The 144,179-nt window shown below is 39.0% G+C and overlaps 2 protein-coding genes across 3 annotated transcripts; one reads left to right on the forward strand and one right to left on the reverse strand.

Annotated features, from left to right (window-relative positions):
- Nucleotides 1-393: 393 nt before the first annotated feature.
- CEP57 (centrosomal protein 57) lies at nt 394-43,490 on the reverse strand. Its single transcript, XM_040257889.1, has 11 exons — nt 43,099-43,490; nt 24,561-24,717; nt 14,113-14,292; nt 13,633-13,754; nt 11,564-11,680; nt 10,893-10,970; nt 9,536-9,643; nt 8,907-8,984; nt 3,453-3,691; nt 2,721-2,865; nt 394-1,591 (listed from the first exon to the last, which is right to left on the reverse strand). The coding sequence occupies exons 1-11, from the start codon at nt 43,141-43,143 to the stop codon at nt 1,361-1,363; spliced, it is 1,500 nt and encodes a 499-aa protein (XP_040113823.1). The 5' UTR covers nt 43,144-43,490; the 3' UTR covers nt 394-1,360.
- Nucleotides 43,491-44,109: 619 nt separating this feature from the next.
- Nucleotides 44,110-65,539, forward strand: FAM76B (family with sequence similarity 76 member B). Of its 2 annotated transcripts, none has more exons than XM_040257891.1 (10): nt 44,110-44,469; nt 45,310-45,374; nt 46,371-46,425; nt 47,456-47,611; nt 50,072-50,271; nt 54,057-54,104; nt 54,294-54,374; nt 55,024-55,156; nt 58,155-58,256; nt 62,896-65,539. In XM_040257891.1, exons 1-10 carry the CDS (start codon nt 44,383-44,385, stop codon nt 62,983-62,985), a joined length of 1,017 nt encoding a protein of 338 aa, XP_040113825.1. In that variant the 5' UTR covers nt 44,110-44,382; the 3' UTR covers nt 62,986-65,539. The 2 variants fall into 2 exon arrangements, with proteins under 2 accessions (XP_040113825.1, XP_040113824.1); XM_040257890.1 differs by having other exon boundaries at nt 44,292-44,469; nt 55,021-55,156.
- The last annotated feature ends 78,640 nt before the right edge of the window (nt 65,540-144,179 follow it).

Consider the following 144,179-nt stretch of genomic DNA (forward strand, 5'->3'; position numbering starts at 1 on the left):
AGCAGACTCATTAGAAAAGACCCTGATGCTGGGGAAGACTGAAAGCAGAAGGGGACGACAGAGGATGAGATGTTGGATGGACTTGATGGACATGAGTTTGAGGAAACTCGGGAGATAGTGAAGGATAGGGAAGTGTGGCGTGCTGCAGTTCATGGGGTTGCAAAGAGTCAGCCGTGACTGAGAGACTTAACAACGAAGAGTATCTTATATACTGTGAGACAGTTCAGTTTTGTTGGATCTGGTTTCTATGTAAGCATGAAAAAGGCAAATTATGTATTAAATACCATATACTGTTTCTTGTAAGAGGTTAATGTTCTATTTAAAAATGTATTTTTTTGAGAGATTACAACAAATAAAGCCTTTATTAACAGGCTGCTAAGGAAAATTTCAGTGTTTCCTTAAAAAAGCTGCTTTATTGATTTCAGTGTCAAATTTATAAAGTTAACAAGTCTTGAACTATTCAAAACTATGATTCACATTATTAACAATGACAATTACATGTGTACAGTTAATACTGCACTCATACTGTACACAAATAAAATTAAATAAGGGATTTTGAGTTTAAGATTAAAAACCATAATGCCTTGAAATGAATAGCATGATTACAAACAGGTATTATCTAAAAATACATATGTATATACTTTACAACACCTCCCTTTCTCTCTTCATTCCAAAACCTCATTTACATCATTAACAATATGTTTATAGTTTTAAAAATGCTTTTGTGATTTTCACATTTAGCTGATTTAAAATGAATGCATCTTTAAAATTTTTAATGGTGAATTAACATCAATGCAAGTGTATTTAATACTGATCAATGTCTGTAACGTCAAAAAGCAAAATAAAGCAATCTTAAATATGTATAAATATTTAAATACAGAAAACCTCCATCAGTAGTTGAAATGGAGCATATTTAATGGTTGTATTTGAAAAGCAAAAGCAGGCGATTCATGCCAGGGAAGATTTAAAAATGAGACTTTTCAAACAAACACTGCCTATGGGATAGCCTCATACTTCGATAATTTAAACCTAATTTTACTTATATAACAGAACTATTAAAAAAATCACACCCACAAGTAAAAAATTGGTAATTTGTTTACAAAGTGCAATATCTCAGTACAGCAAATTCATCTCAAACAAAGAAACAGAGTATGTTTGGCTTCTTGGCCTTTAAAACTACCCCCAGTTTCTGTTTAGATGGCTAAACATTTAGTTGTGATATGTAGCACAAGAAGCCTGTGTAATGAAGCTTGGGTCCCTAAATGCCTGCTATTAATTAATTCCAACATGAAACCTGGAAAGTCAATATCTGATTGATGAGGTACAGATTATGTGAATAAAATTTATGACCTGGTACCAGTCAGTAATCCCAACACAAACTATTGCTTTGTAATGAATTCTGTATGGATTGCATATCTTTCAATAACTGAAGATTTTTCCTGCTTTTTTCTCCAGGTCTCAGTTTGGCAAAGTCCTTCTTATTTGTGGTCCCCGTGGTTGTAGAACGGCTGCTGCTGTTTCCTTCCTCATCAAGAGTCTTTTTGGTGGCTTTTAATTCCTTCTTCTGCTTCTCCAACTTTTGTTTCTCCAGCTATACCAAAAAACCAAGGCAAGGAAGAAAAAGGAAAAATTAATAAAAACATATGCTTGGAAAAACTGGTATTTTTAACTCTCATACTAACGAAAACGCACATATATATTTTTTTCCCGTTTTTTTTTTTTTAAGCCTTCAAAAACCTACTGTACTAATGTATAGTGACATAAAAACATGTAAACAAGAGGAAAAACATCAATTCTGGTGCTATACCAGAAGTTAAGATAATGCTGCCAAATGCAGAACAGGGTATGTAAGAAGCAAGAAGGTTTCGGGGGAAGTCAAGAAGGAGGCAAAAAACTCCCATATGGGTAATGGAAAACAAGAAGGATTTTAAATAAATGAGTAGGAGAAAGGCATTCTTGAAACTAGTCTGAGCAGAGAGAAGCATGTTCTGGATAGATGGAATGTAATGGTTATGTATTAGTACTATGAAAAAGATTTTTAAATTTTATTATCTCTTTTAGAATAATTTAATTTCAAAGAGGGAGCTTTATTTTCACTTTAGCTGTTGGCTAAAATAAATTGCTGTTGGTGTTCAATTAGAAAAAGGTAAATTTAATGTACGGAAAACAGACTTCCCTGGTAGTCCAGTGGTTAAGAATCTGCCTGCCAGTGCAGGGAACACAGGTTCAATCCCTGGTTCTTGGAACATTCCACATGTCTCGGGGCAACTAAGCCTGTGTACCATAGCTCCTAAGCCTGCACACCGTAATCACTGAGCTCACGCACTGCAACCACTGAAGCCCACAGTAGAGCTTGTGCTCCGCCAAAGAAGCCACCACCACGAGAAGCCCACGCAACCAACCCGCCAAAAGCAATGAAGACCCAGTGCAGCCGAACAGATGGATAAATCTCACTGATGTAAGAATATTAAATATATTCAGTACTTGGAAGATGTATCTCAGATGATAAAATCTACTCAAAGAGACTACAAGACAGTGTTTTCCTAGCCTGCTTAACATCTTAATAACTAATGAACTGAATCAGTAAGTATCTACAATAAGGAAATATTTCTTATAACTATCTATGATACAGTGTCATCAATATATTTGAAGGAAAGGGTTTTTTGTTCTGTTTTACTCTTGTTTTTTAATCATTAGAAATGAGTAAAGAAAACAGTTACCTGGGCTTGATATTTTCGAACTTTAGTTATTTGATTGGCTTTTGCCTCCATCCTTCCCACTAATGCCTCCAGTTCACACTCTAGGTTGTCTTTCAGTTCAACAGTTGGTGATTCTTGGATAAGTTTTGCAAGCTGCTGGTGATCACTATATAAAACACAGAAGAGGTCTTAGTTTCCTATGTTACATGGCTAAGTCCACTACATCTCCCTCACCATGGGATCCCTGCTTTGCCCATTAAAAAGTGACTCAATTTTTAAAAATAGAACAAATTACCCTATTATTAGTGATCATAAAGAAGTCCAAAAAGGGTACCAGATGCAAAGGAAAAAGTTAAAGCGCTAATTATCTATCTCTCCCAAAAAGCATTACATAATGTAGAAAAGGAAAGTGCAGAGAAGGATTCTTGTCCTTCACTCACTCACTTCCTAACTTATCAGTTATGTTTAGATAACTCAATGTATAACAAGCTCCCAAACAAGGAAAAAAACTTGAATATAAACCTTGGTCTTCAAAACACTTAACAGGAGGGCAAAGGAGAGACACTTTGCCCAGAAGAGCTGTTATTTGTTAAAGTCCTAGTAACTTGTTGAGTGGTTGGTAAAATGATTGTGTTCAGTAAATATTTCTTGAAGTATTTAAATATGATAGAATTATTAAAGTCACCAAGAAGTTAAAACGAGGTTTTAGAATTAAATAAAATTAAAAAAAAAAAAAGAAACAGTGAGACTCACAAGCTCATTTGCCCAAATTCATCTTGTAAAGTCTGTAGGACTTCAGACAGCTCTTCATTAACACTGCTAGAGGAGGGAGGCGTTGCTGACTTCTTGCTCTTCCCATTTCGTGAAGACACTTGTTTTGCCAAAGGAATACTGCTGACTACTCGATCGTTGCACAAGACTTTACTGTGTTGCTTCATTAGATGCAAGACATGCTGAACATTGGCTACCACCGCATGGCTGGGGCTAGTGGACTGAAGAAAAGTGGAGTAATTGAAGCCACATCTTCTGGAAAAATGTTTTTACCCCCTAACCCGGGTAAAGAGACTCTTTCCTTCCCCACAAAAAACCCTATGATACAAACTTCCAACATTACAAGTGCATTTCCAGTCTGCCTCTTACTCTCCACCCTATCGTCATGCACGTGGCTTATATGCCCACCTCTGTCAGTTACGGAAGAACATCCCAACTGTCTGTCCCCCTGTTCCCCGTCTCTTAACTCCATAGTGCTATCAGTTCTCCTCCTAAAATATTATTCTGGTCATGTTCTCCTATTTAACACATTCTGACATTAGGCCCGCTGACTCTAAATGTACAAACTCCTCAGTACAGAAATCAAGCCCCTGTGGACAGAGCTGCAGCTTCTCACCTCAGCCTAATGTCCCACTGTCTCCTACCTGCTCCCCACTCTTTCAATAAACTGTACTTGCACATGCCATTTCTTTCATGAGCCAATTTTTATACCATTAAAAAGAAAAATACACAGTTCATTATAGGATTTGTAAAGACTTTCTTAAAACCTCCAGTTAATTAACTGGTCTAGTCTCAGATGACCTGTGGCATTTGTCTCTATCACAGCATTTATCACAGTAGACCGTTAAGTGTATTTGCATGTCTATTTCACCTATGAAACAGTGTAAGTACTTCCAGGTTGTAGAGACTGTTACCATATTCATTTTGCTATCCTCTAGTAGGAAGCACTAAGTTCATGTCTGTCATATAAATAACAGGAAAAACCTGGCAGCCCTCTCAAAACTTTTTTGTTTTTGAATACTAAACAACTGTCTCAATGTGCAATTTCAATGCATAAACAGACAGTTGTGCCAACTTGGCTCCATAAGCATCAGCTAGACAGACTGTTTAAAATGCAGATTCCTGGGCAGCACTCCCTACTCAATCAGTTCAGGGTCAAGGCTTAGAAATGTACATTTAAAATTTGCCAATTGATTCTGATCAGCCAGGTTTGCAAACCACTCTGCTAAGTTAAATAGATGCTTTGTTTACCCTAGTTTTTATGGTTAGGTAGCAAATCAAATTTAGTAATATATATAGCTTTCCTGGTGGCTCAGGTGGTAAAGAATCTGCCTGCAATGCAGGAGACCTGGGTTCAATCCCTGGGTTGGGAAGATTCTCTGGAGGAGGGCATGGCTACCCACTCCAGTATAACTGCCAAGAGAATTCCATGGACAGAGAAGCCTGGCGGGTTACTGTCGATGGGATCACAAAGAGTCGGACACAACTGAGTTTGTATACAATATACAAAGATGCATATACAACATCCAAGTGGGGTTTATTCTAGGGATGCAAGGATAGTTCAGTATTTGAAAATGAATCCATGTAATCCAGCATATCAATAAGGTGAGAAAGAAAAACCACATAACCAGTATCACTTGATGAAAAAAAGCATGTGAAAAACTCCAATACCCATTAAGGGTATAAACTTTCAGCAAACTAGGAACAGAGAGAAATTTCCTCAAGTTGATGAAGAGCATAGACAAACAGCCTAAACCTAATATCATACTTATTGGTGAAAGACTGAATGCTTTCCCCTGAAGAACAGGAAAAGGCAAGGATGTCCACTCTCATCATTGTTACTTACAACATGATACAGGAAATCCTAGCCAGTGCAGTAACACAAGAGAGAAGTAAAAAGGTACACAAATTACAAAGGAAGAAATAAACTATCCTTATTTACATATGACATCATTTTTTACATAGATAAACTTCAGTTAGTTCACTTCAGTCGCTCAGTCGTGTCCAACTCTGCGACCCCATGAATCGCAGCACGCCAGGCCTCCCTGCCCATCACCAACTCCCAGAGTTCACTCAGACTCATGTCCATGGAGTCAGTGAGGCCACAGAAAAGCTTAAGTAAATAATAATTTTAAAAAATTCCTAGGACTAATAAGTGAATTCAAGGTCACAGAATGTAAGATTAACATACAAAGCCCAAATATACTACTAATGATCATGTAGAAACAAGTTGAAACTCAACACAATTCACAACTGCTAAAAAAAAAATTGAATACAAATCTAACAAAACTGGTATGGGACTAATATGTTGAAAGGCCTAATGAAAGAAATCAATGATCTAAATAAATAAGAGATACACCATTCTCACGGCTATCAACAAGGATGTCAATTCTCCTGAACTAATACAGTTTCTATCAAAATCCCAGCAATACATATTTTTGGTAGAGAAGTTTATTCTAAAATTAGAAAGACAAAGTAGAAAAGCTTAAAGAATTTTGAAATTCTTTTTTCTGTTACTTTTCTGACTCTCCTAAAGATAATTTTATGTCTACTGAATTTAGAAATGAAAAAATTGGAACTTGTATTTTGTCTTAAATTTCATTTTTTTCTAGCAATTAACTTCTATTGCATTTTACAAGTACACTAGTTTATGATAATGTATAAATAAAAATAACTGGCCTTCACACTAGACAGTTTGGGATATACTCAAATTGACAGCACATTCTTAGCTGTTTGAATAATATTTCACAAAAAGTACAAATTATAACTTCTAGAGACCTCAGGGCACCTGAAACTATCACAACACTGTTATACTGGCTCTGTGGGAGAAGCCAAGGGTGGGCTGATTTCAGAGAATAGCACTGAAACGTGTGTATTACCATCTGTGAAAGAAATCTCCAGTCGAAGTTCGACACAGGAAACAGCATGCAAAGCCGGTGCACTGGGACGACCCAGAGGGATGGGATGGGGAGGGAAGGGGGTTTGGGATGAGGGGACACATGTATGGCCATGGCTGATTCATGTCAATGTTTGGCGAAAACCACTACAATACTGGAAAGTAATTAGCCTCCAATTAAAATTTTAAAAGTTGAAAAAAAGACAAGACGACCTTGGGTTGAAAAACCGTATCTTTGAACCTGCCCTGTTCAATCTCTATATTAATGACTTCAAAGGGAATTAGCAAAGATAAGCAAATTAAATTTGGGGATAATACAAATACAATAGAAAACTGAACTAGATTCTAATCTAACATGGCTTCAGTTCAGTTCAGTTGCTCAGTCGTGTCCGACTCTTTGTGACCCCACGAATCGCAGCACACCAGGCCTCCCTGTTCATCACCAACTCCTGGAGTTCACTCAAACTCATGTCCATTGAGTCAGTGATGCCATCCAGCCATCTCATCCTCTGTCGTCCCATTCTCCTTCTGCCCAAAATCCCTCCCAGAATCAGGGTCTTTTCTAAGGAGTCAACTCTTCGCATGAGGTGGCCAAAGTATTGGAGCTTCAGCTTTAGCATCAGTCCTTCCAATGAACACCCAGGACTGATCTCCTTTAGAATGGACTGGTTGGATCTCCTTGCAGTCCAAGGGACTCTCAAGAGTCTTCTCCAACACCACAGTTCAAAAGCATCAATTCTTCAGCACTCAGCCTTCTTCACAGTCCAACTCTCACATCCATACATGACCAGTGGAGAAATCATAGCCTTGACTAGTCGAACCTTTGTTGGCAAAGGGTGAATCAATTCCTATAGTGCTTCATTTAATTAAAAATTCTGCGTAAAAAAATCAATTCCACAAATATAGGACCTAGAAAGGCTGATCCCAAGACTAAATAAAAGACCTGAGTAAACTTAAAGTTAACCTAAAGTAAACTTAAAGTTAACTTTAGTTGACTCTGGAACTAACGAGTGAAAGGGATGCTACGGCTTCCCTGTAACATGAATTCGATACTAGGCTGAATTCCCAGACCTCCAGAACATGACACACTACTCTGTGCTAGTCACAAATTGAGAGGCCTATACTCGGTTTAGGAAGGAATGGAGTGATGAAGTGGTTAAGAAGCTCACAAAGCACATCTTAAGAACTGCTGAAGAAAAAGATTTAGTAACCTAGAAGAAGGTAAGAATAAAAATAAAGCTATCTTCAAAAGTTCATCATCATCTATGTGTATCCCTGAGAGCAGAAGAAAACCCCACTGAGTAGTATTTACAACGACATATTTCATGTCACTTAAGCATTTCCAAGTAAAGCCTTATAAAAACGTGAAGGGCTGTCTGAGGTATAATGAGGTTTCATCAGTAGTGTGTTTGGACAGAGTCTAGGACCATTATGCTGAATGTTTACATAATGAAAACACTGGACGGGGAATTGTTATTAAATCGGTTCCAAACGTAACTGAACATCAGACTGAGACTGGGCACCAATTAAATATACTTTCTAGGCCCCACACCTAAACAATTCTGATTTAGGAGAATTGTGTCAAGGCTTCATAATCTGCTTTTTCAAATGCATAGTCAATGATTCTGATACAGCTGGTCATCCTTTAAGAAACTGTTTCCAACCCAACTCAGAGATTCTATGGCAAAGCAGAACAATGGTTAGGAGCAACAGATACAAGAAAAAAAGTAGGTCAAAAGATATCTGCAATCCAAGAAGAGGTTAAATTTAGGGTATAAGGACAGCCAATGGCAAAATTTTTAAGGAATGATTTGTGCCAGGCACATCTATAAAGGACAAGTGGAAAAGCTAGGAAATTGTTCCTTCCCCAAGCTTTCACTGAGAATTTACTGTGGGTTAAAATAAATAAGTAAAATTTATTCCTCAAGCCTCTCAAACTCATCTAGAGTTGGGTATTCAAGGTACTGAAACAGCCAGAAACACAAACATTAATGAAAAAAGTGGTATAAACTAACACAATGTTAAGCACTTCTTAGAAATCACCCAGTACTTGCTGATATTTGACAAAATAACCATCTCCACATTTTTAAGCACTAAAGGAACTTAAGATTCAAGTCTATTTATGGCTGCTTCTTGGAGAATCAATCCTTAATAAGCATGTGAAGACAAAGAGGACGTGACTTCTTTTCACTTAAATACCTAAATACAAATCAACAGGGCTGATATGAAAATTCCAGTGCTACAAATATACAGTTTCCCACTTCCTTTCCTATCCATAACCATACCTTCACCAAACCAGGGTCTCTGCTTTTGTTCATTACTTCCTTCCACATGCACTTAACCTGCTTTAAAGTGTCCCACCGAGGCTTCCCCCTGCGCCCCGGTCCTATAAACTTTCTTCCATCTCTTTCTTACAACACTAGGATCCCTTGGTAAAAAAGCAGAATAAGTTTTCACCATTTATAGGTATACAGGCAAATGAGTGGATTTAATTCAGAGATCTAAGTTGTACAAAAAAATTCAGAGTTCAACCAACTCACCTTTCCAGCAACAAATGGCATATCACCCAAGCATAATCGATAATGTGGCTGTACAGCAAAATAGTTCCTAGAAGCCTTCTGCATGGAAGTGAAGAAAAAGAAAGCAATTTTACTCACATGACGATAAGAGCTGCCTATATAAGACTAACCTGAAACTTCATGTAACTGCTGGGCTCCTGCCTGTTTTATCTCTACTGGCATTACGGCCAGTGCTCCTCATACTACTTGTCAACACACATCTTACCCTAAGGAAAGGCTAAGAAAGAAAAAAATAGCACCTGCCAAAAACAGCAGTTACAGTCTCAGTAGAGAAATTCTGTGTGTCTGTATGCACGTACATATGCACATATACACACACAAACTTCCAAGAGCAAAGGGAAATTAATGCAATGCTGAATAATGACTAGTATCTGTGCAGGGCTATGTAGTTCTGAAATGCTTTCATATTCATTATCTCCCTGCTAGGGTTAAATGCAGAAGTAGGTATTACTTATCCCCATTTTCCCCATGAAGAAACTTAGAATGAAACAGATTTACTCATCCAAGATTGAAGGACCACATGGCTTATGAATACTTTCACATAAACTATGTCAAGCAATAAACAGTACCTCATGGTTCTTTTTTCATACCTTTTCTGGTGGTTTTGACTTCTTTTTCTTAATTCTTTTGGTATTGGGAACACATGAAGTTGCCTTATCTTCATAGATAAGTCTATTTACTTCTAGACCAGTCTGCAACTAGGAAAAACATGAGAGCCTAAAGTCAATACTGAAGAAATAAAAGTTATGATTCAATGCCATGTAAACGCCTATACAAAACCTACAGCAGTATCATACAGTACAGATTAAAAAACACATCACAGCTGTGTAACTATGTCTTGAGTCAATCTGTGAACATTTGTCCAATATTTTAAATCAATACCACTCTCTCATTTTATCTTGAAGTACTGTCCTATAATTTGTCCTTTCACTTAGCCTGGCTCCTTTTAGTTCCTTATTTGAGGTTGGTCTTTAAATTTTATCTAACAAGTTAAAGCCAATATTTCTAACTCAACCAAAGTTTCAGTATTTTCTTCTTTTCATATACCGCATGTACAACAGTACTAGACACAAAGCAGCTGGACAACAAAGTACAATCTTCCTCTTTTAAAAGCTCATACACTTAATGTAAGAAAAAGAAACTGGAAGTCTATGTCCAAAGGAACTGGAAGGTATGTCAGAGAATGTAATCAAGCCCTTTTCTCTAGAAGTTTAGTAACTACATTAATTTAATACAGTAGAAATTCCATAAGCAACTACTAAGGATTTCAAAAAGGGCTGCTGTTTTCAACTTTTCCTTAAAAAAATATAATTATATACATATGTACATGTCTGTGTTGTCTCAAACAGTGGTTTTCAAACCTGCCTATGAAACAAAATTGTCTGAGTTTTTGAGAAAAATTCCGATCATCACACTGCTTCACCTATCCTACCTGGCTACCACTGCATGGGATAAAAATCCAGGGCTAGGAATGAGCAGCGTTCATTTTCCTCATATGGTGGCTTTAGTGAATTAGTACAGGTCACCAACTCTTGGGCAGCCCACTACCTTCACTACTGACCTGCTGTCTGGAGGCCACCAAAAAAGAGAAGCTCTTACAAGACGGGATACTGAATGAGGATTTCAAACATTTCCAATGGTGACTGATGTGAAGTTCTATAGGACTGTAAAGTTTTATATGATTATGTGTATAGATTCTGATATTTTTTAGTCTATTGATTAAAAAAAAAGCTGGCTGAAAGTCCACAACTGGAAAAACCCTAAAGAATTGCTCAGTTTTTACTATCTGCCTATAAAAACGTTTATATTTTTCACATGAAGCTAAGTCTGCAAATTTATATACTGGACCATTCTGAAATATAAATAAAGCAGTCCACATCTACATCTATTTATATATAAAGAATAGTAGGGAATGTGAGGAGCTTACCTGCTGACATTTCAACTTACCTGGGCTGCCTTAGCTTGCATTCGTTTCCTTTCTTGTTCTTCCTGACGGAGTTTTGCTTCCAACTCTTGCATTTTTTTCTAGTGATAAAAATATTAAAAGTGGTAATAGCGAAAAGAGTTTCAATGTGTATTTGCAAAATTTTAATATAAGCAACATAGGTAAGTGTAAAATTTAGCATGGTAAACATAAGCCTGTGAGTTCACCCTAGTGGTGGCTCTGGGCTTGCCAGCGCCCATGACTCTGCCTGAAGACTTCACAGAATTACGAGCGACATCCGTGGCCAAAGAGCACAGTCCCCGTATGAAGGCCTGTAGGCTGCACGGCTGCTGGGTCTGGAGCTTTACAGTCTCAGTGGTATTAAGCACTTCCCAAATGAATCAATTAAAAGTAAAATTAGCTCAGAGAAAAACTTAAAGTGATACAAGACTTAAGGATACTGAAAAACATTTCATCTGTCAGTATTTTCAAAAAGAACTCCTTCCTTAGGTACACTACTATTGTAAAATGTGAACTTTCTCTCCAAATTTAGGTTTCTTCCTAAAAAGAAAACCCCTATATGTTTCTTTGCTATAAGGTCACTTTTGTCCTATAAAATATCTAGTATTATAAAATGACCAATTTTACAAAAGAACCAATATTATGCACTGGTGAGGAGGAAATTTTCACTGACTTCCGCAAGGGCCTGCATTGTGGTAAGCTTGTTATACTCCTGTTCAAGAAGGTCCAATTTTTCAAGTTGGTTTTGAACATGCGTTTGATCATGTTGTCGTTCTCTTTCCAGGGAGACCTGGGAAACAATATTAAATACAGCATGAAAATATAGCATGATAATCTGACAAAAAACTGAAAAAACTATTACAGAGTATAATAGGCTACTTGTCTTTTCACAGAACTACTTAGATATTGCAGAGAAATTCTAGGAAAACAGTATTAAGATGAAACCATAGAAATGTTAACAAATACAAGTGAAGTCTTCTTATCATATACTATCATAACATGTGGTTCTATACACTGATAATACTCTTGACAGTATTCACGTGACATACAGGCTGCACACAAATACTTGTAATTTGTCTGGTTTTCTTAAACAGTTTTAATTAAGGCAATAGTCATGGTATTGGTATCTACCATTTACGCTTCCTCTGAATTCTATGCAAAGCATCCATCATTTTTTCTTTTCTGAGGTTTATAGTTAAGGATTTGAAGACTACCACCTATCAGATTTAATGACTGTCAGTCACAAGATAAACTAGAATAAGAAGTGGAAATATGCTAAATTGAAGTATACACATAAAAAGTCAAATTACTAAGCATTTGAACTTGTAAACAGTGTATCTTCATATACAAGTCAGAAATAGGCATCATACTAACAGAAATTTGAATATGACAAAGTAATAAACTCAATACATTTCTCAGGAATTTGTGTCAACTAACAATTGCCTCCTACCCACCTTAGTGGATAGTAACTGTCCTTAAAAGAATACGTTAAGCTAAAAATTGGCACAGATCACATTTTTTCAGTACTGGAACCATTCTTATTAAATGAACTAGTCAAAGTTTACTGATGAAAACAGAGCTTAATTCAAAGACATATTTATGTATCATAGATGTATTAGTCAAGACATCTCACTACCGTTTTATAGGTGCTTTCTAACCTGTGAACTGAAGTATCCTAATAAAGAGAATTACTATATTGCTTACTGAACATGCTTGGCTATTTCCAATCATGTGGCAGATCACCTCCTTCCCCACTCCAACTATCACATAAAAATGTTAGACCCAACTGGAAACAAGAATATAAGGTCACAATAAACTCAATGGCACAGTAAAGAGAACTATAATTCACACTAAAGAACTGCTGAAACATTCTCTTAAATACTGTCATGCAATCAAGTATTTCTTTTAGGTCTAATATCTCCAACTATGACTAAAGGCTAACTGAGGTGGAAAGCATTCAATTTCTTTCACACTGCGGAGTGTTCAACAAAATATTCAATTTCTGTATAACAAAATTAAGATGCTAAAAAAGTATTCATGATGAATTCAAATTCTAGATTTACAATAGGAAAATGAGGCATGTTTTAAAAAATGTATTTGAGGCTGATGTTGAAGATGTTCTCTCACAAATGTATAGGTTACTTAAATAAAAATACCTCTGATATGACAGAACAAAATATTTTTGCTAAAGTAACAACTGTGAAGAGCTTTTCAGAGTATAAAGAACTTTGAAACATGCTTCCTGACTTGAGTCTTTTAAACAAAATACAAGAAGCAGAGAGGTACATAATATGCTTATTTAATATAATGTACAAAGAAGTTAACATGACTTGAAAACTCAAGTGACAGTATTTTTCCAATCTAAGTAAACCTCTATCAAATACAACAACAACAACAACAATGAAGGAGAACAATCAAATCTTCAGACACCATAACTGATCCCAAGTAATTTCAGTCATGGGCTATTATACTGTCCCAAAGCAGAAGCTACAGAGGATATGTCAGTGTGTATGAGGGTCATCCAAAAAGCAAACTCTTCTCTACAGCTTTACTGAAAGAAAAAAAAACCCACTTTTCTCTCAAAGCTTCCACTAGCAGTTCTTCAAAATGACCTTTTAAGATAGAGAGGACTGGTTATTTATAACAGCACCATTAGTCCTCACTGAGTAAAAAGGTCTTTATATCCACCTAATTTTCTCTATAGCTAACTTTTCTTGAGAATGACTCTGTGAAGTGACAAACCTGTTTCTCTAATACAGATGTTCTCTCCATTTCTGCATGCTTTATCATGTTCCGCATGTATTCCAATTGTTTTTCTAAAAGATTACATTTATTTTCTGCAGCTAACAACTGAGATGTCAGTTCTAAAAAGAAAAACAGAAATTAGCTCACTCACAGGACAGTTTAACAATCTGTATAACGTGAATCTACAGTATATATAATAAACATTTTCTAGTACCTCTAGAAGCATTTTCAGAGGACCTAAGTCATTCACTTTTTGTATGTTAGTCTAATCGGCCTTGCATTCAGATAATAATTTTAATGCAGAACATCAGCACTTGTTCCTCAAAATGCACCCAAATATAATGCAGTTTTGTAGTGCTAGAAGACACTAAGCACTAGAAAACACTAATGTGGAATTTCTTTTAGGGTAATTTTTTAAAGAGTAATTTCATAATACTTATTTTGATGGTGTTTTATTTCCCTCATAACTAAACAAACCTTGATTGTGCTTTGATTCCTCATTCTTTGAATTCTCCCTTTCTTGTATCTGTTCATCCAATACTTTCTTATATTCAATTGTTTCTTTAGACAAGGTTTTCACACTTTCTTCTGCCTGAATCCTTTCAAGTTCTAAACGTCGAATTTTATCTTGAAGATTCTTCAGAGCAGAAAATATAGCTGTCAAATACAAATATGGATACTGTAAGATACTATCCATGGAAAAGCTTACTGAAAAAGAATAAATTCATCTAAATAAAAAATAAAATTGATGGAGGATCACTCTTTGGGAATTAATTAGGATCACATGATAGTTGCTTCAAAAAATCTATTTAAAGACATCTTGTGAATCTCTGAAATTCTGCCATGGAAAAAACATTTTAAGGATTTTATAAAATGGTAAAAATATTTAGCTAATCATACAAAAGCCATGAACTGTGCTAAGGCATATTATTAACTATCAATCTTTTGTTTTACTAATAAGATCACATGCAGAATCCAATTATAGAGTAAAAAACAGTTACGCACAAAAACTAGAGAAGGAAATGGCAAACCACTCCAGTATTCTTGCCTGGAAAATCCCGTGGATAGAGGAGCCTGGTGGGCTAGTCCACGGGGTTGCAAAGAGTCAGATATGACTGAGCACACACATACAAGCACAAAAAGGACTATTTTTTTGATCTCCAAAAAACCCTAAGCACTCTGCCCCTCAAAAAGCTTCTAATTATAATGCATATTCACTGTAGAAGGTAAATACAACAAAGAAGAACTACTACCAAGAGATAATGACTATCAATTTTGGTCATTACTTAAGAGATTATTTCCCTGTTATCAGTTAGGAGTTGAAAAACAAAGTTATTAGATCAAAGAATATTTAAAGGTTCCTGAATAGAGCAGAATACCTTTAAAAAATGGCTGTATCAATTTACACTTTTATCAGAAGTACCTGTCTTTGCCAATACAGACCATTATTAATTACAATGTCACTGCCATTCTGATTAAGAAATCCAGGGTACTCCAGTTATTTTATTTTGCATTTCTATTAAAAATTTAAATATTTTGTTATATGAATTTCATATAACTGTAATTTCCTATATATCATACAGCAGTGTTAACAATATTCAATTATTTTCATTCTTTTCTTGTTTGATAATTAAAAGTATTTAAGATTATATGAATTTCCTTCCAACTACTACAATCCATAAGTTTAGTACTTCTCCATGTCAATCTATATAGATACATTTCTAGAACTCCATCTTTATACATACTTGTCTATGAACTTTCTATTCCACTAATGTCTATTTCTGTACCAGTTCCACACTTCCTATTTTTATAGCTCTACAATCTATTATTAGTTGATATGGTGAGGCCATCCTTTATCTGAGTGAAGCCTTCTATTAAAAGAAAAGGTGCAGTTCTCACACATTATTCTTTTAAGTGGTATTCATAGTATTAAAGTTTCCACTGAGGAACACTGCACGGCTCTATTCAGGTCTTCGAGTATTCTCTTAGCAGAGCACACAGAACAAGCCTACGCTGATATACCACCCAGGACTTGTCTACCAGGCCAGGGGGCTGGGCTATTCCAGTTCCTTTTCTCCAATTAGACTTCCAATGGGAGTCACTTCATCTGGGCCTAAAGTTTTTATCTACAGTTGCTACCTGGATTTAAAATCCCAACTTCTCCCCTCAGTTCAGCTCAGTCGCATCCGACTCTTTGTGACCCCATGAATTGCAGCACGCCAGGCCGCCCTGTCCATCACCATCTCCCAGAGTTCACTCAAACTCCATGTCCATCGAGTCGGTGACGCCATTCTCCCCCACTGTACCCTAATACCTAAGGCTTTTATATGATATCAAGACTCCTATTAGTGTCTCTTAAGCTTTTAGCCTTAAATTCAGTGTATTTCTGGCACCTAGGTATTTCCTTTCTTGCTTTAAAGCTGGGTCTTATTTACTTCTTTTGTTATACGAAACTGCTATTTGTCTATGACACTGTTCTGACAGTAATGCTGTCATCATCCTTTTTATTTGCTATGTTCCTTGTCTCTGCCAACTTCTCACCTTTAATCTGTGTCATTCTGTTTGAGCACAGACTTTTGAGTTGTTTTTTCAAACACAGTCACACTTGTCATCATATGTAATAAAGGTTGCCCTGATTTTTCACTGTATTTTATGTTCTCTAATTTTGTTTCCTTGGTTTTCTCATTACTTTATTTTACTCTAAGTATAGTGAACTGTTTGTTTGTCTTATTCACCTCTTTTCTCAGTAATTTCCTCTTACATCACCATGGCTACAACTATAACTGATGTGTCCGTTTAGTATCCTCTCACAAACCTGGCCACCGTTGACTGACCTACAAGGGCACTCAAACGAAGCCCAGACAACGGCTCTCTTCTTGGGATTTTTGGACTCTGGTCCAAAAAGGTGAAGTCAACTTAAAACTCAAGTATTAGTAGCCATGTTTACCGATTTGTGGAAAAAGTGAGTCTGTGGCTAGAGAGTGAAGTTAGCTAGAAGAATTAAACAAACAAACAGATGGAGAGAAAGTATAGGCCATGTCTGAGTACCTGGTTTCCAATGCTCTTAAAGCCCATCTGTGTATCTGCCATTCTTTTCTTGGTTGTTCAATCCTTCCTTGCATGTTTGTAAACCAAAAAGATTCCTCTTTGCCAAAGCTAATTTCATACTGGGAATTTCTTATAACTAAGTTTTTATTGGCTGCTTTTTCCATTCTAAGTTTTATTAAATAAATCTAGTACTGTGAAGACAAAAAATGACTTTATTCTACCAATGACCTACATTTAAAAATATATAAAAACCTAAGTTTATATGCACACACATCCCTGAAAACATTTTCAATGTCAAAAATAAAATTTTACACAAAAAGAGTTCATGTAAGAAATATGACAAACATTTATTCCATCCATTTATTTTCTGGGGTTTTTTGATCCAGATGACTAAATAACTTACATTATATCTTCACTTTAAGAGTTAAAAGAAAAACATTCTAGGTGACGAAATGATTGCTCTTGTTTTTCTTTTCTTGTAGAAAAGTATGTGAGTGGCTCTGGTACCACTGCGTCATTTATGTTCAAATGACTACAGTACCTAGAAAGACCCTTGAGTGAAAAATATTCTATGCAGAAATGAATAATGAAACATTCAGAGATTTTTAACTTCATATATTTACTGGGAAGGGATATAGTGGGAAATACATTTCTAGAACAAGAAGGATATTCAAATACTGAAAGATGGAAGAGTGACATACTGAAATATAATCTCATACATATCTGCTTTATTTTCACAAACAGACCTTTCACAGCAAACACTAGATTTAAATTTATCCTCTTCACCCTCAGTAACCTTGAACATACATCTGAAATATTAAATACATTTTAGATAGCTGAGTCTGAGAGAAAACTGGAAACATTAGCATTAAAGACAGATATTGAGTTCTCTTTAAACTTTACTTAATCATCTCTGAAATGTGAACTCCATATTGGAAAGAGAGAACCTATTATTCATAATTGAAACTCCAATGCTACATACTCTGTATGGTACATAGGTGGTATGCAGATAATGTTCAATAAACGTATCCAAGAAAGTCTCCATGATTAATTTAAAATTAGAAACAAATGGCAGCAACCTCTTGAATTCTTTACCTAACAGTATTAAACCTCCTATTACTAATTTATAATTCATTCCATTTGCCTAAGACAGTCAGTGATTCCCTTCCTTTGCTGCATTTTCTCCTGAACTATTTGGTGAGCTTTAAAAAATCCTAATGCCCAGAACATAACACATAAAAACAAGTAAACTAAAAATATCAAAGAACATTTGGAATGAAAGCTATAGATCCAAGAAGATCCTCAGGTGATTCTAACATGCAAAAGTTTGAAAACTCTCTAGTAACATCTAGGAGCACTAAAAAAAACAAAGACTTTCTCCTCTTTACAATCCCAGTTTGTCACTCATTCATAACTTGGGGTGGATTAAGCCTAGCAGATCTCAGCATCACCTCATTAACAACAATGTTGGGTCTATTTGTTATCTAGAATATTTCTATCACTAATGTATCAGCACGTTTGCTATAAAGTAGGGTGAGGGGGAGACCCAAATCACTAGTACACATTTGTCAATTTCCCTAGTATTTTTCTCTCATGGTATCTCTCTACCCTTTTGGCTATTTGCACTTTTTAGTTCACCATTTAAACAGTGCTATTTTCCAGTACCCTTTTCTCTCTCTACTCTGTCTCCAGAGAAATCCTTCCATACACATGGCATCATTCACTACTGTATACCTGTTCATGTCTGAGTTCATCAGGGCAGAGTTCTCTTACACTTCACTTTTATTTTCCTGTGCTTACTAGTCACCTCCACTTAACTCACAGGCATCTCAAATTTGATATAGCCAAAATTAAATTATCTTTCTTGGAAAGATCCCAGTTTTCCTGTAATCTGTCTTAATCACACCATCCACAACAGAAAATCTTGGATTCAAAGATTGCTCCTTCTTCACTGCCCACATCAAAAATATGGATAAATCTCCCAGTCTCCATTCTCCATCCCAATAGGCATTGCTTCAGTTTAATTTCTGATCAAAATTTCAGTCCAACAAACATTTACAGAGCACTCTGTAAGATAAAGGAGAAAATTACAAGTCCTTGCTTTCAAGGAGCTACTATCTAATTTCTGGAAAGAGAAGCTATTATCTACTCTCCCTACATCTGGTGAAAAATACTTACAGAAACAAACATTACTCTGCATGTACTCATAGTCTTTATTATGTTGGTTCTCAAAGCACAGCACATGGCCATATGGTGGGGGGGGTGGGGGGCAGGCAGGCGGTGCTTATTACCAGGTCTGTGAGATCACTGTATTTGTGAGATCTGTGAGATCACTAGTATTCCCATTATACTATTAATACTGAGATTTTAATATTTACTCTTTTCACTGTGATGATATTTGTAAAGATGATGTGAAAGCAATGCTAGGTAAAATTGTTAATTTTAGCACAAATCAAGGTCCTGACACTATATAGTTTTGGCATTGTACTCTTCACCACTGCTCCCAGTAACAAAAACAAAGTCGTGTGTTTGTTGCCCTTGATAAAGCAGTAAAAATCAAATCTCAATCTCAAGCCTTGAGTACACATCCACTTAATATTGTGTAAAATACATAACACATCTCTAAAGTACGTAACAAAGGCCAATTGTCCTGATGTACGAATGTTTGACTTGTGAACTGAACAAAAACCATTTCCTTCAAGGAAACACCAATTTTATCTTGAAAGCATTTTTGTTAGACCAAGACTATTCAGATGTAAGGAATTCAGTAGTCATTTCGAGAATCTAATGAGCCTGTCCTGAATTTCTGGAATGACCTGGGCCTTCAAAGATCTGACAATAATTGCTGTCAGTGATAAAATTCAAGTAAAAGTTAAAATCCTGAAAAATTAAAAGTTATCTGTTCTGAGAGTTATAGTTCCTCAATATCAAGATTTTCTTCTATTGAGATCAGTGATATTGGCAAATTAATTTTTTGATTATAATGAAACATCAGATTTTGAAAGTGTGGATAAGTCAATACAAGTAAAAAGATCATGCATGGCTAAAGAACAATGCAACGTTCAAAACAAAACCAATTTCAGTGGAAAAGCACTTAAAAAAAAAAATGTTTACAGGCTTGAACATTTAACGTCTAGGAATTGACTTTTGGAATGTTCTCTAGGTTACTAACTGAAGGTAGCTTTGTATGACTAGGGCACTGACTCCTGCTGTACCAGTCTGCCTAGGCTGTATAAACAATGTGCTTTATCGTAAATATCATGATTGGCCGAGCAGGCACAAAGTGTTTGTGGAACTGACTCCAGATAAGAGCCCTTGTCTCTAAGCCTAGTTATGCAGTTTACTGCTGGAGGAAGAAGTGTGTTTTGTGTAACCAGGAGAAAAAACTTCTGAAATCTGAATATGGATTTCTCCAGATGCCACTGTAATAAATAACAGTTGTAATTACAACTGCTTCTGAATCTTAAATTTAATCTGCAACAATGTAGATGGTCGCAAGGTCCCAGAATATAAAAACCTTTGTTTTCATAATCCACATTGCAACAAAATTTTAAGAAACTATTATTTGCCAAGTTGCAATGAAGTATCAAGGAAGAATAGCCACAAATTGTTAAAAAGGTATTAAAATTTTACTCTTTTCCCAACTGCATGCCTGTGCAAGGCCAGATTTTCTTTCCCACACACTTTAATCAAAATAATTTATCATCATAAGTGGAATGCAAAAGTAGATATGCGAGTTAAGCTGTCTTCTATTAAGCCAGAAATAAGAGATTTACAGTGTAAAATAAAAGAATGTTACTCTTTGTAGTACGTTTTTTAAATTTGGGAAAATAGTCTTCACTGAAAATCTTATATACACAAGTCATGGGTTTCCTAGACCAAAAATAAATAAATAAAAATCTAAGACCCAACACTTTAAAGGAGATCAGATGCACTGTAAACTGTTAACATCTAACAGAATAGCTATAATTTGGCTCCTTTATTGGTCCCAATATCACTGAATTTGTAAAAGATACATCAAGATGTTTTTTCTCTCAGTTTTTATGGGGAATAACAATAAAAAGATCTTTTGTTTTGGGACAAGAAAAGACCTCAGATTACCTGCCATCAGCCCCATCAGTTTATCTCAGCCTGCTGTACATATATTACCATTTTACTGTCCATAGGTACTATGGTATGTGATTAAAGGTTAGAAGGCACTGGCCTGGAAGAACTGCCTTACAGCTACTTATCTAGCTTTAAGCATCTAAGCCATTTGTCACATTACTATCATTTGAAACGTATTGAATAACATGAGCTGTAAGTTACACTGAAAGTCTGGAATGATGTTGTCATAGTACATTTTTTGATGTCAATAATAATTTCAAATTTGTTCATTTCTTTCTAAAGTTTAAAATTAATGTTAGAATACAACAAGAATAGTTTAATTATTTCTTTCCATGGCATTAGTCAAATTTTATACTTTCAAAGTGATTTTCAGATAGCAAAGTGAAATTGTCATTTATTAATGAAAATGCTAAACCATAACTAAACAAAAAAAAAGGTTTAGTTTCCCCCTCTCAAGAATTAGTGAGAAAAAAACATTGACTAAGTAGAAAAGAAAAAGTTATCATAGTGAGTATCTATTCCAAATAAGCCTTCACTCATTCAGTAAATATCTGAAGGTTCGTTCAACAAACTGGGGAAAAAGTGGGAAGAGAAAATGGTTGTGATACTGCGTATGTGAAAGTGACCATCTTTGAGATGTTTCATCAGTCATTTTCAATATACCCACCTTATACGGTTTTTCTGAGAGGTTTACATGAAATATACTTGCTTTGTCTGAAATGTTACTGCATTTTCTTCTTTTCATGTTTTAAAATTGTGTTTAATCATTTGTACTGTGGCAATTATACTTACTAATGAGTTTCTAGATAAAAGAAGTGTTATATTTTATTCACATATGGGTTAAACAGGTGTTTGCAAATTAGTTTAGGCACCCTTTTGTTTCAACTGAGAATGCATTGCAAATATCTTAAAAATTAATCTCACAATAACATTATTTTGTAAACTATGCACTGACTGTATAATGGAGTACGAGGTAGATAACAGTATCCAAGTATGGTTATGAATGTAAATTCTAGCCTGTAATGGGGCCTTGAAACTGTTTGCTGAAATAAATTTAATCTGAGGTCTTTTAAGAATTTTAAAAATTTAGGTGTTTTTTAAGGATTTCTACCAAGAAACATCTTATAAGACACTGTATCTCAAAGATGATGATAAAAGAAACTGCTAATTTAATGGTTGATAAAACAACTAATAAAGTGCTACTCATCAGAATACAGCAGTTAAAGATTGGCAATTTAGAAAAATAACAAAAGTTGTATAACTTTCAAACATCTAAAAAAGCAAAAAACAGCTGAAATCAACAGTGGAGCAAAATTCAATTAAATTTTAGTAATACATTCTTTAAAAAATTAAGCACACACAAAAACATGCCAGAGTTCTAGCAGGAACACAAAGTCTGAGAATAAGATATCAAACCTATCATATTATATCTAATTCTGATCTTTACATTCATATTAAAAAGAAAGCAACCTTTTTTTTTAAAGTTCAGAGAAAAGCAAATTACTAAAGAATAAGAAAAATTAAATGGGGCAAATTTACTTAGAGTGAAGAGTTAGCAAGGGTTTTTATCTAGTGTGTTCACAATAAAGCTAAATTCTTCTTGTGAGTAATTAGTGGCTTTCAGGAATGAAAGAGAGAGGGCAGGGAAAAGGAGAGAAGAAGAAAGTAAACAAGAGAAAAAAGAATATGGAAGGCAGTAGGTTTCGTTTATTCTTTCAGAATGTAGTGTTATGAACTACTTAGCAATGCCCCAGGATAATCAGTAAGCTCCATTATAGTTTTACTGTGGTTTTCGGTACCAATCCAGTGATAACGACTTTTAACACAGGATGGTTAGAGACAGAAACCATCAGCCCCCAAACAAAGTGTGGGGCTATGAGACATGAACAAAGGCCCAGTGGGTTCAGAAGAGACATCTGAGGAGACAAGAGAGAGGCATGTATTGAGGGAGTTGGTAGAGAAGACTTCTCAGAAGAAATATATAACCTCCGTTTCAGAGAAAGAATATAATTCTACAACAGAAAATTTCACTAGAGGGTACAGCATGAGAAGCGCTTGTCAACAATGTGGCTGGCATGGTAAGCAGAAAGGACACCCAAGGGGGCCTATGTCCTAATCCAAGGAGCCTTGAATACCTGTTGTATGGCAAAACAGACTCTGGGAGATGTAATTAAAGCTATGGACCTTTCAGATAACGAAATTATTTCTGACAATCTGAGTGGGCTCAACATAACTAAACACATGAACCCTTAAGAGCGGACGGGAGATAGAGATCTGAAGTATGAGAGCGCCTTGACCCACCATTCCTACAGGGACCTTAAGAAAAGCGCAAGAATGTAGGCAGGTGCTAGGAACACGGACTGGCCCTGACTGAAAGTCAGCAAGACAGTGAACCTCAACAAGGAACTGAACTGGCCGAGAACATGAATGAGCTAGCAGAAGGTGCTGCCTAGATTCTCCAGTAAGGAACGCAGGCCAGTCAACACCATGATTTCAGCCTTGCAGGACCCTAAACAGAGAACCCTGCTGAGGTCAGTCAAGTTTCTGACCTACAGAAACTGTGAGACAATACATTTTGGTTATTTAAAGCTGCTTTTGTGGTAATTTGTTAAGGCAGCAAAAAAACTAATACAGATGGTAAGTTTCAGGGAAAAAATATATTTCAAAGTAGAGCAAAGGATGTATGGGTAAGGAAGAATGGAGGAGCTGACAGGGATGAAACTGGTAAAGCAGGTACAGTCCAGGTTATAAGAAATCTACAAGTGTTATTTAAGGCATGGAGATGCTGAAACTTTTAAAGTGGCAGAGACGATGAATAATAGCAAGTGGCAGCAATGCTGTTCACTGGGTATGAGTAAAGGTTGTATAACAATTATCAGTGCAACAGATGATGAAAATCTGAACCAACCAATCAGAATGAAGAGACAAAACCAGTAAGTTTGGGGGACATTTCAGAAGCAAAACACAAGGCTTGGTTCCTGAGTGGTGCTGGAAATGAAAAGAGCAGTCCTAGATAATTCATAACTTAGTCCTGATGATTAGGTGGATGATGTTGTTTACTCAGGGAACAAAAGAAAAGACAAAATATTTTGAGGAGGTTAAAAACAGGAATGGGTAGGGCTTCCCTGGTGGTACAACAGCTAAGACTCCACATCCCCAGTGTAGAGGCCTAGGTCTGATCGCTGGTCAGGGCTGCCATACATGGGGTCACAAAGAATCAGACACAACTGAGCAACTAAGCATGCACGTGCACACTCTTACACACACACACACACACACACTCTCTCTCTCTCTCTCTCTCACACACACACACACATTCTCTCTCTCTCTCTAACACGGAACTAGATCCCACAAGCCCTAACAAAGAGTTTGTATGCCCCAATGATCCCACATGCCACAACTGAGACCTACTGCAACTAAATAGATTAATAAACACAAAACAGGAAGAGGGACACATACTTAATTTTAAAATAAATGGAAAACATAGATTAAGAGTTTTAAGCACTGAGTAAACACACAAAGGGCTTCCCTGGTGGCTCTGTGGTAGAGAATCTGTCTGCCAATGCAGGAGACCTGGGTTCGATCCCTGGGTTGGGAAGATCCCCTGGAGAAGGAAAGGCAAACCGCTCCAGTATTCTGGCCTGGGAAATCTCATGGACAAAGAAGCCTGGTGGGCTACAGCCCATGGGGTCGCAAGAGTCAGACACGACTGAGCAACTAAACAACAACAAACACACAAAGGCAGCACCTGTTTTGTTAGGCTCTATTACCTCTGCTGTTGCTTTCCGGATAGGCAAATGTAGGCTTATTTGGGGAGCGTCGCAGATCACTGTTAAGGAAAGGCTTATCGGGTGGATATACTACATATGGAGATGAGGAATGGCGAACCATACTTCCATTAGACTTTGATGGTTCTGCTAAGATGTTCTGAAAAATAAAAATGCGAAATTACCTTTCAAAATTTTAAATCACATATATTATGTATATATACCTATGTTCCAGTGATGGCGACGAAAGAAGAAATAAAAGTCAATGATCATACACAACAGAATTCAATCATTACTCAAAAATAATAAAACTTTTAAAGTGCTTCACATGTCTAAATGTAGCCATATGCCAAATACTATAAAAAGGAAATAATGTTCACATAACTTGAATACAACTGCTCCACAGAAATACTTAAATGTAGTACTCACAATGAATTTACTACTTTCTTCTAAAAATACCTACTGTAAGATATATATTCAGAAAAGTAAATACTATCTTCTTACAGTATCAGGAACTGCTACAAAGTGACTAAATTAGTCTATTCCCAGTCAACTACATACTTCCTAAGTATCTATCAAAATGCAAAATTCTGGGGGTATACAGAAAGAAAATAAGGTACAGTCCTTATCTCAAAAATTTTACATTCAGTTAGGGGGAAAAAAGGGAGGAGCTACTAGAAAACATGAAGTCTTATCAAACACCTAACTATAAAACTTTACTATTTCCACATGTACATCATTTTGTCATTTGTCATGTTGTTTAATTTGGGATTATGTTTTACATGATGATTTTTCAGTGCACGATACATTTTTGCTTGTTGTAGGTGAAGGGTTCGTAGAAAGACCCAGAGTGGGAAAAGCTCAAGTGGAAGATATGACTCCTAGTTGCTCAAAACTCTGACATTCATTTTTCTTATTCAAATAGCCACAGTAAACTAGGTGCTCAACTCTTACCTTTGGGGAACTATGATTATAAAGTGTACTCGTAATAACCTGAGTCCAGAAAAGTAAAAAGGAACAATGAATAGTTACAATACAGTACAATGCCTTATGGGATAAACAGAGGCCATCAAAATAACCATGTTTCATTTAATTCTGATTAAAAATGGTGGACTGTATTTCTACAATAAAAGCCATGCAAGTTTGCAGCTGATTTAAGAAAGCAAATACAAAACACACACTACGGCTGTGAAAACTAAAAGGGAGGGAAAAGGGCTTGGAAAGGGCAGGAGATAAATCTCAAGACGTTCTCAAATCAATGCTACATTGCTGTGAGAGTCTGTTCACATGTAGCAAGGACTAACAGCTTGCATTTTTCAAACTTTTGGGCAAACTGGCATCAAGTTTTGGAGGTGGCTGGAAAATAGGGTGTCTTTCAATTCTTAAAATATATAATACTGCCAAAGCTCTCGCAAAACACCATGAATATTCACATAAGTTTAAGTATTATTCTTCACAGAGAGCCTTTTATCACAACCTATGAGAATCCTATCATTTAACTACTATTCAAAAAACAATGATTAGGCAGCATTTTAATGAACATATAAACTATGAGCAAATAAACTTATGACTTTCAAAACAAATTTTATTAGTACTACCAAACACGGTACAGATATTAACAAAAGGATTGTGTATAAATAATTACCAAAAACCAAAACAAAAAGTAAACACCCAAATCAAAAAAAGAGAACCATCTTTCCTAAATTCATTGCCTACTAGACCTTGTAAAGTGAACAGTTCAAAATTTCTATTTCTCACTCCACTAAAAGTAATTCCAACCTCAAAAAAAAATCTGTTACATATATAATCATCAAAATACTGCTTGGGTTGAGTCAATTGACAAAAATTATGAAAAGTCTTTTAATATAAAAAGGCAAGTTATAATGAAATTTTTTTGACTAGTAATTCTAAATATATTCCATTTTCTAAGTCTGTCACCTCATTTTGAACATCAGGGTTTAAGCAATGAAAGTCAGTGTTACTATGAACGCTCTGGATCACTGTCTTCATTTGCTGCCAAAAGTCTGAAGCAAGGAATTGGAAGTCACCCCCAAACAAAAGGAAGACAGAAAATAAAACAGCTTTATGAAGTGAAGTGAAGTGAAGTTGCTCAGTCGTGTCCAACTCTACCCGATGGACTGTAGCCCAGCAGGCTCCTTGGTCCATGGGATTTTTCAGGCATGAATACTGGAGTGGGTTGCCATTGCTTTCTCCAGGGGATCTCCCCGACCCAGGGATCGAACCCAGGTCTCCCGCATTGCCGGCAGACGATTTACCGTCTGAGCTACCAGGGAAAAAAATTAATTATAAGAACTATTCTGAAATAAAATTAAACCAAGAAACAAGAAACTGATAACAATTACATATACAAAGTGTCTATTAAACATTGTAAAGGATAAAATGTGGTACTTCAGTTTTAGGAAGTGAAATCCCATCAAATGCTACATAATGATGAACCTTGAGGATTTATGCTTAGTGAAATAAACCTGTTACAAAAAGACAAGTATTTTATGATTCTATTTACATGAGCTATTTAAAGTAATTCATAGCAACAAAGTAGAAATGGTTATTAGTAAGACTAAGGAAGGTTGCAAAGGGGAGTTGTTTCATGGATTACAGAGTTTCTGTTTTGCAAGATGAAAAAGTTCTGAAGATCTGTTTCACAACAATGTGAATATATTTAATATTACTGAACTGTATTTTACAAATGATTAAGATGGTAAGGTTGGAGAAGGAAATGGCAACCCACTCTAGTATTCTTGCCTGGAGACTCCCATGGACAGAGGAGCCTGGTGGGTTACAGTCCATGGCGTCGCAGAGTCGGACAGGACTGAGTGACTAAATTACAAAGATGGTAAGGTAGTAGATAAACACCTAACATGATAATACTTTGGCCACCTGATGCGAGGATTTGACTCACTGGCTCATTCCCTGATGCTGGGAAAGATTGAGGGCAGGAGGAGAAGGGGGTGACAGAGAACAAGATGGTTGGATGGCATCACTGACTCAATGGACATGAGTTTGAGCAAACTCCAGGAGATAGTGAAGGACAGGGAAGCCTGGCGTGCTGCAGTCCGTGGGGTTGTAGAGTCAGACATGACTTAGCAACTCAACAACAATCAGACTCGAGTCCTCACTAATTCAGAGAAACACTTTTTCAAGCTCACCCATGACTTTCACAGTGCTGAACTCACTGACCTCCCAGAAGCACGTGATACAGATCACTTCATCCAAACACTTTCTTCAGAGGAAGGAATACCACAATCTGGTTTTCCTTCTAACACGGCAGTGTCTCCATCACAATCTCCAGCTCTCTCTCACCTTCCCCTTTCTAACTTTAATGCTGGAGTTCTCTAAAGCTTAGTCTTTCCTCCTCTTGTTTCCATTCACATGGATACCTTTGACGATATCATCAACTCTCAGGGCTTTCAAAAAGCCTCTGTTTCCTGATAACTTCCAAGTTTAAGTATGGAATACACACTTTTCCCTCTTGAAACTCCATACTGAAATCAACCTTCCTACATGCTTCCTCCACTTGGATGTCAATATGAGTATCCCAAACAATGTGTCTATAACCAAATTATTGAATCTACTTCTCAAACCAACTCCTCTCATAAGCACAGCACAATAACTGGTACCACCACCTACCTAACTGATCTGGCCAAAACCCGTTGGATGAGTCATTTCTCCTATATATTCCACATCCAGTCTTTCTTGTTGGGTCTCTGTCTTCACAATATAGCAGAAACTCTGCAACTTCTCATCAATTCCACTACTAATTCTCTGTGATCTTTTTGTTTGGACTACCGTAACAGCCCCCCGCCCCCTGAACCATTCTTGCAACACTCCCCCCAACTCCATTTTCCAGATAGTAGTTGTTATGATTAAGAAAATAATTCAAGTAATGTCCTTAATCAAAACCCTCCCAATTGCTTTCCGTCACAAAATAAAATCCAAAATTCTTACTATGGCTCCACATTACCTGACGCCAGGCTGACACTGACCTCATTCCTCACCAGTCTCTCTCTAAACTACCTACTCGCCACCCACCCCCAGCCCTGCCACTCCCCTGCCACCCAGATTTTCCAGCCATACTGACCAACTTTTGGATTTCTACAATGCATAGTACACTCCATTTTCATTTGCTACATTTACTCTGCTCGGAAAGCTCCCTTCCACACATGACTCAGTTATCTATTTGGAAGTATGTCAGTGAGGTAAGGGGAGATTAGTTCAAGATGGTGGAATAGATGGATGTGAGTTCATCTCTTCCTGTGAAAGCACTGAACTGAAACTAGCTGCTGAACCACCGTGGACAGGAGGATGTGGAAACCCACCAAAAAGATACCAAAGGCAAGGGAGAAGCCACACGATGGGAGGAGGGATGCAACTATGATAAAATCAAATCCCATACCCACCCGGTGGGCAACACACAAACTGGAGAACAATTACACCACAGAGGTTCTCCTACTGTTGTGAAGATTCCAAGCCCCCCATCAGGCTTCCCAACCTGGAGATCTCACAAAGGGATCTGACAAAGATCAATCCCCAGGGAATCTGATTTTGAAGGCCAGTGGGATTCGACTGCAGAACTTCCACAGGACTGGAGGAAACGGACTCCACTCTTGGAGGACACAAACAAAATCTTGTGAACACCAGGGCCCAGGGAAAGGAGTAGACATCCCTCCCACAGGAGACGGAACCAGACCTACCTGCTAGCACTGGAGGGTGTCCTGGGGAGGCGTGGGCTGGCAGTGGCTCACAGAGGGGATGGGGCACTGGCTGCAGCAGGCCTGGGAGGTGGCCCCTTGGCATAAGCCCTCTTGGAGGTTCACTTCAGTTCAGTCGCTCCGTCGTGTCCGACTCTTTGCGACCCCATGAATCGCAGAACGCCAGGCCTCCTTGTCCATCACCAACTCCTGGAGTCACCCAAACTCATGTCCACCGAGTCGGTGATGCCATCTAGCCATCTCATCCTCTGTCGTCCCCTTCTCCTCCTGCCCCCAATCCCTCCCAGCATCAAAGTCTTTTCCAATGAGTCAACTCTTCGCATGAGGTGGCCACAGTACTGGAGTTTCAGCTTTAGCATCAGTCCTTCCAAAGAACACCCAGGACTGATCTCCTTTACGATGGACTGGTTGGATCTCCTTGCAGTCCAAGGGACTCTCAAGAGTCTTCTCCAACACCACACTTCAAAAGCATCAATTCTTCGGCGCTCAGCTTTCTTCACAGTTCAACTCTCACATCCATACACGACCACTGGAAAAACCATAGCCTTTACTAGACAGACCTTTGTTGGCAAAGTAATGTCTCTGCTTTTCAATATGCTATCTAGGTTGGTCATAACTTTCCTTTCAAGAAGTAAGCGTCTTTTAATTTCATGGCTGCAATCACCAACTGCAGTAATTCTGGAGCCCAAATAAATGAAGTCTGACACTGCTTCCACTGTTTACCCATCTATTTGCCATGAAATGATGGGACCAGAGGCCATGGTCTTAGTTTCCTGAATGTTGAGCTTTAAGCCAACTTTTTCACTTTCATCGGGAGGCTTTTAAGTTCCTCTTCACTTTCTGCCATAAGGGTGGTGTCATCTGCATATCTGAGGTTATTGATATTTCTCCCGGCAATCGATTCCAGATTGTGTTTCTTCCAGTCCAGCGTTTCTCATGATGTACTCTGCATATAAGTTAAATAAGCAGGGTAACAATATACAGCCTTGACGTACTCCTTTTCCTATTTAGAACCAGTCTGTTGTTCCATGTCCAGTTCTAACTGTTGCTTCCTGACCTGCATATATGTCTTGGAGGTTCAGTTCAGTTCAGTCGCTCAGTCGTGTCCGACTCTTTGCGACCCCATGAATCACAGCACACCAGGCCTCCCTGTCCATCACCAACTCCCGGAGTTCACTCAGACTCATGTCCATCAAGTCAGTGATGCCATCCAGCCATCTCATCCTCTGTCATCCCCTTCTCCTCCTGCCCCCAATCCCTCCCAGCATCAGAGTCTTTTCCAATAAGTCAACTCTTCACATGAGGTGGCCAAAGTACTGGAGTTTCAGCTTTAGCATCATTCCTTCCAAAGAAATCCCAGGGCTGATCTCCTTCAGAATGCACTGGTTGGATCTCCTTGCAGTCCAAGAGACTCTCAAGAGTCTTCTCCAACACCACAGTTCAAAAGCATCAATTCTTCAGCGCTCAGCCTTCTTCACAGTCCAACTCTCACATCCATACATGACCACTGGAAAAACCATAGCCTTGACTAGACGGACCTTAGTTGGCAAAATAATGTCTCTGCTTTTGAATATGCTATCTACGTTGCTCATAACTTTTCTTCCAAGGAGTAAGCACCTTTTAATTTCATGGCTGCAGTCACCATCTGCAGTGATTTTGGAGCCCCCCCAAAATAAAGTCTGACACTGTTTCCACTGTTTCCCCATCTATTTCCCGTGAAGTGATGGGACCGGATGCCATGATCTTCGTTTTTTGAATGTTGAGCTTTAAGCCAACTTTTTCACTCTCCTCTTTTACCTTCATCAAAAGGCTTTTTAGTTCCTCTTCACTTTCTGCCATAAGGGTGGTGTCATCTGCATATCTGAGGTTATTGATATTTCTCCCAGCAATCTTGATTCCAGCTTGTGTTTCTTCCAGTCCAGCGTTTCTCATGATGTACTCTGCATATAAGTTAAATAAGCAGGGTGACAATATACAGCCTTGACATACTCCTTTTCCTCTTTGGAACCAGTCTGTTGTTCCATGTCCAGTTTTAACTGTTGCTTCCTGGCCTGCATGCAGATTTCTCAAGAGGCAGGTCAGGTGGGCCTGGGATTCCCATCTCTCTCAGAACTTTCCACAGTTTATTGTGATCCACACAGTCTTGGAGGTTAGTCCTACCTAAAGTCTGTAGACTCCAGGGCTGGGTCCCTCAAGCAAAAGGACTGACAGGGGTGTAGCAGAGCTCCACCCACCAGCAGACACTTGGATTCAAGTTTTACGGAATGTTTGGCCTGCCCACCAGAGTCAGATCCAGTCTTTCCCACCACCAGTCCCCTCCATCAGGAAGCTTGCCCAAGTCTCTTGACCTTATCCACCAGAGAGCAAACAGAAGAAGCTAGAAGAACTACCTTCCCACAGCTTCCAGAATGAAAACCACAATCACAGAAAGAAAATCAAAATGAAAAGACATTTTTTCTAGATTCCATACATATACATTAATATGTTATATTATTTTTCTCTCTCTGACTTACTTCACTCTGTGTAACAAGCTCTAGATTCATGCACCTTATTAGAACTCACTCAAACTCATTCCTTTTTTATGGCTGAATAATATTCCGTTGTATATATACCAAACTTCTTTATGCATTCATCTGTCAGAGGACATCTAGGTTGCTTCCAGGTCCTGGCTATTGTATATAGTGCTGCAATGAATACTGCAGTTCCTGTGTCTTTTTCAATTATGGTTTTCTCAGGGTATATGCCCAGCAGTGGGATTGCTGGGTCATAAGGTAGTTTCACTCCTAGATTTTTTTTTTTTTTAAAGAAATGTCCACACTGTTCTCCATAGTGGCTGTATTAATTTACATTCCCACCAACAGTGTAGGAGGGTTTTCTTTTCTCCACACCCTCTCTAGCATTTACTCTTTGTAGACTTTTTGATGATGGGCATTCTGTCCATCATCTGTCAATGAGGCCATTTTCTTCAATGAGGTGCTATCTCACTGTAGTTTTGATTTGCATTTCTCTTTTCATTCCAATCCCAAAGAAAGGCAGTGCCAAAGAACACTCAAATTACCGCACAATTGCATTCATCTCACATGCTAGTAAAGTAATGCTCAAAATTCTCCAAGCCAGGCTTCAGCAATATGTGAACCATGAACTTCCTGATGTTCAAGCTGGTTTTAGAAAAGGCAGAGGAACCAGAGATCAAATTGCCAACATCCTCTGGATCATGGAAAAAGCAAGAGAGTTCCAGAAAAACATCTATTTCTGCTTTATTGATTATGCCAAAGCCTTTGACTGTGTGGATCACAATAAACTGTGGAAAATTCTTCAAGAGATGGGAATACCAGACCACCTGACCTGCCTCTTGAGAAATCTGTATGCAGGTCAGGAAGCAACAGTTAGAACTGGACATGGAACAACAGACTGGTTCCAAATAGGAAAAGGAGTATGTCAAGGCTGTATATTGTCACCCTGCTTATTTAACTTATATGCAGAGTACATCATAAGAAACACTGGACTGGAAGAAACACAAGCTGGAATCAAGATTGAGGGAGAAATATCAATAACCTCAGATATGCAGATGACACCACCCTTATGGCAGAAAGTGAAGAGGAGCTAAAAAGCCTCTTGATGAAAGTGCAAGAGAGTGAAAAAGTTGGCTTAAAGCTCAACATTCAGAAAATGAAGATCATGGCATCCAGTCCCATCACTTCATGGGAAATAGATGGGGAAACAGTGGAAACAGTGTCAGACTTTATTTTGGGGGGCTCCAAAATCACTGCAGATGGTGACTGCAGCCATGAAATTAAAAGGTGCTTACTCCTTGGAAGAAAAGTTATGAGCAACGTAGATAGCATATTCAAAAGCAGAGACATTACTTTGCCGACTAAGGTCCGTCTAGTCAAGGCTATGGATTTTCCTGTGGTCATGTATGGATGTGAGAGTTGGACAGTGAAGAAGGCTTAGCACCGAAAAATTGATGCTTTTGAACTGTGGTGTTGGAGAAGACTCTTGAGAGTCCTTTGGACTGCAAGGAGATCCAACCAGTGCATTCTGAAGGAGATCAGTCCTGGGATTTCTTTGGAAGGAATGATGCTAAAGTTGAAACTCCAGTACTTTGGCCACCTCATGCGAAGAGTTGACTCACTGGAAAAGACTCTGATGCTGGGAGGGATTGGGGGCAGGAGGAGAAGGGGATGACAGAGGATGAGATGGCTGGATGGCATCACTGACTTGATGGACATGAGTCTGAGTGAACTCCGGGAGTTGGTGATGGACAGGGAGGCCTGGCCTGCTGCGATTCATGGGGTCGCAGAGTCAGACGCGACTGGACTGAACTGAACAATGTTGAGCATCTTTTCATGTGTTTACTAGTAGATTTATTAATATATAATAGACCTCTTTGTCTTCTTGAGCTGCCTGTATATTTTGGAGATTAATCCTTTGTTAGTTATTTCATTTAAAATTATTTTCTCCCACTCTTTGGGCTGTCTTTTGGATAATTTTTCAAGTTTTTTCACCTTGTTTAGTTTCCTTTGCTATGCAAAAGCTTTAAAGTTTAATTTAGGTCTCACTTGGTTATTCCTGTTTTTATTTCCAATACCCTAGGAGGTGGGTCATAGAGGATCTTGCTGTGATTTACATCAGAGTGTTCTGCCTATGTTTTCCTCTAAGAGTTTTATAGTTATTGGTCTTACATTTAGTCAGTAGAGGTTGGGAGAAATTGAGAGAGTAGCACTGAAACATACATTACCACATGTAAATCAGATCGTATGAATTGGCTGTACGACGCAAGCTCAAATCTGGTGTTCTATGACAACCTAGATAAGCGGGATGTGGGAAGGAGGTTCAAGAGGGAAAAGACATATGTATACCTATGGCTAATTCATGCTGATGTATGGCAGAAACCAACATTATAAAGCAATTATGCTCCATATTAAAAATAAATTTAAAAAAGTTAAAAGGCAGATGATTCTGTCCCAGAAGAAGGAGCAAGATAAAGCCCCAGAGAAGTCTGTCAGTGAGTTTTCCCTGCCTACCTATCTAAAGTTGCACTCTTTGTCATTCTATCTTCTTACCCTTTTAAAAACACTTATTCCTACATGATATATTTATTATCTCTATGTCCTGTGGAAAAATAAAAACTATATATTTAGTTTATGTTCCTGACAGAGATTTTAAAAACTTAGAATTTTTAAGTAATGGACTGTCTTTGTTATAGTGGGGCCTCTGGCAAATATTAAAAAAACAAAAAAAACCTACCAGGCAATTAGCCCTCAAGAGAAGGGGCTAGAGATTGAGTTCAATCACCAATGTCTGATGATTTAATTAATCATATCCACATAATGAAACCTCCATAAAAAAAACTCTTGAACAATGAGGCCCCGGGAGTGTCCAGATTGGTCACAGAAGCTCGTTTACATCTTACCCTTTGTGTCTCTCCATTAGGCTGTTCTGGAGTTGTATCCTGTATTTAAAATGAAAAAAGTTTTAACTAAGTGTAGTGTTTTCCTGAATTCTGTGAGTCATTCTAGCAAATTACTGAATGTGATGGAGGAGAGTTAGCAGAACTCCTTAACCTGCAGTTGGCTGGGAAGAAATAGATTCCTTAGGGACATCTGGAACTTGCAGGTGGCAACTGAAATGGGGCCAGTCTTGTGAAACTTAGTGTCTTAACCTGCATGTTTGCACTGCACTATCTCCAGCTGGTGTCAGAACTGACTGATGGGACACTCAGTTGGCATAGAAAAATTGGATGTTCCAAACAGACAATAAATGCTTAATCTGTTCAATGAATTATATAAATATTCTTCAAAATACAAAAACTTCATAGTGTTTATAATACTGAATTATCCTGTTCAATAAAGTTCTAGAATTTCCACCAAAGAACAGCAGAAGACCAAGAATAGCTGCATTTCTCTTGAAGAACAAGGCAGATAGTTGCACTCAGATTAAAAAAAAAAATTAAAATCATTAGGAAAGTGAGTAGAGACATAGGCAGAGACAAATACAACAATGGGACAAAGAGCCCAGTAACACAGCCACACACATACGGAAATTAATATACTGACAGCTGGAATTGTAAACCACTAGGGAAAGAATGAGTTTCAACAAGTAATGCTGAAATAATTGTGCATCTTAAATAAAACATGAAATTGGATCCCTACCTCACAGCACACTAATTTCAAGCAAATAAAAGATAATAGGCCCCAACTTAAAATATGTAGAGAAAAATACGGAAGAATATCATTAAGGCTTTGGAAGAACTTAACCAAGGAAGAATTTAACCAAAAAATAATAATCCTGAAAGAAAAAAATAAGTTTTATTACATTAAAACAATGAACTCTTATTAATCAAAACATATCATAAAAAGACAAACTAAAGAGTACTAGAATACTCCTGATAGATAATAAACACCTAGAATACATAAAGAATGACTATAAATCAATTTAAAAAAAGAAAAACCAATCGAAAGCAGGCAAAAGTTACCAATGGGCATTTCATAGAATAACAAAACCCACAAGACCAGGAAAATTATGAAAAGAAAAAAAGCATCTTCATCAATGAAGAGGGAGCACAAATAACAGGATATCACTTCACAGAACCTCTCAACAACAACAAGACACAACATCACCTGTTAAAATAGGATAGACCTATTAAAATAGACTAAAGGAGATTGTTGATGGGAATGCAAACTGTAACAATCACTTTGGCAAGCAATTCAGCAATTCCAAATAAAGTTAAAGATGCACCCACTCTATGACACAGTATTTCATTAAATTATTAACTGAACTATTTTCTCTGTATTCTCTTAAAAAAAAGTGTTCTAAGTTTCTGAACATATACTACAACCCATTACTGAGCTGCAATTCGCAGCCCAACCATCACTTGTAAAATCGCTGCTTCTCAGACCGTTTGGTGTCAGGCAGCCCTTACACTCAAAAATTGCTTAAGACCCCCAACAAGCTTTTCCTTATAAGTGGATTACATCAGTTGCTATTTATCACGTGAAAAAAATTAAAACTGAGAAAATTTAAAGATATTTACTACCTTAAAAATAATAAATCCATGTTAGCATAAATATAATTTTTGAATAAAAATTAAGTATGTCACCCAAAAAATTAAGTGGCACTGTTTTACATTTCTGCAAATCTCTTTAATTCTTGCCTTAAAAGAAGGCTGCTAGATTTTATTTGCTTCTGTATTCACCCTGTTTTGGTTGATGTATATAAAGAATCTGGTTTCCCACAAAGTGGCTGGGTAAGGAAGGATACTAAAGATCTCCTCAAAGGTCTTTAGACCATTCTGAAAACTACCATTCTAGAAAAAATTTTGCACATATGGAACATACAGAGATGATTACAACAGGACTGTTCATTATAGCTGGCAAACATGAACAAACCCTAAAAACTCCAAAGCCCATCAAGATACTATACTACACAGAAATATAAAAGGACGACATTTGCTAGTTGTGTAATTTTGAATTAACCTTTCTGTACCTTATTTTGCTCATTTGAAAATGCAGATACTAAAGATTTTTTAAATCTCATAAAATTACTGTATGGATTAGATACATTAATATATAAAAAGTATTTAAAATGCATGCCAGAAAATGAGTGCTACACAAGTATTACACATTATTATAACCTCAAAATGTGTGTGTGAAAGAGTGAGGGTAAAAGACAAAAGCAGGAAGATGCACAAAGGGGCATGAATGTATTCATTTTATGATTCCCAAAAATAAATCTCATAAGAAATCTATGAAACAATCATAAAACTCTTCTCAGAAAAATAAATAAAGAGCAAGTTTGTTAATGGGCCTGGATAAAAAGCCAGAGAGACTAATTAGGAGACTAGCTTGTTAAGTCCAAAGTGATATAAGAGTGTGTTGACCAGACTATTCAGTCCATGAATTCTCAGGCCAGAATACTGGAGTGGGTCGCTTTTTCCTGCTCCAGGAGATCTTCCCAACCGAGGGATCGAAATCAGGTCTCCCGCATTGCAGGCGGATTCTTTACCAGCTGAGCCAAAAGGGAAGACTGATCATTATTAAGGGGAAAATGTAAAACAAATTAAAAAAAAAAACACAGGAAAGATAGTTACAACACTATGCTGATTATATACTTTGTATCATTATGCCTGATCATACTAATATTTTCCTGAGACTCTCCACTAGCGAGTTGATACACAGCAGTCATTCAATAAATGTTAGCTGCTGTCACTCTTCCTGCTGTTGTTGCAGTGAAAGGCTTATAAGAACAATTCAAATGTATCACCTACTTCCACATTGTTCACATTTGAGATTTATTTACACCTCAACTGCTTCTTACAGATTGTGTTATTTGTGAATTTACCTAAGAAAAATCCTTGCCTGCTAAAAGCATCTCCATTTAGATTACACCTAAACTGGGTCTGGGGCTTCCCCCTTGGTTCTGTGGTAAAGAATCTGCCTGCAATGCAGGAGCCCTGAGTTCAAACCCTGGGTCAGGAAGATCCCCTGAAGAGGGCATGGCAACCCACTCCAGTATTCTTGGTTGGAGAATCCCATGGACAGAGGAGCCTGGCGGGCTACAGTCCATAGGGTTGCAAAGAGTCGGACACAACTAAAGCAACTGAGCACCCATGCTGGGTTTATCAATGTTAAATACACAGAAACTGTTAATATTCACAACTCTGAAATCTCATTATGAGTAGCCTGCTGAGTTCATGTTGTAGGTTTAAAAGGTCTTTTGTTGTCTTATTTTATGAGCAGTTGTCTGTTAGGCTAAAGTGCTTTATAAATTCTGTTATAAATGCCAGGCTTATTTTTGATACGACAGTTAAAGTATCAAAGCATGGACATTATACATCGATAAATTGTCATTTTTGTTTTGAGACATAGTGACTTCCAAATTAGACATTTTGATTTAAAACATCAAGTTAAAAGAGTTACACTTTGATGTGTAAAGCATTCTAGATATTCTTAAGAATACTCTGGAAGCTGAGAATCCACTTAAAGCTGAGCTTAGATATAAAAATATATGTTTCCTATTAAAAACTCTATAGAACTTCTGTCCCTTGGAGAAAGAAATGGCACCCCACTCCAGTACTCTTGCCTGGAGAATCCCATGGGTGGAGGAGCCCGGCAGGCTACAGTCCATGGGGTCACAAAAAGTCAGACACGACTGAGCCACTTTGCTATCACTTTCAGGATTTCTGTCCAGGTTACCTTAAAATACTAAGGGTTGACCACACGCCAGTAACTACTTCGGCTAGATGGCCTTGGTAGACTTCAGCTCAAGTCAACATTTATAGGCATTTTCCTTTCTCAGTCTCCAAATGATGTTTTGAGAGTGGTGAAAAACACTTCTCTCCTAATATTATTTATTTTTTCTCCCAATAAAATTTAATCACAACTCCTATATAATCTCAAAACCACAATCAGAGAAAACTAACTAATCTAATCACAAGGACCACAGCCTTGTCTAACTCAATGAAACTATGAGCCATGCCGTGTAGGGCCATCCAAGACAGATAGGTCACGGTGGAGAGTTCTGACAAAATGTGGTCCACTGGAGAAGGGAATGGCAAACCACTTCAGTATTCTTCCCTTGAGAACCCCACGAACAATATGAAAAGGCAAGAAGACAGGACACTGAAAGATGAACTCCCCAGGTAGGTGCTACTGGAGATCAGTGGAGAAATAACTCCAGAAAGACGAGAGCCAAAGCAATGAAGAGATGGAGCCAAAGCAAAAACAACACCCAGCTGTGGATGTGACTGGTGATGGAAGCAAGGTTCGATGCTGTAAAGACCACTATAGCATAGGAACCTGGAATATTAGGTCCATGAATCAAGGCAAATTGGAAGTGGTCAAACAGGAGATGGCAAGAGTGAATGTCGACATTTCAGGAATCAGTGAACTAAAATGGACTGGAATGGGTGAATTTAACTCAGATCACCGTTGTATCTACTACTGTGGTCAAGAATCCCTTAGAACAAACGGAGTAGCCATCATAGTCAACAAGAGTCTGACATGCAGTAGTACTTGGATGCAATCTCAAAAACAACAGAATGATCTCTGTTTCCAAGGCAAACCATTCAGTATCACAATAATCCAAGTCTATGCCCTGACCAGTAATGCTGAAGCAGTTGAAGATGAACAGACTTAGCTAACACCCAAAATAGACGTCCTTTTCATTACAGGTGACTGGAATGCAAAAGTAGGAAGTCAAGAAATACCTGCAGTAACAGGCAAATTTGGCCTTGGAGTACAGAATGAAGTAGGGCAACGGCTAATAGAGTTTTGCCAAGAGAACGCACTGGTCATAGCAAACATCCTCTTCCAACAACACAAGAGATGATTCTACACATGGACATCACCAGAAATCAGACTGATCATATTCTTTGCAGCCGAAGATGGAGAAGCTCTATACAGCTGGCAAAAACAAGACCAGGAGCTGACTGTACTCAGATCATGAACTCCTTAATGCCAAATTCAGACTTAAATTGAAGAAAGTAGGGAAAACCACCAGACCATTCAGGTATGACTTAAATCAAATCCCTTATGATTATACAGTGGAAGTGAGAATTATATTTAAGGGACTAGATCTGATAGAGAAGTGAAAAGCAAAGGAGAAAAGGAAAGATACATCCATTTGAATGCAGAGTTCCAAGGAATAGCAAGGTGAGATAAGAAAGCCTTCCTCAGTGATCAGTGCAAAGAAATAGAGGAACACAAAAGAATGGGAAAGACTACAGTTCTCTTCAAGAAAATTCGAGATACCAAGGGAACATTTCATGCAAAGATGGGCTCAATAAAGGACAGAAATGGTATGAACCTAACAGAAGCAGAAGATATTAAGTGGCAAGAATACATAGAAAAACTGTACAAAAAAGATCTTCATGACCCAGATAATCATGATGGTGTGATCACTCACCTAGAGCCAGACATCCTGGAATGTGAAGTCAAGGGGGCCTGTGGAGGTGATGGAATTCCAGCTGAGCTATTTCAAATCCTAAAAGATGATGCTGTCAAAGTGTTGCACTCAATATGCCAGCAAATTTGGAAAACTCAGCAGTGGCCACAGGTCTGGAAAGGTCAATTTTCATTCCAATCCCAAAGAAAGGCAATGCCAAAGAATGCTCAAACTACTGCACAATTGCACTCATCTCACATGCTAGCAGAATAATACTCAAAATTCTCCAAGCTAGGCTTCAACAATATGTGAACCATGAACTTCCAGGATGTTCAAGCTGGATTTAGAAAAGGCAGAAGAACCAGGGATCAGATTGCCAACATCTGCTGGATCATTGAAAAAGCAAGGAAGTTCCAGAAAAAGATCTACTTCTGCTTTATTGACTATGCCAAAGCCTTTGACTGTGTAGATTACAATAAACTGTGGAAAATTCTGAAAGAGATGGGAATACCAGACCACCTGACCTGCCTCTTGAGAAATCTGTATGCAGGTCCGGAAGCAACAGTTAGAACCAGACTTGGAACAACAGACTGGTTCCAAATAGGTAAAGGAGTACTCAAGGCTGTATATTGTCACCTTGCTTATTTAACTTATATGCAAAGTGCATCATGAGAGACGCTGGGCTGGAAGAAACACAAGCTGGAATCAAGATTGCTGGGAGAAATATCAGTAACCTCAGATATGCAGATGACACCACCCTTATGGCAGAAAGTGAAGAGGAACCTCTTGATGAAAGGAAGCCTCTTGATGAAAGTGAAAGAGGAGAGTGAAAACGTTGCTTAAAGCTCAACATTCAGAAAACTAACATCATGGCATCTGGTCCCATCTCTTCCATGGTAAATAGATGGGGAAACAGTGACAGACTTTATTTTGGGGGGCTCCAAAATCACTGCAGCTGGTGACTCCAGCCATGTAATTAAAAGATGCTTACTCCTTGGCAGGAAAGTTATGACCAACCTAGACAGCATATTAAGAAGCAGAAACATTACTTTGCCAACAAAGGTCCATCTAGTCAAGGCTATGGTTTTTCCAGTAGTCATGTATGGATGTGAGAGTTGGACTATAAAGAAATCCGAGCACCAAAGAACTGATGCTGTTGAACTGTGGTGTTGGAGAAGACTCTTGAGAGTCCCTCGGACTGCAAAGAGATCCAACCAGTCCATCCTACAATCAGTCCTGAATGTTTACTGGAAGGACTGACGTTGAAGTTGAAATTGTAGTACTTTGGCCATGTGATGCGAAGAGCTGACTCGTTTGAAAAGACCCTGATGCTGGGAAAGACAATGTGGGAGAAAAATGGACCACAGTAGATAAACTGGTTGGATGGCATTACCGACTCAATGGACATGAGTTTGGGTAACTCCAGGAGCTGGTGATGGACAGGGAGTTCTGGTGTGCTGTAGTCCATGGGGTCGCAAACAGTCAGACACTACTGAGTGACTGAACTGACTGAAATAATCTCATCCATCTACTTACACTTAATAGGCTAAGCTTGTCTTTTATCTTCCCTTTCACTGACTTAGTTCTTGGATAACTCAAGTTGTTACCTTCCTTTTTTCCTGTTAATCTTCTCTGACCTCTCCACACACTTTGCTACCTTCATTGTGCTGAAACCCTGAATATCACTTCTAGCCTCAGCAAAACAAATTTTAGCAACAGTCACCAAAAGGTGAAACTGGGAAAAGGTGTATTTTCGCCAAGGTGATTCTGCTGTTACTGTTTCCTTAAATTTTTCCCCATTAACTTCTATGACAATTTTACCCTAATATTCCTCTTTTCTCATATTTTAACAATTCACCTAACCGAACTCTACCTTCACACTACCTCTGCCTATTTCAAATTATTTCAAGTTTTCTGAAAGCACTTGTCTTGGCACATATTCCAAATTGCCTGTGGGGCCTTTTTCTCCTCCCTTTTCGTCTCCTGGGACAAGCATTTCCTATTCTTTCACCACTCAGCTAGTTCCATCTTCCCTACCCCAAGAACTGCCAATCACTTTCACGTAGGTTCTTCTAGCAGGGTGGTATTTATCAAACTGTACTTTGTAACAACCTAATTACGTGTAGCTTCTCTTCAATGCTTTCTTCCTTAGTAGCAAGGATTCTTCCCTATTTTCATCTGTGTAATCCTAGAGCCTGTCTGTATGCCACTCAGGTTTGCTAGACAAAGAGCTAATGGCTCCAACTTGAGCTTCTTCACATTCATTTACTGCCTATCTACTCCCAATGCGAAGGGTCCCGCTCCAACAAAATACTAATACCTTAACAGGCTAGCGATTCTTCTAGAGGTCAATACAGTACTTAACATCAGCTCTTCCTGCTAATTTGCAACCTGGGGTCATCGTAATATAGTGGAAGCGGGAAGAGCGCCCGCGCGCTCGGGGTAGGCTAAGCACAAATCGAAGTTACTGGGAGGAAAGGAGGAGGCATTGAAGGCAAAGATATCCGAAGCAGCACTCGACTGCGTACAATTCAACATCTGCCAATCAAGCCGACTAACTAGAGCGCCCACCTGGTCTCGGAGAGTTTCCAAGAGGGGCCGTTACACCCACGTGACCCGGGAACGCGGTTTTCGCGGGCCAAGGTGTAGTTAGCCATCCCTGCGAGTCCAGGCAACGTTCTGCAAACCAGAGCGGCTACGCCGAAAGGTGGCGGGGAGAGACAGACCTGGGCCGTCTCAATTGCAGGGTGCAGCCTCAAACGAAGCAGTGGGCGCCGAGGCAGCAACGGGGCCACCTAGGCATACCCCGCGGCTCCCCAGGACTGGAGGGAGACGCGGGACCGAGAGCGCTCTGAAAAGTGAGATAATGCACAGGGGGCGCCGGGACCGACTGAGGGTCTGTTCGGAGGTCAACGGCTTCTTACCGAGAACTGAGAAGCCGAAGTCTCAGAGACCGATGCTGCCGCCATCTTCCAGCCAGCCCAGGGGAGCTCCGCAGCCCCGGTACGCTCCGGGTTCGCGTGGCTGTTCTTCAAGATTCGCGAGCCGCCCGCCAGGGGCGACCCTGAGCCGAACCCCTGATGGAAGGGGCTAGGGTGCTGGTGCCGGGTCTGGAAACCCCTGCCACACACCCCCAGCAGGACGCCCACGCTCGGAGCACACACGGAAAGACCACACGCCCTAACGGACGTCCTGAGCAACCAATCAAAAGAGCAGGCGTCTTCCGGTGGCGGGAGAACCCGCCTCTTCCCTCGGTGACGTCACAAGGTAGCTAGTCGCCGACGGAGCGCCGCCGGGACGCGGTGGGCGACCGGGCGGCGCTCCTGAGGGGCTCCTGCGCAGAGGCGGGCCTTCTCGAGGGGGGAACCTGGGCGAGGGGTTTTGGTTTCTCCAGTGGCGAGTGAGTCGAATGGAATAAAATAAAGCCGAATTCGAAGCTCAAAACCCTCCATCACTTCCCTCGGGCTAAACGCCGGAGAGAGCTTGAGTTTGACCCGGGGACGCCTCTCCAGGTGAGGTACTTCCCTTTCGGCCAATAACAAATAGGATAAGGAGGGGCCTAGAGATTTGGTCCAATGGAAGTCAAGGGGAGAAAAAAAAAAAGAGTCGGGGCAGAGAGTAAACCTCCACGAACAACTGCCCAATTAGATTGGGAGCTCCCACGCAAACCTGGGACTGGCTGCTGGAAATAGCCGCCACCGGGGCCTCGGGGCGGGGCGAGTTTAAAGCTGCTTTCGCGCGCTGAGGGTGTCTGGCTGTTATTGGCCAGCGACGTCCTCCCTTTGTGGGCGCGCCCGGCGTAGCGGGGGTCAAAAGCTGGGCGGGGCGGCCGAGTGACGCAGTCGCCGCCTCAGCCAATCAGGGGTGGGGAAGGGGAGGCCGAGGAGGAAGCGGATCTGCCGCCGCGCAGCTAAACCGCAGCGAAACTCCCCGCTTCGTCTCCCTCCGCCGCTCTCGGGGCCTAAGCGGGAGCGGCTGGGACGGCGTCACTGGGTGGGCTGGGGCGGAAGTGGAGGCGGAGGGAGACGGCTGCGGCCGCGGGGCCTCGGGCTCTGGCGGCGAGGGTCTGGTGGGCGCGAGGCCGAGGGCGGGGGAGGAGGAGGAGGAGCCCGCGCGGCCCGGGCGGCGGCGGCGGCGGCGGCGCCTGAGTTCCCCGTGGGGCTCCGCCTCGGAGCGGGCGGCGGTAGAGGAGGAGGCTGAGGAGCAGGATGGCGGCCTCGGCCCTGTACGCCTGCACCAAGTGCACCCAGCGCTATCCCTTCGAGGAGCTCTCCCAGGGCCAGCAGCTCTGCAAGGTCCGTGGGCGCTGGATGGCGGGCGGGCGGGGTTTCCTCGGCCGTGGCCCGAGGGAGCTGGGTGCCCGTGTGGCACTGCAGCCCCCCCCCCCGTTTCTCCTCGCTGGCGTCTTGGGGGTTTGGAGTTCTCGCCTCCTCACCCAGAGACCCGGTTCTCCGAGGACCTGGGCATCCGCTGGGAAAGCCCCTGAGAGGAGGACAGAGCCCTGCCCTCTTCCAGGCGGCCCTAGAAGGGTCCGGGCCCCAGCAACGTTGAGGGGGTCTCGGGGTGGGGCTGCGTGAGGCAGCCACCTGTCTATGCCGCAGAGACCCCGGGGTGGAGACGTTTGCCTCTCGGTTTTCTGTCTGGTCTGTCCTCTCCTTCCACCGGGAGGCAGAGGACGGTGTTTGCACTTTCTTGCTAGGAACCCGAAGCCGCAGAGCTGATGGCATCCTCCTTCCCTGTCCGGGAAAGCGAAGCGTCTGGCTTGGGAACAGAATGCTCTAAGATTTGGAGCTCCTCCCATCCCATTAAAGCCGGGATGCTGTCTGTGAGCGACGGTGCAAAATAACAAGTAGTTTCACATTAACCAGTCCTTGGGGTCGGCCCTGACAGCTTTCTGTAATTTTCATCTGTTGAGTACCCCCCACATCTAATAAAGACAAAGACACCTAAGCCTTCCCTAAGGAATTATGCTGTAATTGGCCACTTATTTGATAAAATCACTCAATTGTCTTCGTTGGGGGACAGATTTTATTGACATTTCAGACATTTGACTAGGTTGAGTAATAATTTTCCACCAGAAAAGTGAAATTTGGGACTTCGAGATAGATACTGACTAATATATTGTCTTATTACAGGAATGTCGGATTGCTCATCCTATTGTAAAATGTACTTACTGCAGATCAGAATTTCAACAAGAGAGGTTTGTATATTGAACAGTTTTTGATTGTTAAAGGCAAAGTATTGTCTGTAAGGAATACTTGAGGCTTGTAACCCCATATATATATTAAAGCTTTTTAAAATAAAATGATTTAGTTTCTCAAAATTTTAGTTGTAAGCACTTAATACGTGTTTCTACATAGTAGGAGAGAGAATGTTCACCAAAAATTAATGAGTATTTTACAGCTATACTTCATACCTGAGGAAATTAAAAATATTGCAAGGAAAATATATAGCCTTGCTAATGAAAACTGCAAATATCAATTGTTATTGTTAAGATGTGAAAAAAAAAAGACAGGATCATCTTTTGTAGTTCGGTGGTTAAGTGCCTTTCAGTGCAGAGGGTACAAGTTCCATCCGTGGTGAAGGAGCTAAGATCCACCATGCATTGTTTGTTTAAAGTCCAAGTAAGGACTTTAAAAATGGTCCACATCAAAAAAACTTAAGGTAGAACATTAGTACTGACATGGACTTGAGGAAAGGTCTATAGCAAAGTCTAGTAACTTGTCACCAGTGGAAGAAAAACATATCTTTTAATGGAGTGATTCCTGTTAGAGCCTCAGTACCCATAGAAGAGCTTATAAAAAGAATAATGAAGAATAATAATTTCTTCACAAGTAGGTATAAGCATCATAATAGTGAAGAACAAACAGTGGAAGGTTATGTAGGCACTGATGCTCTGCATACATAGTGGCAAGTGAAGATTTTGGAACTAAATAGGAAATGATAGAATTTTAGTTTTGTTTCCATTTAAAATATGCAATAAAAACATGTCAAACCATTTATCTTAATTAAGAGGAGTAAACTTAGATAATATACAGCCCTGAAAAGATCTTATGTTGGTATTTTTGAAAAATTCTTGCTCTGTGTTAGAATAAGTTTTAAGTACTACTAAAGCAGATAGTACACTTTGACTACTTGCTTTAGTTCAACATTGTGCTGCATAAGTTTCATCATCTATATACAATTTCCTTTTCAGCAAAACTAATACAATTTGTAAGAAGTGTGCTCAAAATGTGAAGCAATTTGGCACTGTAAGTATATCTTATATTTTTATCTTATTGGCACAGATCTGTTAATGTTTTCACAAAGATTCACCTTTAAAAAAAATATATTGCTGTGTTCTTAAATGTTTCAAAGTAGCGAAATATTTCAGGAAAGAAACTTTCTATGGAGGGTCAACTGGGAAGACAATATTTAAAACAGTCATATTATGTGCATGTTTATATATATTGAATTTCAATGTGATATTTATGATCTTATTCTTTAAAGAATCAAATATAACAAACTCCTGATTTTAGAAAACCTACATGTCATAATTTGCATAATTATATTTTCCCCCTTCCTTAGAATCTCTGACAGTTTTTGTATACGGCACAGTGTTCAGGAATTTAGTCTCAAAAGTCAAGAAGTTATCCTAGTATAATTCTTGTCTTTTATGTATATTGCACTCATTATTGGTATATTAAAGTCATGATTAGTAAAATTGCTCGCCTTAAGGCTTTCTAAAATCTGGGTTGTCTTGAATATCAAAGAAAATCAAGGTATGTTTGTTATAGTTGAATTGAATTCGCTTGTGCCAAATTTTTTAGTTGAAAACTCATCTGTTCCTTGCATCATCTGTACTTATATGATGAAAACTGTTAAATGTATGCTGAATAAATGATAACGTAATTAAACTAACAGGACATTAGTAGAAATTCTTTCCCTCAAATATGGATATATGAAACTTTTCTATAAGTGTGTTCCTTTGATTGGAACTATTTTACGTGTAGCTTTTGTGTTATATAACATACTGTGCGAATCATAAATACATTTCTTATGGTGTTATTTATTTAATAGAGTAAAAAGTTTCATGAGTCTAGAAATAAGTGTTAGTAAACGAATAAAGTAAATGTCTTTGACTATAATAGAGCAACATAATTAACAAATTTTTTCGCCCATTATGACATTTCCTTTATTAACTCCTGGAATATGTCCTGTGCACTGAGATTAGGTTATGCACCAGAATTTTAGTATTTTTAAATGTCTCAGTTAAAGAAAATACATATCTGTTTTTTTCAGCCTAAACCCTGTCAGTACTGTAACATAATTGCGGCATTTATTGGTACAAAGTGTCAGCGTTGCACAAATTCAGAAAAAAAATATGGACCACCTCAGACTTGTGAGCAGTGCAAACAACAATGTGCTTTTGATCGGAAGGAGGAAGGAAGAAGAAAGGTATGTTTTATTTATGTTATGACGTTTTCTGGAAATTAAATACATCACAAACAAGTTGGAAGTTTTTATGATTAATACATTACTGAAGCTTGATGTATTCTTTGAGTCCCTGAAAGCAGGTGGTTAGATGATAGTGCACAAACAGTACATTTTCTCCTTGTTGGCATCATATGTAGATTCATCTTGATCAATCAAGGTTACTCTATTTTAAAAAGGGGGCTTCCCTGGTAGTTCAGCTGGTAAAGAATCCACCTGCATTGCAGGAGACCCTGGTTTGCTTCCTGGGTCGGGAAGATCCGCTGGAGAAGGGATAGGCTACCCACTCCGGTATTCTTGGGCTTCCCTGGTGGCTCAGACGATAAAGAATCCGCCTGCAATGCGGGAGACCTGGGTTCCATCACTGGTTGGGAAGATCCCCTGGAGGAGGGCATGTCAGCTCACTCCAGTGTTCTTGCCTGGAGAATCCCCATGGACAGAGGAGCCTGGTGGGCTACAGTCCATGGGGTCACAAAGAGTCGAACATGTGACTAAGCACAGCACACGTACTTTAAAAAGTATTCTGTGATGGCTGTTCTGTACTCTTTGGCTATCCAACATTTTGTGTGGAAAAAACTGCTGACTGCTTTTAAATCCTTTCAGCTACTTAACCTTTTGCTAGTTACTTGATGTTGCTAGTGTGAAAAAAAACCTGATGAGGCTTCAACATATACATGTTTCTAAGTTAGTCATGTGCCTTTTGATTTGAGGCTCATATTTTATATCATTGGTTTTTTTCCCTCTACCTGTAGTAAAAGTATGTGTGTGTGTGTGTGACATTGCTCTGCTGAGCATTCACACAGGCTTCCTGATGTCTGTCAGTGTCAATTGATTGGGAGGATGACTGTCACTTTGAGGGGCTCTCCTAGGTCCCTCTACAGCAATATATGTACCTTAGTTGGAAAACATGTCCCTTCAGCATTCTTATGTGAACAAATAGAAGATAGAACCCTAATTTTTATAGATTTAGTCTTAATAATTTTGGAAAGAAATCTCCTTTCTTCCCCATTGATACGCGTACAGTGGACTTCCATTGTTTGTCATAGTTTTGTTCTATAAACTTGCTGCGAACACTGAGTTAGTGAATACTGAACTGTGGCTCCTAGGGCAATACAGGATTAGGTTCCTGCCTCTGGTCACAATCTGGTAGAGTCAATCAATAGCTAATCCTGTTTTGTATATGTCTCTGTTTAAAAACACCGTACTTATATACATTGTTGATTGATTACATTGAACTCAATAGCAAACAGCACTATAACTGCCCGATTGAATCTTACCTAACATAGGTGTTTTCCACGTAAGGGCTTCCCGAGTGGCTCAGCGATAAAAGAATCTACATACCAATGCAGGAGACATGGGTTCGATCCCTGGGTTGGGAAGATCCCCTGGAGGAGAAAATTGCAACACACTCCAGTATTCTTGCCTAGGAAATCCCACAGACAGAGGAGCCTGGTGGGCTACAGTTCACGGGTCACAAAAGTGTCGGACACAACTTAGCAACTGAACAACAGTTTTCCACGTAAGGTACACAACCACCTTGTGCTTAGGAACACTACATTACTTTAGCATTACACTTGGGGACAATGTTAATAGTGAAATCACCAATAAAAACAGTAAAAAAACAATAAAAAATAAATAGAATAAAAATAAAACAATAAAAAACACTAGGTAGACTGTGAAAAGGATACTTGTTTATAATGTGAGAGCTGAAAAAAGGCAGCAGAACATCACCTTATTCAACCTCATCTGGGAACATTTGCAGTCTAGCTACACAAATTTTGAGCTGCTCTGTGCATGTGGGTTTCCACTCCAGTATTCTTCCCTGGAGAGTCCCGTGGACAGAGGAGCCTGGCAGGCTGTACAGTCCATGGGGCCGCGAGAGTTGGACACGACTTAGTGACTAGAGAAGCATGTGGGTGAATGATCACAAAAGTGCTGCAAGTTGATTTAGGGGTGACATAGTTTTTAGCTTGTAGGTGGTGAATTTGCAAATGAAAATTGGTTCTGTGTGTCATTCAATCTCTCCTTTTTTTCTGTAAATTAACAGTTTTGCTGTCATGATAGGTACTTTGTCTTTTTAGTAATAACAGTGATTTAAGAATTCAGGTTAGTGCTTAGATAAGGTTTCTTTGAAATATATCTGTCATCAATTTATGTTTATTTGCCAGTAATAAGAAAACAAATTTCTCTCTATAAATTCAAATTCATCAAACTAATGGATGTCCATATATCATCCTTTGCCATTTTGTGAGCCTCTAAACAAGTGTTTTCCCAAGATTCAGAAAGTCTAATTTTACTTCCATTTTGCAAAACTCTGTGTGCAAGAGAGAGAGTCAGAAGTTTAACAGCTTATCTTCACCTGGTTTCACTTATAGCCAGTTGCAGATACATTTAATCTAATATGTAAGTATTGTCTTTTAAAAGGTTGATGGGAAGTTATTATGCTGGCTTTGTACTTTATCATACAAGAGAGTTTTACAGAAGACAAAAGAACAAAGGAAGAGCCTTGGATCTTCACATTCAAATTCATCATCTTCATCTCTTACTGAGAAAGACCAGCATCATGCAAAACACCACCACCACCACCATCACCACCACCATCGTCACAGCAGTAGCCATCATAAGTAAGTACTTTGAAAGCATGTTTTCCAAAGTCCTCTGTGGCATTTTAATACCTGATTTTGGTGTTTAACTTTTTGTAAATGCTAGCTGTGTACTAGTTTAGTATGTGGTAAGCCTCTTGAGTGTCTAGGGCTATTTCCTCACTTTATTCAGTGTACAGAATTACACATAGTGAGTCTGTTAAGTTGTTTACCATAAATGTGAAGATCATATATTTCGGGAATTACAGAATAAAGTTATCATGTAATGAAGTCATAATACAAGTACACAGTTAATACTTCATTGATTCGTGATATCAAAAACCTCACTATTCAAAGGATTGTTAGGATTTTACTTGTAAAAATTACATTTGCCTCAGTTACTATTTGGAGAAGATATGGCAACCCACTCCAGCACTCTTGCCTGGAAAATCTCATGGACAGAGGGGCCTGGTAGGCTACAGTCCATGGGGTTGCGAAGAGTCGGATACAACTGAGCGACTTCACTTTCACTTTTCACTTTCATGCATTGGAGAAGGAAATGGCAACCCTCTCCAGTGTTCTTGCTTGGAGAATCCCAGGGACGGGGGAGCCTGGTGGGCTGCCGTCTATGGGGTTGCACAGAGTTGGACATGACTGAAAGAACTTAGCAGCAGCAGCAGTTACTATTAACTTGTTTTAGTTAAAATAAATTTTAACCAGTGACTAGGAAATGTATTTTGTATTTTTGGAGAACAGATTGTAACACTATCATTTGTGACTGTGATAGAAGCATTCTAAACATTGAAGATTCCCAAAATGTGAGACAAAAATCTGACTGGTGGTACTTTGCTGTTTTTAAAAACAGGAACTGTATTCAAATATCAGCTACTTGATTTTTAAATTGTCTTGGGAAGAAAAGTTAAATAGTAGTAATATAGTAATCCTTAATGTGTGTAAAGGTTTTTTTTTTTTTTTTAAAGTGTGGCTTTAGTCTTCACGGAAAATCAAGACTATTTAAATGGAAAGTGAACACAAAAATTAAAATGGAGAAAAAAGGGACATGCTACACACTCAGGAGAATTTATTATATTTTCTCAAATTTCTCTGAATGTTTTTCAAGTTCTAGGTAGTCAAAACATGGTTTCATGTACAGAAAACTGATGTCTGCCATATTTAGGAACACAGATGATATATTTGTAGTATTTTATAGGTCTGTCTAATAAACAACATTTGACTCTAAACTTTAGGCAAGCACATGTATTAGATTATGGGGGTTCATTGAGGTACTGATACTGTTTGCTTCTCTAGCCATTTTTCATTTGTCACTGTGCTGTAGTGCTTTCTGAACATAACAGTGGTAGATTACATAGTGCTTTCTAACCTGGCTACTTTGAAGAAATGTTCTGATCTCTATTGGAGAATTACAAGGAGCAAAGGAACATAAATCTTCCTTATTTTCACTTCTTGGTTTAGGGAAAAATATGAAAAAATAACTACCATGATGGTAACTGGCGGACCTGTTTCTCAGACTCAGCTGGAATATCTCTTTTCTTTGTCCTTTACGGATGAATTTGTTCTAACATGAGGTGAAAGGACACACGCACCTTATGTTTATTAAGATCTAACATTGTCACAGTAACTTAATCTTTTGAAAGAATGACAGGTTTCAAAAGTAAAGGGAAAAAGAATGGATTGATTTTTTAATTTTCCTTTTGATTATTTAAGAAATGTAAATATTTTGTATGTGATGAGTAGGCCACCAGTTGGTGGAGTCATATCTGAAATTCAGGGGATGAAGATGATTACAGACAGTTTACATATTGTGATATAAATTGATGGGGGTTGGAGGAAGGAAGAAACTCAGGTTGATACGGATACAAGAAAAGCCCACCTCAGAAAGCTCAGATTCCAGGTGTTTCTATTAAGTCACTCTTGTGATTTTTCTCATTTCAAGGTCTAGACTTTGCCAATGCATATAACTTGCCAGTGCTTTTAATGAAATTTGTAAGAGAAAATGGCAACTGAATTCCTCAGTAGGGTTGCTGTTTCCCACCACAAGTAGAAAATAGCTCAGGTTGATAGAATTTCAGCTGTTGTTTCCCCGGCTTATTTATTTATAGCTGATTCTTAAGAACAGGACTTCCCTGGTGGCTCAGACGGTAAAGCGTCTGTCTACAACACGGGAGACCCGGCTTCAGGCCCTGGGTTGGGAAGATCCCCTGGAGAAGGAAATGGCAATTCACTCCAGTACTGTTGTCTGGAAAATTCCATGGATAGAGGAGCCTGGTAGGCTACAGTCCATGGGATCGCAAAGAGTCGGACACGACTGAGCGACTTCACTTTCACTTAAGAACATGGTTAAAAAACTTCTACACCTACAACAGCAATAAATTTTATATACACACACACAAACACATGTACATATTTCTATTGTGTATGTAGCACTGTACTAAATATTTTACATACGTAACTCATTTAACCCTCATATTCCCTATAAGCTATGCATTATATCCATTTTGCAGATGAGGTAACTGAGGCTCAGGGATTTTCAGTAAGTTGCAAAAGGTTGCACAGCCCAGGTCATCTAACACCTCTTACATTGTATAAGGTTCAAGTAGACCCTTGAACAAAAGTTTAAACTGCTTAGGTCCACTTACATACTCAGATTTTGTTTTGTTTTACTAAATATTTACTATAGTTCATGATCTGTGGGTGATGGAATCTAGATGCAGAACCTCCTAAATGGAGGACTGACTGTGCAAAGATTTTCCACTGCTTGGAGGATCAGTGCCCCCAAAGCCCCACATTGTTCAACAGGCAGCATTTTACGTGGTGTCTGATACATACATAGGAGATGCTTAGAGGTTAGTGAAGGATTGGCTAATGTGAAAATACAGGAGAAAGGTATGGACATTTCATAGTGAATTATTAAGTGGTTATTAGCATTGTGGCATAATGCAAAAGAAGCAGTACTGTAGTAGTGATTATAAGGGGCTTACCAGGTGGCTAAGTGGTACAGAATCCATCCACCTGCCAAGCAGGAGACTGCAGGTTCGATCCCTGAGTTAGGAAGACCCCCTGGAGAAGGAAGTGGCAACACATTCCGGTATTCTTGCCTGAGAAATCCCATGGACAGAGGAGCATGGCAGGTTAGTCCATGGAGTCGTAAAAGTCGGACATGACTTAGTGACTAAACAGCAGCAGTAATTATAAGGAAAAGTAAAATCACTTGTTTCTATGCGATTTCCTAATATTTGCAGCTTGACTGCTCTAGAGTACAGCCTAATGAAAGACTGGAGACTTTGGAGGAGAGGATTCTTAGGAAAACTAGGAAAGAAATTCAGATATTTCCTGGTTTAGCCTGACACTATTCTGAGCTACCTGAGTTACTCCAGTTCATCTCCATGTAGGATTATTAGGAAGGCCTTAACTTTAAGATAAAATATCTTCTGTCTAAAATAGTAAGGGTAGCCTAAGTAGGATGATTTTCAGACTTTGCATTATAGAACCCTATTACTTTAATTTTCATGCTCATATACCCTAACCCTTAATATGATATTGAATTGTAAAAATCCTAATTAAAAAGAAAATTCAGTCCCTGTCATTGTACTTTTCTTAAACAAGATGGCCAGTAGTCATTTGATTAGAATTTATTTCATTAAAATGTGATTTATTCAGTATATATTAGCTTAGTCTGAAAACTTAGTTGAATATGCCTTTCATTGAACAAAAGAGTATAAACATATATCATTTGATTCCATTGGGAAGAATGCTGTTAAAATGTTGATGTTTTAAATGTTATTAGATGTCATTTGTGTCTTTTTCAGAATCAGCAATCTGAGTCCAGAACAAGAACAGGGACTGTGGAAACAGAGGTAAATATGTTAATATAGTTACTGAAATACTTTGACATGTATTTTTAAAAATGTGACATTTCTTTAACTTTGTTACTTAGGCTTTAAAAAAATTGATGTTCAGTAATGTTTTAGGGGAAGAAAAATAAATTTTCCTTTGGTGCCTCTTCCCTTTTTACTCTAATTATTTTTGTTAATGTTTGGTTTCAGCCATAAATCCTCTGCAGCAATTCAGAATGAAACTCCAAAGAAAAAGCCCAAATTGGAATCTAAGCCATCTAATGGAGATAGGTAAAAATTAATTCCTTTAGTGCTGTGAAAATTCAACTTAGTTGAACAATTATGGCTGGTTGCCAGTTATTACTAGGTAAAAGAATAGAAACAGGTATCTTCTACATTGACTTCTTTGAGTCACCTCGAAGAGTAAACATAATCAGTTAAAATTTTTAACTTAATTTTAGTAATAAGAAAGTGGCACTGAACTATGTTATTCTATTTGGGGCATAAATTTGGGTTTTGAAAAAAAAAAGTCTGAATTCTCTGTATCTTAATTATTCTTCAGTGAAACACAAAACTAATTGTGGTATTTGAGATTGACCTGCTTGGAAAATGTTTTTAGATTTAAAGTATTATGAGAGTGACTTTGTTTTAGTTCATTAGCCAAAAGTTTGCTGATGTTACTGTACAAATTGGCTGCCTATTGCTTTACACTAGAAGTATTGACCCCCTAAAAGCTAATACTGAATTATATTTCTGCAGGTGTATGTAATGTGTGCCATTAGTAAGGTAATTTGCCAGTTGCATCCATTTCTGTCAGGTACATATTTTTTTGCATTAGCCTTAAGGATGTTTGTGGAATTGTCTAATTTATGCAATTTGAACACCTGCTAATTTTCCTTCTACTTCATTTAACTGTGTTTTACTTTTTTCTTTTTAGTAGCTCTATAAATCAGTCAGCAGATAGTGGGGGAACAGACAATTTTGTCCTTATAAGTCAACTGAAAGAAGAAGTGATGTCACTTAAACGTCTCTTACAGCAGAGAGACCAGACCATTTTAGAAAAAGATAAAAAGGTAAGTACATGGTTCACTGAAGCCTGGTAAGATTTACATCTTGACTGTTGCTTGATAACTGCAAATTTTACTAAACTTTCTTTAATAACTTGGATGTGTGTTGTGCATGATTCTTACAAGACACAGAGGTGCAAATTGGAACCTAAGCCATCTAATGATGATACATAGAAACAGTATTTCAGAATTTTAGTTCTCAGAATTAGTTGAGGGCTATAAAATTCTAATAATTTCTGGATATTAGTTTCGCTAAGCCAGAAATCTAAAGTTAGGTCTAATGTCTTAATTTGAAAATGAGATATAAGTGAATATTGTGTCAATTCTTTTGATAAAAGAAAGTAATTGAATTGAATGCAGTCTTTTATATACCAATTGTCTATTTCAATCGGGATCAAATAACTGTGAAAATTAATGCTATGGGAATTTCCTATGTGATAGTGATTAGCTATATATAAGGTGGAAAGTTAAGTCTGCTTGTTAGAACTTTATATGTTAGATCAAGAGGAATAATCAAATACATAGTCTGTTTAGTAAAAAGCTGTAATATTTCTCTGTGCACTTGAGCTGAATTTTACCTCTTTGGGCCTCAATTTTCCCATTTTAAAAGTGAGAGTATTAACACCATCTCATGGGATGATTGTAATGAAATGAAAATGTAAAGTCCTTGTATAAGTGCTCATAGCTTCTATTACTGGGTCTGGTCATCTTTGAGGGTAGAACCTATATATCTGTACTTGTTTTATGGTCCTGGACTATCTAGTTTGACCTATTTCAAACATTACTGCAATAGGAAAACATTAAAAATACTCTTCTTAAAATTACAAACAAGACATAATTATGAATATAGCTGTCTCCAAGTATCCACGGTAATGCTTGAATCTAAATTGGCTTGTATTTCTGACATTCATGTAAAAAAATGTAACTTTTACATTACATTTTCCCTCACCTTGACGGTTAACAGATTTAAATTTATTTTAATACATTTATACCTTACCTTAAGCAAATTCAATATATGAAATTTAGAATTGACATAAAAGTAGCAAAATTATGAGTGTCTTATGGTTCTTTTTGCTTAGTAACAGAATATTTTCGGTTAGTTTTAACGAAAATTTGTTTTACACTCAAAATTTTAGAGAAATTTCTGTTACACAAAGACAGGTCTATATGTACTAACCTAGATAAAAGTTGAGTAAAATGGTAAGTTTACTATAAAATAGCAGTGATTCCAAAACCAAGTAGTAATGAGTTGTGGAATTTTGGCTTCCTTAGATTTTGTTTTCTTTTTCTAGCACGACTAGTCTATTAGTGCGTTTAGGTAAAATTTTTCTGTTTTTGTTAGTGTTCCTTTTTTCTAAACACTGATGGGCATGGAAATTTGCAGTATTTTGAGGAAAATAATTGTAAGCCTAAAATAGCTACATATGTACACCTTTTTCTTACAGTGTAAATGTAAGACAGTCATGTTATTTTCTTGAATTTAGTTCACTTCATTCAGTGACTTCTGCAGCCAGCCACATACTAGATCAGAAGGATAAAAAGATAGAATAATAAGAAAGGAGACATGTTCTTATTTTTCAGAAATTTAATAATATGGAGGCAACTTACGATATAGAGATGAGAATATCATAGTTTATCTGTAGTGAACTGGTATTTCAGCACAGGAATTCCTCTGTAATATAGAAAACAGAATTCAGTTATTCTTTGAATTTGACAGAAGCGAGAGCTTTTATTCAGAAAATCAGAAATAAGACACCATGACTTCCTTTTTGTCTTTTGGGTGTACTTCTTTGTTTAGTGATTACTGGGTAGGTAGTTACAGAAAAGAACTTGCAAACCTTTAAAACTTACGTAATGAAAACCATTTAAAAATAACCGGAAGCATGTAGAATCTACAAAAGTGGTAAAGATGATCTTATTTGCAAAGCAGAAGTAGGTATGCAGACGTAAAGAACAAACCTGGATACCAAGGGGAAAGGTGGGGGTGGGATTGACATTACTATACTGTACTGCTATGTATAAAGTAGATAACTAACGAGAACCTGTAGCCCAGGGATGTCTACTTGGTGCTTTGTGGTGCCCTAAATGGGAAGGAAATCCAAAAAAGAGGGGATATACATATATGTAAGGCTGATTTACTTTATTGTACAGCAGAAGCTGACAGAGCAGTGAAAACTATATTCCAATTTAAAAAAATAATAAAAATCAATCAATAAATAAAAATGACCAAAAGCTTTCTTCTACCTGGTTCTTTTATTGAAATTATATAATACCAACTTATTTTTTAGTGTGAAGTCATGAAATTTTATATCTTTAGGCCATCTATATTTATGAAGAAAAATTGTCATGTAGTAGCTGTCTTTCTCAAATCACTTAAGTTGTCTAAGCGCAAATTTTAAAGTAATCGTCTTTGCTTTCTCATTCCATGTTAGTTGTATTTCTGTGTTTTGTTCTCCATTTTTACCTCAGCACTTAGGAGGTATCAGATACAGAGTTTTGGACATAAAATTTAAAGGAAAAGCAATATAGCTTTCAGTTGATAAAACTGTTTCTCTGTTTTTCATACTTGTCCAATGTGAACCTTTTTTTTTCTATCATTGAAAGATTATTTTAACTTGAAACCAGTTGTACAGTTTACTTTGTTTTTATATGCAAAGTATGTTTTAACCAAAGCATTTTCCAGAACATTAACCACTAAGCTTTCCTGTTGGCATACCAGTTGCCAAATTAAAAAGAAACAAAAACAGCAACTTCTCAAAATTTTACTGATGTTTCAATATTATCTTAATATTAGTGTTAAACTAGTAAATTAGATAGAATTCATTTCACAAAACAGAAATTCTAGATAAATTACAAAATGCAGGAATCTGTTAACGTTCTCCATTTTATAATGAATTGTGAGTTTACTGTGAAAAATATTTAAAATGATGTGTGTTTGTTCATCAGGTTGTATATATGCGTATATATGGATATTTATATATCTATATATTTTTTAACCTTTCAGTTAACTGAGCTTAAGGCGGATTTTCAGTACCAAGAGTCAAACTTGAGAACAAAGATGAACAGTATGGAAAAAGCTCACAAAGAAACAGTGGAACAACTCCAGGTAAATGAGATAATTCATGTAAACTGTTAGGCAAGGATGGCTAAACTTGGTTAACAGTATTCTTTCTCTTAGAGTCATATTGGTATCCCTAATTTATGCATATCCTGAGCACTTTCAGCTTTGATTTTGAGTTTATAATAGTTTTTAATCCTGCTCCCATTAAAAGTAGTTGCTTGAAATCACTTGATAGAGGGGATTCAGTAGATTAAATCTGAAAACTTTTGCCTGAAATTTAGATGGAGTTTTCAGATTCTTGAAACTAAGGTGAAAATTAAGTTTAGTACACTGTGTAGCTATTCTTCTGTTTCCTCCCAGATAGTGGGAGGAGAAGTAGAGGTACACACCAATTTTCAGGGACCTCAAGTGAAGGAAATTCATGCTGCATGCAGAGATGCAAGGCCCAAGAGTGTACCTTAACCTTTGGACTATGATTTCCAAAGTGCCAAGCAGACCTCTGGGCTTCCCTGGTGGCTCAGACGGTAAAGAATCCGCCTCCAAAGTGGGAGACCTGGGTTTGATCCCTGTGTTGGGAAGATCCCCTAGAGCAGGAAATGGTATTCCTTTCCAGTATTCCTGCCTGGAGAATCCCCATGGACAGAGGAGCCTGGCGGGCTACAGTTGATGGGGTTGCACAGAGTTGGACATGACTGAAACAACTCAGCAGCAGCAGCAAATAGGGCTCTCAGTATCCACAGGAGGGATCCTGTACAAGCCAGCCTCCAAGTACTGCAGGGTGTACTCAGTAGGATTTCTGTATATAGAACAACTGAATGGTGATGCCAGGAGTCACCATAGTGACAAAGAGAGTGGTGTCTGAGGTCTGGCACACAGAGAAGGAGAGCATCCAACATGGACACAGGTTATCCCCTTCTTCAAGCCTTTTTTCACCCCGGTCTCATGAATTTAGAAGTCAGACGCACTAAGTTAATTACATGTTCTATCAATTTATACATTCTGACATTTGTTGTCTTAAAAGCATAGAAGATGGCAGCACACAGACTTTGGTCCATTAGTTGGGAGAGTGCAGCTTGGGAAGGAAGGAATTAATACTGCCCTACCTTTTTTTTTTTTTTTGACATTGTAACACCAAGGGATATTTGCTCTTCCTATCTTTTGGTTTTGTGTTCTTCATTCTTTGAACATAGCTTACATTGAGTAAGACTGTAAAGTGGATTTAGGAACTTGCTGAAATTCAAGGTAGAGGTTGTCTAGACTGTTACAAAGAATTGTGAAGAGAAACTTTAGTAGAGCCTGACACATAGTAGACATTCAGATAGTTTGCTGAATGAGTGGTGAGTTATGGAAATACCCATCAGCCCTCTTTTCTGAGAGATTTGCCCTTTTTATATACTAGGCTTCTTGTACATTATCATTTCTCATCCACCAGCAAATAGTAGTTTTATTTTGTTTCACTCATTCGGTTATTAGTGCTGAGTGATTACTAGAAATAAAATCTTCTGCATGGTGATCTCCAGTTTGATGTAGCCAAAACATGAATAAATTCAGAATGATACAGCAAAAAACCTGTGAGCAGTACTTAAATTTGATAAACCTTAGTACGTCTCACTGTTCAGAAGAGCAGTTCGTTGTTTCATTTTATAGTTGTGAGCACAGGGGACTTCTCTTTGACATTTTCATCTGTTTAGTATCCTTAGCCCACCTCTAGCCCACCTCTTCTTGGTTGATAACTGAAATTTCATATAATAGAATAATAACTAATAATTACATGGAAGTGTACATTTTCAACATAATTTTACATAGGCTGTCTTATTTGCACCTTACTGTAACTTTGAGTTATGTGGTATCCTCATTTTACACGTGAAACTGTGGAAACATAGTCAGAAGTGGCATAGAAACCTACATCTTCTAACTCAGATTTAACTATACTTTCTCCTGTTCTGCACTGTCTCCCACCTCAGGTTACTCAGGTTTTATGTTCATTCTTGCTGTTAGACCACTTCCCTATTTGTGTTATTATTGGTGACCTTCTGTCACAGTTAAGTATCCTCTTTTAACCCCATTCCCCTTAGCAGCCATGTACTAGTAAGGTTCTCTACCTGAGTAAATATAGTGAACTGTTTTTCTCATCTTTCTGTGATAAGAAACTGAACACTGAAGCAGAAAATTTATCTTGTTCTAATGGTTCTCAAAACATTTGAAATTATCAAACCTGAAAAATCACTGAGCAACACAAGAAAAAAAACTGTCCAAAAAAAAACAAACCCCTTAACAAAACCCAACCAGCCAAATAGTAACCAGATTGTCTGAAATATCAGGAATACCTAAGAGAAAATACACCTTCATTTAGGGGATAAGGTGATAAAAAGGAAAAGAGAAATAACATTTGAATGCCTGCTGTATACCAGCCAGTGTGTTAGGCTAAGTGTTTTGTATATTTGATTAGTTCTTTCAACCCCTGTTGAGGTAGATGGTTTGAGTTCTGTTTTACATAGGAGAAAATAAATTTCCAATTACATAGCAGATAAATGGCAGAACCAAGAAGGATCTGTGATTCTTAATCCACATATTCTTTCCTTTAGGCCAGCATTTCTAAACATTTTCAACTTGCTTAAGAGTTCTTAAATAATTGATTTTTGCATGGTGCGTAATAAAGAAGTAATAAATGCTAGGATAAAACATTTTTAATGCATATAATTAAATACTATTATAAAATTATTTTAATTGTATCAGAATAAGATTTAGACTTGTCTCCTTTTAGCAACTGACCGTTGATTTTTCTTAAAGGCTTTTTTCTTACATAATTTATCAGCAAATTTAATGATGTGATTAGGATACTAAATAATACATGCAGATTGAAATTCGCTGCTAAAGAATTAAAAGGAAAAACTTCTTTCAATACCTAATGTTTTTCTTAATATTTATTTTTAACTGGTTGATGATTGCTTTATAATATTGGTTTGATGTCTGTCATCAACATAAATTATCCACAGGTGTACATATATCCCCTCCCTCTTGAATCTCCCTTCCACCCGTCGCCATCCCCACCCCTCTAGGTTATCACAGGGCCCCAGGTTGAGTTCCCCGAGTCATATAGCAAATTCCTGCTGACCGTGTGTTTACATATGTTAGTGTATGTTAGTGTATGTGCCTCCATGCTGCTTTCCGTTTATCTCATCCTCTCCCTCTTCTCCCCCACCCTTGTAATATCTAACGTTTGAGTTTTTGTATTTCATACTTAGAATATGACAATTATAAACTCATTGGTATTTTATTTTTTAATCATGAATGAGAAAAGGTAGTTTAAAAGTTAACTTTTTAATGATTTGCTATGTCATTGTAAACACTTCTACATAATGTAGCTTACAGATCTGACAAAGATCTCTTTGGAGCAACTTTGCAACCATTTCCTTTTTTTATGCCCTTCATTAGTTTGTATTTTAAAATTTGTTTCTTAAGATTCCTTGTTTTAGCCAGTGAGTCTATTATAAATTAAGTAATATATGTAGCTAACAATGAAAAGAAAACAATTTATGACTACCGTATTTACTAGGATGGTCAACACACCAATTGATAATGAGTGTGTGTATTTGACTTTCACCAACTGCCAGGCATTCTCATTGATTTGTCCTCTGAGTTTCTCAAACTAGTTCTAAAGGGAAAATAAAAATCCTTTTAGATCCTTTATGGTTTTCTGAAATTGAATTTGAAACTGAAACTCCTAATTATAACCTTAATTATTTAATAATCATGGAATAGAGAAATGCTGTTAATCATGCAGTCGAACATTAAAAAATGATTTGACTTGCAAATATAAGATAGCTAGGTTATTTGCATTTGGGGGGTTGTCATGGGTATTAATTAGGGAGAATTGATTGGAGAAGGGTGAGGGAGATGCTGAGTACAAAGCCTGAGACAGGTTTGTATTGTAAGATTGGAAACTGAGAAGGCAGTGTTACCTTGCCATACAAGGGCTAAAATTAAGATAAAACACTGAGGTTAAAAAAGTCTAGATAATAAAAAAATCTTGAGACTTGTAAAGGAAAATGATTTTCAAACATAAGCCACAGTGATGATGTATAACTGCTCAAATTATATCAAAGCCAATACCAAATTAACTGTATGGCAATTAAAAGGAACAACCAGAAAAAGACCAGAAAGATGTGGTTCTGATGGGTGCTTCAAAAAAAAATTAAGTATCGTTAACAGAGTAGTCTGTTTGGCAAAGTAATAAAGTCTGTATTTTTGCAGAAAGGACCTCTTATGCATGTTTTAACACATCAAAATGAAGGTCTTTGTAGTTGTTCTGGAAATGGTCCTCTCAAATTACCACTTGAATTATTTGATCTCATTCATTATAAAATAATACTTATATTCATAGCTTTTGCTTCATGTTTTTTACAATAAAGCCGAAATATTTTCCCCGTATTTAAAAACTTGACCCTCTTAAATGGATTTACTTTTAAGTTGCTTTTTTTTGTAACCAGTTGAATCTTTGGGCAACAATCACATTAATATGAACATTTACAAAGGGGGCTGACAAACCAATCTAAAGTTTTCCTTCTGCATATCAAAGAGATGAGCCTAAATATATCACCTCTTTCATTCTGATAGTGTGTATTCTTCAGCTTGACTTAATATTTGAAATATTTTTAATGGTAAATGTTTTTGTCTCCCACAGGCCAAAAACAGAGAGCTACTCAAACAGGTTGCAGCATTGTCAAAGGGTAAAAAGTTTGACAAAAGTGGAAGTATATTAACATCCCCTTGAGAAAATGCTTATTTGTTAAGTATTTCTGCTGCAAATGTAAAATTTGAAAAAAATTCTGTGAAGCCCTTAAATTCTGTGTAGTGAAAAAATATTTTTGCACACCAAATGAATTGGCGTGTTTCCTATTCACTTTTGTAATTGATATACAGCATTTTTTAAGTTGTAAAACATTCAAATGAAACTTCAACTGGTTTGAAGTAACTTTTTAATTATTTGATATCCAGGAACTTTTTTGCCAGCAATAGTATTAAACAATTGTAAAGGAGTGCATGACTAGTGCCCTTTATAAAATGCAACATGCAATAATAGAGTAGGTATGGTTTTCAGAAGTCAGAACAGCAGGGCTTTTTGTTTGTTTTTTTGTTTTACACTATGATAATTTCATATAAATAGTTTTCGATTCAGAAATACAAAAACTTTTGAACAAGAAAAATTGTGAACACTGGTTTTTTGGTAATTGTGTTTATACTTTTCATCAACATGAAATAGGAGAGAATCATGGTGCTTTTATTAAATGAACTTCAGAGTATATGTAAATATGTTTTTAAAAGTTACGTTGTTAACATTAGTTAGTAAACTAGTATTTTCATTATTGGTATAGGAATTAATGTTTATTGTACAGTATCCAAGGTAAAATGTGTTTGTTTTGTAAAAACTACTGTAGATTTTTACTTACAAGTGCCTTTTTGCCACCTAATGTTTTTATTTATAGGAATGCTGATCTTTTGTACATATGGTTTGTTTTAAAATCATGTTTAATAAATGTTTGTATATAAATGCATATGTACAGAAGCCTATTTCAAAAGGAAAAGTTGCTAGTAAAATGTTTGAGGTTGCATTAAGAACTGACAATGCATTAGACTTGAGATGACTTCGTGGTTTGTTTTTGTGTGGTATGGGAAACTGTTGGTCATTGAATTCATTGAATTATGTTAAAATAGTTCCCAACAGATTTAATTTTAAATCAGTATGGGTAGAATAATTTTATTTTTTGTGTCATATGGCTTCATGTTCATATTTTGTGAGTTACATGTTTTATTTTCTTTTATTAAAATTAAAAAATTTTTTCTTCAATGGTCCATATATCTGCTTTCTCTATAATATTTGGTTATCTAAGTTAATATTTATGTATACCATACTTAAATTGTAAGTTTAAAGCAAATCTGGAAAAATTAAATATCTTTTAAATCATTCTGTGATTATCTTTGAATAAATTGGAATCTACTGTAAGATTCAGGCACTATTTATAAGAAAATTATATCAGAGTCTTTAAAATTGTCTATAAAAGGTTAAGGGTAGGGTGGGATAGGTTAGGAGAAATTATTGACTAATTGCATTCTGATCCAGTGGTTTTCAGCCTGTAATAGAATTGATCTCCTACTTAGTAAATGCCAATTCAGACTTTTCAGTTCATTTTTAAAGTATCAAACATTGCCAGGTATACTGTACAGAGTAGAAAGTCTCCTCTTAGGAATTTATGGGCAAAGATAAATTTGTTTTTAGTAAATTGTTATTAAATTTATCAGTTTTGGAGATTGGTTTCTAAGAATGTCATATCCTCTTTCCTCAGAACACAGGATGATTGTATTAATTGTTTTTAACATAATTCATGTTTCAGTAGATTGTTCCTAAAGTTTCATTTTAAACTGATTTCAAATAATTTTTTATCCAGTTTGAAAACATATAATCTAGGGTAATTTTCAAGTGATAGTAAAATATTGAATCAGTCAGACTTGGAAAAATTAAACCAGTTTGTTTTTATGAGATCTCATGCAATAATTTTCCTAAATTTAGTACTCTTAACAATGATAGCTAATGCCTTCCTAACACAGATTTTAATATTTTCAGGATTTGCTAAATTCATAATACAGTCATTACCTTTCTTTAAAATTTATACTGTTTGTATTCTGGATTCATAGCCATTTGTCAATCCACAGTGGTCATTGTGGTTTTAAAATAAACTGTGTAATAGTTCTTACACCTTGTTGGAGCTGCTACAAAAGAAAGGTGCCCCTTCCCCTTTTTTGTAGGTAAGCGATTAAAAATTGAAGTCAGTCTAAATAATTAAGCTTTGTAAATTCAGAGGCTAAAACATTTTAGGGGCTTCACAGTATTTAGTCCTAATTAAATGCCTCTCTTTATTCCATGACCTGGTTTTATAACTTAATTATTTTGCAATTGTATAAATTAGTAATGAGTCCCAGTCCTGGATCTGTAGTGTATTGACCTAATGACCTAATATCCTCTCAATGTGGACCTGTAAGGAGATACTATGGTGTGCCGTATATTGTGCTTTTTTAGGCTGCTTTCAGCTATTGATTAGCATTTACCAGTGAGGGTCATTTTGGCTCCAGTTATTTATGTATTAATAGCCTGTGAATATTGCAGTCCTTTTTAGATTGTATTGGTCTAAATATGCATTCTGCAGTGAACCTGTTAAACTGTTCACATGTATAGACTATTGAAATACTGTACCTGTACACATCTGACCGTTGACATTTTGTACTTTTTTCTAAATCCAATATTTCACAATAAAAACTCATCAAAAACTTTGTATTGGTTTCTTGTTGCTGCAATAACATCTTTCCATAGATTTAGTGGCTTAAAACAGAACAGATCAGTTCTCTTACAGTTCTGGAGGTCAGAAGCCCCAAATCAGTCTGATGGGGGTGAGGTCAAGGTGTGGGCAGAGCTGCTTCCTTCATGAGGCTCCAGGGAGTAACTGTCTCCTTGCCTCTTGCAGCTTCTGGAACGCATTCCTTACATTCTGTGGTTCTTTGCCACTTGCTCCATCTTCACACTCAAACTATAGCATCTTCAAGTCTGCCTCTGGGGTCATAGATCTCTTGGTCATAGTGTCTCCTCCTGCTTCTTAGGACCTTACAAGGATGAGGACGTTGTCGGGAGCTCATGGATGATCAGGACAGTCTCCCTGTCTCAAGTCTTTAACTACATCCACAACTCTCTTTTATCATGTAAGGGAACAGTTGTTTATATGTTCTAGGGTTTAGGACTTGGACGACTCGAGGCAACATTATTGAGGCTGCCATAAACTTCCACAGGTTTCCCAGTACAAGGCTCTAAAACAATAGATTTGAGAGCACTGATGCAGGCCAAATGTAACTTTCCTACCTGTTAAAACTGCTTTTGTGAAATACTTTTCTGAAAAAATTCTGTAAATTTTTACTGTGCTATTTCAAAGCAACAATAGATGCATTAAGCTATATGTAATTAAGCCTTTGCAAGTGCTGGAACTTGACTAGAACCATGCTAGATGATAGAATGAGTTATGATAGAATAAGAGTTGAAGATTATGACTTCTTAATTTATAGCCTGTGTGTGTGTGAGTTGCTCAGTCATGTCCAACTGTGACCCTATGGGCTGTAGCCCCCCAGGCTCCTTTGTCTGATTGTCCAGTCAAGAATACTTAAGTGGGTAACCATTCACTTCTCCAGAATTTATAGCCTAGTTGGGGAGATAATATACATGAAAAAATACCTAGAACTTCAGTATTTAAAAAGGCCATAGAAGCTAACAGCGTTCAGCATGAGCATTCCCAGAACTGTGGGCAAGGTTAGTCTATATCATTGTTTTCTCGATTCTGCGCATGTGTCAGTCAGGGATGGGGTGGTGGGGCTCAGCCCGATTCTTGAGTCCATACCTCTGGGATGGGGCCCCAGACAGACATTTCAGACTCAGGTGAGCCTGATTCCTTTGACTCAGAGCCCACACCTTAAGAATGAGCAGTTTTTAAAAAAAGCATGAGAAGGTTTCAGGGACACTGAGTGGAAGCCATGTTGAGAATTGGAGAATAAATTTGGAAAAGGTTTTGGAGATGCATTTTAAAAGCAGTTTGGGTAGAGTCTCCATAGAAGGAAGAGATACGAGACCAGAATCATTTTTTTCCAACTGCTTTATTATATAGCCAAAGAAATGGAGCAGGCAAGGGCAAATGACTTAAGTATTGACTTTTATTAATGTCCTGACATTTTCTAAAAAGCATTTGAGGTCGCTTGGTTTAAGTGATTTGTAACTAGCCAGTTTGCAACAGTTAAAAATCAGTTTTAGGGAGAAATGTGTATAGTCATATCAGAATTAAGTTGAGGACAGGGAGGAAAGTCAATTGGATGCAACAAGCTTATGGGCAGAGAAAATCTCCATTCTCAGCAATGACTTGACATGTAAGGCACAGACTTTGTTTTTTTAACTGACAAGGAAATGGTAGATGATTCAAGACCAGTGTTCCTTCTCTCATGTTTAATGTAATAGGGTTGTATTTGGAATATGTAGTGCTAGTCACCACTTTTCAAGAAACACATAGTATGAAAAGTTATATGATTAGAGGGTTGAAAATGATTTTGACTAAAATGATTGACTTGTTTCCAAAATAGAGACGAGACCCACAACCCTATCGAAAACGAGGCCAGAGAAATGAATAGACAGTTCATAGGAAAAATGCACATGGTTCTTAACCTTGTGAAAAGATAGTCAACCTCACTTACAGTAGGAAAAATGAAAAGAGTGCATGGAGGGACTTCCTTGGTGGCCAATGGCTAAGACTCCATGTTCCCAATGCAGGGGGCCTGGGTTTGATAGCTGGTCAGAAGTTTATGGAGTCACCGTTTCTTACTTATAGGTTTGTCTGTGCGTGTGTGTTCAGTCCCTCAGTCATACCTGATTTTAGCAACCCCATGGACTGTAGCCCACAAGGCTCCTTTGTCCATGGGATTCTCCAGGCAAGAATACTGGAGTAGGTTGCCATTTCCTTCTCCAAGGGATCTTCTCCACCCAGGGATCAAACCTGCATCTTTTGCATCTCCTGCATTGGCAGGCAGCTGCTTTGCCATTTTGCCACCTGGGAATAGGTTTGCAATATTCCAAATCTAACAAAATATTTGTTGAAAAAGTTTTGGGGAAATACTCTCCTGCATTCCTGTTTGTCATTGCAAAATAGTCACTATGGAAGTATATTTCAATAACTATCAAAATTACATTTGCAAATGTGCTTTGACTTGGCGATCCACTTTCTAAAAATCTATCTCAAACACACACATATATGTTTTTGAATATATAATATATGTTCAAGAGATTAAAAACTATAGTATGTCCATGTAATGAACATACTATATACATTATATATATATACATATATATATGATGTAGCTATAAAAATAGCTATATCTCTAGAAGCAATTTCTCTCAATTGTTAATTGAGAGAAGCAAACTAGAGGAAAGTATGTTAAAAGCAGGTTACTATTTAAGGATAGGGCTCTACACATGCGCACACACACACTTTTGTACACATACAAATATCTGCTTTTATGTTTTTAAAACCAAAGTTTTAACCATGATTTTTAAAAAAGGGTTATGAATAAGGGGTGGGTGTAGGCATAGGCTGGAAGGGACAATACAATGTTGGAAGCTGGAATTCTTTGATTATACCATGTTTTGTTGATTTGACTTTGGAGTCATTTAAGTATTTTTACAAAGTTATAAAACAATAAAACATAAATGAAACAAATGTACCCAACTGTAGAGCCAGTTGCTGCCAGCAGATAACTATAATGATTGCTATAAATGTCGTATTTTGTACCTCCCTAGCAGGCGTATCCTAAAGTAAAAAAAGAACTCCAAAATCATCTTAGACTCTTGACAGTCCTATTGTTGGTGACAGTGTCAGCATTCTGAGATTATTGTGTGGGATTAAAACATTGTGGAATAAGTCAAGAGAATAATTATGTGATTCTCTAATTCCGTTATTCCTTTCATTGTTTAGGACTAGGGTTCCTGGCTAAAGAGAAAGGAAATATAAATGGAAGTTTAATATAATCCTGTTTTTAATTAGAATTATCAGCATAAACTCAAGTTACTTTAAGAAGAAATAGATGTATTCAGTAGGGAAAGTGTAAAACGAGCCTACAAATCTTGTTAGGTCAGATAGCAAGGAAACTGTCAAGGACAATTTAGTGGACTTTCAAAAGACTCATGAGCCAGGCAGAAGATAGCACAATTTGAACATTGATATAGGAAATAATATCTGTAGTGGGTGGAAACACTGAGTATGTTTAAAACACAAAAATCCAAGTCAGACTAAATGAAGAGATAAACACACCGTACAATAACTGAAGCACCAATTGCTCACCATTGGAGGATGCTAGCAAGCTAGCTCATCATTTTGAAAAGTTGTAAATAAACAGTAATTCAGTATTTCCTACAGTTCCCATACAAACTCCCATACCTCTGGGTATGCAAACAGTAAATGAGGGACCCTTTTTCTTAAAAAAAAAAAAAAAAAAAAAACTTCCACTTAATGAGTGAAAAGGGAATGATGGAATTGTAATATCATTTTGCACCTTCCAAAGAATTAATGAAGATAATAAACATTGGTCATGCTATTGATGAGCTGCTTAAAATACACAGATGCTTCCTTTGCATCACATGCTTTCTGAGGGAGGTGCATACTACTGCCCATAGAGTTATTTTGCCGAAAAGAATCAAATCTGATTGAGCATCTACCAATTTACAGGGAAGAGAACAACATATATTGTTGAATGACACCAAAGGGATGGTACTGGCACAATTATTTCTTCAGTAACTTCTAAGGAGAAAACAACTGATGGGGGGAAGTTGAAGGGGAAACATACAAGGTGAGAGGCACTAAGACGGCATCAACCAATCACAATGGGTGGACCTGATCTTTAGTTCTTAAAGAAACAACAACAAAAAAAGTTTCTAACATTTATGACACAATTGGAAATTTGAATACTGACTGGTTATTTAATAACAGTAAGGAATTATGTTTACTCGTTAGACTTTATTGCAGCTATGTTTAAGATACCTACTAAAATACAGTGAAATGACATGTTTGGTATTTGATTCAGAACAATGGAGGGAGATGGATGGCAATATAAATGAAACAGGATTGACTGTATTTGGTAATTATCAGAAATGAGCAATTGGTGTATGGCAATTTATTACATTCTTCAATTTTAGTATGTTATTTTTATATAATAAAAAATACCACCATGACTACCACCACTATCAATTCTGCTGAATTATGGCTCACCTTAAACAATACACCTTTATTGAAAAAATCAGGGACAATACCAAAAAAAAAGGGCTCAGTTCAGTTCAGTCGCTCAGTCATGTCCGACTCTGTGACCCCATGAATTGTAGCACACCAGGCCTCCCTGTCCATCACCAACTCCCGGAGTTCACCCAAACTCGTCCATCAAGTCGGTGATGCCATCCAGCCATCTCATCCTCTGTCGTCCTCTTCTCCTGCCCCGAATCCCTCCCAGCATCAGAGTCTTTTACAATGCGTCAACTCTTTGTATGAGGTGGCCAAAGTATTGGAGCTTCAGCTTTAGCATCAGTCCTTCCAATGAACACCCAGGACTGATCTCTTTGCAGTCCAAAGGACTCTCAAGAGTCTTCTCCAACACCACAGTTCAAAAGCATCAATTCTTCAGTGCTCAGCTTTCTTCATGGTCCAACTCTCACATCTATACATGACCACTGGAAAAACCATAGCCTTAACTAGACAAGACCTTTGTTGGCAAAGTAATGTCTCTGCTTTTGAATATGCTATCTAGGTTGGTCATAACTTTTCTTCCAAGGAGTAAGCATCTTTTAATTCCATGGCTGCAATCACCATCTGCAGTGATTTTGGAGCCCCCCCAAATAAAGTCTGGCACTATTGCCACTGTTTCCCCATCTATTTCCCATGAAGTGATGGGACCAGTTGCCATGATCTTCGTTTCCTGAATGTTGAGCTTTAAGCCAACCTTTTCACTCTCCTCTTTCACTTTCATCAAGAGGCTTCCTTTCATCAAGAGGTTCCTCTTTCTGCCATAAGGGTGGTGTCATCTGCATATCTGAGGTTATTGATATTTCTCCTGGCAATCTTGACTCCAGCTTGTGCCTCTTCCAGCCCAGCATGTCTTATGATGTACTCTGCATATAAGTTAAATAAGCAGGGTGACAATATACAGCCTTGACGTACTCCTTTTCCTCTTTGGAACAAGTCTGTTCCATGTCCAGTTTTAACTGTTGCTTCCTGACCTGCATATAGGTTTCTCAAGAGGCCGGTCAGGTGGTCTGGTATTCCCATCTCTTTCAGAATTTTCCACAGTTTATTGTGATCCACACAGTCAAAGGCTTTGGCATAGTCAATAAAGCAGAAGTAGATGTTTTTCTGGAACTCTCTTCCTTTTTTGATGATCCAGCGGATGTTGGCAATTTGATCTCTGGTTCCTCTGCCTTTTCTAAAACCAGCTTGAACATCTGGAAGTTAGATATAAGGAAAAAAGACCACCCACATTTCCACTGCTGAGACATTCATGTTTCTGTTGCACACATATTCTTCTAGCGTTATCTGTAAGGGCTATGATCATGTTACAATATAATTTTAATTTCTTATTTTCATTCTTCCTTTCTCCCCTCATCTTCATCACGAAAGCAATTCCTACATTATAAAATGATTTATAGTCATTTCATAGGCATACATGTATGACAGTAGAGCCCAGTATTTTTGGAATCAAATCTGGTTTCAAAGCCCACTCTGCCATTTATTAACCAGATATCTTGGGAGTATATTTATTACTATCCCTGAGTCTTGGTTTCCTCATCTGTATCACTAAGAATTTATAGCATTGTTACATTTAAATAAGATAAAGTATTAATATACAAAGCCCTTTACATATTCTCTGGCACATAGTAGACATATCACATGGTTAGGCAAATTTTTATTTAATCAACTAAAACTTTTAAAAGATAACATGAAGATTAACTGTGCCTTTTCAGGTTTCAAGCACATCTTTTGATGAGTCAGATGACAACAGACTACTGGGATTGATTCATGACTTTATAGATTTTAACCATAGAACTAATTTTCTTTTATCAAGTAAAATCTTACCAGGAGTCCCATTATGTAAAACAAATAAAAGCTGAGACACTTTGGTTGCAGTCAAGGCAAGAATGATATCCCTTTCATTGTAGGAGTCACTATAGCACATGTATCTATTCTTTTTCAAATTCTTTTCCTTATTAGGTTGTTACCTAATACTGAGCAGAGTTCCCTGTGCTACAGGGTAGGTCCTTGTTGGTTATCCATTTTAAATATGGCAATGTGTGCATTTCAATCCCCAACTACCTAAAGATAAACAAGCAAGGGTGATGTTCTGGAAGTCATGTGTCTTTGTATGTAGATTTTTTTATTTAAAAAATCTTAGTAGCTAAGTATCTTAGTAGCTCCCTTCTTAATGTTATCATTAGTGAATACCTGTAATTTATCATACTTTCTGCAATAACTTAATTATCTGGTTGTTCTTCTAGGTTGTGAGCTCCTGAGAATGAAGATCTATCTTGCATCTTTGTAGCAACTGGCACAGTGCCTGGCATCTAGTACATAAAAGATGTTTATAATTTAATAGGAAATTCACTCCTCTGAAAGGAAAATACGTGCACAATAAGATGACAGTCATGGAGAGTCTCAATTAATTCAAAATTAGCAATAATTCAGACACAATGCTAGTTACTAAGATCTTCAGATTATGTGGCATTATCAAGGACTCTTAGCTACCAACATGCGCTAACTCAATTTTTATTTGATCAACTAAAACTTTTTAAAGATAACATGAAGACCGTGCTTTTCAGTTTTCAAGCACATCTTTTGATGAGTCAGATGACAACAGACTACTGGGATTGATTCTTGACTTCATAGTTTTTAACCATAGAACTAATTTTCTTTTATCAAGTGAAATCTTATCAGGAGTCCCAATATGTGAAACAAATAAAAGCTGAGACTCTTTGGTTACAGTCAAGGCAAGAATGATATCCCTTTCATTGTAGGATTCACCACAGCACATGTTGGTGGCTAAGAGTCCTTGATAATGCCACATAATCTAAAGATCTTAGTGACTAGAATAATGTCTGAGTTATTGCTAATTTTGAATTAATTGAGAATCTCAATGACTGTCATCTTATTGTACAGGTAATTTTGTTTCAGAGGAATGAATTGCCTATTAAATTATAAACATCTTTTGGCCACTTGCTACAAAGATGCAAGATAGATCTTCATTTTCAGGAGCTCATAATCTAGAAACAACCAGGTAATTAAGGTATTGCAGAAAGTATGATAAATTATAAATATTCACTAAAGATAACATTAAGAAAGGAGCTATTAAGATAAAACCATTTTTTTAAAAGAAAAAAAATCTGCATACAGACACATGACTTCCAGAACATCACCCTTTTTCATAAATGTATATAATTTTTTTTAATTTCTTAAGTTCATTAAACATTATCTATAATATTATCTGTAAGGTACTGACTCCCAAACTTAAAGCAACAGTCTGGACCTAGCTCCTGATTGCTTGACTGTCTAATAATATCATCTCCGTTTGGGTGTCTACACCACCTCTCAAAGCTAACATCCACAGTTGTGTGCTCCTGATCTGGGTCCTCAAGTCCAAACAACTCCAGAGCCAGGTTTTCCTGCTGTTTTCCCACCTCAGTTAATGGCAACATAATTCTAGTTGTTCAGGCCAAAATCTTGGGGGTCGGCCTTGATTCTTTCTCCCTCTCACTCCATATCTGTCCTTCAAAATTTTCCATCAGCTCTAACTTCAGAATAAATCCAGAATCTGACCGCTTTTTACCATCTCCGTGCCTAGCTGTTGCCTGCCTCAAGAGAGAAGCAGAGAGTGATCTTATTAAATGATATCATATCATATCATGTCATCCCTCTACTCGTACTCCAGTGGTTCTCAACTGGGGGTTATTTGTAGTGTTAGCAATGTGTATGTGTGTGTGTGTGTGTGTGTGTGTGTGTGGAGTAGTACTACTAACATCGGCTTGATAGAGGCCAGGGATCAGCTGAACATCCTACAGTGCCCAGAACAGACAAAGAATTGTCAAGCTCAAAATATCAATAGAGCCAAGATTGAGAGACCCCGTCCCATTCCAAACCCTAAAATGGCTTTTCATCTCAACCCTTACAAAGACCTAAAAAGCCTTGACATTAACATAAAGCTTTCTACAATCCTACAGCACTTATGGCCCACCAAATGAAGCAGCTATTCCCTTTTAATTTTTAATTCTGTGATTTAAACATTAAATAGGAATGAAATTTATGTAAAGGTTTTACGGATTTTAAATTCCTACTTATGTCCACCAGGGGGTGTGCTTCACTGCTAAATAATACTACACAATTTTGATGGGCAGAGGAGTCACCCTGGTGAGAGCAAGCATCCTCATAACTGCTCTTTGTAAAAACAAGTTTTGGCATGTATGAGCACACCCTTGTGGCTCTGTCAGTAAAGAACCCACTTGCAATGCAGGCAGGAAGCCTGGGTTTGATCCCTGGGTCCGGAAGATCCCCTGGAGAGGGAAATGTCAACCCTCTCCAGTATTCTTGCCTGGGAAATCTCATGGACAGAGGAGACTGGCAGGCTTCAGTCCACCGGGTTGCAGAGTCAGACTTGTTTTAAGTCGGATAACCCATTTGCAGAAACAATTGGTTTTGCACAAGTCCCACAACTTTTCAATTCACTTAGCCGATTAGCTCACAAGAAATGAGTTTTAAAACGTTTGTCTTTGGATGAGTTATTTTTGAACTCAGAAACACTATTTTAAAAAGAGTTACTCTAAAGATTTGTCTTGATGTTTTGTGTATATGTCTTTCTCTAAAGTCAGTCCTGCTAAAGCACTAGGGTCATCTGTTTGGGCCTTCCTCCTCCACCTGGGAGGGACTCCTTGGAGACAAGACACTTACTTAGGGGCGACCTAATGGATCAGGGAGTCGGCAGTCCTAAGTCAGAAGTCCTGCATCTCCAGCTAAGCTGTGCCTCCAGAGAGGCGTGACACGGCCACTATGTCACTGAGCAGGTTCGTCAGCATAGCCTGGAGTCCTGGGTTGTGTGACACGGCCTGTGTAGCCATCAACAGTGGCTTGCAACCGGGCAGATCTCAGGGCTGGAGTGCTGTCCTTTGAGTCAGGCTATGAATGTGTTAGACAGCTGCTAGACGACATTTCTTTGTAGAGTTTTTCTCATTTTTGCACATCTCATGTGACATGGATTTTTCTTTGAGAGGGATGTTAGGCCTCCCTTAATCGTTGGTAATGATCTGCCAAGATATCGGGAACTCATATAGACTGGGCCATTCAACTTCTATTTTTTTTAAACTATTTTTGTTTTGTTTTGTTTTGTTTTTTCTTGGCCACATGGTGAGGCATGTAGGATCTTAGTTTCCTATGTCCCCTGCCGTAGAAGTGTGAAGTCTTAACCACTGCATCGCCAGGAACGTCCCTTCAGCTTCTCTTGAAAGCCCCTCTTTTTAATAATCTTAATAGTCAGTGCAGCCAGAAAATTGTTTCTCTCTTGCCCAGAGAACAACTAACCAAGTGCTAGTTATTATAACCAGGATGGGGCCTGTGAATTTTCTTAGTGGGATAAATCTCCAACTTAATTTTTTGAGGCTCTAGGCCAAATATATTACATGCATGAGCATTCTGAATAATAAATCTGGTGTGGCATGTTATTTCAGGGTACAGTTTTAGAGATGCCCTGAAAAGTAATGAGTGAAGCTGGAAGTCATGATGGAGCAGAACAGGTGTGAGGAGGTAATATGAGAGCCTAGAGTGTAGCTGGAAGGAAAGTAGAGCATTAGGAAAAGCACAGTTCAAGCAGAAATCAATCAACACCATAGGCCAGCCTAATTACTGCATCCAACTTGTGTTTATATGAAAATGACTTTATAGAAGTCTGACTGAGTCTGGGGTGATGGCATAACCACCCTACAGCTGGGTGCCTTTATAGTCAAACGAAAAGCCAAAACTAACAATTGGTTTAAAGAGAATGTGTGTGCTGGTGCTGAGACGCTTGTCACGTCCAACTCTTAGCGACCCCATGGACTGTAGCCCTCCAGGCTCCTCTGTCCATGGGATTTTCCAGGCAAGAAGACTGGAGTGGGTTGCCATTGCCTCCTCCAGGGATCTTCCCAACCCAGGGATTGCACACATGTCTCTTAGGTCTCCTGCATTGGCAGGCGGGTTCTTAGCCACTGAGCCACCTCGGACGCCTATATATACATATATACATACATATGTGTGTGTGTGTGTGTGTGTGTAATATATATATATAATATAATGAAAAATAGAAAGTAGATCTATTTGAATCTGCATTCTCATTACCTTACATCACTTTCAAATTGTCAAGTTCTTTTCTACTATACCTTTTATTAATGCAAGTTGAAGGTTTAAAAATGGCTGCAGGGATTCAGAAACTTCCTTTAAAACCCATTCCCAAGCACCTCTCAACAGGAATGAAAGGCTTTCTGTCTAATGTTTTCCTTACACCACCTTGTGGTTTCCTCAGCGCAGCAGCACTAGGCAAACAGAAATCACAGTGCTGGCTTCTGATGTCACTGCCTGCCTGCTCCTGTGGTTACCAAGATGGACCCTGATTCTGGATCATCTATGTCGGTGGAGTGGCCTGGCTCCAGGCTGTGAATATCTGTGTAGCTGCACAAACCAGAAGGAGAAAAGGGTGTTTGTTAGTATTTAGTCTCTCCTTTGGGTTAATCAATTTGAGGATGTTGTGATATAAATATTTTTGAATTATAAAGCACTCTGCATTCTCTGTGATTTCTAAATCAGCAGTCCCCAACCTTTTTGGCACCAGGGACCAGTTTCGAAGAGGATGATTTTTCTCATGGATTGGGGTTGGGGGTGGTATGGGTTGGATGTACTTTATTTCTATTATGATTATATTAATGTCAGCTCCACTTCAGATCATCAGGCATTAGATCCAGGAAGTTGGGGACCTTTACTCTAAACAACTGTTCCTAATCCACTTGTGTCAAGGTACTTAATATTGAAGAAAGAAAATCTTTCAAAAGCATTTGAAAGGAAGTGCAAAACAAACATTTGAATTAGAAATCAGGCTATGAATTCGGCAAGTGCAAACATCATTTGTATTAGCATATGGGATTAAAAATCATGTTTGAGATGCCAAGATACAATAGATAGTAGATTCCAAAGTGAGATGAGCCACCCTGGGGACTTGGAAAAGGAGGTAACTGAAAACTCAAGACACAAATCTTTTTTTTTTTTTTCTAAATTGAAGTATAGTTGATTTACAATGTTCTGTTAATTTATGCTGTACAGCAAAGTGATTCAGTTATATACATACTCATTCTTTTTCATATTCATTCCATCATGGTTTGTCACAGGATATTGCGTATAGTTGCCTGTGCTATGCAATAGGACCTATTGTTTATCTTTTGTACAGATAATACTGTGCATCAGCTAATCCCAAACTCCCAATCCATCCCTCTCTCACCTTCTCCCTCGTTGGCAATCACAAGTCTGTTCCCTATACAGGATGCAAATTTTAAACCTCTCCCTACACCGAGGGTCTAAAAGGTTGAGAGTTGTACCTAGGAGAAGATTTGTTTGGACAGAGCAAAGCTGTAATCCCTTCTCTCCATTCAAGGAGGTAGTTGGGGTGTGAACCCCATGAAAAGAGAGGATCTTCAGTGAATTTACTTGAAGAGCTTGATTTGTTCCCTGCCCCTGGGGAGATAAAGCTTCTCCCTAGGAAATTAAATCTGAGAGAGTTGACTGGCTTGGCTAGTTTTTCTGATGGTACCAACTAAGAACATGGTCCTGCCTTGCGATTGGTTTCCGTTCTCAGAGATTATTGTGTCGTGTCCTTGTGTAATGTTTCCAGTTGTGGAAATGTGTCTTAGCCAACTAGGAGCTGGTCTGAATCTTGTCCGAGAGGACTGTTTTGGATGAGTAGGAGATGAGCAAAGAGGGGATCCCAGCGAAGGGTCTTCAGTGAAGAGACAGAAGACAAACCTGGATGTTAAGGCGTCCAGTAAGCCTCAGGAAACTCTCTTGTTCGTGTTGTGGGATGTACAACATGACGATGCCCATGGCATGGCTAGAGATAGCAGAAGAGCTCAGGAGGGCACCAAGTCCCGGCACAAAAGAAGACGCCAGTTGTAACACTTGCCAGATTCAAAGAGCAAAGCCATCTCGGAAAAACATCAGTCCAGTTCAGTTCAGTCACTCAGTTGTGTCCAACTCTTTGTGACCTCATGAACTGCAGCACTCCAGACCTCCCTGTCCATCACCAACTCCCAGAGTCCACCCAAACCCATGTCCATCGAGTCAGTGATGCCATCCAACCATCTCATCCTCTGTCGTCCCCTTCTCCTCCTGCCCTCAATCTTTCCCAGCATCGGGGTCTTTTCAAATGAGCCCGCTGTTCACATCAGGTGGCCAAAATATTGGAGTTTCAGCTTCAACATCAGTCCTTCCATCGTTGTTAGAGTAAACACTCCCACTTCTGTTCACTGCTCTTCATCTCCCTGCTTTGGTGCCACTGGGTCAGACACACTGGCAAGCTGGCAGAAGAGGACAAAAGGGAAGTGAAGGAAGAGAAGGCTGGGACCTCTCTCCCTACCACAGTGGCTAGTCCATAGCAGTCCTCAGCCGGAGAGGAGAATGCGTCTCAACATTACAGTTTTGTTATTTTTTTTTTAATTTATTTTAAAGACTTTTTTTGGTGTGGACCGTCTTGTAAAGCCTGTGTTGAATTTGTTACAATACTGCTTCTGTTTTGTGTTTTGGTTTTTTGGCCATGAGGCATGTGGGACCTTAACTCCTTGACAAAAGATTGAACCCACACCCCCTTCATTGAAAGGCAAAGTCTCAACCACTGGACCATCAAGGAAGTCTCTTAATATTACAGTCTTTGTTTTAATCAACACGTGAAGTGATAGTCACTTGGTCGTGTCTGCCTCTGTGACCCCATGGACTGTAGCCCACCAGGCTCCTCTGTTCATGAACTTCTTCAGGCAAGAATACTGGAGTGGATTGCCATTTCCTTTTCCAGAGGATATTCCCAACCCAGGAATCAAACCCAGGTCTCTTGCATTGCAGGCAGATTCATTACCAGTGAGCCATTAGAGACACCCCAGTGAGAATCTTAAAGCAGTGGATTCTGAGAGATTCAGTGATCCAACCACTGCTTAGGGTCCCCAACAATCCACCTGAGCTCCTGAGAGCTCATGAAGGACATGCTCCCAGTGAACAAGGCCCAGAATTTAGAGAAGGAAAATCAGTCAGAACAAATAACACTGCACAATGAACTAGAGCTGCTAGTTCAAGAGGAACACTCAAACAGAAGGATCATAAAATACACTTGAAGAACAGCCAGAATGTGGAGAGGGAAGAGACTTTCTTGACCCCAAAAAGATGATTTCCTAACCAAACATTTGCTGATTGGGACTAGTAGGTCTGGAAGAATTATAGCAAGAAATAAATCCAAAATGCAAAGTAGAAATGATGAGAAAATATATTTTTTTCTAAGATATATTTAGGAGTCCTGACATGAAAAGTAGTAGTAGCAGTAATTTTAAAAGAAGTTCTAGAAGAAAAAAAATCAATAAGAAATAGGAGGAGAAAATTTATTATATTATAGCAGAAAACATCGCAGAATTATGAAAGACTTGAGTCTACATATTGAAAGGAATCAATGAGTTTCTGGTAGTATTGATTTTTTTTTTTAAAGAAGACATATCTTGGTAATTCTAAGGGTGGGGAGAAAAATCTCACAAACTTCTAGACAAAAAGACTTTCCAGGAAAAAAAAAAAGTCAGATTTCCTACCCAGGATGAGGAATCAGCCTTCTTATTCATAATAGTAAAAGCAACAGCAAACTAACATCCCAAAAAACTACTTAAAAAAAAAAAAGCCTGCAATCTAGGAACCCTACACTAACCAATGATCATTCTCCTGTCAAGATGGAAGGAATTTAATTGTGGTCATGCTAGTAATCAGAGACTCTAGCATCTATCTTCTCCATATGAAGAAATGATTCTAGAAACGACACCAAACAAAGGAATGGAAAAACACAATCAGTATGGAAATGTCGAGGGGAGGAAACAGTGGTGAGAAACCAGGCTTGCAAGATGTATTTATTTTAAATCTAATATATAATATTAGCCTGGGAGGTTTTAATGTGTTTAATATGAAAATGAAAATGTTAGTTTCTTACTTGTAGCCAACTCTTTGTGACCTCATGGACTGTACAGGCTCCTCTCCACGGGATTCTCCAGGCAAGAATACCGGAGTGGTTTGCCATTCCCTTCTCCAAGGGATCTTCCCGACCCAGGGATCGAACCAGAGTCTCCTTCATGGTAGGCAGATTCTTTACCATCTGAGCCATTAGGGAAGCCCATTTTAATAATAGGAAGTGATAAATATTTGTCTCTTGAAAAGACAAACCGAAGATTTTAACTATCTCAGCAAAGTCTAAAAGTTGGAGATAGGAAGAAGGACTAAATTATTCCATTCCTGAAATTTCATGGTGAGGAAGGCAGGCTGTCAAGGACAGGAAGTGAAAGGGGAATGAGTATATTTTAAAACTTGGTATCATTAGGATCAGGAGAAAATGGAAAAAATAGAATACCTAGGGTAGAGGAGAAACCAATGGTATCTCTTCAAATAAAAGAGAAAAGCCCTAGCATGATTGAGAGCACAGGAAAGGGACTGCAGCCATCAATGAAATGAAGCAGGGGTGAAACTTGCAAAATAACAGGGGAAAAACTGGACTGAAAGCAGCTTGATCACACCAGCAAAAATAATGAAAAGGCAAAAGGAAACCTTATTCAAAATATAACCACAGGAAGGTAGAAATGACAGAAATGTGGAATGGTTCAAAGAAGAGGAAATCACAAAGAAAAGAAATGTGCCATAAGAATCCAGTATGAATATATCACATTTATTCACTTACTCATATGCAAAAAATTATGTGGGTATGTACTTGTAAATTTTTTTAGCTACTTATCAAGATTTTTTTTTATTTTTAGAAGAAAATCCTTTTGCTTTATGTAAATAAAGATAATAGTGTAATCAAAATACTAATAATAAAGATAAGGGTTTAGAAGATCCCCTTGAGATGGAAATGGCAACGCACTCCAATATTCTTGCCTAGAAAATCACATACAGAGGAGCCTGGTATGCTACAGTCCAAAAAGCCACAAAGAGTTGGACACAATTGAACATGAGCATATATACAAAGTAAATGTGGAATAACAACTTATGTGCAGTGAACTGCAAGGAAAAATGTAATTTGGAAAAGTAATCCCTCCAGATCACTAAAGTTTAACTAAGTCAAAACATTTAAACTAGACTTTGATGATGCTCCTCTTCCCTCCCCACCACCACGGCCAATATTTTTATATATAACACTTCCTGACATTCTTTGATGGTGACTGCTGGAAAGAATTTAACTTTCCCTTAACTCAAAGATAAGACAAATCACATGTGACTTAGCACATTGTTGCTTACCAAGGCAATAAGATGTGGTCTTTAAGAACCAAGGCTTTAACTATTTACAATAGCCAAGATATGGGAACAACTTAAATGTCCATATGCAGATGAATGGGTAAAGAAAATGTGGTATATATACAATGAAATATTACTCAGCCATCAAAAAGGATGAAACAAAGCCATCTGCAGTAACATGGTTGGACCTAGAGATTATCATACTAAGCAAAGTGAGTCAGAAAGAGAATGACAAATACCATATGATATAACTTATGTGTGGAAGCTAAAATATGATATAATTCAATATATCTATGAAATGAAAACAGACTCAAAGATATAGAGAAGAGACTTGTGGTTGCCAAGTGGGAGAGGGTGTAGAAGGGGGAAGGATTGGGAGTTTGGGATTAGTGGAGGTAAACTAATACATATATAGGATGGATAAACAACAAGATCATACTGTATAGCACAAGGAACTATATTTAATATTCTGTGACAAACCTTAATGGAAAAGACTATGAGAAAATATGTATATATATCTGAGTTACTTCACTGTACAGAGGAAATTTACACAAAATTGTAAGTCAGCTATTAATACTTAATAATAATAAAAGAAGAACCAAGACTTTAGACTCCAGCACTCATTCAAATTCAGACTCTGTTATTATCTGACTGTGCAACACTGGGTGAGTTACTTTGCCTCTCTGAGCCTCAGTTTTGTCATTAAAATGAAGTTCAGTCACATTTGTTCTCAGGTTTGTATAAAGCATCCAAGATGCCGATCCCATTAAATGCTCGATAATTATGAAGGTAAATGTAGGAGTGAATAAGATAGGACACTGGAACTTGCTCACTTGGAAAATCCTTGATAGCCACTTTCTTGTTAATTATTTATCTCTTCTGAATAAAGAATGATATCTCTGTCATTGCATAACTTCCAGAGCTGAGTTTCTAGTCAATTAATTATTGAACCAAAGTCCGTTGTGATGTTTTGAAAAAAATGTGAAATGGGGAGTCCTTGAGAAGATAACTTTTTCTTGTTTTCATCTTACTTTGCTCAGTTTTAAATGCAGTAATACTGCTGTAACTATCAGTGCCTGGGGCTGTGAGGATCAAATAAGATCATGATTATGAAAATTCCTATACATTTCATAAGCTGCCATAAATGTTCTTGTTCTTTAAATTTTATTTTTTTGACCGTGCTGGGTCTTGGCTGCTGCATGGGCTTTGTCTAGTGGTGGAAAGCGGGGCCGCTCTCCAGTGCAGGGCACCGGCTTCTCACTGTGGTGGTTTCTCTTGTGGAGCAGGGCGTCCTGGGTGGCGCCAGTGGTAAAAAACCCGCCAGCCAATGCAGGTTAGATGGAGGTAAGAGACACCGGTTCTATCCTTGAGTTGGGAAGATCCCCTGGGGAAGGGAATGGCAATCCACTCCAATATTCTAGCCTGAAGAATCCCATGGACAGAGGAGCCTGGAGGGCTACAGTCCATAGGATCGCACAGAGTCAGACACAGCAGAAGCAGCTTAGCATGGCACAGGCTCTGGAGTGTGGGTTTCAGTAGTTGCTGCACGTGGCCTCAATAGTTGCCATTCACAGGCTGCAGGGCACAGGCTCAATAGTTGTGGCCCATGGGCTTAGTTGCATTTCGGCATGTGGGATCTTCCCAGACCAGGGATTGAACCCATGTCTCCCACTGAGCCACCAGGGAAGCCCAAATGTTATTGTTATTAAAGACCAAGTAATACATGCTCCCTTGGCAGCTGAGCTAAACCCATCAGAGTACCTTGAACTTGCACAGTCTGAATTCGGCTGTGTTCTATGGACTGCCACAAGTAACAAGTCAGATGCCCTTTCGGTGAATGTCCCCCTGGACCACAAGTTCTCAGTGAGCTCCAGAGACAGCTGTTTTCTTTGACTGCCAGCATTTGCTACTCTGTCTCTTCTTTAGTCTTTCTCCCTCCTGTCTTTCTCCCTAGTAATTTTTATTTTGTTATTTTTGCGTGTTTACTGTGGCTTTGTTTCAATTTTGCTGCGCTAGTGAGTTGCCTGACTTTCCTGGCCAACAGAGACCAAAGAAAGTGCTTCTTGCAATTTTAGTATTCTAACCAGCCAGCCAACAGGTCCAATTCAATAAATGGGACCTGGAGCCAAGATAATCAGGAATATGAATGAAAGTCGCAGTTAGGATGATCCAGTATGTACCAAATTATTTTGTTGAGGCCAGGAACCATATACCACCCTGCCATGGGGAAAGGCTTTCCCCTGAAGGCAATAGATATTCCCACTGTCACAACTTCATTGAGATAAGTGAGGACCATGTTCCAGGGGAGGGAGGCTTTTGATTCCTTTCTGGGGCTCTGTGTCAGTTTGTTACTGAAAGTGAGGTCGAGCTGCTTGCCTGCTCAAAAGCCAATACTCAAGAGGCAAGGCTAGTGGAAAGTTTGCTTTATTATGGAGACCAGCAATCAAAGGCCGATTCCCCACTGACAATCAATGAGCAAGAGCTTTTAAGGGGAACTTTCAAGGATGCATAGACAGAGGGAGGAGGCTACATGCAACGTAGCACCGTCGGTTCTGACGGTATCTTGAAACTGATCATGAGGTGGTCTAATCAGCATCATCTTTATTGCTCCCATTTCCTTGAGGCCAGTTCTTGGAATTGTGGCAAGCTTATATCATGACTACAGTCCTGTCATCATGTGGTTAACTTCTTTTACCTGGTGAGGGTTTCAGTATATACAAAACAGCTCAAAGGATATGGCTCAGAATGTTACTTATAGCCCTTGAGGGAGAACTAAAGATCTTTGATTTTAATGCCTAATGAATGTGAGAGTTGGACTGTAAAGAAGGTTGAACACTGAAGAATTGATGCTTTTGAACTGTGGTGCTGGAGAAGACTCTTGAGAGTCCCTTGGACTGCAAGGAGAACAAACCAGTCAATCCTTAAGAAAATCAACCCTGAATATTCCTTGGAAGGACTGAAGCTGAAGCTGAAGCTCCAATACTTTGGCTACCTGATATGAAGAAATGACTCTTTGGAAAAGTCAGAGAAAGACTGAGGGCAGGAGGAGAAGGGGATGACAGAGGACAAGATGGTTGGATGTCATCAGTGACTCAATGGACATGAGTTTTAGCAAGCTCTGGGAGATGGTGAAGGACAGGAAAGCCTGGTGTGCTGCAGTCCATGGGGTCACAAAGAGTTAGACACAACCAAAAAACAACAACAACGAATGCCTAAACAATTATTTGGTCTTGTTTGATTGCTGCTCTTGCATTTTCTCACTTCTTTGATTAAACTTATTCTTTGGGTAAAGCTTTTCTACAGACAAAAGTCAGGTGGAGGACATGAGGCAGGGGTCTATCCTGGGTAGGGAGACGGCCCTGTAGCGTCCTACTCTGTTTCAAGTAGGCATGGTCTCTGAGGGGTGGGGGACCTGGAGCAGATTGAGCTGCGCCAGCAACAAGAACAACAGGTAAGGAGAGACCGATGCAAACAAATAACCTCTTCCTTGTGGCAAAAGTTTCCCTGTGGCTCAGACTGTAAAGAATCTGCCTGCCATGCAAGAGACCTGGGTTTGATCCTTGGGCCAAGAAGATCCCCTGGAGGAGGGAATGGCAACCCACTGCAGCATTCTGGCCTGGAGGATACCGTGGACAGAGGAGCCTGGAGGGCTACTGTCCATTCAGTCGCAAAGAGCTGGTCACGACTGAAGCTACTTAGCATGCACACACGCATGTGATGTACACATAACATCTCACTCCTTTGGGCTTCCCTGGTGGCTCAGACGGTCAAGAATCTACCTGCAATGAAGGAGACCCACCTCCAGTCCCTAGGGTGGGAAGATCCCCTGGAGAATGGAATGGCTACCCAACTCCAGTATTCCTGCCTGGGAAATGGACAGAGGATGGAATCGCAAAGAGTGGTGCACGACTGAGCAACTACCACTCTCACTTTCAATGCTCTAAGGAAACAGGCGTGCAAGAACTAGGGTGGTTATTAATGTTGTATGTAACAAATTCCCATAAAATTTAGTAACAAAAGCATTCACCATTTAATTATTCTGAATCCATTATTCTGTGGGTAAGGATTTCAGATGGGACACTCTCTAATAAAAATTAAGTGGAGATGATTTGTCTCTGCTTTATAATACCTCAAGTCTCAGCTGAGAAGACTCAGATTTCTGGAATGACTCAACTGGTAATGGACTGGAATTAGCTGGAAACTTCTTCAACCACAGGTGTGGTGCCTGCTGAGGTGGTATAAAGACTGGGTTCGACTGGAAGTCTCAACTGGAATGTCTCCATGTGGCCTGTGACTTCTCCATGCCTCGCGTATGGTGGACGGGTGCAGCCACAATGTCTGGAGCTCCCTGGCCATTTATGACCCAGCTTTGTAAGTCACATTGTATCACTTCGACTGTATTGATCAGCAGTCCAAACTCACCCTGATTCTACTGGGTCACTGACATCATTTCTCAACAGAAGATGTGTTGAAGAATTTGTACCTAGGTTTACAGCCACCACGGATAGTCACATGTGCAATAGTCAGATGGTCGGAAACTTTCAGGGAAGTAAGCAGGAGCACAAAGGAAACTCAGACTCAGCTCTAGCTGATAAGAGGTATGGCAAGGAAAATAGTTTTCAGATCCCCCTGCTGATTGTTAACACCGCTACAATCCTGGCCAGATCAGCCTGGACTCAGGAGCTGCAGGGGAAGGGTATTGAGGGCCCTGGCGGGGATGCTTTGGACAGGTCACCATGGAATGAACTTCGGGAGCCCTCTCAACCCAAGGTGGACTTTGGGCTCTTATGCAGGGAAATTTGTGCAGTGATGATACTGAAGATTTACTTCAATTTGGGAGGTGAAATAATGACACTTGTTATGTTAAAAATGGCAATACCTTTTGTTTTTATAAAGAATCCTTTTTTTTTTTTTTAAGAAACATGCTAAGGTGTATATAGATAAAATGATATGATATATTTACCTTAAAATAATCCAGTGAGAAGATGGGGTATAGGTGAAACAAGATGGGCTATATGTTGATAATATGGAAACTATGAATAGTACATGGGGGGCTATTATACTATTTTCTCTCCTTTTGTGTTACTTCCCCTTATATTTCTTACCATGTATCCAGTTCAAGACTGGCTCAGTTCTGAGAGGTTCAGATATATTGACCATAATCATTGCTGAAATGGTAACCCCTTGGGAGTTGTTGCCAGGCATAGAGAATGTCTCCTTCTGTACTGCTGTAGCTCAGAGCACATCTCCCTAAAATGACTTCATTATATTGTAATGATCCGCTTGCACATCTTGCTCCTTTAGGAGACTGTGAGAATCTTGGGAACAGCCACCACCTCCAGCCACCAATAGGGAACGGCTAGGATGAAGCATGACATGTAATAAGAGTGAAATAAATAATTCAGTATTTCTGAATTAATAAATAAATGAAAATGCAATTTAACAAATTAATTAAAATGGTAAAAACAAAATAAAATAAACATCTAGCCTGTAACTGCCTGGCGGGTAACTGTATCATCCCCTGGAAGTCAATTAAGAAGGAATTGTTTTGAATGCTTCCTTCTATTGCTCTTCTGGAGACTGGAGGGAGAGAAATAAACTTTGGTTAAATGTCATTGAAAGTTCTCTTGTTTTATTAACTGCCCACCTGGAGACATTTAAAGACCTTATTTAATTAAAATGTTCACTTCCAATGACTGGCCAAGAGGCCTTTGTTCTTCCTGGATTGATTAGAGGTACCCTTTTGGGTTAAACAATAAAGGCAGAAGTGTTTCTTCAGAAGGTGTCTGCGGATAATAATAGATGTTACCTCGGTCAAAGGCAATAAACCCTGAGTTGGTCTCCCACCACCACTGAAGTGTGGCCCACATAGCTGGTTCCTGCATGGGGAGTTGGACTCTGAAGAGATGGATAATTAGGCAAGAAATTCTGCTGAGAGACATTTTGGATGAAGTGGGGGACATGGTGTACTACATGGGGGAATCCAGAACTAAGAACCAAATTAACAAAAGCAGTGAGGCAGAGAGTTGTTGCTAAGTGAAGAGGTGCATACATTCATTTAATGGAAATCCTGACAAAGTAACCATTTAGGATTTCTTTGACCATTTGTTCTTTTCTCTTTCCCAAATTTTTTCAATGATGAAAAGGGATTACTGTAAACTTTGAAGGGGGAGGCTAAGTCTTTTGTAGTTTAATGTTAATTTTACTTAAATCAGAAAATCATTTTGCTTAAAGTATAACAGAAAAAACAGCAATTGACTTTCAGTTCCAAATATGATGATGTAACTGAGATTGGACTTGTTCTCCCACCAGAAACACTAGAAAATTAGACAAAAACACATTAAACAACTGTCTTCAGACTCTGGGCTTCCCAGGTGGCTCAGTGAAGAAGATGTGGGTTTGATCCTTGGGTCAAGAAAACGCCCTGGAGAAGGAAATGGCGACCAACTCTGGTGTTCTTGCCTGGGAAATCCCATGGACAGAGGAACCAGGTGGGCTAAGGGCCATGGGATTGCATAAGAGTCAGACATGACTTAAAGACTAAACAACAGCAACTTCAAATTTTGGGTAATAGGCAGTGCAGCACTGTGATCTTTAAGAGATCACAATAAAAGTAAGAAAGCAATGTGGAGTCATCCTTTTGATGACCTCAGCTCATACAGTGAGAGTCTAGGCAGAGCGCAGTGACCCTTTTGGATTGAGGACACAGAAACCAGTGGCTGGGAAGGCTCAGACAGCTGCAGCCTCTAGGTCAGGGAACTGGACCGTAGGGCACCATGCAAAGAAAGAGCACTCGACACTTGTCCAGAGGTTCACTGGAGTCTATAAATGAATTGTAAGCTTTGCATGCAGAGGATGAAAACCCCTCAAAGCCAATTAAGGAACCACTAGGGAGGTGTAAAACAAGCAATTTTCAGAGATCACACTTGACTAAAATCTGTTTGAGTTCCAAGTAGCCAAAGTAGTAAGACACTGAACATTAAATAGGGACTCCAGAAAGCTCACACTTTAGTACTAAATCCAGACTAACCCTAGAGTAAAGGCTACTCTTGACATTCCTAGAAACTTGAAAGCAAACCTCAAAAAGATCAAGCTGATCCAGAGAAATTAATCTCCTGCCAAAACAAACTTTCAGTTCAGTTCAATTCAGTTGCTCAGTTGTGTCTGATTCTTTGCCACCCCATGGATTGCAGCACACCAGGCCTCCCTGTCCATCACCAGCTCCTGAAGCTTGCTCAAACTCATATCTATTGAATCGGTGATGCCATCCAACCATCTCATCCTCTGTCATCCCCTTCTTCTCCTGCCCTCAATCTTTCTTTGACTTTTCCAAAGAGTCATTTCTTCATATCAGGTGGCCAAAGTATTGGAGCTTCAGCTTCAGCGTCAGTCCTTCCAAGGAATATTCAGGACTGATTTTCTTAAGGATTGACTGGTTTGATCTCCTTGCAGTCCAAGGGACTCTCAAGAGTCTTCTCCAACACCACAGCTCAAAGCATCAATTATTTCACACTCAGCTTGCTTTATAGTCCAACTTTCACATCCATACATCACTACTGGAAAGACAAACTTAAACCCACTTTAATAAAAACCAATTAAATCTAGGCATTCAAAGTGTAACAGTCACAATCCCCAGCACCCAATACAAGTTATTACATGTGTAAAAAGCAGGACAATGTGACCCATAACCAGGAAAAAGTCAATCAGTAAACCTAGAAATGACAAGAGAATATTAACACATAACAGCTTTATAATTGCTATAAAAATATGCTCAGGTATATAAATGCTATAAAAAAACATGCTCAGAGAAACACGAAGTTAGTGTGTGTGTCTATGTGTGTGTTAGTCATTCAGTCATGTCTGACTCTGCAAAACCATGGTCTGTCCATGGAATTCTCCAGGTAAGAATACTGGAGTGGGTTGCCATTTCCTTCTCCAAGAGATCTTCCAGACCCAGGGATTGAACCTGGGTCTTGCACACAGATTCTTTACTGAAGTTAGTGAGGAAAGAAACAAAAAATTTAAAAAGAAGAAAATGTACACCTGTGGTGGATTCATGTCAATCTATGCCAAAACCAATACAGAATTGTAAATAAAAATTAAAAATAAATAAATAAATTTAAAAAAAAATAGGGAAAAAAAAAGAAGAAAATGGAACTTCCAGGAATGAAAAAATCAATATCTAACATAAACATATTACAGAATGAAAATACAGAAGATTAGACTGTGTAGAAGAACAGATCAGTTAAGTTGAAGATGCAGGAATAGAAACTACCCAAATGGAAGCACACAAAGAAAAAGTAAATGAACAGCTCCTCAGTGATCTTTCCAAGAATTTCAAGTACTCTACATATGTGTAACGAATCCAATAAGAAAGGAAAGGATAGAAAAAGTATAGGGTGAAATAGAGAAAAAATTCCAAGTTTGATATAAACCATAAAATAATATAGTCAAGAAAGTCAACAAACCCCAACCAAAATGAACAATCACATAAACAAGTGAAATCCCCCAAACCCACCAAGACTTATCTTAATCAAATTGCTAAAAATAAATGATAAAGAGATGATTTTAGAACAGCCAGAGAATATCATATTATATAAGAGAACAGATAAGAATGATATCAGACTTCTTATTAGAAAGAGTGTGAGCTCTAATACCTAATGGAAAAACATTTAAAATGCTGATAAAAGTACAAAGAAAAAAGCAAACTTGCTAACCTAGAATTCTATATTAAGCAAAAACATCCTTCAGAAAATAAAGATGAGAAGAAACTTATTCAGACAAATACAAACAGCACATGACAAGATTATGGATTTAAACCCAACTACGACTGAGCGACTTCACTTTCACTTTTCACTTGCATGCATTGGAGAAGGAAATAGCAACCCACTCCAGTGTTCTTGCCTGGAGAATCCCAGGGACAGGGAAGCCTGGTGGGCTGCCGTCTATGGGGTCACACAGAGTCGGACACGACTGAAGCGACTTAGCAGCAGCAGCAGCAGCATATCTAGTCAAGGCTATGGTTTTTCCAGTGGTCATGTATGGATGTGAGAGTTGGACTGTGAAGAAAGCTGAGCGCCAAAGAATTTATGCTTTTGAACTGTGGTGTTGGAGAAGACTCTTGAGAGTCCCTCGGACTGCAAGGAGATCCAACCAGTCTATTCTAAAGGAGATTAGCCCTGGGATTTCTTTGGAAGGAATGATGCTAAAGCTGAAACTCCAGTACTTTGGCCACCTCATGCGAAGAGTTGACTCACTGGAAAAAGACTCTGATGCTGGGAGGGATTGGAGGCAGGAGGAGAAGGGGATGACAAAGGATGAGATGGCCAGATGGCATCACCGACTCGATGGATGTGAGTTTGAGTGAACTTCGGGAGTTGGTGATGGACAGGGAGGCCTGGCATGCTGCGATTCACGGGGTCGCAAAGAGTCGGACATGACTGAGCGACTGAACTGAACTGAACTGAACTGATATCAATAATTTATGAAATGTAAATGAACTAAGGATCCTAAATAAAAGACCAAGATTGCCAAACTGGATTAAAAAAAGCAATATTCAACTTTGTGAGAAAAATAAACCTACCTGCAAGAAACCTATTTTTAAGTATCAAAAACCAGGTTAAAGTTAAAAGAATGGAAAAAAATACCAAGGAAAATCTAATCAAAAGAAAGAGTGACTGCATTAATAGATAAAGTAGACTCAGAACAAGGAATATTAGCAGGACAAAAAAAGAGCATTATGATCTAGGCTTCTACTTTAAGAATCTGCATGTTGTACACTACAGAGGAAATGAAACCCAAAATAAGCAGAAGAAAAAAAATAATAAAGATAAGGACAAAAGTTATTAAACACAAAGTGAGAGAAAATAAAACCAGAAAATAAAACCAAAAGCTGATTCTTTGAAAAAAATAAAAGCAATAAAATAGATAAGCCTTTAGGCAAGCTGATCAGGAAAAAAAAAAGATACACCTTACCAAACATCAAGAATAAAAGGATTGGGACTTCCCTGGTGTCCAGTGGTTGAGAATCCGACCTGCGATGCAGGGACTGGAGTCTGATCTCCGGTTGGGGGAACCAAGGTCCCACGTGCAGTGTGGCAACTAAGCACAAGCACAAATACTGAGCCCAAGCACCGCAACTAGAGAGCCCACCCGCCACGTGGAAAGTCTGCATGCTGCAACCAAGATTAGATGCAGCCAAGTAAATCAATCAATAAACAATAAAAAGAATAAAAGAATTTATCACTATAAATCCTGCTGCATTAAAAGGAAAATGAGGAAGTATTGTGAACCACTTTATGCCAAAAAATTGACAACTTAGATGAAAAAAGCATTTCTTGAAAAACACAAATTAGCAAAACCAACTTAGGTAAAATAGTGTCTGTATAGTCCTATATCTATAGAAGATATAGCATTCAAAATATTTCCTATAAAGACTACTGCTGATTTACTAGGTTCCTTCATTAGTGAATTCTATCAAATATTTATCGAAGAAACCACATGTTTTATACAAACATTTTTGGAAAACAGCAGAAATATAAGTACTTCTTACTTGTTTTGTAAGGCCAGCCTTAGATTAAAAAAAAACAGACTGAGGCATTACAAGAAAACTGTGGACACGAGTTCCTCATAAACATTGAAACAAAATTACAAATGATCAGAAAATGGAATCCAGCCATACATGAAAGAAATAATACAAAATGAACAAATAAGATTTATCCTAGGAATGCAAAGCTGGTGTATATTAAAAAATCAATATCAATCACCATGTCAACAGAATAAAGAAGAAAAACAATATAAGCCTCATTACCTACACAAAAAGCATTGAACAAAATTCAACATATATTCATAGTAAAATATCTCAGCGAACTAAGAATAAAAGGAAACTTTCCAATCTGATGAAGGGCATATACAAAAAAAAAAAGAAATCATGTCTAAGATCAGACTTAATGGTGACGCACTCAACATAAGACTGAGAACAAAACAAGGAGGTCTGTTTTGTCAATTCTATTCAGCACCTCATTGGTCCTAATACATGGTCAACGTCTGTGCAATAAAGGCAGACAAATAAAAAAGCATACAAATTACAATGGAAGAAGCAAAACTGCCTTTATTCAAGTATGACATGATCATATATGTAGAAAAACCCTAAGGAATCTATAAGAAATCTATTAGAATTAACTGAAAGGTCATAGGATAAAAGTTAGTATGCAAAAACAAAATGTATTTTTATGTATTAGCCATGAATTACTAGAGGATCCAAGAAAAAATAGTAATTCCAAAGAGTAGGATAAAATGGATGAGGTAATCAAGGATGAACTTAACACTAGGTATTAAGACTGTACACTATGAAACTTGAAAACTACAAAATGTTGCTGAGAGAAAAGAAAGGACACTTAAATAAATGGTAAGATATGTGTTCATGAATTGGAAGACTCCGTATTAAGATATCAATTCTCAAGGACATAGAATTTAACCTCAATCATAGCATAATTTTGGGGGGGGGCAGGGGAGAAATTATCAAGTTGATTCTACAATTTATATGGAAATACAAAGGACCTACAAGGTCAGAACAATTTTGAAGAAGAACAAGAGTAGAGAACTTTCACTACCTGCTTTCAAGATTTCTAAAAGCTACGGTAATCAAGATAGCATGGTACTGATGTAAGTCTAGAACAGAAGATAGTGTGTGTATATGTGTGTGTGTGTGTATTGAATTGACTTTGAAGAAAGTCTTTTTCACAAATGATGCTGGAACAACTGGGTGTCCACTTAGAAAAAAATGAACATTGTACTTCACATCATTCTCACACAGTACTTTGAAATGTTGAACAGACATAAATGTGAATGCCTAACCTATGAACTTTTTAAAGGAAAAATATAAGAAAATCTTTGTGAACACGTATTGGCATAGATTTATTAGGAACACAAAAAACATCAAAAGTGAAGAAAAAGTTGAAAAATTTAACTTTATCATAATGAAAGTTTTCTGATCTTCCTAAGATACCATTAAGAAAATGAAAAGGCAAGCATAGGAAAAAGTATTTGCAACATATTTTCAAAATATATACTTCAATATATATGCATATATCTGTATATATGTATACGTAATGGAATAAAAAGGAACAAATATGAATTAGTTGAACTGAGGTGGATGAACCTAGAGCCTGTTATACAGGGTGAAGTAAGTCAGAAAGAGGAAAACAGTTATTGCACATTAACACATATATATGGAATCTAGAAAAATGGTACCAATGAGCCAATTTGCAGGGCAGGAATAGAGGTGCGGATGTAGAGAATGGACTCATGGACACAGTAGGGGAAGGAGAGGGTGGGACAAATTGAGAAAGTGACGTTGACATATATACACTATCGTGTAAAACAGATAACTAGTGGAAAGCTGCTATATAATAACACAGGGAGCCCAGCCTGACACTCTGTGACAACCTAGAGGGGTGGGATATGGGGATGGTGGAAGGGAGGCTCAAAAGGGAGGGGATATAGGCTGATTTTCATTGTTATACAGCAGAAACCAACACAACACAATTGTAAAGCAATTATCCTCCAATTAAAAAAAATGTGTGTGTGTGTATATATATGCACATGCATATATATATGTATATATATGGCAAAAACTTGTATCTTTAATGTATAAAGAACTCTTAGAATTCAATAATAAGGAGACAAAAGAAACCAAAGTAGAAAATGGGCAAAAGAGTTAACAGATACTCTACCAAAGACATACAAATGGCCAGTAGCACATGAAAAGGTGCTGACTATCACTAAATATCAGAGAATGAAATTTAAAACACAATAAGATATAATCACATATCTACTGGAATTGCAGCTGCTGCTGCTGCTAAGTCATTTCAGTCGTGTCTGACTCTGTGCAATCCCATAGACGGCAGCCCACTAGGCTCCGCCGTCCCTGGGATTCTCCAGGCAAGAACACTGGAGTGGGTTGCCATTTCCTTCTCCAGTGCATGAAAGTGAAAAGTGAAATTGAAGTCGCTCAGTCATGTCTGACTCTTTGCGACCCCATGGACTGCAGCCTACCAGGCTCCTCCATCCATGGGATTTTCCCGGCAAGAGTACTGGAGTGGGGTGCCTTTGCCTTCTCCATCTACTGGAATTACTAAAATTAAAAAAAAATTGATAATATCAAGAATTGACAATAATGTGGAGTAACTGGAACTCTTGTACATTACTTATAGGAACATAAAATGGTAAGATACTTTGGAAACCAATCTGGCCAATTTTTATAAAGTTAAACACAGATTTACCACAGGACCAGGATTCATGCCTAGGAATCTATCCAAGAGAAATCCAAAGCATATGTCACACCAAAAATTGTACACGAACATTCACAAAAACTTTATTCATCAGAGCCAAAAGCTGCAAATAATTCAAATGTCCATCAACAGCTGAATAAAACAAATTATATCTATTCACAGGACTACTACTTTGCAACAGTAAGAAGCAAACAACTGCAATATGTAAAAACATGAGTAACTCTCAGAAACATGTTGAATAAAAGAGAACACACAAAAGTGAATTTATATGAAATTCTAGCAAAGGCAAAACTCATCTATAGTGGGAAATGAGTGACTGCTTGGGGACTGGTGTGGGAATAATTTACTACCAAGGGACACACGGGAAACTTTGGAGGAATGGAAATGTATTCATGATGGTAGTAGTTACCCAGGTGTATACATTTGTCAAATCTTATTATACTGATTGTACTGAGCGTTTAAAATGGGAGCATTTTACTACATATAATTTATACTTCAATTAAGTTGATTTTTTCTTCTTTTTTTTTTGTGTGTGTGTGTGACTGTACTGGGTCTTTGTTGTCCCATGTGGGCTCTAGTTCCCTTGACCAGAATGAACCCAGGCCCTCTGTTTTGGGAGAATGGAATCTTAAGCACTGGATGACCAGGGAAATCCCTGAAGTTAATTTTTAAAAAAGCACTTTTCATTGCGAAAGAGGAAAGCCATTATGAAGCATGAGTCCCCGAGATGATCACTAGTCAGCCAGCAACTGTCATCCTGCTAGCTGTATGAATTCACGTTACACTGACTCACTATCCAAGGCAGGATGAATATAGCTCCCCAGGTGAGGCTGTGGGGGTTTTGCATGGCTGCAATCCATCATGGTCTCTGCGAATGGAAGGTGTGAATGAGAGACCCCCCAGGAGCGATGAGGGGAGGCCGAAGAGCACCAGTCTGCCAGGTGGTAAACAGTGTCTGACTACTCTCCACTTCTTCTAGGTCCCAGAGAGATCTGAGTAGGGCGCAAAGGCCAGACAAATAGCGGGGTGTGTGCGCACGCACGCTCAGTCATATCCGACTCTTTGCAACCCCACGGACTGTAGCTTGCCAGGCTGCTCTATCCATGGAATTTTCCAGGCAAGAACACTGGAGCGGGTTGCCATTTCCTCCTCCAGATAAACATGTACATACTATTTATTCTTTGTTAGACTCTTGGCTGGGGCTTCCCAGGTGGCACTAGTGGTAAAGAACTCTCCTGCCAATGCAAGAGACCTAAGAGATGTGGGTTCAACCCCGGGTCAGGAAGATCCCCTAGAGGAGGGCATGGCAACTCACTCCAGTATTCTTGCCTGGAGAATCCCATGGACAGAGGAGCCTGGCGGGCTACAGTCCACAGGGTTGCAAAGAGTCAAACAAGACTGAAGCGACTGAGCACACACACACACACTCTTCGCTGCCTCTGCCTGCTGAGAAATGAATTCTAAGAGATGCAGAAAAGGGCACAGTGTGTTACGTTAAGAGAGAGCCATTGACATGGAAACAAGGATCATAAGCTCATTACCGCTGTACTCCTAGACCTTCAGGCTTACATGGTGTTTACCATGTACCAGACATTCTACATAGACAGATAAACATAGATAGATAGATAGTACAGAGATTATATAAACCATATTCAGTCCTCTTGCTCATCCTCATTACCATCCCTGTCTGATAATTTAGAAACTAAGATACATAGAGGCTAAATAATTGGCTCGGAGTCACACAGCTACGAAGAGACATCCAAGATTTAAACCCACATAGGACGGTCCACAGTCCACGTTGAGCTGTTGCATAACTCTTCCAGGGGTACTGTGAAGTTATCAGCGCTTCTGAATTTCGGATTCACAAGTAGAATCAAGAGGGCCTTCACCTCAGCCCTCAGACTGAGAAGTATGAAAAAAATGACCGTTCTCTCTTCCCTTGCTCCTTCTCTCCCCCCCTCCCCCCTTTTTCCTCCCCCTCTCTCTGTTCCTTCCTCCTTTTCTTCATTCTTTCTCTTTTTCCCCTCTTTCCTGAGGGTAAATGCCTGTCAATTATTTGATTTTTCATTTAACAAATACATTTCGTGCAGACCCTGTGGGCTTGATATTGTGTCCACTACTGGGCATTCAGAAGCAAATGAAATGCAATCTTGACTTTCAAAGGACTGGACATTCCTCCGAGGTGACTTTGTGAAAGACCTATAGTCAAAGGAGAGTGAGGCACACCTGCCACCCCAGTGCAAAGCAGGTATCAAGGCAGCACGACTTGCATGCACTTTATCAGAAGCCTGTCTGCACGTCTGATGGGCACACCTAGGCCTCCTTGGGTGGTCCTCTCAGCTTTACCATTAAAGCAATCTGAAGCCATAAAATCATTAGGGTTGCAAGCTTTTAGAGGATTAATGTTCTAACAAATTGGGTGATTTTGCCCAGCGTGGCTATCGAGGATAACATACTGTGAATTTACTAAGCTCATCTGTGACCAGATTCCTTTGCAGGGTAATGGAAAGTGAATGGAAATGGCTATTTATGTATTCGCCGCCATTAGATGTTGCTTTCATCTCTTGATTTTGTCGGATGATGAGTCAAAATAGACACTGAGATCGTTGCCTGCAGGCGGCACTTTGAATGTTCAATTAACTAGGGCCTGAGTGTAGCACTGGTCTTGAAAAGGCAGATGGTGTGGGAAGCTGCACTGTTAGGCTTCCGAGATGCCCCTCCAGCCGGATGGGGATATATGTCTGAATTGTGTTTCCTTTTTTTAGGGTTTGATGACCACCAGGGTGTCTGTGGCTCTTAGCTATATTCAAAATCCTATGGTGGTGGTGCATAAAGTTTTTACATGGATGTTAAGAAATAATTTTAAAACCACACACACAAAGAGTTCATGGTGAAATACATTTAGGAAGTCAATGTATATTGTAGTGTATTTCAGAGCCCTTAGGATACTTCCAGTAATTGTGAATCTCTAACAGAGGGAAGTAATAAAGTTATCAAAGGTATGCAAGGAAGTCAGCATTTACCAGGCCTCCTGGGCTTCCTAGGTGGCGCTAGTGGTAAAGAATCTGCTTGCCAATGCTAGAGACATGGGTTTGATCCCTGGGTCAGGAATATCTGCTGGAGTAGGAAATGGCAACCCACCCCCGTATTCTTGCCTGGCGGGCTACAGTGGGGTTGAAAAGCATTGGATGTGACTGAGCATGCACACAACTATGTACTCTTTATTACGTTAAGTGCTTTACATAGGTTACCTCGTTTAATCCATATAACAATTCTATGGCACATCTTTGTTTTTCTGGCATGACAGTCCCGAGGCCAGGAATGCTTTAATATCTTTGCCAAGGGCATTATGAGTGAGTGGCTTTGCTGTGATAGGAACCAAAATAGTTTGGCTGCAGAATCCATGGTCTTGACCACAATGCTCTATCTTCTTCCTTTAAAAATGATTTTGTCCCCAAAGAGTATCTTCCTCAAGCAGAATCCCATGGGACATACTTTGAGAAAGGCATCCCCAGGATAAAGACAACAAGTATTGCTGCAGCTCAGGCTGAAGATGTTAATGACATGATGATATAATAATAAGGAAACACAGAGCGGAGGTCAGACATTCTGTGTCTCCCCCTATTTTACTCCTTTCCTCTAAGTACCAAATAAATGAATGAGTCCTAGACTGGAATCAGACCTGACTCTCCATTTTCCTGAACATCTCAAGTTGCCTTGTGCTGATCTAGCTCATCCTTCACATTTCTTGTCAAGTATCACAAAGACCCCGACAATATTATTTCATTAAACTCTCCCACTTTTGAGCACATGTGATGAGCCAGGGCCTTTGCTGGATATGGCATTCAGCGGATTCAGGCACAGCTGCAGGAATTTCACAGAGATACAAAACTGGCTTTGCTGGTAAGCCTGATTAGGGAACATGGTTTAGAAACAGCATCTCCAGTGGACCACCTAAGACTTAACTCCTGGATGAGGCAGACTTACCCACCCAGGGCTGGAAGGACAGTACAAGTCCTCACTCTCCAGCCTACCTCGTACACTTACCCCAGGGCCGTGACAGAATACTGATGTTCTGAGTGCAGTCGGCCCAAACGGGAAGGCAGATGATGCTGAGGGGAGCGTGTGTGGTTTCTTCCCCTGCATTTCCCAATGAAGCAAGCAGTCTAAATGGAGTGAGGGAGGGCTGTGAGAGACATTAGAAGTTCCTCCTGTGCTTTTCTTAGAAGGAAAAAGAGACATTCCTGCTCCTCTCTGGCTGGAAACAGGTAGTGGGGAAAGAAGTTTTCTCCTATCCTGGATGTTGCTGACTCAAAATGAAACAGCTAAATGCATAGAGTCTCTCAAGGAGCTCAGAATCCAGTGGAAGAGACAGGTAGACAAAGAGACAAAGGAAATACTGTGAAATGAAAATATGCACGAATAGGGGATAAAGCAGAATATAGGAGCGGTGTCGTCTCAGTTTCAACAACTTAAAATTCACATTGTTTCCTTCCCTCTGACAGGATTATATTTTCATGTATTAGTGTTAATCAGTCATTCATTTATCCAACTGTTCATTAGTCAAATATGCATTGAGTACTAAGGTGCACTGAGCCCTGGAGATACAAGGCTGAATAAGATGAGGCCAGAAACCACGTCCCCCCTTAAAATTTTTTTACTTTAGTTGGATCATGTAATGGTGAATTAACTCAGTATCAACCACTGATACACAGGTTATGTGGAAAGTCCTCAAGGAAGTGCCACGCACCAGGTAAACTTGGGGAGAGTTGTACTACAGAGTTGGGCCGCCATCAGAACACTACCTTGGAAGGGAGGGGAGAAGGAAAGTACAGTAAAAAATGGGTGAAGAACCTCAGAAATTAGTTTTGGAGGGTCTTCCTTTCAGTTTTCAACTACTCCGCAATTTTGCCACATAACAAAATATGTCTCTTATTAAGATGGGCTGGTACCCGTAGAAGTTCAAATAAGGTCCCAGGGAAGTCTTAGAACTGAATTGCTAAAGCACCGACTGATTGGACTATTGTGATGTCAAAAGATGTGAACTGGTAATTATTCTATTTGTGAAGGGAATATGGAAGGATCAAGGACTTAGAGATGGAGAAGCTAAATTAGCCCTAATGAAATATAATGGATGTAGAAACTAGGGTATCCTAGTTTCCATAAAAGCAGATCTGGAAATTAAGAGTGAAAACGACTATATAAAATTTCCATTACTTGCTTGAACTGAAAGGGAACAAGCTATTACTTGCCAGTATGAAGCCTTGTTCTAGAGGAAAGGATGTGGGTCTTTAAAAAATCCTCACTCTTAAAAAAAAATTAATTTATTTATTTTAATTGGAGGATAGTTACTTTACAATATTATGATGGTTTTTGCATTACATCGACATGAATCAGCCATGGGTGTACACATGTCTCCCCATCCTGAACCACACTCCCACCTCCCTCCCCATCCCATCCCTCTGGGTTGTCCCAGAGCACTGGCTTTGAGTGCCCTACTTCACGCATCAAACTTGTACTGGTCATCTATTTTACATATGGTTGATGCTGTGAAAGTGCTGCACTCAATGTGCCAGCAAATTTGGAAAACTCAGCAGTGGCTACAGGACTGGAAAAGGTCAGTTTTCATTCCAATCCCAAAGAAAGCAATGCCAAAGAATGCTCAAACTACCGCACAATTGCACTCATCTCACACGCTAGTAAAGTAATGCTCAAAATTCTCCAAGCCAGGCTTCAGCAATACATGAACCGTGAACTTCCAGATGTTCAACCTGGTTTTAGAAAAGGCAGGGAACCAGAGATCAAATTGCCAACATCCACTGGATCATTGAAAAAACAAGAGAGTTCCAGAAAAACATCTATTTCTGCTTTATTGACTATGCCAAAGCCTTTGACTGTGTGGATCACAATAAACTGTGGAAAATTCTGAAAGAGATGGGAATACCAGACCACCTGACCTGCTTCTTGAGAAACCTATATGCAGGTCAGGAAGCAACAGTTAGAACTGGACATGGAACAACAGACTGGTTCCAAATAGGAAAAGGAGTACATCAAGGCTGTATATTGTCACCCTGCTTATTTAACTTCTATGCAGAGTACATCATGAGAAACGCTGGGCTGGAAGAAGCACAAGCTGGAATCAAGATTTCCGGGAGAAATATCAACAACATCAGATATGCAGATGATACCACCCTTATGGCAGAGAGTGAAGAAGAACTAAAAAGCCTCTTGATGAAAGTGAAAGAGGAGAGTGAAGAAGTTGGCTTAAAACTCAACATTCAGAAAACGAAGATCATAGCATCTGGTCCCATCACTTCATGGGAAATAGATGGGGAAACAGTGGAAACAGTGTCAGACTTTATTTTTTGGGGCTCCAAAATCACTGCAGATGGTGATTGCAACCATGAAATTAAAAGACACTTACTCCTTGGAAGGAAAGTTATGACCAACCTAGATAGCAAATTCAAAAGCAGAGACATTACTTTGTCAACAAAGGTCCGTCTAGTCAAGGCTATGGTTTTTCCAGCAGACATGTATGGATGTGAGAGTTGAACTGTGAAGAAAGCTGAGTGCCAAAGAATTGATGCTTTTGAACTGTGGTGTTGGAGAAGACTCCTGAGAGTCCCTTGGACTGCAAAGAGATCCAACCAGTCTATTCTAAAGGAGATCAACCCTGGGTGTTCTCTGGAAGGACTGATGCTAAAGCTGAAACTCCAATACTTTGGCCACCTCATGCGAAGAGTTGACTCATTGGAAAAGACTCTGATGCTGGAGCAGATTGGGGGCAGGAGGAGAAGGGGACGACCGAGGATGAGAGGGCTGGATGGCATCACCAACTCAATGAAAGTGAGTTTGAGTGAACTCCGGGAGTTGGTGATGGACAGGGAGGCTTGGCGTGCTGCAATTCATGGGGTCACGAAGAGTCAGACAACACTGAGCGACTGAACTGAACTGATGTACATGTTTCAGTGCTATTCTCTCAAATCATCCCACCCTTGCCTGCTCCCACAGATTCAAAATTATGTTCTTTACATCTGTGTCTCTTTTGCTATCTTGCATATAAGATCATTGTTACCATCTTTCTAAATTTCATATATATGCATTAATTTAGAGTATTGGTGTTTCTCCTTCTGACTTACTTCTCTCTGTATAATAGGTTCCAGTTTCATCCACCTCATTAGAACTGACTCAAATGCATTCCTTTTAATAGATGAGTCATATTCCATTGTGTATATGTACCACAACTTCCTTATCCATTTGTTTGCAATGGATGTCTAGGTTGCTTCCATGTCCTAGCTATTGTAAACAGTGCTGCAATGAATACTGGGGTACATGTGTCTCTTTCCATTCTGGTTTCCTCAGTGTGTATGCACAGCAGTGGGATTGCTGGGTCGTATGGCAGTTCTATTTCCAGTTTTTAAAGGAATCTCCACACTGTTTCCATAGTGACTGTACCAGTTTGCATTCCCACCAACAGTGTAAGAGGGTTCTCTTTTCTCCACACCCTCTCTAGTGGTTATTTTTTGTAGACTTTTTGATGGTGGCCATTCTGACCGGAGTAAGATGATACCACATTGTGGTTCTGATTTGCATTTCTTTGCTAATGAGAGATGTTGAGCATCTTTTCATGTCTAGCCATCTGTATGTCTTTTCCAATCTAGATTCCTTTTATTTATTTTTCTTTTCGGATTGCTGTGGCTAGGACTTCCAAAACTATGTTGAATAGTAATGGTGAGAGTGGGCACCCTTGACTTATTCCTGATTTTAGAGGAAATGCTATTAATTTTTCCCCATTGAGGATAATGTTTGCTGTAGGTTTAAAATATGGTTTTTATTATGTTGAGTTATGTTCCTTCTGTGCCTGCTTTCTGGAGAGTTTTTTTTTTTTTTTAACCATAAATGGGTGTTGAATTTTATCAATGGCCCTCTTTACATCTATTGAGATAATCAAATGTTTTTTATCTTTCAATTTGTTAATATGGTGTATCACATTGATTGATATGCAAATACTGAATAATCCTTATATCCCTGGAATAAAGCCCACTTGGTCATGATGTATGATCTTTTTATGTTGTTGGAGAATCCCCACTCTTTAAATGTTATGGTTGAGAGGGCAGGGGAGAACTATCTGCCTCCTTCCCAAACCCAACTCAGCAGCTTTGATCCTGCACTACCGTTCATAACACCAACACGCCTAACACTAACCATCTAACACTAACCATGTAACACTAACCATGTAACACATTATGTAGCTTACTTCTTTATTATAGTTCTTATTTATTGTCTGTATCCCCCACTAGAATATAAGCTCCACAAGGGCATGGACCTTTATTTATTTCATAATGTATACCAAGAGCCTACATGAGGGCACGGCAACTGGAGGTTTTTAACTATTCGAGGCATGATGAATTCCTTGTCATACTCCATCAAGGAACTAAACTGAAGGTAATTTTGTGGAAAAAAAAAGAAAAAGTACTTTTATGAAAAGAAAAACAAAGTATCCTTTGAAAAGAAGAGCGAGTGAGTTGTAATAGAGCAATTCTCAGGGTCTGAATTAGAGAGGAATACAATTGGAAACTGATTTGGTGATTTGATTAGACAAACAGCTTCCCACAAGGTATTTAAATAAGGAAACTGCTGCAAGAAACTTAGACTTATAAAATAATATTTTTCCTAACCCCGTGTCAGTTATTTTAAGACAAAAATGTTCAGGTGATCTTCATGTCTTGTGATTATTTAATCCCCTGTCTTGTGGGAAATCATTGGTTATCATATTTCATGGCTTACCAGACCCAGGTAAGCCCTATACCTCTGGACTATTTAGGAATCTACCTGCAATGTAGGACATGTGGGAGACACAGTTTTGATCCCTGGGTTGGGAAGATCCCCTGGAGGAGAAAATGGCAACTCACTTCCATTTTCTTGCCTGGGAAATTCCATGAACAGAGGAGCCTGGTGGTCTACAGTCCAAAGGGTCACAAAGAGTTGCACACAACAAGCAACTGAGCGCAAAGATTCAGTAAAATAGATGGAGGCCATCAGTGAGCTTGAAGGTCTTCATTCAGCTACTGCAATGGATAAGGCATAGAAAACTGTTTTTCCTTGTCTATTCCTATAATCATTTTCTCTTCTGGAGACTGGGTTAATTATATCATGGCTATTTTAGATTGCTTCTGACTACATAATGTGTGTGCTCCATATTTTTTCATGCAATAAAAGGAAGGTTCATTCTTGGGCCCCTGAAATAAAAAAGAAAACAGTAGCCAACATTTGTGCAATCACAGTCACCAACTTTATTTCTTTAAGTCATCACCACCAAGTGGTGCTGTGATCGTACTATTATTTGCAAAGACCCAAGACTCGGAGTTGTCAAGTTCTTTGTCTAAAAACACACAGCTAGGAAAGTATTCCAGGTGACACTCAGACCCATGTGTTGGAACTCAAAACGCTGGGCACTCACTCTCTACTGCTCCTAAGTTATCATAGTCTTCATGCAATAATAGTCTGATTGTTATTCTTGTCATAACATTCTGCCTAACAAATTATAGACTACGGACTCTTGAACTTTATGACACAATCTTTTTTCAGAGTAAAATATTTTAATTGTTAAAATAAGATTACAATGTCCAATAGAAGAAAAAGAAACTTTATCTTCCAATTTTATTTACTAGTTTCATTTCTCTAAAAATATAAAAAACTGAGTTTAATATCAAGATCAAATCTGAACCATTACTGTTTTTTGTTTTTTTTCCTATGCTGCAACTGGAGTAGCCAGAAATAACATGTAAACTTCTAACCTTTTTTTCACCTCACCGCTACCAATCTCTTATGCCATAAAGGCCAACAGAATAGGATTATTGTGCGGTGGAATCCAACAAGAGCTCCCTTTACAAGCTCTGTTTGAGTTGTTATCTATTCTAATAATGTTTTAGCATTAGGGAGCTTTAATTTTTTGGAAACTAAGGAAGCATAAGTCATTTAATCTTGTTTAAGTTAAAACATGCATTTTGAAATGTTCTGAAAGAGCATCTATTTCGATAGGAATTATTGAACAAATTTTCAAATTCTGCTATATGTGTTTATTCTTGCTTTGGTGCAGTGCTGATTGCTGCCCTCAGATACAATCTTTGCCCTGCCCCTGCTTGGGTGGGCTGATCCTTGTAGGCTCTTTCCTAGGTTCATGTGTCAGCTGGCTTCTGGCTCAGTGTGGTCAGTGGTAAGCCCTGAAGGAGATGGGAGGATGAGAGAAATGGAGATGTCAGAGTTTAATAGGGATCTATTAATTAAACTATTAGGCTTCCTAGATGGCACTCATTGTAAAGAACCCGCTTGCCAGTGCAGAAGACATAAGAGATGTGGGTTTGATCCCTAGGTCATGAAGACTCCCCCCCCCGCCCCCGCCCCTGGAGGAGAGCATAGCAACTCACTCCAGCATTCTTGCCTGGAGAATCCCCATGGGCAGAGGAGCCTGGTGGGCAACAGTCCATGGGGTCACAAAAATTTGGACAGAACACCTGAAGTGACTTGACACACATGCAGTTAAACTCTTATGGTTTATCACAGGATATTGTATACAGTTCTCTGTGATACACAGTAAGACATTGTTGTTTATCCATCCTATATATACGAGTTTGCCTCTGCTAATCCCAAACTCCACTTCCTTCCCTTTCCACCTCCCTGTTTCATAACCACAAGTCTGTTCTCCATTTCTATGTGTCTTTTTCTGTTTCATAGATACATTCATTTGCTGATGTAAACTCCACATATATGTGATTTGATCTGATATATGTTTTAACACGATCAACTCTGGTTGCTGTGTTGAGAAAAACTGTGGAAAGCAAGGCAGACCCATTAAAAGATCTTTATTACACTCCTGACATGTCCATTTCTGTCACCCTCCCTTCTCCTTCAGGGCTTCCCATTGACCACACTGAACTGGAAGCTGGAAATCCATTGTTATGGATTGCAATCAGAGTCAGTGATGGCTTAGATGAGGGTGTCAGCAGGGGAGGCAATAAAAAGAGGTGGATTCTGGATGTAATTTCGAAGGAGAGATGATGGAATTTGTGGAAAGATAGAATGTGGGGTAAGAGAAGAAGAAAAGAATAAAAGTGATTCCAAATTTGGCTTATGCAACAAGGATGGAGCTGCCGTCAGCTGAGTGGGAGAGATAGCAGGTGGAGCAGGCTTTGTGCTCATGTTCAGTGTGAGAGGCCTGTTGAGCATCCAAGTAAAGATGAGAATCAGACAGTTGCATGTGGTGGGTTTTTAGTATAAAGCTACCAGACTGGGTGACATTACCAGTGAAGCAAGGGAGAATAGATGAAAGGAGAGGTTCAGGGCATTTGAATGTCAGTCATACTAGATGGATTGCTAGCCTGCCCATGCAAGACAGAAAGGAGAAACCACCATCAGGGAGAAGATGGAAACCTCAGGGGGGCAGATCAGAACAGGAGCCTTGTTCACTTGTCACTTCCTCTCCTCCCTGACTCCACACCAGAGGAGGACAGGAAGCAGGAAGAGGAGGGGTAAAAGGGGGAAAAGTCAACCAATGTGCTCCTCACCCTCCTCCAAGTTTCTGGAGTCATTAGTCTAGTCTGCCAGGGCAGGGAGAAAGAGGACTGAGAATCAAATTTGAGACTGAAGTCAAAGGAGCAGCACTCAGTTTTTAAACCCATAATGTGACTATTTGAATAACTGAAAGTGGCTACAAAGTTATGGAGCCAGAATGCAATGCCTGAAGGGAGCCTGCTCCCTAGCCTGGAAACTGATGTGTGCTTGTGACTAATCCAAACTTGGGTCCACTTGCCTGCCTGCGGTAAAGCTAATCTACTGACACCAGGTTGTGATGAAGGAAAGTTCAGTGTTTAGTGCAGGGTGCAAAGCAAGGAGTCCAGGTAGCTAGTGCTTATAAGGGCTGAACTCCCCAAAGGCCCTCAGGGAAAGGGTTCAAAAACAGAGTGGCAGAAGGTGGTTGTGGAATGTGATTTTTATCTCGTGGACAGTCTTCTGATTGGTTGGTGGTGAGCTAATCATGAATGAACACCATCAGCCTTCTGGTTCCAGCCATCTGGGGTCCACACACTTGTGGGCAGCATGCAGTTAACTTCTTCCACCTGGTGGGGGTTTCATTAGGATATGTCTCAGAATATTATTGATAGCCCTTGAGGAGGAACTAAAGGTCCTTCACTTTTATTAACGGTTCAGTTCAGTTCAGTTCAGTCCAGTCACTAGGTCATCTCCAACTCTTTGCGACCCCATGAATCGCAGAATGCCAGGCCTCCCTGTCCATCACCAACTCCCGGAGTTCACTCAAACTCATGTCCATTGAGTCCGTGATGCCATCCAGCCATCTCAACTGTTGTCCTCTTCTCCTCCTGCCCCCAGTCCCTCCCAGCATCAGGATCTTTTCCAATGAGTCAACCCTTCGCATGAGGTGGCCAAAATATTGGAGTTTCAGCTTCAATATCAGTCCTTCCAATGAACACCCAGGACTGATCTCCTTTAGAATGGACTGGTTGGATCTCCTTGCAGTCCAAGGGACTCTCAAGAGTCTTCTCCAACACCACAGTTCAAAAGCATCAATTCTTTGGTGCTCGGCTTTCTTCACAGACCAATTCTCACATCCATACATGACCACTGGAAAAACCATAGCCTTGACTAGATGGACCTTTGTTGGCAAAGTAATATCTCTGCTTTTGAATATGCTCTCTAGGTTGGTCATAACTTTCCTTCCAAGAAGTAAGCGTCTTTTAATTTCATGGTTGCAATCACCATCTGCAGTGATTTTGGAGCCCAAAAAAATGAAGTCTGACACTGTTTCCACTGTTTCCCCATCTATTTCCCATGAAGTGATGGGACCAGATGCTATGATCTTCGTTTTCTGAATGTTGAGCTTTAAGCCAACTTTTTCACTCTCCTCTTTCACTTTCATCAAGAGGCTTTTTAGTTCCTCTTCACTTTCTGCCATAAGGGTGGTGTCATCTGCATATCTGAGGTTATTGATATTTCTCCCAGCAATCTTGATTCCAGCTTGTGCTTCTACCAGCCCAGCGTTTCTCATGATGTACTCTGCATAGAAGTTAAATAAGCAGGGTGACAATATACAGCCTTGACGTACTCCTTTTCCTATTTGTAAGCAGTCTGTTGTTTCATGTCCAGTTCTAACTGTTGCTTCCTGACCTGCATATAGGTTTCTCAAGAAGCAGGTCAGGTGGTCTGGTATTCCCATCTCTTTCAGAATTTTCCACAGTTTATTGTGATCCACACAGTCAAAGGCTTTGGCATAGTCAATAAAGCAGATTAGATATTTTTCTGGAACTCTCTTGTTTTTTCGATGATCCAGCGGATGTTGGCAATTTGATCTCTGGTTCCTCTGTCTTTTCTAAAACCAGCTTGAACATCAGGAAGTTCTTGGTTCATGTACTGCTAAAGCCTGGCTTGGAGAATTTTGAGCATTACTATACTAGCGTGTGAGATGAGTGCAATTGTGCAGTCGTTTGAGTATTCTTTGGCATTGCTTTCTTTGGGATTGGAATGAAAACTGACCTTTTCCAGTCCTGTGGCCACTGCTGAGTTTTCCAAATTTGCTGGCATATTGAGTGCAGCACTTTCACAGCATCATCTTTCAGGATTCGAAATAGCTCCACTGGAATTCCATCACCTCCACTAGCTTGGTTCGTAGTGATGCTTTCTAAGGCCCACTTGACTTCACATTCCAGGATGTCTGGCTCTAGGTGAGTGATCACACCATCATGATTATCTGGGTCGTGAAGATCTTTTTTGTATAGTTCTCCTGTGTATTCTTGCCACCTCTTCTTAATATCTTCTGCTTCTGTTAGGTCCATACCATTTCTGTTCTTTATCAAGCCCATCTTTGCATGAAATGTTCCCTTGGCATCTCTAATTTTCTTGAAGAGATCTCTAGTCTTTCCCATTCTGTTCTTTTCCTCTATTTCTTTGCATTAATCGTTAAACTGCTATTACTTTGTCTTGCTCCACCATTTTCATTCTTTCTGCATTTTCTGTCTTCTCTGATTAAATTTACTCTTCAGAACTTGGGGAAGGTCTGGGAGGATAAAGTTTTTCTACAGAAAAGAGGCAATGGAGGACTTTGGGAAGGTGTCTGTTACAGGAAGACCCCATAGAGTCCCTGCTTGGTTACGGGGTGAGAACACAGTTAGTTTTCACACTTATTAGGGAAAAAAATCTTTTAATGTTCACAATCTGTGAGAGACTACTCGTGGAACTGGCATATCAGTGTCTGATGCTATGAGATCAACAAGAGATACAGCTATGGACTTAAATTCCCTCACCTATAAAAAGAAGTAGGTTGGATAACATGATAATCTCTAAGGTCATTCTCAGATCTCAAATTGTATCATTTAATTTGAAGCACCTAAGTTCAGTGTTATCACATTGGCTCATGTGAACCAATATTTTGCTAGTGATTTTTTTTTCTCTGAAACTACATTTATGATAACAGGATTTGACCACTTGAGTAAGAGTGAAACTAAAGAGCTTTTTAAATTCAGTTACTAAAATACTTTTAAGATTCTGCTTTTAAAGCAAGCATTACCAACAATAAAAAGCAATGTAATTTCTACCCATATGCATCCCAAGCATATCAATGAAATTTCAGTTTATGCAGACACTTACTTTACTGGGTTTAATGAGAATCTAAAAATAAGAACTAATGTCCTATGTGGAGATAAACACGTTGACAAATTTCTTTGACACAGAGTTCCCAACATTGAGGAACACATTCTTCCAACTCATACTTTGGCCTCTTTAAGCTCTCAGATTACTCACTTCTAGCAAACTCAATGATGGATGTGTTCCAGAAATGATTCCTGTAATTCTTCCACATTACTGTAGAAATCAGCTAAGGTCACAGAATGCAAATCAGTGATTTTATCATACAAAATTTATTCTAGTTTTCCTCCTGGGAAAAACCTTGTGATTGAAATACACCAGTTTTTGAGCATATTTGAAGCCCATTTTGCAGCTGCAAATACACAAATACTAAAACTGGAGCAGCAACCAATAGTCATTGTATCTGAGTGACTATGTTATAAAATATATAAAACATGGCGTCTGGGTGGCTAAATTATAAAAGAAGAAAAGCTATCTGAAATTGACTCTTGGAATTCATTGCTGTTTTGAGCAAACTTTTTCCCTAAAATTTAGAGGATAGATAAAATTACCAACAATAAGATTTTGGGGAAGCTAGGTGTATCATTTCAGTGCAAAACAAACAAACAGAAAAGGATGTTTAAATATCTGATCTGAAATACTTATACAGTCTTGTTTCTTTGGCAGGTGTGGACTGACCACCTGATTGGAATTTTCATAGAGATGGAGGGATGTAGAAAAGTGCATCTCAATCATTTATTCTTTTATTTAATAGGAATTGAGGTGAAATTTTCAACTTTAGTCAAAAGTAGTAATAAAATGGTAAGGCAAGCTGCTAATTTAAGTAAATTTGAAATGGTTAAAAAGTGTAAATTTAATAGTTTCTATCCAGAATATTGAGGTGGTGTGATGTTTTCCCTGTCTTGTATAGTTTTTAAACTTTTATTTCTGTATATATTACTTAAACATTCTAAAAATGCTATTTTATTTGGAAATAAAAATGTGAATATTATATATATTACATATTAATAGTAGTGGTAGTAGCAGTGAAAGTCAGTCAGTTGTGTTCGACTCTGTAACCCCCATGGACTCCAGCCTGCTAGGTTCCTCTGTCCCTGAATTCTCCAGGCAAGAATACTGAAGTGTGTTGCCATTTCCTTCTCCATGGGATCTTATGAACCCAGGGAGCAAACCTGGGTCTCCTGCATTGCAGGCAAATTCTTTATCATGTGAGCCACTAGAGAAACCCCATAGCTTATATATGTGTATATACATATTATATATGCATAGATATATATGATATTAGAGGAGGAAAAGTGGAAGCAGTGACAGATTTTATTTTCTTGGGCTCCAAAATCACTGCTGATGGTAACTGTAGCCATGAAAATGAAAGATGCTTGCTCCTTGGAAGAGAAGCTATGACAAACCTCCGTTCGGTTCAGTTGTCACTCAGTCATGTCCAACTCTTTGCAATACCATGGACTGCACCACACCAGGCTTCCCTGTCCACGACCAACTCCTGGAGCTTGCTCAAACTCATGTCCATCGAGTCGGTGATGCCATCCAACCGTCTCATCCTCTGTTGTCCCCTTCTCCTCCTGCCTTCAATCTTTCCCAGCATTAGGGTCTTTTCCAGTGATTTATTCTTTGCATCAGGTGGCCAACGTATTGGATTTTCAGCATTAGCATCAGTCCTTTCAATGAATATTCAGGACAGATTTCCTTTAGGATTGACTGGTTGGATCTCCTTGCAGTCTAAGGGATTCTCAAGAGTCTTCTCCAACACCACAGTTCAAAAGCATCAGTTCTTTGTTATTCAGCTTTCTTTATGGTCCAACTCTCACATCCATACACGATTATTGGGAAAACCATAGCTTTGACTAGATGGACCTTTGTTGGGAAAGTAATGCTTTTTGATATGCCATCCAGGTTGGTCATAGCTTTTCTTCCAAGGAGCAAGCATCTTTTAATTTCACGGCTGCAATCACCATCTGCAGTGATTTTGGAGCCCGAGAAAATAAAGTCTGTCACTGTTTCCATTGTTTCCCCATCTACTTGCCATGAAGTGATGGGACCGGATGTCATGATCTTCATTTTTTTTTAAAATCTCAGTTTTATTTATTTATTTATTTTACTTTACAATATTGTATTGGTTTTGCCATACATTGACATGAATCTGACACGGGTATACATGTGTTCCCCATCCTGAACCCCCCTCCCACCTCCCTCTCCGTCCCATCCCTCTGGGTCATCCCAGTGCACCAGCCCTGAGTACCCTGTATCATGGCATTGAAACATGTAAATTATCACATGTGAAACGAATCACCAGTCCAGGTTTGATGCATGATCTTCATTTTTTGAATGTTGAGTTTAAGCCAGCTTTTTCACTCTCTTCTTTCACTTTCATCAAGAGGCTCTTTAATTCCTCTTCACTTTCTGCCATAAGGGTGGTGGCATCTGCATATCTGAGGTTATTGATATTTCTCCTGGTACTCTTGATTCCAGCTTGGGCTCCATCCAGCCTGGCATTTTGCATGATATACTCTGCACATAAGTTAAATAAGAAAGGTGACAACATACAGCCTTGAAGTACTCCTTTCCCAGGTTAGAACCAGTCCATTTTTCCATGTCTGGCTCTAGCTGTTGCTTCTTGACCTGCATACAGATTTCTCAGGAGGCAGGTATGTTGGTCTGGTATTCCCCTCTCTTTAAGAATTTTCTACAGTTTGTTGTGATCCACACAGTTAAAGGCTTTAGTGTAGTCAGTGAAGCAGAAGTAGATTTTTTTTGGAATTCTCTTTTTCGTGTATACATATTGAGTGCAGCACTTTCATAGCATCTTCTTTTAGGATTTGAAATAGCTCAGCTGGAGTTCCATCACCTCCACTAGCTTTGTTCATAGTGATGCTTCCTAAGGTACACTTGACTTCGCATTCCAGGATGTCTGGCTCTAGGTGAGTGATCACACCATCGCCGTTATCTGGGTCATTAAGATCTTTTTTGTGCAGTCCAATGCTGTAAAGAACAATATTGCATAGGAACCTGGAATTGACAAACCTAGACAGTGTATTAAAAAGCAGAGGCATTACTTTGCTGACAAAGGTACATATAGCCAAAGCTATGGTTTTTCCAGTAGTCATGTACAGATGTGAGAGTTGGACCATAAAGAAGGCTGAGTGCCAAAGAAATAATGCTTTTGAATTATGGTGCTGGAGAAGACTCTTGAGAGTCCCTTGGACAACAAGGAGATCAGACCAGTCAATCCTAAAGGAAATCAACCCTGAATATTCATTGGAAGGACTGATGCTGACATTGAAGCTCCAGTGCTTTGGCCACTTGATGCAAAGAGGTGACTCATTGGAAAAGACCCTGATGCTGGGAAAGATTGAAGGCAAAGTAGAAGAAGGCAAGATGGTTAGATAGTATCACCGACTCGATGGACTTGAATTGAGCAGACTCTGGGAGATAGGAGGCAGTACAGGATAGGGAAGCCTGGCATGCTGCAGTCCTTGGAGTCACAAAGAGTCAGAGATGTTAGCGACTGAACAACAACCACAAAAGTATATATGCATATATTTTTATCTCCATATGAATATATATATTTATGGAGAAAGAGAAAAATACAAAATATGACATATGTGAGCATCTAATATATACAACTTCCTTATATGGTTCCTCACAGTAAACTGTGAAATTATAGCTTTATTTACAGATGAGGAAGCATGCTCAATAAATCTTAGAAACTTGTTCAAGATCACGCAGCTAGTTGTAGATAAAGATTGATTTTTAGTCTATTTGATTTTAATCCCATGCTCTTTTCACACTGCTGTGTCATCCCCTTTCTGAAAACCCACTAAGGAAGCAAGACAAATCTACAAAAGAAATGAATAAGTAATTATTTCTTTTACAAATGAATTCTCACTCTGGATTTCTTTTTCAGTGATCATTGTTTAAAATAGCATTTGCTTGTGTCTGGAATTCACTGCATAGAGTTTTCAGGAATATAGGTATTATATGTATTATATGGAGTATTAGAAGTATTTTTAGCCCACAAGCTGAAACTACTGAGCCTGCACGCCACAGCTACTGAAGTCTGAGTGTCCTAGAACCCATGCTTTACAAAAGAGAAGCCACCAGTAATAGCAGCCCGCACACCACAGCTAGGCCGCAACTAGAGAAAGCCTGCACGCAGCCAAAAGGAATTCTTGAATTAATTAATAAAATGAATATAATAGATGTGTTCTGGGTTTCAAAAGATCTATGTTGCTATATTCCATATGTATTACTTACTGACATCTTGACCAATCCTTTGAAGAGAACAGAAATGACCCTGAAGGAGACCATATATGTGAGGCCTCAGGCTTGTCATAAACACCAAGGTTTATTAAATCCCTACAGTGTGTCAAATAATGCTCAGCCCAGGGCAGACAAATGTACAAAACAACTTTTCTACCGTCAAGTCCCATGAATAGTATGGCTCCAAGGTAATTATCAGAGATTTCTATAGATACAGAGATAGAGAAATACAGTCACATATTTCTAGTGATGTATTATTATACATGATGTTTCCCAAGCCACACTGGCTAAGAGGTAAAAGAAGAGGATCAGAAAATCAGTACAAATATATTATTTCCTTCACTCTGCCTATTCACTTGACTCCTTTAAAACTGTTACGGATTATTTCTGAGCTGTCCTTAGGGAGAGTCTCATTATAATGGACATGGCACAAACACCATTCTACTTTTTTTCCAGCCACAGCTTCTCTGCCCAGGGTAGGGCCTGCTGCCAAGTTTCCCAATGCCAAAGAGCAGATGCTACTGCCCAGGGTGCTTGCCTTGGCTCCCTCCTACCTCCTGCCCCCAGCTTTTCCCCATACTAAAGCCATTTCATTGCGCCAAAGTCACCAATGGGGACAGCTTTGATGCAGAAATCTCATGCTGTGTTCTTCACTGGTCTGGGGAGAATCCCTGTCCCTCTTTTGTATCTCATTCCTAGTCTCTGTGTAACTCATGTCCTCAGGCTTCTTCTGTGGATAGAAATAAAGCTACCTTAGTGTGTGCTTCAGTCATGTCTGACTCTTTGCAACCCCATGGACTGTAGCCCGCCAGGCCCCTCTGTCCATGGGATTCTCCAGGCAAGAAAATTGGAGTGGGTTGCCATGCCCTCCTCCAGGGGATCTTCCCGACCCAGGGATCGAATCCAGGTCTCCTGCAGGGCAGGCAGATTCTTTACCGTCTGAACCAAGAATGTCCAAAATTTTCCTTTGTCCTCATTTATTGAACTTCAGTAACTTAGTAGTCCCTACCCATGTCTGAGTATCCTAAGTATGGGAATCTGAGAGCATTTCTGTACAAGCAGAAACAAGTCTGTTCAGATTTTTCTACTGTTTGAGTCCTCTCTAGACTTGCTTTTCTATTTTCCAGTTTCTTCCCTCCAAGCAAAGAATGCTTAAAAATAGAGCCTTCAGAATCATGAGCCCCAAACACACAATATTGGATTCTGTGCAGCACCGAGTCCTTATAATAAAAATGCCCACGTTTGGCTTAAACAAAGCTAAGTTAGTGTCTCTTACTTTCAACAAAAAGAATCTCAACTGAAACAAGCGTGGAAGGAAGGAGTGGTTTGTTTATCTCTGAACACGGTTACTTTTTCTGTTCTGAATCCTTCCAGTTCTTCAGAATTCCCAAGATTATCCCCAAGCTCTCCATTACTAGTTATATCCTACAAAATGAGTCTCTCTCAGATGAATTAATGTTGAGGGTTTAACTCGTTTTTCTGAAGTGATTTGTTGTCAGCATTAATTAACAGAACAGATTGTTGGGTAATATCCTTTTCCTCTGATACTACAAAGTTTAACATTCTCAGTCTCATTAATATATTTATGTGTTTTATAAACAGTTAAATTGAAAAATGTTCTTTTAATAAACAACTCTCAGGGTAGCTGTACTGCAAATAATATGAACTTATAAAGGTCTAGTCCTGGCTATACACTGAGAGACCTGTAATTTGGTCCCAGGCAAGGAGGCCCATCATGTATTTGTTGCAAGACATTAAGTCAGGCATTTAGTATCTCTAAAATTATTTCACCACCTTTAAAACAGATGACAGATGTTGTGAGAAGGGCACTGTTGTGAAAAGGCAAAGTGCATGGTATTAATAACAGAAATAATAAACAGAAGACATTGAGAGTACTTTCTCAGTTTCTTTGTAGAAGATGTGTACAACTTTTTCTTACTTGAGAGCTTTTCATAATACTTTTGGAAGTACTACAAGGAAAATATTTCAAATAGTATTCAAGCTAAAATTAGTAGAGAAATAATGATATGTTTGAATGAATAAATATTTTTGGCAGTTGTTCAGTCACTAAATCATGTCCAACTCTTTGCAACGTCATGAACTACAGCATACCAGGCTTCTCTGTCCTTGACTATCTCCCTGAGTTTGTGCAAACTCACATCCACTGAGTCAGTGATGCCATCCAACCATCTCATCCTCTGTTGTCCCTTTCTCCTCTAACCCTCAATCTTTGCCAGCTTCAGGGTCTTTTCCAATGAGTCAGTTTTTCTCATCAGGTGGCCAAAGTATTGGAGCTTCAACTTCAGCACCAGTCCTTCCAATGGATATTCAGGGTTGATTTACTTTAAGATTGACTGGTCTGATCTCCTTGCTGTCCAAGGGCCTCTCTAGAGTCTCCTCCAGCTTCCAGATGGAAGCTGGAAGGCACAAGCTGGAAGGCAGAGGAACCAGAGATCAAATTGCCAGCACACGCTGGATCCTAGAAAAAGCGTGGGAATTCCAAAAGAACATTTACTTCTGCTTCATTGACTACCCTAAAGCCTTTGACTTGTGTGGATCACACCAAGCTATGAAATATTCTTAAAGAGGTGTACTTTAATGAATAATGTTTTTGGCAGTATCTAATATATATTTAGGGCTTCCCAGGTGGCACTAGTGGTAATGAAACCACCTGCCAATGCAGGAGTCATAAGAGAAGCGAGTTTGTTCCCTGCGTTGGGAACATCCCTTGGAAGAGGGCATGGCACCCCACTCCAGTACTCTTGCCTGGAGAATCCCATGGACTGAGGAGACTGGTGGGCGATAGTCCATAAGGTCACAAAGAGTCGAACATGACTGAAGTGAATTAGCATACTTGCATGCAATACATATTTATGAATTCATTAGAATGAACTAAGAATATGTATTTGTCAGAATCTTCTTTGTAGTCTTTTTAGTGCTTGTTGCAGGTGATATCTTCTCTAGATTTATTATAATCAATCTACCTAAACAGTTGCTAACTCAATCACATTTTAGGATGGGGAGAGGGGAGGCAGGAATAAAGTTTAATTCTGTGCTTGCTTCAGGGCTGCTGATGATATTAACGTGCTCAATTTTTCAATAGGTGCTAGACACCATCATCTGAATTAGATTAAAAATTAAGATTAACCAGGCAATGGATTTGGGACTCCTGATGATTGTTCACCTGAGAACATTTCTTATTTGACATTCCAAGTGTTGCTTTCTCCTTTCACTCCTATCCTAACAACACCTTTTTTTGTCATCATCTTATACACAGCTATTGTATGTTTGTTGAGCCCTTTGGTTTGGTTTTAGCATCCTTGGAGTTACTAATGCAATACAACATCACATATCCAGAATATGATTGTGACTCAATTATCTAATACATGTAAAATGACTAGAAGAGTGTGCTCATATAACATCAATGTAATTTAGCATGGGTTTGTTTCTATCAAGTCAATTAATTTAAATAAAATATACCACTAAACATATTACATTGCAACTACTAGCCTGTATTTTTATTCAATAGAAACACATGGATTCTTCTAATTATCAAAAAGTCTGAGTTAGTGGTATACAAGTCAATGAGGTAATGTCTCCTACATGCAGTTGTGTCCTCTAATTTTTTTCTCTTTCTCTGTAACATATTCCCTGCTTCCAGAAATAAATTGGAAGAAACTTCCTTTTGCCCTGTGCAAGATAAATTGAGATTCCTTGTGTGAAAGCAAAGCAAGTAGAAAAAATGATTTTTTCCATTTGGGGCAGCTCTGTTGAGTTGTAGTGTCATTGCACAGCAGGCTTTTATAGATAAGAAAGTCAGGTGTGGAGGGACAAGAGTTCTCAAGGAGACAGAAGCGTATTTGGGGAGAAAGGAGAAAGCATACCTGGCAAGACTGTGATTTGTGATCTACTTGAGAAAAAGGAAGACAGCATTATGGGACAGAACATGGACGAAGGGAGCTAACTTGTGTAAGGTTTTAGCTGGGCCTGAAAATGGACATTAAGTGTGTCTGGCAGTTTATAAGATCACATTTAATCTTCATACCAACTCTGAAAGTTAGGTATTATCATCTAAATTTTACTCATGAGGAAATTGTAGCTCAGGGAATTAAAAGACTAATAAGGGACAGGATGAGGAATTTGATGCCAGATCTTCTGATTCTATTAGATCCATTCAAGTCCTGCCTACCCCACCTTTCATAGAGTCTTTTTTGTCATCAACAGAAAGTGTTTACTAGCTGAATTAAAAGTGGTTGTGGGGCCAGAGTAAAGGATAAAGGACATGGCAACCCACCCCAATATTCTTGCCTGGAAAATTCCACAGACAGAGGATGTTGCTTCCTCCTTTGGAATCAGTCTTAGGACATCTTTACATATCTGTAACCATTAGACTTTATAAAATCTTCACAGCATAGTCTCTCTCTCTCTCTTTGAGTATTTGCTGAATGTCATCAGTTCAAATTAGATGATAAGTTCCTGAGGGCATGAAGCAGGTTTGTTTTGCTCACCAGTTTATAGACAACAGCCCAATACAATGCAAGAGCATAGTAACATTTGGATAAATTTTAAACTATCCAATTATCCAACTATGGATAATTGTAAAAATAAATGTTCTTTTTAGAACAGTTTTATTGATATACAGAATTATTGTGAAGATGGTATGGTCTTCCCATATATTCCACTTTCAGTTTCCACTATTATTAATGTCTTACATTAGTGTGGAACATCTGTCACAATTAGTGAACCAATATTGATACTATGCAGAGAAGGCAATGGCACCCCACTCCAGTACTCTTGCCTGGAAAATCCCATGGATGGAGGAGCCTGGTAGGCTGCAGTCCATGAGGTCGCTAAGAGTTGGACACAATTGAGTGACTTCACTTTCATGCATTGGAGAAGGAAATGGCAACCCACTCCAGTGTTCTTGCCTGGAGAATCCCAGGGACGGGGGAGCCTGGTGGGCTGCCGCCTATGGGGTCGCACAGATTTGGACACGACTAAAGTGACTTAACAGCAGCATTGATACTATGAGCCTCCCTGGTGGCTCAGATGATAAAGAAACTGCCTTCAATACTGGAGACCTGGGTTCAGTCTCTGGATCAGGAAGATCGCCTGCAGAAGGGAATGGTATCCCACTCCAGGATTCTTGTGGAGAATTCCATGGACAGAGGAACCTGGTGGGCTACAGTCCATGCTGCCACACAGAGTAGGACATGACTGCGTGACTAACATTTTCACTTTCAGTTTTCATTGATTTCATTCAGAAATCCTGTGAACTCTAGTTTTCTTAAAATCCAATATCCTTTTAATTTCCAGAATCTCATCTGGAAACTGCCTGCTGTAGTCCACGGGGTTGCAAAGAGTCAAACATGACTGAACGACTGAACAAGAACATTTAGGATCCAATGTTACACTCAATAGTCAAGTCTCTTTATGGCTGTCACAACTTCTCAGACATCTCTGTTTTGAGGACCTTGAAAATTTTGTGGAACACGAGTTATATATTTTGTAGAATGTCCCGCAGTTGAGATTTGTCTGATTATTTTTTTTTTCTCTCATGCTTGGATTGGGTAATGTGTTTTGGGGAGGATGACCACTTAGGTAGAATGTCATTCTCACTATATCATATCAAGGGTGCATACTATCCATGTGACTTATCACTGTTGATGTTAACTTTGATCACCTGGCTTGAGGCAGTGTTTTTCAGGTTTTTTTCACTATATAATGTTACTCTTTTGTTTCTCCCCTTCCCTTGTACTATTTGGAAGAAAATCATTATGTGGAGCCCATCTTTAAGTAGTGGGGATAAGTTGCATTTTCTTTAGGGTGGAGTATCTACAAACATTATTTGGAATTTTTCTGCTCAGGAGATTTATTTCTACTCTGCTTACTTATTTATCTAATCATTTACATCAGTGTGAACTCATGGATACTTACTTTATGCTTTGGGTTAGAATCCGATGCAACGTTGTTGTTTTTTTTCTGAAATTATTTCAACTTTTGTCATTAGGAACTGTTTCAGTTGGCTCCTGTATACCTTTGACACCCCCCCACCCCTCATCAATGCAGGGTTTTGTTTTGTTTTGCATGCTTTCTGACACTACAAGTTGCTCTGGGCTCATTTATCATATTTTATGTGGAAGTCCTAGAATCATCTATTTCTGCAAGGAATTCTTATTCCTTTTCTTGGAGAATGCTGTTAGAGACCAAGATCTGGGCACTAGAAGTGCTCATTGCTGTTGAAATGCCATTGCTTTTAAGTCCTCTCAGATGACAAAGCAAGGAGATATGTGTATGTATTCTTACCAGTATTTATACACATATCTATAAATATTTTTATATGCTCCATCTGTATCTATGTTAAGTTAAATATTAGCTTATACTGATGCCTCCAACTCTAACTAGTTACCACATGGACTGTTCTAGACTCTTCCCATCGCTTCTCTGTAATCTCCCACTCCAATAGTGAGAAACCTGGCTTCCATCATTTGCTATCCATTTATGTACTGATTGATTTCCAATATCCATTAGTGGTTTTAGAATTGTTAGCCTATATTTCATAGGAAACAACTTTATCGACTATAGAACATGTAGAACCCCTTTAGACTTATAGACTCCACTGATTTCCAATGTTTTTTGGGACAGCACCCTAATTCTTTGCTGTCTTCTTTGAGGTTGTTTCATAAATCTATAATATATTTAGATTCCTTTGTCACAGTCTAAATTCAATCCTGGGATCCTCTGTCCTCCAAAATGATTTTTTAAATATTTGCATACATTCAGGTTGCACGTTGTGTTGTAATGTTCTGCGGGTTTTGACAAATGTGTAGTGTCACATATCCACTATTTCAGTATCATACAGAATAGTTTCATCACCCTAAAAATCTTTTGCATTTCACCTATTCAACCTTACCCACTCACCTCCCACCTGAATATTTGGCAACCACTGATCTGTTTAATGTCTCCATAGTTTAGCCGCCTTTTCCAAAAAGTCATATAATTGGAAGTACACAGCATTTTTTTTAAACCACTGAATGATATTTCATTGTATTAACGAAGGAATGTTTGTTTATCCATTCCTACTGAAGAGCATTTTTGTTGCTTCCAGTTTTGGGCAATTACGAATAGAGCTGATATAAACATTCATCTGCAGCTTCTTATGGACATTGTTTGCAAATAAGTTGGGCAAACACCTAGAAGCACAACTGCTAGTAAGACTATTAGTTTTATATGCAACTGTCTTCCAAAGTGTATGTACCATTTTGTATTCCCACCAGCTTTAAATGAGAGTTCCTATTGCTTCACCTACCTCTGTGCACTTAGCATTGTCAGTATGTTGGATTTTAGCCATTTGAATAGGTATGTAGTGTTATCTCTTTGTTGTTAAATTAATGAATTTTTCACAGGGAAGAGTACCATTTACTCATGTTTCTTCTAAATATATAATTTACAAATTACCTTCTGGACCAAACCCTCATTTTACAAATCAGAAAATTGAGGACCAGTTACTTTTCAAAGTCCCAGTGGCATCTGATAGAAGGGAAAGCATACCAAGGCTGTTAGTGGGGCCATTTTCTACAATCAAAAAACGAACAAACACACAAAACAAAAATAATATGGTTAAGTCTGTTGGATAGAGTTTGAAGAAGTCACATGGCAAGAGAAGGTTTTTGAGAAACAGAGACATGAACTGTGAGCGTGAGCAGATCCCTTGTGCCAGGCATTACATGGGCTCAGGTGATATGGGGCCATGTTTCTGAGGCTAAGATGGAAAGTCATTGCGTATGCGATCCTGTTAGCTTTATATGGAGAACAATTCTACTTCCTGACTCTATGACTGCATCTTTTTTAAAACCTAGAAGGATTAGAGTAAATCCATGGCACATTGGAAGGGGAAATATATCCCTCAATCCTTTATGTTTCCTGTTTGTAAAACAAAAATATGGAATAAGAGCACCTGTTGTTTACCTAGAATGTTTGTCTGGATATGAGAATCTTGACTGCAAAGTTCACTGAAGTTTCATTATAGTCCAGAAGTCTTGATGTAACAATATATGAGGAAATTCTTTATCTTGGATTTTATTAAGAAAATAGAAGAATTAATCTGTGGTTAGTGAGTCTATATTATAAAATGAAAATTATATGAACTTAACTACCTAGCTAATATGAACAAATAGTAGTCTATAACAAACTAAAAACTCTGTTCTGGTAGTAATTCTGACTCCTCCATCCGAAAGAACTGGTGAAACCCTCTGCTAGACAGGACCAAAGAAAACAAACAAACCTTTTTGTTTTAGTTCTTTATCCAGGGCCTACCTTGCTACTCTGCTGTGCCTCACGTTCATATCCCACATTCCATGTGCAGATAGATTACTTTCTTCATTGATTTTACATCTAATTGCATAGAATTTTCTGTATTTCTATTTGCAGTTGCCCAAAGAGCAGAGGCAGTATTCTGAGTGAAAGGTGTTTATTATCGCTAGCCTTTTTATTCATGTAATTGCTCAGTTCAGTTCAGTTCAGTTCAGTCACTCAGTCGTGTCTGACTCATTATGACCCCATGAATTGCAGCACGCCAGGCCTCCCTGTCCATCACCAACTCTCGGAGTTCACTCAGATTCAAGTCCATCGAGTCTGTGATGTCATCCAGCCATCTCATCCTCGGTCGTCCCCTTCTCCTCCTGCCCCCAATCCCTCCCAGCATCAAAGTCTTTTCCAATGAGTCAGCTCTTTGCATCAGGTGGCCAAAGTACTGGAGTTTCAGCTTTTCATTCCTTCCAAAGAAATTCCAGGGCAGATGTCCTTCAGAATGGACTGGTTGGATCTCCTTGCAGTCCAAGGGACTCTCAAGAGTCTTCTCCAACACCACAGTTCAAAAGCATCAATTCTTCGGCACTCAGCCTTCTTCACAGTCCAACTCTCACATCCATACATGACTACTAGAAAAACCATAGCCTTGACTAGATGGACCTTAGTCAGCAAAGTAATGTCTCTGCTTTTGAATATGCTATCTAGGTTGATCATAGCTTTCCTTCCAAGGAGTAAGCATCTTTTAATTTCATGGCTGCAGTCACCATCTGCAGTGATTTTGGAGCCCCCCAAAATAAAGTCTGACACTGTTTCCACTGTTTCCCCATCTATTTCCCATGAAGTGATGGGACCAGATGCCATGATCTTCGTTTTCTGAATGTTGAGCTTTAAGCCAACTTTTCACTCTCCTCAGCCATAATTAAATCTCTACAAGATACTGGATTCAGCTTTCCCTATTGCTTTGCACATGCATGCTCTGATGTGTGCTGTCCTGGTGATTTTTGGTTTATGGAGGGAAAGAGCTGCTGCTTAAGCGGGGATGACCTGAGAATGTTCCCCAAAGGTAGAGAATTTGTGGATTCTTTAGACTGATCAAGTGGGCATTAGTAATTACCTGGTGTGGCAGTTGGAATGGGAGCTCCCAGTGTTATTTTTCCCTACCCAGAACTGGCTGGGGGGTGGCCCTGTGTGCCAACCTCCTTTTAACAGCAACCCTTCCTAGAGGCAAAGAATGCCAACTGTGTTGAATCATTTTGGGATCTGTAATTTCTGTGTATTTGTCTGACCTGAAGGCATGAGATGGATCTCAGGAGCTTGGCTATAAGATTTGCTGATTTTATTCTCTTCTCTTTCAACAGATGGAAGATTGGGGTGGTGGAAGCCCAAGGAGCTCTTCCCCAAGACCTCACTCTTGGCTTCAAGATTCTCAGATCCTTTCTCTTTTATTCCCCTAAAGATCTTCAGAGTCAGGCAATTTAGAGTTACATTGAGGTTGCCACATACCCGCAGTGGTGTAGGACGGATAGATTGCCAAGAAGAAATTTCCTTAAGGAGGAGGCAGTTCTTAGTTACAAGGTGTGGTTTTAGAGACTCTAAAAATCCTTTTTGACTCCTTTACTCAAACATTTCCCTTCCTGATCCTGCCAAAGTTCTTGGAATGTCCCCAAATCACCTACTCCCTCCGGTTTGGGTGCTAAAGTCTTTTGTAAAGTACGTGTGCCATGTAGGTGCAGGAACCATGAAAAATTGAACTCCGATTAATTTATCAGTTAAGCCATAGTAATTTAGCAAGGGGATAGGATAAGCCTGAGGGAAAAAGATGTGAGAGAGATTTGATAAGGGAAGAGAAGTGATTCTTACCTTGGGTGGTTTTAAATTCCTTAGAGAGTATTTCAAAGACCTTCTCCTCAGGGGGAAAAAGAAAACATACAATGGAAGTGACTTTTGCTACCTAGGAATGTTCAAAAGTCAAAGCTTAGAGGCAATGTTTTGTTTGAAAAGCCCTTAGCTAATCTATGAAGAATCGTATAAGTGGTTTAGAGGTATTTTGCTTTTCAGTAGTTTTTACGCATATTGGAATTTGATTATCATTGATCTAGACCAAAAGTGGTATAGAAAGAATATATATATTCTGATATCTGGCCCTACACAACGTTCCGCCTTTGAAGTACCTATTAAACTTCAGAAGGAGAAAGGGAGTGTCAATTCCTGCCTGCAGGCTATATTCAATTCTAGTTTGGACTATTGAGCCACTATAACCTTAATGCATGCTAACAGGTTCGTTTGTGTTTGAAAGTTAAAAGTAATTAGTTGCAGGTCTAGATTCTAAAGCCAGAATAGAAGTTAAATGTGCTGTTCCCCTGAAACCAACACAAAACTGTAAATCAACTAGACTCAAATATAATTTTTTTAAAATGGAAAAAATCTGTATACGCTAGAACCCGTAAAACTAAAACTGATTTGCTAATGTTGTATTCAAAGGGAAACATGAGTACAGTGTCCAATGTTTTAATATAAAATAAAAAGCATTCATCGCCTCCCCAATTTTTGGACAAAATAAGGCTCCACTGCACACACACGGCTAACTCCTGTTTCAGAGCATTTGTTGTTTCAGGTGCTTGAGGGGATAGAAAACAGAGCAGCTGGGAAGGGAATGGGAACGGAAGGTGATGAGAACAGGGCAGAGAACAGAGAGCAAGGGGGGCAGAGAGAGAGGTGCAGAGGATTGTGTTAAAGCCCCTCTGCTGACCTTGATTTTTCCTTGGACCAGCCCCAGCTGGAGACCTTTCTCCTTTGTAAAATTCCCTTTACTCTCTCTTTTCTTTGCTTCTCTCCACCCACCCCACCCCCCTTCCATACGTCTAGAGTTCTCCCCTGGCCTCTTAGCACTCAGCAAGTGAAGCCCAAAGGAAGTTCCCAGTTGAATAAAGGAAAAGCATCAGGCAGTCTTATCACAACTTCCCTGATTCCTCTGGGTTTTCTTGTTATTAACTTTCTTATGCAGTGTTTCTGTAAGACAGCTGTGTTTTCAGCTGGAGAAAATCTTGTGACCTAAAGGACAGGGAGAAAAATTGCCGCTAAGAAAGGGAGCGGAGAATCTGAAAAGTCAGGATTTCTTTAAATAGCATCAGCTATAGTCAGTTTCCATATTTTCTACAGCATCTTGCCTGGCTGAATAGAAAGTAGATAGCCATTCTCTCTAGTCTGACGGTTTCCAATTTCTTTTTTTGGCACAGGGTCATGAACAACAAATTTCTTAGTATCTGGAGAGACCATTCATTTCTTCACTCTTTAAGCAAGTTCATACATTTGTTAGTTGGGAAGTTAATATGTGATTTAGGAGCTCTGTTCACTGCAAAAGCTATAATCTCTCTATTGATATGTAAAGACGCAGCTCTGCTTCTGACCCTATTTCCTCATTTGATAGGAAATAAAAGGGAGCCCATATGATTTGCCTGGAAAATCCCATGGATGGAGGAGCCTGGTAGGCTGCAGTCCATGGGGTTGCTAGGAGTCGGACACGACTGAGCGAGTTCTTTCACTTTTCACTTTCATGCATTGGAGAAGGAAATGGCAACCCACTCCAGTGTTCTTGCCTGGAGAATCCCAGGGACAGGGAAGCCTGGTGGGCTGCCGTCTATGGGGTCGCACAGAGTTGGACACGACTGAAGCGACTTAGCAGCAGCAGCAGCATATGATTTAATTTATTATTTGTTTATTGTCCAGATTAAATGAGATGATGTAGTATGTGAAAACATCAATCATAATTTAGCACCTGCAAACAGCTTGGTACATGTTAGTTTCACCTTCCTTCTCTGGACATATCTCTGCAATTCACAAGTGTCTATTCCCATCAGAACATCACTCAGAACCCTAGTATGTGGAAAGAAACAATACGACACATGTATTCGTGCTAAAGCCACTGGGGAATATTCTAATGTTACAAAGGTAAGAATGGCCCTAGGTGGCTTTGATATTCATTTCAATAAATTTCTATCCCTTTAAGTTATTTCTCAAGCCAAAACTCTCCTGGTTATATGGACACATATCTCCACCTGATCAAGATGGAAAATTTGTGAGATCCTTTGCCACATATGTAATCTGCAAACTAAAGGATTTTGTAGTCAAATTGCTGGATTTTAAAATTTCTATCTCAAATATAGTTATGCTTTCAGGCAAGTTCCATGAGTATAAAGTTTTTGTCCGTTTTCTTCTTTTCGTTGTAGAATCCCAATCTCCCAATCACTTAGTGCAGAGTCTGACACATAGTATGAACTAAAAATTATTTGCTGAATAAATGAATGAATGATTTTGTCTAAGCAGCCTAATGAAAGAACCAATCCATACTCTGCCTCTCTGAAATGTCTGAGAATATTTAGAGATATTTTCAGGAGTGCCGAGAAAAAATGCTTTTGAGCACCTGCTAAGTGTCTGGCATTGTGTTGGGCCCTTGGGATTTTAATAAGGCAGCCATACTCCCTGCCATGAAATGAGCATATAGCTTAGCAGAGAAGAGAGTGTATTACAAACTGAATACTAGAGGACTGGTTTATGAGGAAAAGAAGGTACAGAGTGTTGTGGGAGCACTGTAGAGGGCCACACTCTGTGAGCAAAGTTTCTAAAGCAAGTGTTAGAAAACGTGAAAACATCTCGAAAACTTAAAAAAGTATTTCAGGTGAAAGGTACTAGTATTAAAGTCCTTGTGGTTATTAGCTATCTGCTCTGTCTATTTCTTGGGATACAGAGAGAGGAGCATAGTTGTTGCAATGTATATATGACCCTGAGATGCAGCTAAAGAACCCAGCCTGAATAGGACTGCAAGCCACTTGTTCTAAAATTCTTCTTTTGAGGAAACATCTGTCTCTCTTTCGGGATGCCAACGATCACGTGGGCCTTCCAGTATTAGCATCTTTTCCAGCCATCTGCAGTGTTTGTCTCCCCCACACACAGGCTTCATCACTGCACACAAACACTCCTCTTTGCCCAAACTTCAGTACCAGGCTTTACTACGAAAAATTCTGCAAAATCTCCTTGAGACCACCTCAAAGTTTCATAGTCCATGCATCTGTTCCCACGACATTGCAGTTACTATATTTACAATATATTTATCACCTTTTTAGTTCATGTGAATGCAAGGGAAAACACAGGAGAAAGACATTATTGTTTGTAGATGTTTTTATTTTTTGGTTGTCATTGTTTTTCTTTACAGTCAGAGCCTGGAAGACAGCCTGAGATGACATTTGCTTTCATTTCCTATTAAACAATCACATAGGCCCACTTTTAAATCAAATCTCCTACTTTTAAAGTCACTTAGAGAGGATGAAATTCTGTAGGTTTCTCTTGTAAATTATTCCAGGGTATATAAAGCTTGTTTTCAAAAATGCCTTTTACATTTAATTCAAGTATTTCCCATCACCTCTGAGGATAAGTGTTAAGTTTCAGAGGTGTAGTAAAGAGCTAAGTTCTTGGAATCAGGTAGATCTTGGTTCAAATATGACCCCTGCTTCAGATGAATTGTGTGACTTGAGACAATTACATGACCATTTTGTGTCCTGGTTTTCCCATATGTGACCTGAAGAAAATAACACTTCGATAAAGAAATAATGTCTGTAATCCTGACATTGACCTAATTTCTCTCACATGATAAATGTTTGATAAATAGTGCTTATCATTTTTTTTCTGTGTCAAGTGTCTAATTATAATATATTTGGGAGCAGGAATCATGACTTGTCTGGGTTTATATGCCGCACAGCCCTTAGACAGCACTGTGGATACAATAGATACTCAGGAATGATATATAAATGATTTAAAAAAATGATAGTAAGTGGAAGAAACAACTTGCTCTTCTCTTATCTAGGTCCATGACGGGGCAAATCATTTGTACTTTCTGAATCCTAATTTCTTCATTTGTAAAATTGTTGCTTCATAAATGACCTTTTGCAATTGAATATTTCTGAGGAGTATTTATTCTGCTTTATCAGCACTCCAGAGAAGGATGTTGTTTAGGCAAAATTTCTGAGCCTAAGAATGATTTTTTATTACTAATATGATTTTTAAATACTTTCATGTATTTTATATAGCTACATTTTAAAACATCTTTCAGGGGAAGTGTTAGAAATTTTGTCATATTTTCTTGATTAGATTTGAGATAAATGGAAGTAAATGTTGAGTTCCTGTTCCCTTCAGTATTATTTCACGAACAGAGTAGAACCAGTATTTTATACTGGTTGCCAAAGTGAAAGTGGAGGTGGGGGAGGGAGGTCTAGGAGCAAATTCTAGAACAATCCACTTTATCTGTTGTTCCGGTGACTAATGGCTTCAGCGTTCTCCCTAGAGTGTTTCCAAAGCTCTTTACAGGATGTTCACCTTGACTCTGCCCAATATTCTCAACCTCAGCTAAATGAAAGTACGTTTTATGACAGCTTAGAAGCTGCAGAAATGTAGCTTGTAAAGCCTGGGCACAGTTCTTCTTAGACAATGATCAATTCACACATATTCATTTAACTGTATTGATTTCTCAGTATTTTAGATGAACAGAGGATCGAGGTGTGTGATGGGGAGGAAGGGGAAAATTCTTCCCCATTGCTTCTTAAATAGCCTTTGGAGTTTCTTTCTACACTTGACTCTTTTCTTAAATGTTGAAGGTTCCAAGATGAATATTAACTACATCACAAAATTCTAAGAAAATGAATTATTTTGTCAGTTTTACCTAGAACTCTTATGGATTCCCAAAGAGAATGGTAACCTTCAGTTAAGTGGATAGTGAAACATAAATAGGAACAGGTAAATAAGACTTTATCCTTGTGTGTGTAGACTTACATAAATCTACTTTTGTGATATTCTACAATGGAATTATGCTAGTATTTATTTCTTTGACAGGTAGGTGGCATTCCATAGACTTTTAGATGGACTAACTCGTAATCTGGGAAAATTATTTGTCCAACTTCACATTAATTGATAATACCAATGAGAATAAAATGTAAGTTACTTGATAGAATTTCACAGCTTTGTTCCATAAACACTAGATTCATATCTTTATATTCAGCAGTTTGACTTTATGCCAATGTAATCAACAGAAATAAATCCAAACTTAAGGAAATTTCCATGTCGAATCAAATAATTGTAAACAAGATATTTTTTCTTAACTTTCTAAATACTATGCCAGTGATTTCATCGGATATAGAGCAGAGTCTTTCCTTTGAGAACTTCCTTTCCCACAAATTGATTAAAAATATACAACCCAGGAAATCCTTCTGGTACAAACTGGGAAAGTTGATATAAATGAAAATAGATAAAATGAAAACAGTGGGTAGAATATGACATATTTTTTTGATAAAATATCATAAATAGTTATGAAAAGCACAATATAATTTGGAGTCCACTAACATTTATTTTGATATCATTATTGCATATATTATCGTATTTAATGTTTACTTTAAACTAGTAAAATAGCTTTGACTACCCCTCAATGCTCTTTTTTGAAGACAAGGAAATGGATTCAGGGAGAAGTTACTTAATAGCCCTAAACAAGTATTTGGTATGTGTGGGAACCCAAATTCAATTCTTGGGTTTGAATGGTTTGAAATCATTCAACTCAGTGGCTTTCCTCTTTTTGCTGATGACTGCCAACCTTTTCTCAGTCATCACATCTGATGACTTCTGTCCATCCACAGCAGTCTTCCTCTCTGAGGTGGGAAGGGAAGAGGTTTCCCTTGAGATTCCGTCAGAAACTATACATGGATAGATGTGTGTAGTTTGGAAAAGACGCCAGAGATAGTTCTACTTCCTTACTGCACACTTCAATGGACATTCTCTGTGTTATCTCACACCTTATACCATGATGGTTTTATTTAAATCTATTGATTTTAGAATAAAATGTCTTCCAGACCTCTTATTTAATAACTCTGCATTAAGTTTTTGTATAAATTTACCAGGCAATAAGTTTCATAGACTGTTTTTGGATTAACATATTTCCTTTTCCCAGAAGTAAATCTTGAAATATGTAGGGCAAGAAACTCTTAACATATAGTTAGGCTTAAATAGGGGAAAAAAACCCCATCAATTCAGAGGTTATACTATGAAACTGGAAATCTCTGCTTATTTCTCATCTAGTGAGAGTCTTTGACCTTGCCTAGGATGCATTAATGTAGTAGGAATCATTCCATCGAAGCTCACTCTGATATTCACATGCTCCCTAATATGCTTACAGGATTGGGGTGTAATTCCTTTCCCCATCCCTGTACACACAGGGCCTTTATTTTCTGGCCGTGGTCATCACTGGTTCCACCCTAGCCACGTGCTGCATCTCCCACAATCCCCTCCCTTCCTCTATGGCATGTTGGCCAAATTACGTCCATACTTAATGTTCTGTTGTGTTTTTTACTGGTTGCCTTGGGATTCCATCACAGTTTCCTGCAAATGTTTTTTTTTTTTTTTTTTTCCAATTTGTTAGCAAAATGAAGTGGTGAGCTTTATGCTGTTGAACTGGGCATAGGAAGAATACCACATTAGAGGATTAGGACTATGTTGTTCATTGAATGTAGGTGCCCTGAGCCATCTGGAGGGCTTCCCAGCTGGCTCAGAGAGTAAAGAACCCACCTGCAGTGCAAGAGATATGGGTTCGATCCTTGGGTGGGAAAAATCTCCTGGAGGAGAGCATGGCAACCCACTCTAGTATTTGCACCTGGAGAATCCCATGGACAGAGGAGCCTGGTGGGCTACAGTCCATGGGGTCGCAGAGTCAGACACAACCGAAGTGACTGAGCACGCACACATACCAGCCATCCGGAAATAACGTAGGTTGAGTTCTACAGCTTTATCTTCGGTCTTTATGACTCATCCTGCCTGCTAAAAAGAACATTTCTACTTTCTCTCCATGTTGGTGGTTTCAGTATCAAAATGATATCTTTTCAAAATCTTTGGCCAATTTGGATTTCACAGAAAGCACAGCCATTTCAGGTTTTACCTGAGGGAAAGGAGCTGTTATTTTTCATAAAAAAGCTGCTGTTTGTCAGGAGCCACATCAGGAGGGGCTTTTTCACAGCTGGCCTTGATTGTTCTAAAACTCTTGTTGGAGCAGCTGTGAGTCAATGGCTCTGCTTCTAACCTCAGAAATCAAATGAAAGAAGGGAGTCCTATATTTCATATATTCATCACTATCTTTTTATTGTTTACTCTCTGTTCTGTCTGGGCTCTAGTGTTAGCGGGATGATGGAGTGACCAAGACCACAAATGATGTAATTTCTGGAACCGATGTAATTTCCAACCTTTTTCAAGACATCTGAAATCTTACACTGAGAGCCCTTCTCCTGGGACTTGCCTCAAGAGTTCCATATAAAAGTGCGATACCACTGGGAGGTATTGTATTTTAAGACTTATACGTCTTTGCACTTAAAACACCTTAAGGCAATGTCAGTTCACACCTGAGGGATATTCATTGACAACTGGCTGAAAGCAAAATAACAGGAAAAACTGCATCGCACAGTTTGCCAGGAAACGGTGCTAAAACAAACCAAGGACAAACTTTGTCCAGTTCACACATTCTTGGTCCTCCGTATGTGTGCAATAATGATCCTATTGCAAGAGGTTTTGACACATCACATTTGCAGGACACATATTTATAGTTTATTGTAAAAATTAACAATGGTAAGCATTAATCTCAAACAGTAGACAGGCTAATGTACAATGTTAAAATGTGGAGTACATTATTTTCCTGCAACCGGTCAAAATGTAATTGAAAAATTGAGTGTATTCATCTTTCAAGTAAATGATAGATACTGTTGTTTTGTTAGTTACTCATTCAGATTATGGTGGCCCATTTCCCTCCCTTGATGAGGTCAGAAGGGATTCCCTGGAAGGATGGGAAGCAGAAGCAACCTTTACTGAGTAGAGAGTATGTGAACCCAGACTATGCTTCTCAGCTGGGTCAAATAACATGGGGGTCAACTCACAGGGGCATGTCCCATTGGGTCATCAGCACAGAAGCGCCAGAAGTAGAAACTTGGAGAAGAGTTCAGAGATTCAGAGGAGACGAGAGCAGAAAGAGAAGACTGTAATAAATGAGCTGCTCAGGCAAGTACTGGATGCTGAAGGCAGGGCCAAGAGTGGGTCTTTGTGGATCTGAATCACCTAGTGGTTGGTCAGGTGTCTGGGGTACTTGTTCCTAGTGTCTGGGATAGGATGAATCTATTCTCTGTTCTATTTAATTGGATGTGTATGTGTGTGTAGTGTGTTGAGTAATTCCTGTGGGCCAGGTTCCTGTTAGACCTTGTGAGTATAAACACCATCACCACCAACACGTACTCTTAGGCACCGCAATAAGTGATTTATGTATATTACTCATTTAATTCTCATAAAAATCCCTTTAGGTGAATGTTATCTTCTTTTACATATGTGGGAGCAAGTTTGATGATATCAAAAAATATGTCCAGGATTACATGGGATACAACTGATAGAGCTGGAAATTGAGTGCAGTTTACACATTTTCTAAAATTTATGATCTTAGCTAGTATGGTTCAGAGCAGGCTATATACATTAATCTGTTTATAAATATTAATGAAAACAAGGAATTCAAGAATTTCCATAGCATTGGCTGGGTAATTAAAATTAAGCTTGTTAGGTTATTGGGTCATGAGGAACCCCTAAAGCAAAGAAAAAAGTATTCAGTCTTCAGCTTTGCAGGTATTTCTTTTCCACTTTTGCCCATCCTCACTCCATCCTCTCATTCACCGTGTTGTGAAGATAAGAGAGTACATGATTAACAACTGGATTCAGAACTCTCTCACAAAGATAAGTTCTTATGAGGAATTACACAGAGCACAGTGAAAGAAGTTCTGAAGAAGAAGGCATAAGATCAAAAGAAAGCGCCTATCTGGTTTAAGGCCCTGCTCTGGGTGCTGTGTGATATGAATGAATATCTTGCATCACCACTGCCTTCCAGGAGCTTAAAAATCTGTTGAGATGGTACCCCAAAGCACATGATACCTAGTGAACCAGAAAAGAATTAAATTTAAAAAAACCTCCAAGAGATATCACTAAGCAGTTTAATTGAGAAATAATTTCTCTTTGTGCACGGTATGAGGAATCATAGAGACTGGAAAGAAAGCTTGCCTTGAAGTGAAAAGAAGTTCTTAACTAGTAATTGAAAGATGCACAGGGTTTGACTTGGAGGTGAGGCTGAGGCAGTAGGAATGGAATGAACGAAGCCATGGAAAACAACATTAAGAGATGAGGAGGAATTCAGTTCTGTGCAGACTTGGATCCAAGGACTGGTGGCAGGTAAGGCCAAGAAAGCGGGCTGGTGTAGAGGGGGTCAGACTGGGTGTGTGGGTGGTAACAAGAAATCTAAAGCTGTCCTTCCACACTCCAAAATACTCCTCTTTCTAATCTTCAGAGCTGGCCCTTCCTTCCTCTTTTTTTATCCTACAGTCCAAGACACATATGTCCGACTGATGCTTATAAATATTAGCGTTGGCCCTGGGCTTTCAAAGCCTTGGGTATTTGGGATGCTGACCAAGGAGGGCCTTTGTGAGCAGTGTAGTGGGGTAGATACACTAGGTGGAGCTCTCCAACCAAGGCAGGAAGAGCCTACACTGACCAGGCAAAGTCTGACTGAGGTCTACCCTCCCCTAAATCTGAAGTGAGTCGCTTTCCTACTTAATAAAGGAATTACCATGACTTGCTTTAGTGAATCCCTCATCACTTTAGTTTTAACTATTTAGCTTTTTCATGATATTTTTGAGGTGTAGGGGCTGGGAGATTTATTTCTTAAAGACGTTTTTGAAGCTCATTTTGGCAGAGGGGATTGAGAGCTGCATTAAAAGCTGGTGCTATTCTGCTTGGATATCAGGTAGATGATGATCTTTTAAACTCAAACAACTTTCATGCCATTGCATGTCTGTTTTGTTTCTTTCCTAGTGCTTAAAGTTTTCATATTATTGCTAAGCTTTATGGCAATAAATAACTAATCAGCAATTACAGCCCTTTCTCAGAAGTGTGAAGGAAACTCTATTTCTGCTTGAGATAAGCCTTGAGAATATTTAGAACAGAAGCTCAGCATAAGTGGGGCATGAGGAGTTTTCAGTGGTGGGTCACTAAGGGAACACGCATTCCACCACCTGGTCCTTGGCCCAGTGGGGAGAGTCAGGGGTTGGCACAGCATAGGGACTCAGGAAACCATGAATTGAGCACCCATTCTATCCATATTTATCTTTGTCCACTTTTACTTCTTCTTTACCTGAAGACTAGAGCAAAAATTTCAAGGGCTAAGTGGAAATATTAGGGCCGCCCAGAGCTGCCCTGTGACTTTGTCTTTCCAGAGCTGGCGATTCCCGTTCCTTTCCCATCTTTCCATTCCTCTTGTGACTGCTGGGATCTTCTCTGAGACTGATGGCCCCAGGCTCTTCCATTCCACCGGGACCTATTGCCCTGTCTTTCTCTCCTTCAGTTAAAATGACCCTATTCCATGTTTGTGATGATTTAATAGCTTAGTCCTTACAGTACTGTTATGATTTCAAAAATTTTAAAGTTCACAGCTACACTTCTACTTTTGTAACCCCTTGACCCAGCTTTAGACTTGTAAAAATACACTCACTGTATTTGAGACCCCTTGCTAGTTCATCTGAAGCGATGGCCTTGCAGTGCCTGAGTAGAAGCAAAGCATGTCAATGACCGCTTCCCCTCAACTACACGTTAAGATCATGCTTTCCTCAACAAAAGGAGTGAAGAATTTCAGGCACATGTCAGGCTGATGAAGGAGACGGCTTGTGGGTGACCAGGTCATCAAGTTCTGTCCAATCACACCTCTATGGGGAGAGCTTTATATCACACAAAATCTCTTGGACCCCTTCTTCTGCAGCTCTGTACCCTGCTAGTATGTTGGTATGGCATATCCAGATAGGAATAATCTTGCTGGAGCAACATTCTGGAAGGCTTGTTGCTAATGTCTGCTCACTCAAATCACCAGAATCTGATTATGATTGTCCACTGGACACAGCTATTCCAGGTAATTATGTATTATGATATTTTCTGTGGAGTTTCACACTGTGTCTGGTAATGAACACAAGAATTACATGAGGATAATTAAACAACACACCCTAGAATGTACTAGGTCCCACTTACTAAGTAGTTAACAAGCAAATATACATACACATAGGTACATACCAAATTACTAAATCTTACACATTCAAGCAATCAAAAGATTTCCCATCTTAACTCCTTAGAGAACTGGTAAAGATTTGGTCAGGAATGCCTAAGGGAAATATCTATGCCCAGTTCCCCTCCCCATTTTCCTCTTGTTCTAGGATGTGATTTTGTTATCTTCTGTATGCCACACTATTCCTTATTCCTCACAGGTCTGTGTTGGAATGATTTATTTCTTGAATCAGAGCTCTTATACTACTTTAGAATTCTCAGGCTCTCTGCAACTGCTCAGAATTCATACTTTGAGTTTCTATCAGCTGTATTTCAGCAGTTAAGGAATCCACCTGCCAGTGCAGGAGACATAGGAACTGCAAGCTCAGTCCCCATGTCGGGAAGATCCCCTGGAGGAGGGCATGGCACTCCACTCCAGTATTCTTGCCTGGAGAATCCCATGGACAGAGGAGCCTGGTGGGCTACCATCCATAGTGTTGCACAGAGTCTAGCGTTGCACACAGTCGAACACAACTGAAGTGACTGAGCATGCATTCACACGCTCATGTGTTTCTTTAATGACTCTGCTTCCAAAGTACTACTGCCCAGGTCTGTGTAATGCTGGAACTTCTGGAGATTTTCCTTTTATCCCCCATCAGCGTACAGTGCTGGAAATGATATAACTCTCTCTTATGCTTCACTTCATTTTTTTTCTTCAGCCCTCTTATTTAGTGGAGACATTATGAGTAGTTGTAGACATAACTGGCTGTTAATTGAAAAGATAACAACTTGTAGACCAACTAGTGCCTTTTATAATGATCAAACCAAAGTCTTGACTGTTATAAAAGTATCATTAATTTTAGACTATTTCCCCCATCAATCTGAAACATGTGGAGGTCTTTATGGATTTTTTTGCCTATTCAGTTACGAAAACCTAAGTCTGATACTTGGGTTCTCATCTTCACTCCTGTCTTAGGGCCAAGACAGCAAGCAGTGTAGCCCATGGCACTTCTGCTGAATGTCTCTAGCCTTCTTCCACAGGGAAACCAGTCCAAAGCAAAAAGACAGTGTTACTAAAAGCCACAAACTGTGATTGGTGGGGCAGGTCACGAGAAGGAGAACAGCTTTGGCACTCCTCCTCTCCAACAGAAAGGATGCAAGCCCTGAGACTCTCCTAGCCTTATAAGTCCTTCAGTACCTTAATAGCTAGTTGCTGGGTGCCCTGGTTGTAGAACCTGGTGGGCTTTCAGTAACCAAGTTGTACCCAGTTTTCCTACTTTCTCTCTCTCAAGACAGCAGCAGAAACCTCAGTGGTTAGTACTGTGTTGGTTAGGAGGTAAAATTCTGGACTGAACTGGGGATCACAGAGACATTTTCATATTTTTTTCCATTATGGTTTATCACTAGATATTAAATATAGTTCTCTGCTAAACAGTAGGAACTTGTTGTTTATTCATTCTATATATAACAGTTTGCATCGACTAGCCCCAGACTCCCAATCCATCCCTTCCCTTCCCACTCCATGTGGGCAACCACACAGGTGTTCCTTATGGATAGCCTGTAAGTTTTTAATTGAACTGTAAAACACCTTTATCATTTGAACACTATTGTTTAGAAAATGCCATAATTCAAGCTGATGTGAAAATTGTGTGTGTGTATATTCGCATGGCTCCTTTCCCAGATCCTGAAGTCTCACAGTGACTCACTGCTTTCTTTCCTCCCAACAAATAATTATCATTATGGATTGAATTAACTGGAAATGACAGAGAGCAATGTTTGATTTTATGATTACTATAAATCAGTAGTACCAGAAAAATATTGGCTTGATAGATCTGGACTCTTTAGTCTGAGTTCCCTGAAGGTCAGTGTTTCTTCAGCATCAGTAGGGTATCTAGTCTGTCTTCAAGTTGCTTTTCTGTTTGGAGCAGAATAGACAAGGGAGAATACTTTTAAAGCCCTCTTATAAAAATGCTTCTCCTGGTTACTGCCTGAATGAGTGGCTTAACCATTTGGGTTCTTTTTATGGAGCAGTGTTTCTTTATTGGTGTAAAGGAAGTTAACATGCTTTGAGAACAGAGGCTGCTTTATGCAACTCTTAACACAGTAGTAAGAAGGTACTCAGGTTGCATTTGCTGATTAAGTGATAGCAAAGTCAACTCTAATCTGCCGCTCGACTCCTCTATTAATGAAAACAAATGTAATCCTGGCACACAAACTTTAATCTGGAAATGGCTTTTAGAAATCCACTCTACTGAATAAATGGTCCATTAGAGCCCATCAATATTAAGGTTAAGAAGGTACATTAGACTAGATGGAAGTGGGAGTCAAAGGAGGTGAGGTATATTTATTTCAAGATATTAATAGAGAAAAAATCGACATCTAAATTTTTACTTGTTTTCTATTCTTACTGTCAGTCTAAAATATTATAATGTCTGGAAATTATTAAGAGCCTAAAAGGGTTAAGGTTTTACCCTACCTGTAATTTAATACATTAGTCTGCTGCGGTACAATCCCTGGGTTGGGAAGATCTCCTGGAGGAGGGCATGGCAACCCACTCCAGTATTCTTGCCTGGAGAATCCCATGGTCAGAGGAGCCTGGTGGGCTACAGTCCATGGGGTTGCAGAGAGTCGGACATGGCTGAAGTGACTTAGCACACACAGTGTCATAGATATCGGCAGAAGACACAAGACATCTGGGCCAGAGGCAAAAGACTTTATTACTCACTGACATAGAAGTAAAGTATCAGGATTTTCTTGTGGCAGTTCCCTGAGTCTTGGTTCTCACAGGGTGATACAAAGAGGTCTAGATGACAGCTGTACATGCAGAGTGTTTCATGACCGGAGAGCTACCCTCAGCTTGGGGAACTCAAATCCATTACAGTGATCAATGAGGAAGCCTGCCCTTTGCTCCAGAGGAAAATGCTCTATCTCCCAAGGCTGCTTTCTGTACAGACATCCTTGAAAAGCTACTTCAAAACCGAGAAAGTCAGTGCCTTGCTAACGAGATGTGCAGAAAAATGAGTCCAATGGAGAAATTGTCCTGAAAGGACGCGATCTCTATGCCCACTGCAGCTCTCCATCCCTTTTGCACTGCTATCTTTAGGCTACCATCTTAACTGGAATGTAGTGGTCCTCACTGCCTCTAGTTTCTGCTCTCAAACTGGCCTTAGAATGATGCTGGGTATTTTTGTTTTCCTTGGCTCTGAACACCTGAGGATTCCCAGGGATCTTTGTAATCCATAAAGATGATTGAAAAACACACATTACCATATGTAGAACAGATAGCCAGGGGAAATTTGTTGTGTGATGCAGAGAATCCAAAGCGGATGCTCTGTGACAGCCTAGAGGGGTGGGATGGGCTGGGAGGTGGGAGGGAGGTTCAAGAGGGAGGAGACATATGTACGCCTATGGCTGATTTGTGTTGATGTGTGGCAGAAACCAACATTATATTGTAATTATCCTCCAAAAATAAAATTTTAAAAATTAATAAAACTAAAATTAAAAAATTGAAAATAAGGTGACAAATCAACTAAATCTCTGGCAGGAGGAAGTAACATTTATGGGGCCAGTGCTGATACCTGCTTGGCCTAGGCATAGGGAAGGAAGGAAAAATGAAAAGGAGAGGAGAAAGACACAGTGCAGGAAAAAATGGACAAATGAAGGACGAGAGAGAAAAAAGAAGAGGACTAGAGATGCCCCCTACCCCCATTTTAATTAAAGGGCTATGCATTCACGGGAATGAGAAATGACGAGTGCAGACTTATCTGACAGAGTTTGACAGCCACTGATTATGACAGGCTGATGAGCAGAAAACCCAAGAGAAGGTGAGAAAAGAGGAGAGAGGGCAGAATCCATGGCATAGTTCAAATCTAACTGTATTCGTTGAGCTTTTTTCTTTGAGTATTTTTATCTGCCATTTCCAATAGAACCAGGGACAGTATTTAGCATCTATTTATGAAAAGTAAAGCAGTGAGTCATAGAATGATGGTAAGGCTAAGGCCCCAGAGGAAACTGTGGGTAGCAAAGAAATCAAGCTTTCACATAGTGAACTTGCTGCAAAAGATAAAGATGCTTTTTTGAAAAAGTTCCTCTCTTTGGTAGAGTGAAAAATTTAAGGGAAATTGGAAGAAAATGTTATGTAAGTTAAAGGCAAATGTTTGATGGTTACAGTTTATAGAGAAACTTAAATTAATCCAGAGTTCTCTAAAGCTGGGAATGTAGATTCCACTGGTACCAACAGCATTTGATTGTGAAGTGTGCCTCTGCCTGTAACGTGCCATCTTGATTGAGCTTCTTAATCTCCTCAACAACCATCCATGACTTTACTAAATCTCTTTAATAGCAGATGAAACACTGGCACAAAGCTTAAATGACCTGCCCACTAGTGGACCAAAGACATGAACTGAGTCACCTGACTCCAAGCCCAGATTTTGGTCCATGGTGTTAGCCTGTAATGGAAACTGGTTAAGTAAAAAAGCAAGGGAGAAAGCATGCCATTTCTTTCCTCTTTCTTTTTGCTTAAAGTTGATCCTCCTCTCTAAGACAGACAATATGGCAGGCTACTCTTTGCCACACTCTGCTCATGCAACGAACAGCAGCAGGGGCAAACAGATGCCTGAGTCAAGGGATGTGCTGGTCCAGTGGGCAGAGATGAGCAGCTGCCTCCTGGGATCATTTGTGCAGAAGGGCCTCAGTTTCTAAAAGGTAGAGAAGGAGAGCATTCCAGAGCAGCTGCCATCAACAACAATGTTTTTGGGTTCTTATGTTCTGATTTTTTTTTTCCCAGAAAGCAGTTGAATTTCCTCATGAAATACTGTGGTCTTTCTCATCATCATTAAAGTGGTTCAACCTGCTGGGCTGGAAATTTGTTTTGTTTGAGCCCAGCTTTTTTTGGAACTGCTGTCTTACACAAGTCCTGGAATCCATGGAGACGAGGAGTTAATGGGTACAAAGTGTTAAGTCCCGAGTGAATGAAAATTACAACTATCATCCAAGCAGCATCCTAAATTTATGTTTCTTTTCTAAGGAGATGATGACTTATGTTAGCCTTATCCAGAAAAGAAATTTTAGCCAGTTTTCTCTCTTACCTCCCCACCAGTTTCCTACCTGGTCTTGTATAGCCCAGTGCCCTTCTGCTTCCCTTATTTCCTCCTGTAGAACATGAATACTACTTTTAATCCCAGGGAGGTATTGTTCAATGATTACTACTCTATTCTGTGTGTTCTCTATGCATCGATCCTATAAAATATTGTCTGTCATGGAGCAAAATTGTCTCAAGGGCATGGAGTTTGTTATGGTGAAGTCTGTCTACAAAAGCGACAAACACAAATGTGTGTTGAATAACACTTCACGTTAATTTGAAGACAAAGTTGACAATGATAAGGGTGACAAACTTTTTCACCTTTACTGAAAGTGAGTAAGTGTAAAGTAAAATCTCTCAGTCGTGTCCGACTCTTTGCGACCCCGTGGACTGTAGCCTACCAGACTCCTCCATCCATGGGATTATCCAGGCAAGAGTACTAGAGTGCGTTGTCATTTCCTTCTCCAGGGGATCTTTCCAACCCAGGGATCGAACCCAGCTCTCCCACATTGCAGGCAGATGCTTTACCGTCTGAGCCACCAGGGAAACCCAAGGGAAGTGCTAAATGTATTCCCAAAAGTCTTCAGAAAAAGAGCCTCAGATGCACTCAAAATCATGGAGAGTGAACAAAAAAGGAGGAAGAGGAGGAGGAGAAGGCAAGAAAGAAGGGGAAAAGAAAAGGAAGAATGTTACTCTAGTCTTGCCCTTTCAAATCTGCAGAGAGCATTTCCACTTACACATTCTGTCATGATGTGAAATTCAACACGCCTTCACCCAAACTCTCTGTCTTCCCTCTCAAAGCAGCTCTCTCGATTAGCATCTCCATTTCAGATTTATTCTCATAGCTTCCAAGCTCAAAACCCCTGAGTCATTTATTATTGCCGCCTCTCTCATACACTCATGTCCAATCAGTAATCAAGTCCTGTTGTTTCTGCCTTCAAAATAATTTCCCTATCTTTCCCTTTCGGTTTCCATGGATACCATCAAATCTCCCTTTTCGCTTCATGCCTGGACAACTACAGTAACTTCCTGAGTCTCTTGGCTCCAATCTACCATGCATACAGCTTCTATGGAATAATTTGTTTTGTCATATCACACCACTGTCCAGAAACTCTCAGTGGCTCCTCACTGATCATCCTTCAAGTCTAAATCCTTTAAAGTAGCTTGTGTGGTCTTCCGTAATCTGACCATATTTCAAGGATTTCTGCTCATTTATGTGATGCTTTTGTGCAAAACTGAGGAGGCACCCACTGCAGGCATAGAAAGCCTGGTGATGTAAGCTTACAAAGAGAAGCAAGCGTTTGTGTGAACACCCTCTGAAGGGTGCTCGCATCTCAGGGAGCATGCCTTTTGCTGTGGGCTACACAGAGCCCTTGGAAAGTAAAGGACATGCAGTGTTTCAGCCCCTAACCTCTCCAAGTCCCTTGCAGGTACAATCTCCACAACCATTAGCAGAGCAGCCTCGCAGTTTACTTGTTCAGCTGATTTCCCTTTGCTCCTGAATTCACCCAACTTTGATTTCCTTGAGTAAGCTGTACTTACTTTGACCAAAGTACCCTGACTCATGTGTTTTTTGAATTTCCTGAAATACACTTCTGCTTCCTCATAGCTGGGTCATTCTTGATTGCCCTTCAAAATTCTCCTTTAGATGTTATTCTTCTGGGAAGCGTTTTCTAATTCCACAGTCTGAAAAAAAACCTGACCTCCTAGATTCCCAGGCCATGATGCATAATCAATCATAGTGCAGAAAGGTCAAGAGTGATGACCCACAACTCAGATTGTGGGCCAAAGCAAACACTTTTCAGTTCTGTGATAACTGACTTTATCTGGCCCTGGACTTCTCATTTCTGGAATGTTGGAAATCTTTAAACTTGCTCCTTGTGAAGTAATTCTGTCCCTTTTGGATAATCAGACAATGCAAATGTTCTAACTCCCTTCTCAAAGGAGTTGGAGTGCGAATGGGAGAATGTTTGCATGGACCAGTCTATCCAGGAAGAGGTGAATGGTTTCTGTGTTGTCCTTTCTGCTTCCTTCTGATTCTCTGTTGAGCTGATCTCACCTAGTATTTGGGAGGCGGCCTCTGTGCACATTAAGGATGCTAGTGAGCATCTGACTGTTGGAACTCAGAGTCTGTTATCCCAAGGTGAGCGATGCACGGTGATCCCTCCTGAAGAGCTCAGCTGTTACCTCCTGCCAATCGGCGACCATATGGTGCTTCAGATTCCCAGGGACTCCATCTCATATCCTGCTTGGCCTGCCTTTGCCTCTAGCCAGTTCACAGCCAGCATGCATGGTTCACATCCCAGGAGGCATCCAGGAGCTTTGGGGTTCCTTCCACATCTGGTAAGTATCAAGGCAGAGTCAAGTACGCCACACCAGTCCCTGGTCTGGTGTCTGCTGTCTCTGCAGACACCTCCTCCACTCTTTGCTGCTTCAAGGTCAGTTTGGGCAGCCTGGGAGAACACAGTGCTAGCAGGAATGCTCTAGATTTCTCCCTCAATCTGTCTGGGGTTTTTGTGGCAAACTCTCTGACCGAAAACCCCTCCCGTCTCCCTGTTCTGGGGATAGACTCAGGGACCCACAACCACGCTCTCTGTGCCCTGACCCCCTTAATTTTTTTTAGTTGTTAAAAATGTTAATCAAGCACTTTTAGCTGAACCACAGTTTGGTAAAATTCACTTTCTCAGTAAGACCACTCAAGAAATACATTCTCTCAAAACACGTGTCTTCATAGCACAATCTCTAACTAAAAAAGAGAAATGAAGTGTGAAAAACAACAGCATCTGTCATACACAGAAACTCTTCTTTGAAAACTCTCATATATGACAATAAGGAGTATTTTCTGTGGGCTCTGACCTCCTTCAAATCTCCTTATCTGACCTCTGTTCCTCAAGTCAGGAGTTCTTTCTTTCCCCTTCCTACTCCTTAGTGGATGGTAACTTCCCTTTAGTTATAAGCTTAAATTTATCTCTATTTAGAGCTTATAATAAAATTAAATGTTTAACACCCCCCCCTTTTTTTTTGCTCCTGGTATGGAAAGGCCAAGTTACTGAACTTTAGAGAAACCTTTATTTTTTAGCAAGTTCTGGCTTATATCACTACAATCTTGCCATGGGCTTCAAGATCCTCTCTTACAAATCAAAAGCTGAACAGTGACTCTTTCTTTGCATTCAGCTATAACAACAACAAAAAAGATCCTTCCAGAAGTAACAATGCATCTGGTTTTGTAGAGGAGAGTCTCACACAAGGAAAAATGAGAAAGGAAACCATTAGCATATTGCAGAAATGTTATCTACTGCTGCACAAACACCTCTACTGTAATCACAGTTTCCCTGATCTGTCTCCCTTCAGTACTAAACATCTACCATGGGGATGCGTCCTATTCAATTTTGCATCCTACTATAAATAAAACAAAAACAAGGTTTAGGACTACCTCCTAGCCATCCCTGGTCCACTGGGAATGACAGGGGAGAATCTCAAAGGAAAATAAATTATTGCAATTTCAACTCTCAAGCATGGAGTAGCATGGCGGAGAAGATGAATAAGCATCATTCTGGAAGTTTCTGGGTTCTTAACTAACTAGATCCTACATTGATTGGTTGGTCAGGTGAGAATTTTGCAATCTTGTCAATGGGTCTTCATAGGGAAAAAAAACTAGATATACGCTGTGTTGTTTTAGGCTTCCTTTAAGAGAATACCATAGGTGGCTCAGACAGTAAAGAATCTGCCTGCAATGTGGGAGACCTGGGTTTGATCTCTGGGTTGGGAAGATCCCCTGGAGAAGGGTGTGGCAACCCACTCCAGTATTCTTACCTGGAGAATACCATGGAAGAGGAGCCTGGCGGGTTACAGTCCATAAGGTCACAAAGGGTTGGACATGACGGAGAAACTGAGAATATTTTATATTTCAGGCTTACACTCTTCAACAAAGGTAGAGGAGAATCTTTTGACTAAAAGGAGGAAGATTTGTTTCAAGTAGAAGATGTGCAAACATCATCCAAATGGAAATTCTCCCAAAGGAAAATTTCCTGGGGAAATCCACTAACACAGAGTCAAAGAAAATTTACTTTCCTGATCTAAATGTTTT

This window comes from Oryx dammah, unplaced genomic scaffold (assembly GCF_014754425.2).
Source record: "Oryx dammah isolate SB20612 unplaced genomic scaffold, SCBI_Odam_1.1 HiC_scaffold_17, whole genome shotgun sequence".
Taxonomy (NCBI): Eukaryota; Metazoa; Chordata; class Mammalia; order Artiodactyla; family Bovidae; genus Oryx; species Oryx dammah.

What these genes read in the sequence shown, in the direction of transcription:
- CEP57 (XM_040257889.1), bottom strand. Translation starts at nt 43,143, where the DNA reads ATGGCGGCAGCATCGGTCTCTGAGACTTCGGCTTCTCAGTTCTCG. An exon ending in GAATTTGGGCAAATGAGCTT is followed by an intron (nt 2,866 to 3,452) that starts GTGAGTCTCACT and finishes TGTTTTATATAG; the next exon opens with TGATCACCAGCAGCTTGCAA. An exon ending in TTCGAAAATATCAAGCCCAG is followed by an intron (nt 1,592 to 2,720) that starts GTAACTGTTTTC and finishes TTTTTGGTATAG; the next exon opens with CTGGAGAAACAAAAGTTGGA.
- FAM76B (XM_040257890.1), top strand. Translation starts at nt 44,383, where the DNA reads ATGGCGGCCTCGGCCCTGTACGCCTGCACCAAGTGCACCCAGCGCTAT. An exon ending in AAGCCATCTAATGGAGATAG is followed by an intron (nt 54,375 to 55,020) that starts GTAAAAATTAAT and finishes TTTTCTTTTTAG; the next exon opens with TAGCTCTATAAATCAGTCAG. An exon ending in AAACAGTGGAACAACTCCAG is followed by an intron (nt 58,257 to 62,895) that starts GTAAATGAGATA and finishes TGTCTCCCACAG; the next exon opens with GCCAAAAACAGAGAGCTACT.